The 142,706-nt window shown below is 35.7% G+C and overlaps 12 protein-coding genes, 2 long non-coding RNA genes and 1 pseudogene across 34 annotated transcripts; 8 read left to right on the forward strand and 7 right to left on the reverse strand.

Annotated features, from left to right (window-relative positions):
• Positions 1-922: 922 nt before the first annotated feature.
• On the forward strand, positions 923-3,508 carry LOC122311642. Of its 3 annotated transcripts, none has more exons than XM_043126264.1 (2): positions 923-1,035; positions 1,561-3,508. In XM_043126264.1, the coding sequence occupies exon 2, from the start codon at positions 2,163-2,165 to the stop codon at positions 3,321-3,323; it is 1,161 nt and encodes a 386-aa protein (XP_042982198.1). In that variant the 5' UTR covers positions 923-1,035; positions 1,561-2,162; the 3' UTR covers positions 3,324-3,508. The 3 variants fall into 3 exon arrangements, with proteins under 3 accessions (XP_042982198.1, XP_042982197.1, XP_042982196.1); XM_043126263.1 differs by having other exon boundaries at positions 973-1,437; XM_043126262.1 differs by having other exon boundaries at positions 973-1,406.
• An 11,192-nt stretch (positions 3,509-14,700) lies between these two features.
• Positions 14,701-19,948, forward strand: LOC122309741 (lipoxygenase 6, chloroplastic). The gene is made up of 9 exons (XM_043123351.1): positions 14,701-15,341; positions 15,891-16,168; positions 16,249-16,486; positions 16,587-16,919; positions 17,111-17,196; positions 17,288-17,395; positions 17,880-18,181; positions 18,403-18,669; positions 18,864-19,948. The coding sequence occupies exons 1-9, from the start codon at positions 14,948-14,950 to the stop codon at positions 19,621-19,623; spliced, it is 2,766 nt and encodes a 921-aa protein (XP_042979285.1). The 5' UTR covers positions 14,701-14,947; the 3' UTR covers positions 19,624-19,948.
• Positions 19,949-20,632: 684 nt separating this feature from the next.
• Positions 20,633-25,871, forward strand: LOC122309744. 3 transcript variants are annotated; one of them, XR_006242510.1, is made up of 5 exons: positions 20,633-21,359; positions 22,091-22,522; positions 22,708-23,014; positions 25,152-25,432; positions 25,536-25,871. XR_006242510.1 is itself a non-coding variant. In XM_043123362.1 (4 exons), the coding sequence occupies exons 1-4, from the start codon at positions 20,889-20,891 to the stop codon at positions 25,292-25,294; spliced, it is 1,353 nt and encodes a 450-aa protein (XP_042979296.1). In that variant the 5' UTR covers positions 20,633-20,888; the 3' UTR covers positions 25,295-25,871. The 3 variants fall into 3 exon arrangements, 2 of the variants coding, with proteins under 2 accessions (XP_042979296.1, XP_042979297.1); XM_043123362.1 differs by having other exon boundaries at positions 25,152-25,871; XM_043123363.1 differs by having other exon boundaries at positions 25,166-25,871.
• Positions 25,872-26,734: 863 nt separating this feature from the next.
• Positions 26,735-34,850, reverse strand: LOC122309742 (cyclin-dependent kinase G-2). 10 transcript variants are annotated; one of them, XM_043123361.1, is made up of 10 exons: positions 34,694-34,850; positions 34,490-34,545; positions 32,518-33,881; positions 31,398-31,533; positions 31,206-31,294; positions 30,906-31,017; positions 30,713-30,819; positions 29,982-30,601; positions 28,859-28,944; positions 26,735-27,038 (listed from the first exon to the last, which is right to left on the reverse strand). In XM_043123361.1, the coding sequence occupies exons 3-8, from the start codon at positions 33,852-33,854 to the stop codon at positions 30,502-30,504; spliced, it is 1,881 nt and encodes a 626-aa protein (XP_042979295.1). In that variant the 5' UTR covers positions 33,855-33,881; positions 34,490-34,545; positions 34,694-34,850; the 3' UTR covers positions 26,735-27,038; positions 28,859-28,944; positions 29,982-30,501. The 10 variants fall into 10 exon arrangements, with proteins under 10 accessions (XP_042979295.1, XP_042979292.1, XP_042979290.1 ...); XM_043123358.1 differs by having other exon boundaries at positions 29,982-30,303; positions 30,428-30,601; positions 32,518-34,836; XM_043123356.1 differs by having other exon boundaries at positions 29,982-30,354; positions 30,428-30,601; positions 32,518-34,836.
• A 1,386-nt stretch (positions 34,851-36,236) lies between these two features.
• On the forward strand, positions 36,237-37,094 carry LOC122310092 (annotated as a pseudogene).
• Positions 37,095-42,215: 5,121 nt separating this feature from the next.
• Positions 42,216-44,653, reverse strand: LOC122311547. Its single transcript, XM_043126136.1, has one exon. The coding sequence runs from the start codon at positions 44,403-44,405 to the stop codon at positions 43,770-43,772; it is 636 nt and encodes a 211-aa protein (XP_042982070.1). The 5' UTR covers positions 44,406-44,653; the 3' UTR covers positions 42,216-43,769.
• Positions 44,654-47,921: 3,268 nt separating this feature from the next.
• LOC122311097 (2,4-dichlorophenol 6-monooxygenase) lies at positions 47,922-69,566 on the forward strand. 2 transcript variants are annotated; one of them, XM_043125482.1, is made up of 11 exons: positions 47,922-48,239; positions 48,739-48,821; positions 48,946-49,081; positions 49,616-50,109; positions 50,194-50,241; positions 50,393-50,567; positions 67,406-67,518; positions 67,621-67,717; positions 67,855-68,074; positions 68,411-68,564; positions 68,829-69,566. In XM_043125482.1, the coding sequence occupies exons 1-11, from the start codon at positions 48,020-48,022 to the stop codon at positions 69,258-69,260; spliced, it is 2,172 nt and encodes a 723-aa protein (XP_042981416.1). In that variant the 5' UTR covers positions 47,922-48,019; the 3' UTR covers positions 69,261-69,566. The 2 variants fall into 2 exon arrangements, with proteins under 2 accessions (XP_042981416.1, XP_042981418.1); XM_043125484.1 differs by having other exon boundaries at positions 48,171-48,239; positions 48,739-48,813.
• Positions 52,674-65,420, reverse strand: LOC122311098. Its single transcript, XR_006242730.1, has 3 exons — positions 64,658-65,420; positions 60,763-60,765; positions 52,674-53,128 (listed from the first exon to the last, which is right to left on the reverse strand). It is a non-coding gene; the product is annotated as an uncharacterized LOC122311098 (long non-coding RNA).
• Positions 69,567-78,289: 8,723 nt separating the features above from the next.
• On the reverse strand, positions 78,290-81,242 carry LOC122310735 (uncharacterized membrane protein YuiD-like). Its single transcript, XM_043124863.1, has 5 exons — positions 80,653-81,242; positions 79,702-79,858; positions 79,424-79,474; positions 79,189-79,281; positions 78,290-78,611 (listed from the first exon to the last, which is right to left on the reverse strand). Exons 1-5 carry the CDS (start codon positions 80,778-80,780, stop codon positions 78,540-78,542), a joined length of 501 nt encoding a protein of 166 aa, XP_042980797.1. The 5' UTR covers positions 80,781-81,242; the 3' UTR covers positions 78,290-78,539.
• A 407-nt stretch (positions 81,243-81,649) lies between these two features.
• Positions 81,650-92,278, reverse strand: LOC122310733 (ATP-dependent DNA helicase Q-like 5). 5 transcript variants are annotated; one of them, XR_006242661.1, is made up of 21 exons: positions 91,081-92,278; positions 90,948-91,001; positions 90,550-90,662; positions 90,172-90,384; positions 89,653-89,731; positions 89,276-89,329; positions 89,082-89,156; positions 88,861-88,914; positions 88,257-88,301; positions 88,077-88,171; positions 87,819-87,948; positions 86,637-86,735; positions 86,399-86,454; positions 86,200-86,302; positions 85,925-86,053; positions 84,565-84,734; positions 84,362-84,386; positions 84,154-84,269; positions 83,108-83,242; positions 82,967-83,029; positions 82,568-82,841 (listed from the first exon to the last, which is right to left on the reverse strand). XR_006242661.1 is itself a non-coding variant. In XM_043124862.1 (20 exons), the coding sequence occupies exons 1-19, from the start codon at positions 92,197-92,199 to the stop codon at positions 83,155-83,157; spliced, it is 2,817 nt and encodes a 938-aa protein (XP_042980796.1). In that variant the 5' UTR covers positions 92,200-92,278; the 3' UTR covers positions 81,650-82,262; positions 83,108-83,154. The 5 variants fall into 5 exon arrangements, 4 of the variants coding, with proteins under 4 accessions (XP_042980796.1, XP_042980793.1, XP_042980794.1 ...); XM_043124862.1 differs by lacking the exons at positions 82,568-82,841; positions 82,967-83,029 and adding an exon at positions 81,650-82,262; XM_043124859.1 differs by lacking the exons at positions 82,568-82,841; positions 82,967-83,029 and adding an exon at positions 82,027-82,266.
• Positions 92,279-92,970: 692 nt separating this feature from the next.
• On the reverse strand, positions 92,971-99,775 carry LOC122309816. 2 transcript variants are annotated; one of them, XM_043123487.1, is made up of 7 exons: positions 99,403-99,775; positions 98,650-99,069; positions 98,421-98,529; positions 97,774-97,894; positions 96,902-97,651; positions 94,597-96,535; positions 92,971-93,764 (listed from the first exon to the last, which is right to left on the reverse strand). In XM_043123487.1, the coding sequence occupies exons 2-7, from the start codon at positions 98,840-98,842 to the stop codon at positions 93,337-93,339; spliced, it is 3,540 nt and encodes a 1,179-aa protein (XP_042979421.1). In that variant the 5' UTR covers positions 98,843-99,069; positions 99,403-99,775; the 3' UTR covers positions 92,971-93,336. The 2 variants fall into 2 exon arrangements, with proteins under 2 accessions (XP_042979421.1, XP_042979420.1); XM_043123486.1 differs by having other exon boundaries at positions 99,179-99,775.
• Positions 99,776-105,277: 5,502 nt separating this feature from the next.
• On the forward strand, positions 105,278-108,772 carry LOC122308876 (protein Iojap-related, mitochondrial). 2 transcript variants are annotated; one of them, XM_043122152.1, is made up of 4 exons: positions 105,278-105,679; positions 106,190-106,277; positions 106,631-106,728; positions 107,286-108,617. In XM_043122152.1, exons 1-4 carry the CDS (start codon positions 105,374-105,376, stop codon positions 107,298-107,300), a joined length of 507 nt encoding a protein of 168 aa, XP_042978086.1. In that variant the 5' UTR covers positions 105,278-105,373; the 3' UTR covers positions 107,301-108,617. The 2 variants fall into 2 exon arrangements, with proteins under 2 accessions (XP_042978086.1, XP_042978085.1); XM_043122151.1 differs by having other exon boundaries at positions 105,281-105,679; positions 108,574-108,772.
• Positions 108,773-111,906: 3,134 nt separating this feature from the next.
• LOC122311677 lies at positions 111,907-116,479 on the forward strand. Its single transcript, XR_006242841.1, has 3 exons — positions 111,907-112,610; positions 112,702-112,748; positions 116,058-116,479. It is a non-coding gene; the product is annotated as an uncharacterized LOC122311677 (long non-coding RNA).
• Positions 116,480-120,596: 4,117 nt separating this feature from the next.
• Positions 120,597-122,304, reverse strand: LOC122310093 (protein FAR-RED IMPAIRED RESPONSE 1-like). Its single transcript, XM_043123979.1, has 4 exons — positions 122,241-122,304; positions 121,910-122,107; positions 121,597-121,834; positions 120,597-121,377 (listed from the first exon to the last, which is right to left on the reverse strand). Exons 1-4 carry the CDS (start codon positions 122,302-122,304, stop codon positions 120,597-120,599), a joined length of 1,281 nt encoding a protein of 426 aa, XP_042979913.1.
• Positions 122,305-132,617: 10,313 nt separating this feature from the next.
• LOC122309485 (putative F-box protein At1g67623) lies at positions 132,618-133,487 on the forward strand. Its single transcript, XM_043122988.1, has one exon. The coding sequence runs from the start codon at positions 132,697-132,699 to the stop codon at positions 133,474-133,476; it is 780 nt and encodes a 259-aa protein (XP_042978922.1). The 5' UTR covers positions 132,618-132,696; the 3' UTR covers positions 133,477-133,487.
• The last annotated feature ends 9,219 nt before the right edge of the window (positions 133,488-142,706 follow it).

Consider the following 142,706-nt stretch of genomic DNA (forward strand, 5'->3'; position numbering starts at 1 on the left):
GTGGCAGCGCGTGTCGGCGAGTGGGGGCGCGTGGAGCGTGAGTGGCACTCGTCTTCAACCTCCAAAAGCGCGTGGAGCTAGTGGATGCACGCGCCAATCTTCTAGGGGCGCGTGTGGACTCCTCCTACCTCCGTTTTCGATTCTGTTTGCAGCAACAGATTCGTCTCGACGCGATGAACACTCTGGAGTTGTCAAAAATTGATTTCGACCAACTTGAATTTTCAAACAGCTCAAACCAGAGCTCTGATACCAATTGTTACGCCTCCGGCCTGTCCAAAAATCACACAAGACGATATTTAAGTGGTTCAACAAATTACCTACATCAACTGGAGTCTCTTTTACTGAATTTGTACGAGATTTACAAAAACTCTACAAATTCTCTTTCTTTCTCTCACGTACCCTCTTTCTCTGTAATTTTTCCCACCGCTATCACTACTGCACATTTCACAACTGAGCTCTCTTCTATTTAGGGAAAGAGTAGCCCACAATTTTAATTTTCGATGCAGAAATTAGTGACTTTATTGTAGAGAAATTATAAGTGCCTAATACAACGAAAAACAAAACGATGAGTGGGTGCAATTGGTGTCTAACAAAACAAAATACCGAACGGTGTAATTTGCATTTACACTTGAATTGATTTAACAAGGAAAACTTGCAAGGAAGAATATGGAATCAACTCCGTATAGTTTGACGGTCCTGAGATTTAACATCCCAATTTAATAATCTAGCTACCTAATTATTTTTCCAGCCATTACTATTTCCGTAATTAGAGGCCGTACACGTAATTTCAACTGTTTTAACTTTTGCGGAGGAACCGAAAAAAAAGGAAGACTTGGAGTCAATGAGTCACGCCAAAAAAACAAAAGAAGGAAAAGCAGTCAAGTACTGACCACACGTTTATATTTTTTTTTTCAGCATGATAATGGGACCTGTGGACCTGTGGTCCATTTAAACACGATGATGAGGATGGAGTAGTACTTTTCACACTTCTGGAACACTCGCCCTGGAGTATCTCTCTCAAAGCACAACGAGAAGGTACATTTTTTAATATGTATTTTTCCAGCTTCAGTTCAGATAACTTGCTTGCAGTTCTAGTTCTAAGTTGTTTTGTTTCAATCCATCTAGAATAGTTGTATTTTCCCTTTCCTTAGATCTGTTATCTCTTTGCGAGTTTTTCCCGATCGATCTATTGTAACTTCCTGTGTTTTTTCCTAATTTTGTCCGGTTTCTGATGTCTATTGCTTTTTTCGAACTTTTCATCATCAAAATTTATTTTGGATGGGTTGATCCAACTTTAAACTTTGATTTTTATCTACACCTTGAGACCGATCTTCATTTGCACCATTTGGACTCCAATCCTTAACATCATCGGCAATCAGCCTCCTAAACATCTGCAATTCCTCCAGGTCAGGTTCTTACTCCAAAAAAGATTTCAATGTAAGATGATATAAATTGCTAATATAAAATTTAATTGCTTATTATCACTTTTTTGGGGCTATGTCTTGGATTTGACCGTGGCTTTCTGCCTCTGTCCCAACATCATGAATCTTACTTGTGCAGATGTTGTTGCATGTGTGCGTGTAAGCGAGAGAGAAGATGGAGGAGATAAGAGCAAATTATATTGATTTCAGCCATGAGCATCCGTTGGTCTTCAAAGAAGATCTGGAAAATGATGGCGACAAGGAAACTGTTTGCTCGAGGTGCGAAGAACCAGTGTTGGGTCCCAACTACAAATGCTCCGAATGCAACTTCCTACTTCATAAATCATGCAATGAACTACCCTGTGAAACACACCGCCACCCTTTGCACCCAAACCACACCTTTTTCTCAGAGCGCCATCAGAATTTAATAGATGTGATACCTGCCGCGAGTATTGCAGTAGACGCTTATTTTACCATTGTGAGGAGTGCAATTTTGACCTCGACATCAGATGCGTTTCCCGCTGGCGAAGTAGCATCGATGAATGTCACCGACATGACTTCTTCCCCATCTTCAACCAGATCCAATTCACTTGCGATGCCTGTGGGGAGGAAACCAAGGACATCGCTTACCTATGTAGCCTCTGTCGATTCACGGTTCACCGCCAATGTGTTGATTATCCACGCACCATCAGTACAACTGTACATAATCACTCTCTCACTCTCACATGTTCTCTTCATCAAATGGTAGAGGAGAAGGATGACATATCATGTGAACTTTGCCGTAGAAAGGTAAAAACAAAGTACGGAGTTTATTATTGTCAAGATTGCAGGTATGCTGCCCACTTGCAATGCGCAGAAATATATCAAGGTGAGATCAACGGGGACCTGACTGCAACCACACAGTCGGTGCCTTGCGAGTCTGATTTGGTCTCGGAGATCGAACATTTTAGTCATCATGAACATAAATTAATCATCAGTAGAAAGGAGCTCCAGGATGATAAGATTTGCGAGGGATGTATGCTTTCAATCACGCCCCCGTTTTACAGCTGTGAGCAATGTAACTTCTTTCTGCACGGTCGCTGTATTATACTTCCTTCCAAGAAGCAACAGCCCTTTTTTCACAAGCACCCACTCACCCTTCTCTCACAGGCACCTTCCCCAAGTGGCATATTCCGATGTGTTGCTTGTTGGCGTTTACAACATGGCTTCTGTTACAGATGTGACTTGTGCGATCATTCTGAAATGGACGTCCAATGCTCTTCTCTGCGGAAAACCCTCAAGCATGAAGGTCACCAACACTCCCTCTTCATTGCTTTAAATCGTGATGGAATAATATGCAATGGTTGTTATGATGAGAATCCTTGCCATTGCTTATTTGTATGCACCGAATGCGAGTTCGGCTTGTGTTTTACATGCGCAACTCTTCCATATAGAGTAAGGTATGAGTATGATGCACATCTCTTCTTGACACTCACGTATACGGTTGAAGACAATTCTGGAGAATATTATTGTTTTATTTGCGAGGAAACTAGAGACTCAAGGAAGTGGTTCTATTATTGCAAGGGATGCGACTTTGCTGCGCATCCCGATTGTGTTATTGGCAAGTATTCGCGCATCAAGTTTGGAAGAAACTTCACATGTCAGGAATATCATCGACATCATCCTCTCGCTATTGTCCAGAAGAATGAGTACTCTTCTCCGTGTGACTCTTGTGGCACCACTTTTGATGGCTTGGCCGTGGCATGTACTCAATGCAAATTCAATTCCCACTTGAAAGTTAAATCTCCATGGTGGTGGGACTCGGAGGAATTCAAATATTCCCAGATGATATTTAAATATCCATGGTTAAGGGAGCAGGAGTGGGAGCGGGAGCGGATCTGTGGGAATGATGATGAAAAATAAAGATTCAGTACTTTTAATTAATATATGATTGAAGCGGAAGAACCAATTTATAAAGAAAATAGACATGTTATATGAGGATATGATGATGTGATATGGAATTTTTGATGTAATGTAGAATGGGCGGACATGATCATTTATTGTTGTTTATATTTATGTGAATTGAAGCATTTAATTAAGCGTGAAAATGAAATAGTTGAGAAGGAAACAAGCATTAACTAAAAAAGGAAATTCTAGAATGGTCAAAGGAGAGGCAACACCAATTGTTGGTGTTGCATTTAGTTGGAACAATCTGTAAACGAGAGCATAAATTGTATTTTATATATATTTTAGTACTTTTGGTTTATTAATTTGTGTATTAATTAATACGGGACGGGACTCACTGCAATTTAAAATGTTCAAAATACCAATAAATCGCATACAATTATTTAAGATTTTTTACTCAGAATGTATGGAGAAGATCATATGGTCGAAGTGACATATTTTTTTATGATTTTGGATTTTCCAGAAATGAAAGCTGATAGGAATAATAATAACAACAATGAATAATAAATTTAGATTATCAACTGATCACCGGAGGAACATGACAATTAACAACTATAAAGAAAAGTGGTAGTGTGTGTATATATATATATATATATATATTTATATATCTAATATCATGAGCTAATTAAGCTGGTTGATAGTACTTATTATATATATCTTTTTTCTTTAATTTGTAAATTGATAGTATTAATTTGTCTACTTCTTTGTGGAATAATCCATTAAATGTCGAATGACTTCACATCCTAAACTGCCTTGTTTCGTCATGAATTTTATTCCTACTCATTTTCCATTTGATTAACCTTTTTCTATATTCTGAAATTACAAAAAAAACAAAAAAAAAAAAACAAAAACAAAACAAGAAAACACTTTATACGGCCTAGAATTTTGAAAAAGTTAAAAGTTCGCTAAAAACAGAGGAAAACGACAAAGTACAAATAAAAACAATTGTAATTTGTTATCCTTTAATTAGGAGTATTGCTATATCTATAAACATATATGATTTTATTTAATTTATTAGATTTATTTTATAATAAAAATAATTTTATAATATGATAAATCACATCAAGCTATATTAGTTTATAAGAATATTTTTATATAATCTTTTTGTAACTAAAATATATTTCCTAATTAATAGATATTTTAAACTTTGTATTCCAATTGTAAAAGATCTCGAAGTTCAAAAAATGTACAGCCTATTTGCATTTGGATTGAGAGATGGATATTTTACATGAAATATAAGGCATGTTGATTCCAATTTTTGGACATTGCAATTATCAATGGTGGGAGGCCCAAAAATGGAGAACTAAGTGAATAATAAGGTCTCATTGGATTACACAAATCATCTCTTTTTTAAAAAAAAAAAAATTATATAAAATATAATAAATAATTGAATTTTTTTAAATTTTAAAATAAAATTATATTTAAAAAATATTTTATTCAACTTTTAACTCATTTCATTTTTTTTTGTATAGCTTAAAAGAAGTAAATGAGATTAATATTTATGCACTTTGCGTACGTTTACAAGAGGTTGCATTTGCTTTTGGGGTTCTTAATAATGCTATTTAACAAAATAGAAATGAAAATTGCAAGACATATTAGATTTGAAAAATTCTTTCTGCCGACATTTCAATCTTGGCTTCGTCCCCGGAGCTACTGTTGTTGTTTGCCAACTTGGGTCTTGCCATTGATGTCACCTGTCAGATAACACCACCTACATTATTTACATAAAGATGTTGCTACAGGTACTGTTAGATAAAAATAATTTTTTAATACTTTTAAAAATTTTTAAAAAATATAAAAAAATTATAATAATATTAAAAAAAATTCTTAATCATTAAGGAAAAGAAAAAAATTAAAAAAAAATTTGGGCCAGTAGTGGCCTTAGTGTTTTCCTTTACATAAAGGACGCTGCTAGCAGACCGGCTGAACTTTACCGCTCAGCGTGCCCGCTTGACGTGGCATGTCACATGGCATGCCACGTGATTCACATTTTTTTTTATTAAAAAATAAAAAACAAAATCATTGTGCAGAAAATATACAAACAAATTCTTTTACTTTCTGTGTTATCATCGTCTTTAATCTCAGAGATCATTCTGAATTTTCATGTTTTCAGAGGCTTTTATTTGCAAAAACTTGTAGAAAATCATGAGAGTTGATCCACTGCTGTTTGGCTGCACAAAGATTGGATCTTTTTTTTCTTTGCTTTGGTCGAGTATAGGTCTCCCACAACTCTCTCACTTTGTAACACGGCATCGCAACAAAAGAAAAACAAAGAGATTGTACAACAAATAAGTAGATGAGAATATCTTCCCATCGGTTGATCTGCTATCTCTTTAATAACAACTATCTAATAACTATTTTCTATTTATTGCCACATAACTCTTCTATTTTACATCTCATGTACCTGCTTATAGTTAATGCTGTGAAAAGAGCTACCTTGTTTCTCTCCTCTGCCTTCCCATAAAAAATCTCATTTCCCTCTCTCAACTATAATCCGTCATCCTCCTCCACCCCTACAGGGCAAAGACGCAGCCAGCCAAAAGAGAAAGCTGTCTATCCCACAAGAACTCATATTCGACCATGAGTCCCAAGGGCTCAACTCCCAAGAAGTCTCTACCAAGGTCAGAGAGGACTTTGGAGTGTCATGCCTAGGTATGGGGAGGCTTTCGCCATTGGGGTTGCTTCTAGCATGACTTTGTAGGGAATTGGGAGTGTCATGTGCAAGATTTATATATTCTAAGATTATATCAAATATTATTATTTTAGAAGATGTAAATCTAATATATTATATTTTAAAAATATGGGATTTATAATGAAAGGAAAAACCTTGAGGGCCAGTCAGGTGTGAAGATTAATTTCACTCCAGCCAATCAACAAATGCTACGTAGGCATACTAAAAAGAACTGATCTGGACCTGTATACACTGAAACCTCTCCCTCTCCCTTTCCCATCTGCCCTCAAGACTTGAAACCTCTCTATCTCCTTCTTTCTCTTCTTCTCCCTCCCCCATCTGCACTCAAGACACCGACAAAAGTCTAAAAAAAACGTGATCCAGCAAGGGATACTTCAACTTTGCCTCTGTGACTTTGCCTCTGTATGTTACAAACGCAAAGTTAAATAACAGAAACCCGATTGATTTCCTCTGCAATGTAACAACAAACATATGAATAAACCACACCATAAACTTATTGGATGTCATGTCAGATTCAAGGGTCCCAAGTGCAATGACACAAAGTAAAATGCAATTCAATTATCTGCACCATCATATTAACAACCAAGTTTAATGTTAGCCGCATTAAAGTAAATAGCTTACATCATACTGGTTCAAGTCCTTCTCCGGTAACTCCGCAAAGAAATGGTTGGCCTTTACGATACACTTTGTCCCAACTTGCCCAAAATTTTGGCCACCTTTACCCCTTATTCTTCCTTTGTTTTTTTATGGTGGTGAAGTTTGGTTGTGAGGTTTTGTGTTATGGGGCTCTTGGGGTGGTAGACTTTTACCATTTTCAGCAGTTTTGTTGGTGGATGCCTTCTGCATTGGTTCATGGAGTTCTGCAAGTGGGTTTTGACCACAAGGTGTTGCTCTGAACTCTCTTTCATCTGCCTTAGAGCATCCTCATTGGCTTGGCCAAATGAGGTGCTTGGCTAAATTTGGAAGAATTTACTTAAAAAGTCATCACATCGGATTGGGCAAGTTTAAAAAATTATGGACTTCTGCTACAGTCCATGGCCAAAGATGGAAGTCGAATTTCATTCACCAAATAATAAACAAATATTATCTCTACAGGAAATTCAGAAGTGGAAAGTGAGAAGTGGACAACGCGGGAAGGAAAAACCCATTCCCTCCATTTCAATATCGTCCCCCCTTTCTCCCTAAACTTTTTCTCTTCTCTCTCGATTCACATACACTGAAGGCTGACCACAACCCACGGCTGCGCCCGGTCACTCCCACGGTTGCACACGTCCAGTCCCACGGCTGCGCCTCTCCATTCTCTCTCTCTCACTCCCACGGTTGATCTGTAAGTTTTCTCATGGCTTTTACAGTTTATGCTCTCGATTTTTCTGTGATCCATGTCTATCGTTTTTACCGTTTATGCTCTCGGATGTAGTAGATGTTTGCAATTAGGGTTTTTAATTTTGGGATTAACAGTTAGGATTGCTGCTTGTAGAATTTACACTTTTATAGAATTTACAAGTACCAAGAGAAAGCATCATTAAAATCTAATTTAATCCACAATCCATGTTTTTGTGGTTCTCAAAACTGAAAACCCAACAGAAAATTGAAGCAAAAATTCACAAGAATACCTTGCGATTCTTAAGCTTCAGGCCCATATCCATAGAATTCTCTTGTAGGATTTTTATGTCTGAACTTATGGAACTAATTTTAGCCTGGGAAATAAAATGTCAATGAACAACTCCATTAAAAAGTGAAAGAAAAAAATATGCTGCTAAAAGAATCAATCCACAACAAGGTAATAGAGAGATAGTATTTCATTTAAAATGAACATTTCATGACTTCTTAGTTAAATATCCCAAAGCTGAACCAAAATCACTATCATTGTTCACAAAAGTTGGTAGGAAAAATATGACCACACTTTTTTAAACACCTCTTAAGCAACAACGAAATGAAGCTAGTGCCTATGATCAGTGTTTAAAATTTCACAGCATATAGATGGTCCACTTACAAAATCATCCAGACTTTCTACATTGATCTTTTGTAGTAATCTTTAGTTACTTCCTATATATAAGATCCAGGGGTATGGGATCCAAGAGGTGCTATTTAAATATTTACAATACCAAGAAACTAATGAGGGAATTAACCGAGAGAAAAAGCTAGATCATGCACTGGTTTGCACTTGGACTTCATAGACATAGTATCGTTGTAGAGGGAAGTCAGGCCATGTCCTCACTGATCAGACTGGATTACAACATCAGGAATTAACCTAGAGAAAAAGCCAGATCATGCACTGGTCTGCACTTGGACTTCATAGACATTGTATGGTTGTAAAGGGAAGTTAGGCCTTGTCCTCATTGATCAGACTGTGGATTACAACATCTAAATAACCATCAAGATGAACCCCTCGAATAATATAATTTGTTGCTTGTTACATTATCCGCCTATTTACATTTGAAATGCATTTTGGGTATAACTTAAAACTAGTCTTTGACCCAAACCACACAGCTTTAATTATAAAAGCTACTGCTAAAGAAAGAAAACCACACAACTCCAACAAGGTTTGATTGCTTCTATTATTTGATGCATGCTCTGTTTTCGTTCTGCCTTCAAGATGAGGAAACTGAAAAAATATAACAAACACTTGGAAGCTGCAAACATGATGAAAAGCATAATATATTTGGTTATAATAGAACCTGTTTTGGAGATAACCAGTTTTAGATTTAAGGTTGGAATTCCTCTAGAAAATTAAAGATCAAGTATTAAGTATCATACTTTTTGTGAATCATACTTTTTTTTTATAAGTAATCAAGATTGTATTAATTAAAGAAAGAAGAGACTATCATACTGTTCTCAATCAAAACACCTCTCAATCAAAGTAGCTCATTTATTTCTTGTTAGAGCTGCTGAAAAATTACAGAGCCAGCAGAGTGATAGTGATCCAATTTGCATTTTCATTGTTAATAGTCAACCTTGTAACTTTTCAGATGTTGTGTTGTGTGTGTTGGCATACTGTTTTGACTGTCTTTCATGCTTACTTGCTGACTGTTGATTTTATTACTTGGTGACTGTTTTATCTAAGATGGATTCACACTGCCAATACGATCCATTTTTCACCACACTATTGCAAAGTGGTGGAGAATGTATTATTAACCCCCCATGGCTCGTGTTTTGCATGATAATGTGTTTCCTAAGGTTGAAGTGACACAACCCGAAGGGCAAGTAAGGGCACGAACTAAACTATCCCAACGGGGTGTGTCCTTCACCGTGGAGGAAGACAACCTCCTTGTATCAGGGTGGCTCAATATTAGTATAGACGCTATTAGAGGGACAGATCAAAAGTCCACCCAATTGTGGATAAGAATCCATGATTACTTCAATACTTATAAAAATGCTAATTGGCCTGAACATTTTGTGGGGTCGTTGACTAATCGATGGTCAACTATCCAAAAAGCCACAAATAAGTTTTGTGGTTTCTTGGCCCAATTCGAGTCAATGCATCCAAGCGGTACCAATGAACAAGACAAGGTATGTTTCTAATTATCATAAATTTGGATTGTAACATGTACTAATATTTTTATGATTGGTGTTTAGATTGACAAGGCAAAGGCATTGTACCGATCGACACAAAAAAACAACTATAATTTGGATCATTGTTGGAATTTATTGAGGCACTAACCAAAGTGGCAAGTGCATATGGATAATTTGCCAACAAAGAGAAAGACAACTTGCTCTACTGTTCCAGCTGCCAATGCCATAGATGTAGAGGAAAATGAGAACATGTCTACCAATTTGGAGAGGCCACTAGGCAAGAAATCTGAAAAAGAAAGGGGAAGGAAAAAGAAATGCTTGTAATAGTCAATTTGATGGAAAGTTAAGTAACATGGAAAGTGATAGGAGGATAATGATGATTGAGCGACGGGAGGCGACAATGAAGGCTGATAGGGATAGGGCTGAGATAATCTCACTTAAGAAGAAGAAGATGGAGATGGAAATCATGATGTTGAATCTTAATAACATGAATGCAGTGCAGCGAGAATACTTCAAGTCAATTCAACTTGAAATCCTAGAGAAACATAGGAATGAACTGAATGAAATGTAGTAGCTGGAGGAGGGAGAAGTGCACTGAAGAATTGTTGTTTTGCACACCTGGTAATACCATGGTTTTTTGTTGCTGTTTTTTGTTAATAAACTGAATAGTTGATGGTTTTGCACACCTGAAAACAATTACTAGTTGCTGTTTTTGGTAAAAAAACACAGATTAATATTGCTCTGTCTCTCTATTTTGCAGTTGGTACTGATTTATGAAATGGAAGACTATTTTTTGGATGGAAGTCTACTTTTTGGAACTTCATGACAGCTTGGAACCCACTGACTGATTTTTTGGATGTATATTGAAACCTTGTAACTGCTGTTATATGTTAATAGGGGTTTATATTTGAACTGCTGTATATGATAACTAGGTGCAGATTTATGTATTTCCTCTTGGTGTTTATGTAAGTGTTTTTTGTAATTAAGATGGTGTTTGAATATTTGATTTCCACTAGGTGTTTATGTAAGTGTTTTGTAATTAAGATGGTGGAGGAAGTGTATATTTCCTCTAGGTGTTTATGTATATGTTTTGTAATTAAGAAGGTTAAGAATGCAGTGCAGATTTCCTATTTCTGTTCATGTAGATGTAAGTGCAGTGCATATTTTCTTCATATTGATTTATGTAACCTTAAGTTGCTGTTTTCTTGATATTGATTTATGTAACTGCAGTGCAGACTTTCTTGATATTGATTTATATAAGTGCAGTTTTTTATTTTTGCATGACTTCTCATATGTTGCTAGATATTTCGTTAAGATATTTAGTAAAAAAATTAGTTGATAGAATTTTGTTAGGATTAAATGAGCTTTGAAAATGTGTTTTTTTAATATTAATTTAATTATAATATAATATTGCTTAATATTAAATTGGTAGAATTATAAAATGTGAGAAAACAAAAATTTTTTAAAAAAAATATTATTTTAATGATATTTTATTATTATATATAGAATAGATGGCTAATTCAATGTGAGACTTGAATTTAGATAGAATAGGCAAATGTATTTTCAAGTTGATATTGGCTAAATTTGGATATGCATTTGGCCAAGTCAATGTTAATGCTTTTACACGCATGTTGGATTCGCTAATTTTGCATATTGAAATTGATTCACAAAAGCACAATTACTCATTGAAAAGATAGAAGCTTCACCAAATGGCACACAAACGCACTGCCTTGTTTTAATTCTTTTATATTTCTCACACAAATGGCACACAAATTGCTTTAGTTCTGGCACAAATTGCTTGAGTGCATATGGGAAAGGGTAACGAAGAGAAATGAGAGGGAAAGGTTTTGGTGTATGCATGTCTAGATCATTTTTTTATTTTTGGATGCCTACGTGGTGTTTATTGAGTACTGCTACATTTATAAAAAAAAAAAAAAAATTAAACAAGATAATTATATAAATAGACGTGATTTTGTCTAATTTATTAAATCTACTTTATAAGAAAAGTAATTTTATAATTTGACGAATAATCTGTTAGATTTATTTTATAAAAAAAAATAACTTTATAATTTGACAAATCACATCACGCCATATAAATTTTTAGAACTGTTTTTATATAATCTCTTTTGTGACTAAAATATTTCCTTTAATTAATAGATATTTTAAACTTTGTCTTCCAATTGTATAGTGTAAAACATCTATAAGTTCAGAAAATGTACAGCCTATTTGCATTTGGATTGAGAGATGGATTTTTTACATGAAATAAACGGTGTTGATTCCAATTTTCGGACATTGCAATTGTCAATGGTCGAAGGCCCAAAAATAGAGAATAAGTGAACAATAAGGTTTCGTTTGGTAACATTAACCATTGTATTTCATTTTTTTAAAAAAATTATATAAAATATAATAAATAATTTAATTTTTTTAAAATTTAAAATAAAATTATATTCTAAAAAATTTTATTTAAAGTTTAATTTATTTTATCTGCGTAACCAAACGAGACTTAAATAAAGTAAATGAGATTAATATTTATGCGCTTTACTTAAGTTTACAAGAGGTTACTTTGCTATTGGGGTTCTTAATAATGCTATTTTAAAAAAGAGAAATAAAAATTGCAATTCGGCCCACCGACATTTCAATCCTTGCTTCGGGCCCGGAGCTACTGTTTTTGTTTGCCAACTGTTTTCTGAAAGCGTCACGTGCTCTTGAGTATGTTGTGATGACTTTGCCTCCCGTTAAAATGGGTCTTGCCATTGATGCCAGCTGTCAATAATACCATCTACATTACTTACATGATCAATAATATTTGTATTTACATGATGAATGATATTTATAATTTTAAGAATATAGATTTCATGCATTTTTTTAAAAATATATATATAAATGAGATATATATATAAATTATATTTTTTTAATAGTGATGTCTATTCTTTTTTAAAAGAAATGCCCAATATTTGTACTTTTTAAATCTAGAATATTGTATTTAAAAAATATGGGATATATTATTAAAATGTTAGTATGGAGTATTAAAAAATATGAGATATATTATTAAATTGTATAATGAGCAGAAGAATTTAATTAATTTAAAAAAATTAAAAAATAAAAGAAAAAAGGAAAGATATATGTGTGTTGCATGCAATGCATGGGCAGCAAAGCTCTATCGATCGATAAAATCTCTGGCGTGCCATGGAAGTTGAAAGGAAGGCCGAAGCCCGAAATCACTGCTGCCACCAGACAACAGGAATCTCAACAGATGATGTTTCATTTGAATCTCTTAACTATAATAATTGATTAAATGAATGAGTAGGGTCGTGGGTGACAGGTGGTAGGATAATGTGTGGATGTCAGATATCCCACGTGATGGATTTTTGTCATTTGCACACGTTTCGCCATCCAATTGGTTTTCATTTCTTTTTATTTATTTTTAACAACACATTTTACCCGCGCTCATTATAATATGTGGATGTCATATATTTCTCTTTCTTTTAGATATGATAGTTGACTTTCACCTACTTGCGACTGCCAACGAAGCTATTACTATTTTCACATCTCACGCGCTTTTTAACAATGAAGATAAAAAAATAGTTTGGATTGAGAAATAAGACGAGGAAGTTTAGATAAAAAATAAAAATAAAATAAAATATTATTAAAATATAATTTTTTATATTATTATTATTTTAAAATTTTAAAAAAATTGAATTAGAATTTGAAAAAATTAAATTATTTATTATATTTTATGTAAAAAATTTTAAAAATATAATAATAAGATATGATGAAATATTTTTTAAATTTCATATATTTATTGACAACAAGCTTTTTTTATTTTTATTGTTGATAATATAATATTTAGTTTATAACAAAAATTAAAGTTAATTTTTTGTATACAAAAAATCACTTCCTAACATTTTAATGATGTGAAAGGTCAACTTATAAGTAAGAATAATATTTTTATTTAAAAAACTCTATACCACATATTATTCATGTGATATAATTTAATTTTAAAGATAATTTTTAAAATTTAAATTTTTATAAATTAAATTATGCAACATAGATAGTGTGATTAAAATTTGATCATTATGTTATTGTACCGTTAACCTTCCATTAAATATATAGCCTCATTGATAAAATGTCACGTGTGAAAAACAAAATTAATAACATCATTTTAGGAACTAATAATCAAACAATAAATAAAAGTTAAAATGATAAAGAAGCATAATGGTCTATTTGCATACTTAAAATATTTTAGTATATTTGGCAATAGTTATAAAATTATTTGAGTTAAGATTTTAGGAAGTGAGGGAGAAAAAGTATAATAAAAATATTATAAAGTTAAAAAATTATTTAAATCTAATTTTTGTTTTAAAACATAAGAAAATATTCTTATTTGTTATGTTTTGGTTTAGATTTTAGAAAAATTATATTGATTAAATAATGATTATATAAAAAATATTAAAAATTGAAAATTGAAAATTGAAAAATATATTATATTTGATTCATGTTTAGGAATAAAATATATGAGAGTATCTAAGAATACTTGAAAGAACAATGCTACATACAATCCACATTTTGGGATTGTAATACAGGCATATGTTATTTTATCTTTAAAGTTTTTTAAAATTACTAAAATATTTCTCATAAAATAATATTTTTTCTGTTTTAATAAAAAACATGCACATGCAGTCCTTATTTAGAGACTGTAAATAGAATTTCTCTACTTAAAAATGGTTGAGTTGTCAAATAGCCTATATTTTATTAGTAAGGTAATCTGACTATTTCGCTATTATTCAATACTATTAAAAAAATTATTTATTATTTATTATTATTATTTATTAAATTTTGACTATTATTTGTAAATCATCTTAATTATCAAAACATCCAAACGTAGCTAAGATGAGATTATTCCATCTAATAAGTTGAGATGATATAAAAATTATAATAATTAGATTAAATAAGAGATTTATTTGTATCCAAACAACTCCTAAAATGTTGATAAATATGATTTTTCTTTCCAGCGTCATCTCTCATTCACTTTCTAACCGAACCATTGGACCGTGCTTTCAAGCGCTAATGTTTGAGAGTCTCGTTAATGAATATCCAGACAGACAGCACGTATAATTGATTGGCAGTCATTATAATATATAAAATCAAAATCAAACCACCCTTTGCCTGTCCACCGTTATGAGTTCCATTATCGAGGAATCAACAGGCAACCGCCCACCTCCGTCGAGACTCACTGCAAACAATAAGTGACACCACTGAACCGCACGACGCCGTTTGTTACATCCGCTGCAATATCAATCAACGTCCTCTCTTTCATATTGGACCTAAGCAACAGTGAACCGAGGAGCTCGGTTTTTTTTCCGTATACAAGACCAAAATGTTTACGGTCAACCCGGCCGGTCCTCCCAAGTCTGACATCTCCGGCGGGGTACTCAGGACATCTCCTGCTTTCTTCGGTGAAAGCAGCATAGCCCCTATTCGGAGGACTCAGTTACCGGTATTTGGTTCTCGGGTCAACAGGAACGGGCTAATCCGGGCCGTGATCAGCAGTGGCGACAAGACTTTGGAGGCTGGTAGTACCCTGGAAGGCAAAGAGAGTAATGGGTCTTTGTTGTCTTCGGGAGGAGGGATCGAAGTAAGGGCGGTGGTGACTGTGAGGAAGAAGATGAAGGAGACGATCACTGAGAAAATAGAGGATCAGTGGGAGTTCTTTGTCAACGGATTTGGCCAGGGCATCGTCATTCAGCTTATAAGCGAAGAGATTGATCCCGGTTTGTCTCTTAGTCTTAGACTCTTATTTCATTTAAGTTGAAGGCTTTTTTTCGTTCGGCTAGGGATCAACCGATCATAAGATGTTGTGCTTTCTTTCATGGGTATATATGATCTTTTATGCAGTAAAGTGAAAGAGTATGACCTGGCCTTTAGATTTGACTGAACGATGGCTAATATGATGGTTTAAGAAAAGTAGAAATGGAAGAAGGTTAGCTGTCTGAACTGGGTCCTTAGTAGGATTTTGATTCAGTTGTCTAATCTTTTAATTAACTAATGATATACTTAATTGCGTATTAATACGGAATTTTCACACTTTATACTATTCCATCGTTCTATCAAAGCTTTTTTCATTGGCTTTTATTGAGAGGGGAAATTATTGCTAGTTGTATACAGAGAGTCTGGTTATCCGTTGTTTCTCCTTTTCACCAAAAGTAAGCATATGGATGTTATCCGTCATTCCTCTTTTTTCTCTGTACAGAATGAGTTGCTTTCCGTCAGTAGCTATCATCTTTTCAAAATAAGGGATGTTTAATCTGCCTTTTTTACAGTTACCAATTCAGGAAAGAGTGTCCAGTCCTCTGTACGGGGCTGGTTGACGAGGCCATTGAACAATTCACAAATTGTTGAATATGCTGCTAATTTCACTGTCCCGAATGACTTTGGGTGTCCTGGGGCCATTCTCGTTACAAATCTTCATGGCAAGGAGTTCTACTTATTGGAGATTGTCATTCATGGTTTTGATGGAGGCCCCATCTTCTTCCCAGCTAATACGTGGATCCATTCACGGAAAGATAATTCTGAAAGTAGAATTATTTTCAAAAATCAAGTGAGAACTTTCAAAAATCAAGGAGTTTTCAGTCGATGGTTTTGCTTAACCAATGCTCATTGTCACATTGTTGTGAACAGGCATACTTACCGTCACAAACACCTCCTGGCATTAAAGATCTTCGCAACGAAGATTTATTGAGCATCCGAGGAAATGGGAAAGGCGAGAGAAAGCCCCATGATAGGATTTATGATTATGATCTGTATAATGATTTGGGTAATCCAGACAAGGACAAAGATCTTGCTAGGCCAGTTCTTGGTTGCGAAGAGAGGCCTTATCCCAGGCGCTGTAGAACTGGCCGACCTCCAACAAAATCAGGTATGCTGTTCTTGAAAGTGTCAGTGTAATTCTTTGAAATATCTTTTCTCCATATAGCTAATATTAATTATGTGTTTTGACTTGGATGGAAATGAAATAGATCCATTTTCTGAGACTAGAATCGAAAAGCCCCATCCAGTGTATGTTCCACGGGATGAAACTTTTGAGGAGATTAAGCAGGATACTTTCTCCACTGGAAGGTTGAAAGCTCTGCTTCACAATCTTATACCATCCATTGCTGCTACTTTGTCAAGTTCAGACATATCTTTTAAGTGCTTTTCTGATATCGACAAGCTATATAGTGATGGTGTTATCTTGAAAGATGATGAGAATAAAGATGTAATTGAGAATCTATTGCTGGGAAGGATGATGAAACAGGTTTTGAGCGTGGGCCAAAGGTTGTTGAAGTATGAAACGCCAGCCATTATAAAACGTTAGTGTGCACGTTCTCCTATCTTTCCAGTTTTATAAAAGAATTTATTCTTGAGGCTCATATCTTACAATTAATTATGTTACAGATGCTCTGTCAGATTTCATTCCACATCTAATCATCTACTCAAAAAGAAAGTGTTGTCGGTTCTAAAGCTCATTCTTTCTTGCAACTTATGAGGTTACTGTTTTCAGGAGATAGATTTGCTTGGCTGCGAGACAATGAGTTCTCACGTCAGACTTTAGCTGGACTCAATCCGGTGAACATTGAGATTTTGAAGGTAATACTAACACAGTTTATTATCAATTATTTTGTTGAATTCACGTTCATCTGTCATGAATAGGGAGTCCTTGAGTTGATCATATTCGCAGGAATTTCCAATTCTCAGCGAGCTAGACCCTGCTGTCTATGGTCCTCCAGAGTCAGCTCTCACGAAGGAATTGATAGAGCAAGAACTCAATGGACTGAGTGTAGAAAAGGTATCAATATCTGCTTGCATTATGATATATGGTTTTGTATCCTCTCTTGCTTGGTATACCTTGATTAATTTGGTAAAATTCATATGAGGCATGCCTGTTAGTTTTGACTCCGAAGAAAAGGGATACTTAGATTTTCATTTGCAACTTCTGTTTTCTGTTTGGCAAAGTGCTTAATTTTATCCCCAACCACATCCCCTTTGGCGCACTTCAAATGTGATATGAATGAAAATGTTTTTTGTCAACCTGGTGAAATATCTATCCTGTAAATTCACGTCTTTATATTTGTAGTGTTTTACCAAACTTTTTCTGTATCATCCGGCTATCACATTTTGTTTGTCATTATTTTACTCAAATCCTTGAAAGACAACCAAATACAGTTGCAGAAGTCCGAAAGGTATAAACTGCAGAGGCATTTACATACTTTCTAAGTATCTCTGCATCTTCGGCCTCTCTAACTCTGCCTATTTGACATTTGATGATACAGGCTATTGAGGAAAAGAGACTGTTTATACTTGATTACCATGACATACTTTTACCATTCATCAAGAAGATTAACTCCTTGCCTGGAAGGAAATCTTATGCTTCTAGGACAATTTTTTTCTATACCAAGACTGGTTTTCTGAGGCCTATAGCTATCGAGCTTTCACTTCCTCCAGCACCTTCCTCACCTCAAAATAAACGTGTTTACACTCATGGGCATGATGCTACTACCCATTGGACTTGGAAGCTAGCCAAAGCTCATGTTTGCTCAAATGATGCTGGTGTCCATCAACTAGTGAATCACTGGTAAAAAGATGAAATATACTATCTTTTAGACTATATCACATTGAACTACCTTTTATCACATTAAGATTATGTAGGAGCCTAGAATAGAACTGAAGTTGAGACCACATTATCTGGATTAGAAGCCTTTTTTAGAACAAAGAAAATGGTTCATTTCACGCAGGCCAAGTTACATGCCTTATAAAGGTAAGACAAGGCTACTAATTTTTTGATAATTTATTCAGGTTGAGGACTCATGCTTGCATGGAACCTTATATAATTGCAACTCATAGGCAGCTCAGCACAATGCACCCCATTTACAAGCTGCTTCACCCCCATATGCGCTACACCTTAGAAATTAATGCACTCGCGCGGCAAAGTTTGATAAATGGAGGGGGAATAATTGAGGCTTGTTTCAGTCCAGGAAATTATGCCATGGAGCTTAGCTCTGCAGCCTACAAGAGTTTGTGGCGATTTGACATGGAGGCATTGCCAGCGGATCTTCTTAGGAGGTATGGTTCTCATGTGGTAAATGCATTCAAAACTAAATTTGTTGACTGTCTTTAAACACCATTCCCTCTAGTGTCCTAGTCTGTAGGCTTTATCATCATTTCTGAACCTTTTCTACCCTGGGATCGCTACTGGTGCTCCACTCTGGTATAGAGAGGACAGCATAATCAATACTTGTCTTCTTTTTGTTTTTCAGAGGCATGGCGGTGGAGGATCCTTCGATGCCATGTGGTGTGAGACTTGTAATTGAAGACTACCCTTATGCTGCAGATGGCCTCCTCATATGGTCCGCAACTCAAGAATGGGTGGAAAATTATGTGAACCATTTCTACACCGAGCCAAATTCTGTCACATCTGATCTTGAGCTGCAAACCTGGTGGAATGAAATCAAGAACAAGGGTCACCATGACAAAAGGAATGAACCCTGGTGGCCTAAATTGAATACCAAGGAGGACTTATCCCGCATTCTTACCTCAATGATTTGGATTGCTTCAGGTCAGCATGCAGCTATCAACTTTGGGCAGTATCCTTTTGGAGGATATGTCCCTAACCGTCCTACCCTTACGAGAAGACTCATTCCACAAGAACATGATCCTGATTATGAGAAGTTTATTCATAACCCTCAGCAAATTTTCCTGTCTTCTGTGGCAACTCAACTTCAAGCAACCAAAATAATGGCAGTTCAAGACACCCTGTCGACTCACTCGCCAGATGAAGAGTACTTGGGTCAGGTGAATCAGCTACACAGCCATTGGATCAATGACAATGAAGTTTTAAAATTGTTCAAGAAATTCTCTGCTAGATTAGAGGAGATAGAGGAGATAATAAATGCAAGAAACAAAGACAATCATCTCAGAAATAGAAGTGGTGCAGGTATTCCTCCCTACGAGCTGCTTCTTCCATCATCAGGTCCTGGAGTCACAGGTCGTGGAATCCCGAATAGCATTTCCATCTGATGGATTTAGCTGATACGAAGTTTTTGTAGGGTTCTCATGTCACTGTAGTTGGCGGAATACTTGGTGCTTACCACTGCCTTGTCAGAAAAACAAAAGCCTTATAATGTCGGCGTCCCTTACAGACACTATCCACATTCAGCAATAGCCCCATTCTATATAGTAGTGTTTTGGTAAGTTCTGCAGGGTCCGTACTTGTACTGAAGATGACGTACAAATACATTTGTATAAAAGAAAATTTCAGACTACCAACTCCCCAGTTTGAGAATTTCTGCCCTTTTTATTTTTTATTTTTTTATAGAGAATTACAAGATTCATCTCATCATAATTTTCGTCTACCATAAATTAATAGAAGACACGGATTACCTTGTACCTTGTAAGGCTTAGTCCACATGGTCATTAGTGTATTGGTATAGAAAAAGTATATTAATGTTCACATTCTCCTGATATTATAGGATACGGTTTACAAAAGAACATCTATATTAGCTTATAAATATAAATTCTCTTATAATTCAAATCTGATCGTATCAATAATATAAAGAGCTTTATCTTCTCTTCCGATTTGCAAGTAGAACTCCTTTAATAAACACTTAAACAGTCAAACACTCAAACTATAGCAAAAGTCATTGAAAATTGAAGTGAAGTGATTTTCTGGAACATAAACCTTATGAAACGATCCGAGACTTACGGTGAGGTTAATTTGAACTAATCACACACTAATACAGAGTTTACAAACTTTGAAAGTCTATTCCATGTAGGGGAAATAAACGTTGAAGCCAATCTTTAACGAAAGCTGAGAGCTCCGAAGTCCGAAGTCGTGTTCCAATCCTGGTCGTCCATCAAAATTATTCTCTCAAAACCTACGAACTTGGACTGAAATTTTGTCCAAACCAATTTCATGGGCCATAATTTGAAGACAACTGGTTGCATTGCGTTCCCAACAATCAGGGACAAGAAGTGCTTGGAGAAACAGAGATCCGACCTGGACCAGCACCGTTTTGTGTAGGTGATATTTTGTCTGTTTCTGGTCATTCCCATTTTGTTGGTTGTTGCTTTTGTGTGTGTGTGTGTGTGTGTGTACGAGGGTCATTTTGCACAATTTTCCATCCCATAGAAGCTGGAAAAGCCTAGGAAACCTCAGATACTTGCAAATCCCATTCCCAAAACCACCACCAATATCTTGGCTGGGTCTCTAGCATTATCGTCCAAAAAGATAGTTGATAGTTCTCCAATCTCTGAATTAGGAATTCCAATTAAGCACTTGTTTCATGGCTGATCTTAATGTTGTGCACGCAGAAAACCCTCCCGCCCAAACCCCACTTCTCAATTCAAACCAAAACCACATTCCTCCCCAAGAACTACGACAGCAACAACAACAACGACAAAACGAAGAGACCCATTTAGATCAGACACTCAAAAAGTTGGAAAAGTTTCTCACTTTCCTCGGGTTTAAGCAGTCGTCTTGGAGGAGCTCAGCTCTGTTTTGGACTGCTTTCGTGCTCATAAGTGTGGCACTTCCTGTTGTGGTGCTCGAGCTCTCCGACTGTTCGGGGTGCGAGATGTACCAGATTAAGGCTTTCGAACTGGACATCGTGGCCTCGCAGGCGTGCCTCGCTGCTGTCTCTTTGCTCTGCATTTCCCACAATCTCCGCAAGTATGGGATTCGAAAGTTCCTCTTCGTTGACCGATTCAATGGCCAAATGTCACGCTTTCATGACGTTTACGTGAAGCAGATTTTGGTGAGCATTTACCAACATCTATGAATGCGTTTTGCTTTTGCTTGTCTGATGTGCTTGAAAATTTGACAATCCATGCAGTTTTGGTATCCCATGATCAACATTCATTATAATTCCCTACGTATGTATGATTAAATGGGTTTTGGTGATCATAAATCGAGGTCTATAATAACGAGTATGAATGCATTATAACAAATGAAAAAAGATAATATTTTGTGAGAGTGGGAGGGGCGTCTGTTGTACGATCATAATGTGTTTACCAAAATTACCATGCTTTCCTTTCTATTCAAATCTTCAAAAGAAGCGCATGGCACATGCGCTCATATAGGTATTAAGTCTCTAGTAAAGTCATCCCTTTTTAAACACTTTCCTTCTCTAAAGGCACTACTCTGAATAGGACATAGATGTATCTTCTCAAGAGTACGCGAGTAATTTGTGCTTGGGATGATTTCGTCTCTGAATTTGAAGCCAGATTTACCTCTTCAGTGTTGTCATACGATTCTAATTTATGATTTACTGAGATAATTTATTGGGATAGTCTGGTTTCTTTATGCTAGCTCATTTATTGCACCCTGCCACATGCCATTCTGAAGACTGCATGTGCAGTCATCCCATTTTATATGTACATCATGAATCATGGGGCTTCTCTGAATTTAATGCCAGATTTACCTCTAGATTGTTGTCATAAGACGCTGATATATGATGAACTGAATTCATTTATTGGGATATAATAGGCTTCTTTACGCCTGCTCGTATATTGGGCACTGCCATGTGTCGCTCTGAAGACTGCACGGGAAGTCATCCGCATGTTGTATGTAAATCATGAATCATGGTGGCAGTCAGTTGCTATTTTATTAGCTTTGATTATACCCTGGACTTATTTGAGTCTGATCTCTCTATCAGCCAGCGTTTTGTTTCACATGGTCTGCAATCTGCAAGTTATCCACTTTGATGATTATGGGAAGCTCTTGGAAAGAGAATCAGATGTCTTGGTTTTTATGGAGGAGCACATCCGTTTGCGGTATCATCTGTCTAAGATAAGCCATAGATTCCGAATTTATCTTCTTCTAGGGTTCTTTGTTGTCACAGCAAGCCAATTTGTGACCTTACTGCGGACCACAGCATATAGTGGAATAATTACTATAATAAATGGCGGCCATTTTGCTGTAAGTTGGTACCTATTTTTCACCTTATAAGCTTATCACATGTAGAAAAAAATTATATGTTAAATGGAAACAGTAGCTACTTCATTCACACTTAATCCATATCATTTTTCTTATTTTCATTATGCCCAGCTATTAAAAAATTTAGTTGTTAAATACATTCAAGCATTTTTCCTTCAATTTTTCAGGTGTCCACAATTGTTCAGGTTGTTGGGATTATTATTTGCTTGCATGCAGCCACAAAAATTTCCCATAGAGCTCAAGGTATTGCATCTCTTGCAAGCAGGTGGCATGCTTTGCTAACATGCAGTTCAACAGATTCATTGCATAACAGAGTTTCTAACAATGTGGGGAACTTGGAGGCTGCAATTAATTTGGACTCCATGGAAATAAATTACTCTGAAAGTGATTTGGACTCGTCGGATTATGTTCCAATTCCTACTAATGCTCAACTGGCTTCCTATATGTCCTCATATCACAAAAGACAAGCCTTTGGTATGAAATTCATACATCCTCTTTTTAATATTGCATCTGTTTTTCTTTTTATACAATTTTTTTTTAGAAATGCTACATACAGTCACATTTGTGTATTCCCTACACACTCCACTGATGTGATTGGTTGCATCAATTTTTTTTTAATGCATAACCAATCACATCAATGCAGTATACAAAAGAGTACACAAAAGTAACTGCACATAAATTTTTTGATTTTTTTTACTCAGTCAGAGATCAAGTAATCATGCCTAGGATAGCCAAAGACCTGTGGCCTGATTGGCATAACCCCCAGCCTCCAAAATGGAGGTCTGGAGTTCGAAACCCTCCTCCCCCAAATGTATCAAAAATAAAATAAAATCATGCTTAGGATAATTAAATTACTCAGATGATACAATTTCTCTTCTCATACATCAGTAGTAAGTTTCTTGAAGTTGGTTCCCATAATAACTGCTTGCAGATGACATGATCCACCATATAACAAGAAGCTAATCAACTAATAAATGCATTGGATGTAGACTGCTTTCTAGAACTGTAATGCTAAATGCCATAGCTACTTTCCATTGCTTCTGATATAACCTAAAGTTGATATGAGTGTTGTATGAAGTTGTGTTTATATTCTCCTTGATAGGCTTGAATCATGTTTTATTTTTTGTTGGTGTGCTCAGTAGTTGAAATTGATCAGCTTCCACAATTGAAAACTGCTGCACTGCTTACTTAAAAAAAAAAAAAAAAAAAAAAAAAAAAAACTGCAAACCTGATGACTTCAGCAGACACACCTAGAATTTATTTGCCAAGAATTTATTAGTATCAGTAGGCATAGCCATGTACACTAGATGTGTATACAAGAGAAAACATCTAACTAGGAAGAAGAAATATTATTAGGAAATCATGAACATTAAGCCCATTAAAATCTAAAGCTATTACCCAGCAAAAAAGTGTTGAAAAAGAATCTTCTGAGTTCCTCTAGCAAGTGTTCCTCATCTCGAGGCACTGATATTTTTACAGCTGTAAATTGAAAAATATTGTCTGTAATTCATGAATGTGGTACGTTGGTTAAGATGTTTTTGAGCAAAATAAGCCCACTTGTTGCCTTTGACCTCCTGGAAACACCCCTGCAACTTTTGAGGACTTTGCATCAATACTTTCACTTTAAGTGTAGTTGTAGTTTTTATTTGTTCCAAATGAACATATCAAACAAAAGCGAGCAGTATGACCTTCTCTGGGCTACACTATTTGTGTCACCGTGGAAACCCAATGCATTGCCTAGAGCACACTGCACAATAATTAAATCACATAATTTGGCTACACTAGTATGTGATACTGTCACTGTCATATAATAGACGTACTGTTTTGAAATGATATAATTATTAACGAAAAGGTAAACAAAATGTGATCCTCCTAAAATGTTCTTATATTAGAGGTGGAATGACTTTTAATAAAACTCATTTACTTCTGGACAAAAAAAAAATTGTGGAATATAGGGCATTGAAGAAGTAAGAAGTCTCACTTTTAAAATTGGACATATATTTGGACTTCCCATAAGTTAAAGTATAAATTTTAAATTATGGAAATAATAGCACGTAGTTTCTAGCTAGGGAAATGGTTAACAGTAAATATAGCTTATAGAAAAAAGCTTAATGCATCTTAATCACCACTTACAGAACACCCTCGAAGGTTAAAACTGGTTATGTTCTCCAACGAAATGCTTAGGTTGTGTAAGGATCCCTTTCTTATCTACATTGAAGTAGTCCCATTCAAATGCATTTACTTTCAGGGGAAAAAGTTCAGTGGAATATAGAATATTATTGCAAAACTAAGAACTCTCACGTTTGAAAAGTGTACATGCATATCATAATCTCCTAATAAGAAAGTAAAAAACATAGGAGAAACAAGAAACTGTGCCTGGTGGAGCTTTCTTCTCTGGCAGCTGCATTATTTCCATTCATGTGCCCTGTTTTCCTTTTATGATGACTGGCTGCGCATGAATGTAAATGTGGTAATAGCTCTGGTACTTACTTATAAAGACTAAACATTGTTTCAGTTAACATCTGGTATATATGCAATACTGTTGACCTTTTTGTATAGCGCATTTAGTCTGGGCAATTAGTCCTCACTTCTCTCGGGTATTGTAATGCAGTAACGTATTTGCAGACAAATCCTGGAGGAATCACGATATTTGGTTGGACGGTTGATAGGGCCCTCCTCAACACACTATTTTTCATTGAACTGTCTCTGGTCACCTTTTTGCTCGGCAAGACCGTAGTTTTCAATTCAAACTGAGTAAAGATTCTATCACGCCATGGTTGCTCCTTGGATCTTCCACTCTCGAGTGTCAACATCAGCACCAGAAAAAGTAGTGGAGGAAACTGCGAAGCCATTGCAGGCGCTACCTCAGATCTTCTGGATAATGCTTACCTGGTACTACACAGAGAATTCCAAATTTTTGTTGCGATATCTTAACATTCATCTGAAGTGGTTAATGCAAAGACCTTGATCCTTTGGATGAAACATGGTGTCATAGGTAAACTATTGTTCATTCGAGCGAGACAGCCGTTGCCCGATGGAATCATCTCTCTCAAATTTTTGTTTTGCAAGATTTGTACTCCCACCAGCACAAAGGTTTCCCTGACCTACTGGAACTCCCAACTTCAGACCGGTGATTTAAGCTACAGCAGGTCTTTTCAATTTTGTTTAATGTAATATTTGTTCCTATAAATTTATTGTCTTTTCGGTTAAGAATCATTTTTTAGCTTGTCTAAGTTTTTAAGAGAATGATCAGTTTTCACAAAAGTTACTCATGGTAATTGCTACATTATTTAGCATCCCAATTATTCGGATTTAGAAAGCTTTCCAACCAGAGCAGCCTACAACAGTTTTTTCAAAAACTCTCAATCACTTTAATATACTCTTTGTACACTCCATTAATATAATGACTTGTTATGTTATTCTTTTAATATTAAATAATTTTTTTAACTAATCATATCAGTAAAATGGGTAAAAAATACATAAAAATAACTGTAGGTAATAAAATTTTTCTAATTTATATAGATAGTTAAACCCAGATTTGGTTTAAATCTTTCTTGTTGAACTCATTGTCAAATAGCTTAAAAGCTGATTGATTTATCTTTTTATTTTACAGTCTTTGGATAAATAAAAACCAATTGCCAAAATCACAAGTTGTAGGTCTGAGAGTAAATGCCAGATAAAAAATCTCGTTAAAACCCCCTTAGCTCTAGACGTTCATGGGTTTTAGAATCTCTAGTGCGCAACATGCATGCCATTGAAGATGAAACCATTCATTTATTGTAAAAAATACTAAGCATTATGATCATTATATCTTTTTTAAGAAACTAGATTATAAAATTACTAAGCATAGCATGTTTTAAGATAAATAAATAAATAAAATTAAAATTAAAAAAAAAAAATAAGAAGAAATAGAAGAAAGCATAGCATGTTTTAATTAAACAGATGCTATCAGTTTTAAGTAAAATTAAGATACTTGTGCATGAAATGAAGAGGATTCTTTTTTAAAGAAGCTGCATTCCTGGAGCTCGAAGAAAGCGAAATGGTGATTGATGAATAGGTTACAGAACGGACAAGGACTAAAGATTTACAAGAAAATTAATTTAAGGTCAAATAATGCATCACCATCCCAGCTCGTAACCAACATCCCTAGCTTCAGTTTAAAGCCCTCATCGCACTGAATATGCTACAAGAAAATAAAAATGATCATGTGCACACGATTTGTATATATATGGTTTCTCCGCGCAACGAATGCGTGGGGGGGTTCTGCCAGCCTGCATTATTTCCCAAGGAACAACGACAGCATTCATAAAGAAACAGCACGGACTATCGACGGTCGGTTCAAATAACAACATTCAGAGAGAGACTTAAAAAATTAGTTTATTAACAATTTACAGGCAATTTTCACGCCATTCTTCAAAAAAGCGTGCCAGCATCAAGCATGTCGGCCAAGCCGGATGCAGCTACGTAGCCATAAACCCCACTGCGGAGGGGCCCAAAGCTGATGTCAGAAAATACGATCAAAATTTTAAAAAATTAAATCTTACATGTTTTGGTAAGATATGAGAATGGCCGTAATGGTGAAGATTCTACATCATTGAACTACAACAGAAAACAAGGAGAGAATTCATTTCATTTTCAACATCTATAAACAACAAAAGTATCATTTACTATAATAAACCCCATTTCAATTCTATTCCTAGTGTGACTAGATAAGGTCGAAAAATATTTTGGTTGTGGGGGTACCATGGTAGCAGCAGCTTTCTCAGCCACAGGCCCAAATCCAAATTTGCATATCACAAAATTATTTGGTGTCAAACGACAGCAACAATCGCTGGATAAACTTAAGATTTACTCACGAAGAGCGATTCTCAAGTAAGACATTGAAACGGACTTCCAAATAATTCATAATAGTTACTGTAGTAAATATCATTAAACTACCTAAAAGGAGCAGATAGAGCAACTCGCCACCACTTAAAAAAAAAAAGTCACTAACGGGCAAAAGGTTCTCGGCCAGATCCTGCAACCTCTTAGACACCAGTTTCGATACATTGATAAAGTTCACTTCTCTAAACTAATTACAATATTAAAGATGTGTTTGGATAGTGAGGTAATCTTACATATTTTGTAAATAGTAGTGAAAGTAATGATAAAATATTGAATAGTAATAAAAAGTAGGTAAAAAATAATAATAAAATAAAACAAAATATTGTCCATCTTCCGTATATGGAAGGTGGACAATTCCAGTAATTTTTCCATATCCAGTAAGCCCATGGATAACGAGAGAATAATAATAATAAATGATTTTCATAATAATTTATAATAATAATAATAATAATAAGATCACATGTGAGCTTAGAAAATATGTCAACAGCTGACAAAGAAATGTGAACAAAATAAGTAACAGCAGGAAAAAAAAAAAAAAAAAAAAGGAAGGCAAACATCAGCACAGCTATGCACAAGATGGGGATTAAATAGGATTCTTTTTTTTTTTTTGAGAAAAAGGGGATTAAATAGGATTCTACAAAGTAGTAATATCATTTATAATTTTTTTTTTTGATAACCTTGGGTGTCCGGGCCAGCTTACGCGCACCTCGACTAATATCATTTATAATTCTAGTAAAATAAGGAATAAAAGTCCAGGAAAATAAAAATTGTAAGTTACCAGATTGAAACTATGATACCCTCCCTTATTTCCTAGATCCACATGTTACTCCCATATTTGAAATTCTACCCGATCAAGCAAGTTCTATCTCATCCTAGCATTCAGACTCGTACATCAACTTTTGCAATGCATCTATAACTATTTATAAATGTAATGATAATATACCTTGTCAAGATGCTAAACTATTTTCTTTAATTTAAATATTCCACTTAAGGGAAAAAATAGGAAGAAAATGAAATGATTATGGAAAAAATTACTCAGTGGGAACTCGATAAGTAGGTACACTTAAGGACTGCAGTGTTGGCCGCTTAACGCAATGGTTCCTTTTTGCAAAAGGTGAAAACAGAATATAACCAACCAAAAGGCACGTTACACCTAGCATCAAATTCTGGATAGAATCTCTCACCATCTTTTGATCTTCCTTTTATTCAACTAATTCAATCAAATGAAAGTCTATTAGTACAGTCAACTATTTGACAGGTAACCGTCGTGTTCAATTTTAAGAGTAGACTGTCAAATGTGCCTTCAACCCCAGAATTCCCAAGTGTACATCAAACCAACGCATACATTAAATTTGTTTTTGAATCTCTTAAAAAATAAGGGACAATAAATTATGACACTAGGATAACACATTATAACAAAGGTTTGCATTGTACCTTGAATGAGCCAGAAGGAACACCTAATTGAAGATCTATAAATTCCAGTGTACACAGGAAACCTCCTCAACCTGCTTGCTTTGATGCTGCAGTGACATTCGCAGACAAATGTCATAAAACTTCTGGGACTAGTTAAAGCGTGAATCTTTCTAACACCATCAGTACAAAGAGAATGACAGGGGACAGAGCCAAGAATTTGTTCAGTTCCATGCCTTCTTATCGATGTGTGAATACAATACCATGCTTAGAAAACATGCAGCAGTGAACGACAACTAAATATTAAAGAACAACCAATTTGGTATCCCTTAATCAAACAAGATTTATCGATGACACTTGAGTTGCCCATCACAAATGGAACAGAACAGGATTGCAATTGTAGAGTTAATCGTCACTTAAATGCCAGGGACAGGGTGCCCAATTTTAAATACTAAATCACACCTAAGAGAACACTAATATAGTGGGAAAATGTTAAAAGACCCCATTCCTAGGGTATACATGCATGGTATTGTTTAGTTGCCTTCTAAAAATGACTCATTTTCAAACTTTCCAGCATAGACTAACATAATCTTCATTATTTAGTTGCCTTCTAAAAATGGCTCATGCCTGAACCTAAAAAAAATTAGCACTTTTACAATGCCAGGTCTCCAGCTTGCCTTCTCGTATTTCAATTCTTCCAATTCGCATAAGCACCCTTGTAGAATACAGGTACATGAAGATGTTTTTATGAAAGAAAAGACTCAAAATGCCACAGTTGGAACAACCAAAACCTTAATCTCAGGAATGAAATCCATTATAATGAGTACGAAGCTCAGTAGCAGCAATCCTTCAATAAAAGCAGCAGCGCATTCAGAATGAAACACACAGAAACATTTAATGCATTTTCGACATGGTTAACAATCCCTCGCACGGCAAAAACAGTTGCTAACCCTAGCAAATATTCCACCACCCACCAACAATTAATGCGGGTCGAGTAATAGAAAGTAACCACCCACCATGGCAACTGAACCTACCTACACCAAATCAGTGTATGCTACTATTTCAAATCTTAAATGTTATCCCTCATGGATGGAAAGCATAACCCTGATCCATGGAAGCATTACAAGACATCAAGTGGATAAATTACCTTGAAGCATTATGATTACTGTCAGTTTCTTCGTCAATGGAAAGCAAAGAGCATCCCCTCCACTTCACACCAATCATACCGTCTCTTGCAAACACAATGTGATAATTAAAAGAAAAAAAAGATAGAACTGATAGCTGGGAAATTCCATACTTTTATAATATTCAAAAAAATTCAAAAGAACTGTTTACAATGTAGCAAAGAGAATATGTTACACAAGTTTCTGCTGAAACTTCTTTTTTCAGAAGAAAGGCAGTCATGCCACACCTTGGCAATGCAAGCAATGATGACCAAAGCTGGAGAACAAAGTTAACCTGCAATAAGTCTGGTTGACAGGAAGGCCATAAGAGTGTCCACCCAAATCACTGAATAGTGCCTGCTAAAAAACAGCACGAATGATCTCCCAACAAACAGTTTTTGTAACTTCGTTTCAATGCATGTCTTCTCACCTCAACCACGTTACTAGTCAGCGTTGAACAAAACAAAAGCAAGGAGATCAAGGCCACCCTGCAGATTCATAAACTTAACCAAGCACACCGCCAGTCCCTAAATGACCCTGCTGCAACTCCTTTCTACGCTGCTCTTCCAGAGGATCGGGACTCTTCATTATTCTCCGCACACGTCTAGTATTAAAAAAAAATAAAAAACACTATCATAACTATTGCACGATCAAGGATAATGCAACCAGAATTCACACTGCCAGCTATTTCTTGTTCATATAATGTCAATAATACCTGTCTTGAGCATGCTGAGCAGGGAAAGTAGGCATGAACTCTTTGGACTTGGGAAGAGGTACCTCACGGAACCATTCATGATTAAGAGCAGCTTCAGCTGTAATTCGCTGCACGCATCACAGAGGACCTAGTCACTATACCAGAAATTTCTTAAAAAAAAGGTAAGCCATTTAACAGCATGCTAGTAATTTACCTTCTCAGGGTCATAAGTTAGAAGTTTGTTCAACAAGTCAAATCCAGAATCAGAGAGAACTGGAGATCCAGTGAATGATGTAGCAGGGAATTTCTTCCGCAATAGATTATACCTGAAAGGAACATGTCAAGGTTAATACAAACATGTAAAACTGTCCAACTGAAAGTGTCACCATAGGAGGCCAGATAGCCAGACCAGAACCACCCAAAGCTGGAAGCCTGGGAAAACAGTGACAGAAATAAGAAAACCATAATCACAGTAAATGGTAGAAGTTTAGTATAGATCATCACTTATACTTACTGATGCTTGACAAAATTGACCTTGACCCCAGGCAGCTTGGAAAACCCAGGCCAAATTGTCTCGTTTGGTGTGCCAAGAATCCTAAAAATCTGCATACATTTAAGATTTAGTACTGAAAGTCATGATGGAACCCTAACAGCTTAAGAGTCAAAAAGATCAAGAACAAGCAAAATTCACCCGTCCCTAATTTACCTTGTCAAGTTGATCAAACTCGGTTTTCCCATTAAACAACGGTTCCTTTGATAAGAATTCAGCCATGATGCAACCCAGCGACCACATGTCAATTGCCGTGGAATATTGTTTTGCTCCCAATAGAAGTTCAGGTGCCCTGTAAAACAAGTCAATTGGAAAAAACATTCATGTTGCAATTTTTATGCCAATAATATCTAGAGAGGAGTGTCTGTGTAGACATAGACACACACCAATTGGTGTGGGTGTGTGTTATATATATATATATATAGAGAGAGAGAGAGAGAGAGAGAGAGAGAGAGAGAGAGAGAGAAGTCAATTGAGAAAAAGACTAAAGAACAAAAGGAATGGATCCATTGAAACCAAAGCACAAGCAATACATATAAAACTGGTTACCAGCCTTTACCATATTGAGCCTATCATGGTTAACATCCTGTCACTTTGGGAAAAAACATTGAATGACTCAAGTAACAAAAGATAGTACCAAGTTTTTTGCCCCCAAAACTTACCAAAAGAACAATGTATTGAATAGTCAACAAATTGACCACAAAAGTGATGGAAAGCAATTACAAAGTACCATAAGGAAAGGACAACAACATCAAGTTCAATTACCATTCAGGTTCATAGGAACTGGGTGTTTGTATTTTAAGGCAGGGGGTGTTGGGAGCGAGGGAAGAGGAAAACAAAGAATACCAAAAACTGATAGACCCATTACATGAATCTACAAGATCAAATTTAGCATGTAACAGTACGGAACATGATGCAGAAATATATACTCCCTCCCATAGTGTTGGTTCTCTATTTCAAGTTAAGAGTGTCCAAAAACCTCTACCCTATGAAGTCCTGAAACAACTTTAATAATTCTCCAAATATACTCTACTTCATTTGAAAAGTCAACACCCTTTTTCTTTGCTTTACTTGTCTTCAATTAATTAAAATATTGGAAAATTGTATATTTTAAAGAAAGGACTACGAACAGATGTTCCCTAGAGATGGATTTTTTAAAACAAGACCAACAATATAAGACAGGAGTATGTGTGAGGGCGCTCTGTAATGAACAACAAGGACAAATGCATCTTCTATGCAAAAGGAGATGCAAGGTAGAAATGCAACTGCAGCTCACCTGTACCAAAGGGTAACCACCAAATGAGTATATGGTTTCAATGGACTCCCATATTGACGTGCCAACCCAAAGTCGCAAATCTTCAACTCACCCCGATTATTCAAAAGCAAATTTGATGCCTTCAAATCCCGATGAAGCACCCAGTTATCATGGAGATACTTAACACCCTCCAAAAGCTGGAGCATTAGGCATTTAACTTCACTCTGACTAAATGGCTGTTTCATTGTCTCCATGAGTCCTTTAAGATCATGTTCCATGTACTCCATCACCATAAATATACTATCGAGGCTACTACCCACCACCACTTCTTTAACATCTATAATTGAGGAGTGATGAAGAGAAAGAAGAATGTTTATTTCCCTCAGAGAAGTCAATGGAAAACCTTCTTTTTCCTTCTCCATTTTCACCTTTTTCAACGCCACAATGTCCCCGCTCTTCTTATCTCTAGCTCTATATACAACACCATAAGTGCCTTCATCAATCCTGTTAAGTCTCTCAAACTCATCAACACTTCTACAACCCTGAAGCATGTTTACGCTCCTTAGCGGAGTGGCTGCAGGTTCAGGTGTTCCACGATAATCATCTTCATCCCCTGAATCTGTATCTGACTGGCTAGCACTACTATATTTCTTATGGTGTTCCTCGTCAATTTGCATGGAGTCCTCCTTCTCTGAATCATTATCAGCATAATCATCCTGATTCAAAGACCTTCCACGGGTGACAAGTTCATCAGAATCAGATGATTTTGCTCGAGATCTTTCAGAGCCTTCTCTTCTGAGTTCCCCCAGCTCTGGACTCAACGACTTGTTACGTGCTTTGGCCTCCAATGAATCTGATAAAGGCATTTTCTTTCTCCTTTTATGTACTCCCTCATCATCTATAATTTCACCTTCATCAACTGGAGAGTTATTCCCAGCTGCCCATCTTGAAGAGGATATGTTCCGTGTTGGAACATAATCATCATCTTCTAGCTGCTCTGCTTCCAAATCATTACCCCACTGCTGGCTTGGCGACCCAGAAGACAAGCCTACTGGAGACTCAGGCGCACCATGCCCCACAGACTCAGATGCCAATGGAGGATTAATTGGTGATGAATATCGCAGTAAATTCTCATCCTTGCTATTCTTACCGGGAGATATTTGTGTACTCCCATCGACAACAACATCAGGTGACTGATGGTATGCCTTGGGTAAAAGTGGGGGACGATGAAGAGCCTTCACTGTTGAAGACACCCTACTTCTCGATGAATTATTGACTTCTTTGTCATCTCTATCCCATATTATAGGCGAAAACTTCCTCTTTCTCTCTGGAGCTGGTGACCGAACCCCATTATCCATTGCCTTAGAATCATTGGGATCCTTAATCTGCGATTCAGATTCAATAGCATCATCAGATTCACTTGACAACTCACCAGGTTCCCTATCCACAGCCTTAGCCACAAACCCACATCGCTTGGGCCCACGGACACCACCACTACTACTGCCCGAATCACTCCTACTTGAAGCTGATCGATACCCCCCATTCATTACCTCCCTCTCTTTAATATCCTTCTGCCTAACCCTACCCCTATCTCTTGCATCCCGAATATGACCCCTTTCCATGTCAAGATTACCATTACTAGTCCTAATTCGATCACACTCTTCCTTGATATTCGCAAAATCCCTCCTTGACAATTCACTGCTGGACTCGCGGTCCCTGAACTCGTTTTCGCGATATCCCCCATGCCTCCCGGCAGCCATATTTATTTTTTCTTATAAAAATATGACTCCACCCAATTTTTTTTTTTTTTTAAATCTCAACGCCAACACTATAAAACCCTAACCCAAAGTCACCAAATCAAAGACATAAAAGTTTCCCCAACTTCTCTATTAAAATAGAAACGAACCAAGAACTTACAACGCGAACCCAAAACCCAAACAAACTCAGATCCAAAAACAAAACGAGGTTTAAACGATAAAATAAAGCATATTACCACAATTACCAGCAGAATTTCAATCTTCGTGCAATTCAGCTCTAATTTTCCTCGGACTATTGGAGATTGAAAAAGAATCGGATTAAAAAGAAACCAGAAATTGAGGCACGAGACGAAGAGAAACCCTACAAATTAGGACAACTGCGGGAGAATCCTCGACCTCCCATGCGAGATAATGGCTGGTGAGAGATAGACACTGCTTACCGATGAGGTATGGGGGGTGGGAGAAAGAAGTCGGCGAGCGCAGCCTAACCCTCAAAATCACAATCGACGACGACCAAAACGCGAGAATAGAGAGAAAAAGAGAGGAATTGCTTTTTGGGGTTTGGGAAGGAAAGGGTGGCTCTCGATTTTTATTGGTTTAGTTTATTGGGGAAATGTCAAATTATCTGGGCGGGCCCTGTTGCTTTGCCCGAATACCATTGGGCTCTCTCGATCGTCTTTTCATCTGAAGACCAGGCCCGAGACCCATCCGCTTAAATTACGATTTTACCCCAAATCGTGCGACGGTTCAATCATTGGTAACTTCCAAGTTCACTTATCCAAATTTTTTTTTTAAGTTGCAATTCACCTTTAAACAAATTCAATTTTGTAAATTGACAAAAACAAAAACAGTTAAAATTGGATAGTGTTGAGATGCTTGTGGCAGTTAAGGAAAATCAATAAATTATTTGGTTTTCTTTCCTCTCCCGATCCTTAATATATAGGAAAATGACATAATTACATTTATCTTTTACAATGGAGGATATTTGTGTAAAACAATTTAGTAAAAATTACACCACTTTATATAAATATTCTCAATTTAACACATGATTGTATACAAATTGTAAAAGAGTTGTAAGCATATCACTACTCCTAATATATAGGCACTATTTTGGATATTAGGATCTAACTTCTAGTTCTAACCCTAGGGGCTGCCTCAAGTGGTAAAAACCTTGAGCTTAGACTATCTTCTCATAGGCCTAAAGTTTAAATTTCATTGGGTGCAAATAATCTTTAGGGGCAAGTGGAGGATTTTTCCTATGAATTATCTGATGTGCACTTACGAGAACTCTTTACCAAAGATCTGTGCATCCTCAAAATTAGTTAGAACATTATTCCGAGACACATGGTACCAATAAAAAATAAATAAAAAATTAACTTCCACTTCAGGCTATCCCTATGAGTTTTATATATATATATATATATATTTAAAGGCATATCCTGAATTAAAATCTTCTACCCTGATGGTGGTTTGAAAATAACATTTACCCACTATTCCACATAATATTATTATTGTTATAAACTATCTTGAATTGTATGATCATATTTATCTAGTCGTCAAATGCATAGTGCATAGTGCTAGCATAGTCCCCTTTGTACGCCTATATATATCATTGAATTCTTTAAGAAATATATAGTTTGATATACAGATCAATAAGAGAATCTCTTCTCTCGTTCTCTCTCAATCTCTCTGAGTTCTCTCTCATTCTTTCTCTATGTTTGAAACTCTCTTTATTTTGATTGATTTAAAATATTTACAATACGTTATCAGCACGATGCTGAAGAAAAAAAAAATTCTACTGCCGCATGGTTCTTGATTTTCTATCTCCATCTCTCTGTTCTTCTTTCTTCTTCACCTTGCTGCTGAGCTGCAGATTTCATGGAGCCACAGCCATGAATCCGAACCCGGAAGAGAGGCCATCTCTCAGCATCAACCCAGTTTTTCTTTGGGGCTCTCGGTTGGTCTTGGTCAACTCGTCCCTGAATCCCTGCCTGTCTCCAACCCATTTGTCTTACCAGATTTCAGCCGTCCATCTTTCTGACAAGGCCACCACCTCTTTGCAAAACCCCTTTCAACTTTCTACCTAAATTCAAAATACCCATTATTAAATCCACCCTCTCAACGGCCTCCGAATGCACCCACGGTATCGAAATACCGGAGGAAGATACTCCCGTCCAAATTTCGCTTGAAAAACTCTTCATCCCTCCGGAAACAGACATCTCTTCCGATACTTCCACATTGAGCTTGAGTTCGAGAATCTTGAAGGGCTCGAATATTTTGCTGAGTAAGTACGCGAGGGACGCTCAGATTATGCAAGCCGACTTTATCAAAAGCAGTGTCAAGACCCAGGATTGCCCCTCAGATGGACTTCCCGAGTTTGCCCTTGTCGGTCGCTCCAACGTCGGCAAATCCTCGCTGCTCAACTAGCTTGTACGCCGCAAGCGCCTCGCTCTTACGTCCAAGAAACCTGACTCAATGCATCAACCATTTTAAGATCAACGATAGCTGGTACCTCGTGGATCTGCCTGGATATGGGTATGCAGCTGCACCACAGGAACTTCGTATAGACTGGGAGAAGTTTACTAAAGACTATTTCCTGAACCGACCAACGCTAGTTTTTGTGTTTCTTCTCATAGATGCTAGCATTCCTGCCAAATCGACCTTGAGTATGCTAGTTGGCTGGGTGAGAATCAGCCTACCAAGCCACCTACCAGGCCAACTCTACCTACTCCAGCACTCATCTCTCTTTGGCCAGCTGGAATACTATTGTAGTGGGAAAGCGTTTGGTTTTTGTAAAAAGAAAGATTGATGAAGAGGACAAACTGCGGGTCCGAAATGAAAAAGAATGGAGAAGAGTTGCATGCTGGTTGCTGGAGATGACCCCACTTCACCAACCATTTTGTCATTGTCCAGGGAAGTGGCTTTGGTGCTAGTGCTTGGTCCATGCATGCAATTTGAGCATGTGAACCAACATCTCTCTCATTTTTTTTGGTTGCTGAGCACATGACAAAAAATAGAACTATGATCAAATTCAAAGCATGCAACTGACTAACTATCTTTATAATAAAATAAAATAAATATAATAGGTTGGTGGGTGGATTTTTTTGGCCCTATGATGGTTGCTGCCCGCCTACACTCCTACAGCCTGCTATATGCTTTCTTTATCTTATTTGATTATTTGTTTATAAATAAAATTTTGTATTAAGATAGAAAGCATGGAGACAGACTGATCAACAAGGAAAAGGGGCTGTGAGGAATCATTCAGTACGCTGCGTGTGTATGGTTCTAATGATTCTGAACTTAAGTAAGTTTTTAATATATTATTGTTGAGATGAATATTTATGATTATATTCATTATTATTACTTGATAAACTCTATGTTTATTTACATAGTTTAGATACAAGTTTTATTTATTGATGATATGATTTATCTGAGAATAGAAATGGAGCATCCCTGAAGGATCGCCCTAAAATAATAGCTTTTGAGTATCTCATAGTTTAAATGATTGATACTTGTACCAAAAGTTCATTATGATTTATGCACTTGAAGTTGCATAATTGAAATTGTGGAAAGAATATATATTTGAATGAACGTCTCGAATGTGCTCTTGAAGTAGCAATATGAAATGCAAACGTTCACAATATATTCTAAATTTATATCTGGTCTTTCAGTGACTAAGCAAAATAATGAGCTTTTGATAAAAATCATTAGTCACGTCTTACTAGATCTATATCATTCCCTGAAGTGAATGATAATGAATTTATATCATTCTATTTCCTGAAATGAAAAGAATGATGCGTTTCATTTAAAGAAACTGAGAGATTGGACGTGATAATAAATATCTTTTCGGGCCAGAAGCTCGTATTGGAAAAGCTATAAGCTTTCTCTTTGAGATGATATTATACAATTATTGAATCAAATATTATGATGCATCAAAAAGTGATATGATTCAAAATATTTGTATCTTTTCATGATTATCTTGATAATCTAAAATGAATTACGATAAGTCGAATGATTTTCATATGGACGTCCATGAAAGAACCAGAAGATTCTTTTACTATAAAGTCTTACCACCAGAAGTGGAAAGAAAAATTTGTCAGAAGCAAATAAGATGAAATAATTCGACATTATCTTGATTATCATATGTGAACCAGAAGTTCATATGATAATTAAATTATGGATGCAATAAGATAAAAATGTCTCATATTCGAGCTGCTAAAATCCCAACGAGGATTGAAGTCCCTGAAGGACAATTAAGAAATTCAGCAGTCTAATGAACATAAGACATGTCTAAAGGCATGTGAGACTTATTGATACAAAAGATAGAGCATCTCAAAAAGAGAAAGACACAAATAATTGGTGCTCCTGAAGAGGCCATACCCACGAAACAAGCAATAAAGTCCATCCAGATTTTCTGTATAAAATTCTCCTATATAAACTCTTGAAGAGTACAAATCTCCTGAAGAGTGCCTCCTGAAGAGGTTTATCATAAAAATGTCTTCCCTTGAAGAGGGACAGGTACCTGAAAATAACGAGATCTCGTTACATTTCATGAATAATGGAGAAATTATGAATAGAAATAAAATCGTTGTCAACAACGTATTTCCATATGAGATGGCAATTGACATTACCAGAAGTAATGATGAAAGTGAATCAAGAATCGTCGAAGAATACGACGTAAAATATTGGCCAAATTTGAAAGAAACAATTCCTGCAGAATTGATTCACTAGTAAAATATGATGCATCGGGACTTATAGTCCAAACACCTAAAGAGGTGATGCTTGTTGAATGTCAGTGGGTATTTATAGAAAGGAAATAAAAATGTGATATATAAATCACGAGTCAGTTTCTCAATTCCTGCAGAATTGATATCACTAAGTAAAATGTGATAAATATTGACTTGAAGTCCAAATACCTAAAGATGTGATTTTTGTTAAATATCAGTGGATATTTATATACATGATATAAAAAGTCTGAAGCTTTTAATATGAAAATGTGATATAGAAATCACAAGTTAGTTTCTCGAAGAAACAATATTGATATGATTTTAAAGTGATTGATATTGAGATTTTTAGCTTGAAAGTTACCGAGAGTTTGGATATGCATGATTAACTGCATATTTATATGGATCATTGGATCATGATATATATATGAAAATCCCTGAAGGATAGAAAATGTCTGAAACTTCTAATATGAATACATCTGTAAATATGTATTCTATCAAGTTTCAAAGATCCTTATATAATCTAAAGCAATCCAAACGCAAATGAAAATAAGCTATTATTGCAGTTTATATATATGATTTAAATGTCATTGAGGCTCCAGAAGAGCTCATAAAAACTGCACATATTTGAAATATAAATCTGAAACCCTTGCGGCTTCAAGGGGAAGATGGATGATGTTATTAGTCATGAAATACCATCTTTTAATACAATTAGTATTTCAGATTCATATTATGGGTTTGATATGAAATGTGCATTATTAAAGAAGAAATAAAGCACACAGAACATTTACCAAAAGATAGAAACACAAATATGAATATTTGTGAAATATTATTTTATTATCTTGAAACAAGAATTACAGAAATTTAAGGCACTTTGCCTCATTCTTCAAATGCTCTTGTTCTTCAAGAATCTGCATGGCATCCCTATCTAAAGCGGTGGGCAATTGAAAAGAAGACTTAAGCAAGGATTTTAAATTCCTATTCTCTTGCTTTATTGATTCTATCTTCATGTTGGACTCCAGAAGAAGTCGCTGAAGTATAGCAATATTCTCGTGGAGATCATCAACTCCACAAGTTCTGGATTGCAGTCGCTGAGAAAATGCGACAATGGATGATGAGTATCGGGTACCGAGACTCACAAGCTCATAGATAACTTCATTATCTGCCCTACGAGTCAGATCATTATATTGCATGATAGCACCTGTGGTAGAAGCAGGAACAGCTGATGAACGAGGTGCAGAGTACCTCATATATTGGCCATGAGAAGATCGCTGAGCCATTGCAGAGTAAAAATGCAGAAAGAGATTGCAAAGTAAAAATGAAGTATGATTACAGAAAAGTGAAGAAGATAAGATGCGAATGAAGATGAGCTGAATATCTCTTTTATAGAGAAAATTATGATACAACATCTCTCGTGAAGCAAGAGAAAAGAGACGAAATATAGCTTCATAGCTCTGCGGCGCCTGACAGCTGCAGCACCTAACAGCACGCCTGACAGCTGCAACACCTGACAGCACGCCTGACACCTACAGAGGAGTTGAAAATCTGCGGTGCTTGTCTGATCTTAAAAGGCTGTCCACCGTTTTTATTAAAAATGAGGTTAGCGGTTTAATGTTGATGAATTCTCCACTAACTGTGTTATTTACAAGAACTCCAGAAGAGTACAACTCCAGAAGAGTAGTGATCAGCAGAAAGATCCAGTTGTGATTATTTTATCAACATGGATCAAGTCCACAGTTAGTTGGATGTACAAATGCGAGTTATCTTTCAGATACACACAAGAAGATCATTGCAATTCATGAGAAGAAAGTTGAAATTGATATCAAGAAGGTACGGTCAAGTAAAAATCTGGCAGATTTATTCACTAAAGCATTACCAACTGCAACATTTAAGAAGATTATGCAGAACATTGGAATGTGGAGGTTTGAAGACCTGTTATCATGCACTTTCAGGGGAAGTAATGTCTTGAAGACTTGTGCTGATTGTACTCTTTTTCCTTCGCTAAGGTTTTATCCCACTGGGTTTTCCTTTGCAAGGTTTTAATGAGGCAATCCTAAAGCACTCGGCGATACATATGAATACTGTACTCTTTTTCCTTCGCCATTGGTTTTTTCCCACAGGGTTTTTCCTTGGTAAGGTTTTAACGAGGCATATTTTTTAAATATGGTCATCCAAAGGGGAAGTGTTATAAACTATCTTGAATTGTATGACCATATTTATCTAGTCGTCAAATGCATAGTGCATAGTGCTAGCATAGTCCCCTTTGTACGCCTATATATATCATTGAATTCTTTAAGAAATATATAGTTTAATATACAGATCAATAAGAGAATCTCTTCTCTCGTTCTCTCTCAATCTCTCTGAGTTCTCTCTCATTCTTTCTCTATGTTTGAAACTCTCTTTATTTTGATTGATTTAAAATATTTACAATAATTATGTCCTTTTAGAATGTTTGTGAACGTTGATTATGGGATGCTTTCACTATGAGGTCTAATAGGAGGAATTTTTTCAATTGCAGTTAGAACAAAAGCCTTTTTATTTATAGAAGTGTAGTTTGTGCATATTTAGTAGCTCTCCTACATGATTTAGTATGTACAGTAGGAAGCATGGCATTACTGCAAAGAGGTGCTCAGCCTTCCTTCTGATGCAGGGGCAACCAGGGGGTTGTGCATTATTTGATCTTACATAACATTTTGAGGACTGTGCAGGGTTTGTTTGAGCATAGGCGGTACCACTACTCCAATGTCAGGGTTTGCTTTTTTGAGCACGGCATGCATTGGTGTTCACGGGAGTAGACTGAAAATCAAATTCAACCAAAAACAAAACCAACAACAATTATGTTTATAAATGACTGACAAAAACCATGGACTCTAATGTGATGCCTCCTATTTGTTGCAATGTCGCCTCAATAAATGCTTGCTTTCTTACTCCAGTTTATAATTGAGTCCAAATACACGATGCCTAACTTCACGGGACTTCAGACACCTAACACCTTAGTAACTGATCACATTTCAAAGGCCAAGCATAACAAAAGGCTAGGTATGAGCAACAGAATATTCACAATTGATGCAGCCTTATATACCTCAGCCAGTCAGGTTTGCTGCAAAATGTGGACTAGGCAGGTACAGCAGCAAGTCAAGAAAGGAATATCTGCAATGGCCGATGTATGAATTTGCACTGTCATTTGCTTTCTTCGCTCGTATTGGGAATTAAACTATACCAAATAACACTTACCAAAATATGGGTGTCCAGAATTTATTGAAGTAACTTTATGAATGCATTTTGCAACAGTACATATGTAAAAGCTCCATAATGAATCCACATATTAACATGTTATTAAAGTTATTGGCAAAGGTTATATGTGATTTCCTGCAGAGTTGCTACCAGCAAAGGGAAGGCAACTTGAAGGAGAAAGTGGAGGGCAAGTGACCAGTCCTTATATAGTCTGCTCTCACAAAAGTCCGCGCAACTTTCTCATTCAGTTTGGCCTCCGCACTTGCACGCTTTTCTTCAACTATTCTTCTAGTCGCTGAAAGTTTGTTCGCCAACCTCTCTTGTGCCCTAGCTTTCACCTAGTTACAGAACATTAGGAATAAGAGAGCTGATATCATACATGTTGCAGCAAAATTAATAGTAATTCACAAAATTCTTTCAAATTACTGCAGCAATCCTCGTCAAGTATAATATGAGAGCAACATTTGTAACCAACATACCAAACTGCCTTCCATCTTGCCAAGTTGTATAATTTTAAGTTTTCGACGTGCTTTCCTCGTCTTTCCACCATGCTTGAAATTTTTGTTGTTACATGGCTTGGCCAACGGAGCTGGTGAATGAAGATGTATACTATTCCAGTTCTTTTTCTTATGATCAAGAACAGATTTAAATGGGACTTGCATGTTGTTAGATCAGATCAATACCATTTTCCTACTTATTATGAAAGAGATCTTGCTAATGCTAGTACACTGAAAGAAAAATTAGAAAGGATGGTTACAAACTTTTAGATTAGACTCTGAATCTTTGTTCCGCAAGTTTGAAGCAGTTGCGTATTATGAAATATGCATTGTCAATTAATGAATTCTATCTCCTTGGAGAGAGCACCTCAAAAGACTATTTTTTAGTGAAAAAAATACAATACTACCTTGCATATTGGTGATGCTTATCAGTGTTATTAACAATGAAACAAAAGAGTTTGTGTGGCAGGCATGACAGTGGAAGGGGGTTCAACAACATCTCTTATGAAATTTGTTTGGTTAGATTCCACGAGAAAAATAGGTAGCATATTGCTGCAAGACATCTAAGATGAGGCAATTATATGTTCTTGAGTATGAAATTATGAATCTATAAAGGAGTACCTCCATTTTCCTCATTTCTATCTCAACTTTCTTCTTCTCATGATTTTCACATTCTTGTATCTTCACCTCTTCATGCTTATACCTACGAATTCCCAACAGACAAACAAATCATACTTGACAAATGAACTTTCTTAGGCCTCTGGTGGCCTATGACAGTTTATTAAGTGTGAATAAACTTACCTCTTCAACCTTGAGATAGAGTAGAACATACTTAATATATTGCATGAATGACTACACTAGCATAAGAAAATAGAATTATTTGGTAACCTTGCCATGTATTTGGCACGTTCTGCTTCATCCCAAGCCACTACTCTGCTTTCTAGAGAATTCAGCGTTCTAGCTAGATCTGAATTCTTGTTCTCAGGTATGTTGCAAGCATTTGAGTCTCCCCCAAACTCTCTGCTTGTGTCATTTCCCCTGCTAATAGTAATGGCTTCTCCTCATCTATCAGTGGATGTTAGACCAGTGTGATAGCCCTCAGCAACCTGCTTTCCATTTTGACACCTAATTGGGGTGGAGGATCCCGAAGCTATTGGACTCCTTGCTGCAAAAGTTGTAGCTCTGATGGGGGTGGCAATTCTTGAAGGCTTTTGGCTTGCAACTGGGGTCATCTCGGTCCCCATATCCCTCACACAGATCGATCGCACAACTGGGGTTGAATACTCTAAAGGCTTATTGATACGCCAAGCTGACTCATGTACCTTCTTTGTTTCAACTTCAAGTTGAGCCGTCATTCCGGAAACAACATATCCATCTTTTTTTTCTTCACCTTCATCCTCACCACTTGAATAATCATGCTCCTTTTGTGGAACGGGAGCTATTAGTCTCAAGTCATCGACATTAGAATTTCGTGGCTTGGCTTTCGATGATTGGTTTTTCTCTCCCACTCTTGACAACCCCACCAACCATTTTTGCGCATCGTCCCATTTTGATGGTGTTGGTTTGCCCAGGGTAGTCCTATGATTGCGCATAGCTACATTCCCTTTGTGAAAATCAAAACTTTTGGCACAACTTGTTGAAATCTCCTGCGTTGGGCCTGCATGGTTATAGCACCCCTTATCCTCTACAGATCTCATTTTCACCCAACTGCGTTATGTCTCAGCTAGTACCATATGCGCCCTCACAAGGGTTACAGAGGACAACCAGACCAAAACTCCATTCAAGTCATTGTGAATGGAAGTTCAAAATTCTGCAATCCATGAGCACATCAGAACCTAGGGAATCAATATGATTCGGGTCCTATCTTGAACTTTCGATTGTTGAATCCTAGTGTTTAACCTCCTTAGAACTCGAACTTTGAACAAGAACCTGGGCATTTGGACTTTGTCCCACATCTGGACTTGTGCAGAAAATTTTCAACAATCTTATTTATTTTACATTGTTATGTATTAGTTTAATGAGTTTTGAGAGACGCAGTCGGCAAATACAGTCGGCATGCAGTCGGCTGTATGGAATAAATAAATAAAAATTATAAAAATATATTTTTTTTTCATGGTTGTACAGAATGAATAAAAAAAGGTTATAAAAATAATTTTTTTTCATATAGGTCCTATATTAATTCATTTTTTTCAAAGCGACTGCACACTGACTGTATTTGCCGACTGCAAAAATCATTTCTCTAGTTTAATTAGTTGTGATTAATTATTATTTATTTTATTCTTTATAAATTTATGTTTTGCATTGTGATATAGCAAAAATATTATCTATTTTATATTTTTATTTATTTTGTTCTTTAATTTATTTTTTTATAAAATCTTTTAAAAAATGTTTAATTTTTTTTTTAAATATGGACAATTTAAGCATGATATTATATATATATATATATATATATATATATATATATGTTAAAGGTACTATAAAAACATTTTTTTAAGTTTTAAAGTCTTCTTAAAAAAAGAGGTATTAAAAACCCGGGTTAAATTTGGTTATAACCTAGATGTCCAGGTTTATAGTAAAAAAAAGGGATAAAATCCGAATATTCGATTACAATCCAGTTATCCACCCGGATTATTTTCAGATTAATCCAGACAGATTTTAACATCCGGATCTGGTTGCACACTCCTAAGTACTAATCAAACAGCTTGTATTATCAAATTTGTAACAAAAATAGTATTTTTTTAGAGAGAGAGAGGAAATAAGGATTACAAAAAACTGGAATAAAAATTGAATCCGAGCATATACAAAAATCTTTTTATTCACCCGGATCTAATCCAAGTAGATAACCGCCTGGATTCACCTAGATTTTCAAATTCTGAAAACAAACTTTAATAACAAGTGCCACGATTTTAATCTCTATTATACGGGAAGGCCTTTATACGCATGCATCGTCGCGATTATGCAACTCTAACGACTACACATGCAATTCTATCATATTTGTAGTCTTTAGATGCAACTTTAACGACTACACATGAGTTTTTTAAGTGAATGTGGAATTTTCCAAGGAAAACTACATAACAGAGAATCGTAGTGTCTTTTCTAATTGTGATTCACATTCACAACCTATTGATCTGCTTATTAGTTATTAAATCAAAGCAAACCAACAACAGTTTATTGTAATATGGACTCCAATCTATGGTTTACTATCATTTTTTTTTTTAGTTTTACCTGATGTTTATCATTTGTCAACTAACATCTAATTTCAAACATTATATTAAATTAAGATGAAAATATGTACAATTTAAAATATTTAGACGTCGATTGGTTGTACAGATTAGATGAGAAATAAGTTGAGAATTAAATAAATTATTATTATAATATAATTTTTGTTTTAAAATTTAAAAAAAATAAATTATTTATTATAATTTGTGTAAAAATTAAAAAAAACTATAATAATTGTATGAGATGTCTAGCAAACCAGACTAGGCCTTAGTATATGATCACATGCTATCTCTCGATCTGATCAATACCAATAACACCAATGTACAACGTAATCCCAAAAGTTTATCTCTCTCTCACTCTCTCCTTCCGAAACTTTATCTCTCACTCTGGGAAAAAACTTCTAGATCCTAAAAAAACCTCCAGATTTGTTTTTGGCCAGAGGAGGTCGAGCTTCTCCCTTTCCTTCCCTCTTTTTTCCTTTATTATCCTCTTTCTATATCTTATTCTCTTATTTCTTAGTTTATTTTTCTTCCTTCAAGGTTAAAAAAGTCAAATCTATAATTCTCCAGCGACACACGCAGCACAAAAAAACTCTAAGATGCAAATTGTTTGGAGGATAGTGACAGTTTTGCAAAAATTACCATGAGTGGTCCTCAAGCACCACTCACAACTACGCATGGTTCTCACGCGCCACTCCTTTTGACAACTCTTCAAGCCACATGCGTTAGATCATCGGAATTGCCACTATCAGATCTTTCAGATTTGACTTTGTGGCTAAAAAGATACAAGCTTGTTACCTTCATACACATTCAAAGTCTACCGAAATTAGTCCAAACTATAATTCATCATTTTTCATTCTCCTTTTCCTTATTGTATAGTAAAAATAAAAACTATTGACTACGTGTTTCGTATGCCTAAGAACCAGGCTCTCAGCGGTTTGGATATTCGTTCTCGTGGGTTGCAATCATAGGGAAGGGGGTTGACAAAGAGCAGCCTTCGGGTGGCCCGGGAAACCTTTGATTCTTAAGTCAGCGATAATCCTTAGATAATATTGGAAAGCAAAAATATATAGCAAATAAAGTCTTAGTCAAAATTTCGATTCCTTTACGTGACGATTGCAGATGCTTTTATACCCAACCTCAAGAGTCAGACTACCATACCCTGTAACATGGGTGGAGGGGTGTCCCCTCAGAGTTCCCTCTGCGATGCTTCTTTTAATGCGGCGTGGCCCTTTGGAGGAAGCAATTAATGCAACGTGATTTTATAGTGAGTTCATTTAATACAACGTGATCCTTTAGTATTGCTTTAGAGTCCAGTCCCCTCCATCTGGAGTGCCTCCTTCCTCATTTTGCTAGTGTAGGCCCCCACACTCTCTACTTAGCGTCCCATCCCGACCTAGATTTGCATGCCTAACTTACGTGGGTCCTCAGTCCCCATCGAATCACTGAGGGGCTCTATGGATCTGGGCTGATCCTCTTGAGCCTAAGGCCGTGGGGAAAAATCTCCCTAACAAATGAGTTCATCTTTTCAATGGTTTTGTTCGCGACTCCGAAAAGATTGAGTCATCATTTTCTATAAATGGTGAGATTGAGTCTCTGTTTAAACAGAGTGATGTCTTTTGAATGTTTTTGTATAAAGAGGTCTAGCAGTATTAAAGTTCAGATCAGTCTAATAATGTACTGATGGAGTTCTAAAAGATTGATATGAAAATATCATAAAATGTGTCTATATAAATTTTTCTTGATAAATGAATGATAATATTTTACTAAAAAAAAAACAATTACACCGTCTTCAATCAAACTAACGGATTATATCTACCCACGTCGTACATTGTCGACCAGATTTACGTCTGACCCATTGGCATTAATAACGTATCCAACATTGTGGACCGCTTGATTTTTTTTTTTTTTTTTTAAAAAAGCAAAAAAGAAAAGAAAAAGAAAGACATTGTGGACTGCTCCGACGTCGTTTTGATGATATTCTATACGTGATTTTACCCCTCCAGCCTGAACATGGCTTCATCAGTCGGGCTGCTTCTGTGTGAAAATAGCGACGTCGGTTTGCCGCTGTGAAGCTTCGTCTTTCAGTAATCATGAAGGTTTTGGGGTTCGCGAAGAAGAGTTTGAATGGTCTACAAAACGATGGTATTGCCAGAATCAAAGCATACCCACCTCCGCTCAATCAGATTCTAAGAAGAGGCCTATCAGACTCCAACGTTTTTAATGGCCATCAAGAAGATACGGTGCTTCCGGTTCTGATAGTGGGGGCTGGACCTGTCGGTCTCGTTCTCGCTATACTTCTTACCAAACTGGGTATTACTTCTTCGACCCTAGTATTTTCTTTCCTATCTCATTTGGCTGCCTAGAGAGTTTGTGAAGTGAAAACGAAATCCGGATGTGTTGCTTTTATTCATTGTGTGTAAAAGATTTTTTTTTTGGGGATAATAATGAAAATGTGAATCTGGATATATTAGTGCCATCGTTGTGTATTAGTTCTATGTTTAATTGGGCAGTGAATGCTGGTTTTAGTGGGAATCGGTTATGCTGGTACTTTGTTTTAGTTGGGGTGTGTGAGAATGTAATGGTTCATGTGGTCTGGCAAGTCATCGTTTTAAAATGTTGGGAGTTGTTGTAGGAGGCTATTAGTATTATCGTTTTTAACAGTGAATTGTCATTCGTGAAATCTATCTTTTTGTTCACCATTCGGTGTTCCCCCTTGCGGATTGATGTGGGTGATGCAATTTTAAGGTTATAGTTTTACAAAATTTCTCACTTTCCACTGCTGAATTATCATCCTTAATGGTCTTTGTAGGTGTGAAATGTGCGGTTTTGGAGAAAGCCAAGACATTTTCTAAACATCCACAGGCTCATTTCATTAACAATCGAAGTATGGAGGTTGGCTAGCACGCATGAAAATAAAATTCAATTGGGCTGGTTATTTTTTTTTCCCAAATTGGAATTTCTTTTAAACTAATAAAAAAGTTCCAACTTCATTAAATGTGTTGATTTACCTTGTCAGGTGTTTCGCAAGATAGATGGGCTGGCAGAGGAGATCCAGAGCTCTCAATCTCCTGTTAATCTATGGCGAAAGTTCATATATTGTACTTCACTCACTGGTTCTGTTCTTGGTTCAGTGGACCATATGCATCCTCAAGGTTTGATTTTCTTCAGTATTCTAATATTGCCACTCTTTATGCAATACTGTTGGGTATATTTCCTACATGCAGTCATTCTTTCAAGTAGGGTTGTGAGATTAAAACCTGTGGTGTGCACCGGACGGGGTTTTGTCTGCAGGAGTAGATCCGAAGGGCCCTGCCTTGGAGAGAGAGAGAGAGAGAGAGAGAGAGAGAGAGAGAGAGAGAGAGAGAGAGAGAGAGAGAGAGAGAGAGAGAGAGAGAGAGAGATTATATGTGAAGTCATGGGTATTATTTTTGCTTAGGTTCCTCAACATAAAAAAAAAAGAGAGATTAAAACCTGTGGTGTGCTAGTTAATTATATGTGAAGTCATGGGTATTATTTTTGTTTATTGTGCAAGTGTTTAATGCCCTTGTACTTAAAAAAAGTGTTTGATGCCCGTTGATGTATGTCATTTCCTACCAGTAGGCAATGCGAGGTATGAGAACACTTTATGTGACTTATGACCTTCAAAAGATCAAGCATGATATAATCCTCTTGTTTTTTGACACCAGATTTCGAGAAAGTTGTGAGCCCAGTCTCTGTTGCACACTTCTCACAGTACAAGTTGACTGCATCACTACTTAAGCAGCTCGAAGATCTTAGCTTCCATGTTTACACATCGCAAGTCCTAGAAGGCCTGAATCATAGGCCCCTTAAGGGAAGGGAAATTTTGCTGGGGCACGAGTGTGTGTCCATTGATGCCACCGGCCAATGTGTTAAAGCAACTGCAGCTTTTCTTGAGGAAGGGAAGTATATGCAGAAGAATGTTCAGTGTAACATCCTTGTTGGTACCGATGGTGCTGGAAGTACTGTCCGGAAGCTCGTAGGAATAGATTTGAGAGGTGAGAGAAACTTACAAAATCTTGTCAGTGTCCATTTTCTAAGCAGAGACCTTGGACAGTACTTGCTCAATGAGAGACCCGGTATGCTGTTTTTTATCTTCAATACTGAAGCCATTGGGGTCCTTGTTGCTCATGATCTCAAGCAAGGGGAGTTTGTATTGCAGGTATTTCAGGATTAGGTAATAATGCTACTATATTGTGCACCATATACTCAAATTTTGAATTACTAACTGCTCATGAATTTACAGATACCTTTCTATCCACCTCAGCAAAACCTTGAAGATTTCACTCCCAAGGTATAAAGGAAAATTACTAGGTAGCTTGAGAGAGTGAGATGCCCTATTGAAAATCTTGATACTTTACATGTGATGATCCTTCTGAGGATTTTTTAGCCATAGTGATGAATTTTATTGTTAGTTTTTCTGTGAAGGATTAAACTTTTTGTAGATATGCAAGAAGTTGATATTCAAATTGATTGGTCAAGAGCTTTCAGACATAGATGTGATTGATATAAAGCCGTGGGTGATGCATGCGGAGGTTGCCGAGAAGTTTGTATGTAATGGCAATCGCATAATACTTGCTGGTGATGCTGCTCATCGATTTCCTCCTGCTGGTGGTTTTGGTCAGTAGCCCTCATTTGTGTGGATGTTACAATTCCTCTAGTATATATGATGCGAAGTGTTTTTCCCTGAAGCTTGTCTTAACATTGTGAACTATTTTAAATTAAAGTTAGAAAGAATCATTTTTTTGAGAAAAGTAAGAAGTATATTATAAAAGAATCGGCAAAAGCCACGTTCAGTACAAAGAATGTCCTAGCTATGTAGGAACGAAGGAAAAAAGGAAATCATGAAGATCTTGGCCATTAAAATTAACAGCGATGGCCCAAGTACAAAGAGTTCTAAAAAAGAATGTTTTCAGCTCCTCCATCAATCTCTCTTTGTCCTCGAATGTCCGTGCGTTGCACTCTTGCCAAACGCACCATAGGATTCAAATCGGAACCATCTTCCATAAAGCCTTAATCTGGTTGTTACCCCTTAGGTCAATCCAGCTAGCTAGTGTTGCCACTACGGTCTCTGGCATAACCCATCCCAAGTCTAGTGTAACGCCCCGTTCCCGTAGGATAGAGACGTTACTAACAAACAGGATAAAATGCCCGGTAAAGAGACTCATTACTCTGAAGTACCTCATTTATTGAAAAAGACTTAAGTGAAATGATATAAATAGTCTTTTAACTTGAAACTGAATAAAGCAAAACATGAGCTAGTCTTAAACAAGACTAGTTATTGAAATGACATAAAAGAAACTTAATCCTTGTGTAAATGACACTTATTCAACTCTAAGTCCTTATACTAAATCTACTCCTGGCCATCCAGCTCTGCATCATCATAATCCCCATCTGTGGCAATCAACATAGAAGAAAACAAAAGACAAACAATAAAAATGAGTCGAATACTCAGTAATAATACATCATACCATAAATACTATCTAGCTTAGCATAAATTTGATTTTTAAAGCCTTATCATAACTTTCATATAATATTTATGGATTAACATGAACGGAAACATTCATAATCATGGCAAACTTGAAGCGTGAATGCATGAGTAACTTGTTTATCTTGAATTGTACTTATTTCATGGTGAACCACGCTTGAGTCCATGGCACCACATAACTTGTCATGTAGTGAAACACGCTTGAGTCCGTGTTTCACTTAACTTGCATAACATGAAGTGAAACACGCTTGAGTCCGTGTTTCACTTATCTTGCTTGACGTGGAGTGAAACACGCTTGAGTCCGTGTTTCACTTATCTTGCTTGACTTGGAGTGAAACACGCTTGGGTCCATGTTTCACTTATCTTGCTTGACATGAAGTGAAACATGCTTGGGTCCATGTTCACTTAACTTGCATGACATGGAGTGAAACACGCTTGAGTCCGTGTTTCACTTAACTTGTGGTAACCACGCTTGAGTCCGTGGTACCGTCTTAGCATGACTATGGTAAACACGCTTGGGTCCGTGCTACCCTAAAATGTTTATCTTTCTTAATGCATGATAATTTTCTTGGACTTCATAGACTTTTCTAGCATGGCATATTCTTGTACATGGCATGGCATAACATGATATATTCTTGTACATGGTATAGCATAGCATGACATGGCCTAACATGATTTAATCATTTTATGACATTTCATGGCATGCATGATCTCAAACTACATGAATATGGCATACATGATCTGGCTATTTATTACATGGCATGCTTGACTTAGGTTATTGCATGAACAATACATGGCATACATGGTCTAAGCACTACATGAATGAAGCATGCATGATCTGGCTATTTTAATTCATAGAATACCTATCTTAAATTATTATATGATCATATCATGGCTTCCATGTGATTTTAGTAACATTCAATCCATCAATCAACAATCCATAAAAGCATAACACATATATAGGCTTACTTTCATATAAATCATCATAATTCATAGAAGTTCATGAAAGCGATCTAACCTTGACTTTGCTCTTAGCTCAACGTAGATAACCATCAAAACCATATCATATTACCGTACCCAATTATAATATTTACATTACACATACATTTATATGATCATATTATTTACCTCTTAGCGCTGCTTCCGAAAACTCACGTCGTAGCTCGTGACCTATACGAGGCACTAGACGTTACTAATCTTTCTAGAAAACGTGTCGTAGCAATCTAATTACTTAAAATCTTACCATATAGATAATCTAATAAATATTCAAATAAAGGTTAAATAAGCTAATATTATTCCAAAACTCATATCACGATACTTAATATTTTGTGCAAACACATAACTTAATAATTTTATAAAAACTAGTTAAAGGTTAATTGGAATATGAATTATGATAATAAGCTGAAACAATATACTAGAATACTTTAAAGGTATCCTTAAAAGCCCTTAAATATTTTCTATAAAAAGGGTCTAAGACTAATTTATTTAAGTAGATAAAGTTTCTGTAAAGGTGATGTTTTCCTTTTTTTCTGAAAATATAATCTGTCCAAAAAAATCACTAAAACAATTGCTGAAATGTAGTAAAATCAAGCCCTAATTTAAAATAATATGATAGCAACCACTTAAGAAAGCAGGAGGCCCAAGGCCTAAGTGAGGGGCAGCCCACGTATAGGAACATAAAATAAGGCATAGGCTGTGACGCCCCCAAATTCCATTTGGGATCGAACGGAAATTTGAAGCGTCGAGACATGCAACACAAGGTTACCTGCCCCCGTTCATGACATATAAGATGCAATGTTCCTAACATGCATCTAACAATATGCAATATTCGCATCGGATAATTTTTTTTTTTTTTTTAGCAATACTATGCACCAAATTGAAAATATTCCAAATGCTTAAAACATACTCCATACATAAAAACCTATTGAACAACTAAAATCACAACACTAGTCCAAAATAGTTATGATCCAAAAGTACTGAAGATGCAACTCCATCGTACAAGTAGTAATTTAACTACTATATTAACATTAACGACGCACCGTCGTTCAATCGATTGTGTCTAGTTGGTCAGCTCCTGATCCTCCTTCAAGTCCTGTAACAAGATCTACCATTCGAGGGGAATGGTAGTTGGGACTACCACAGTGAGATTTGATTTCAAATCTCAGCAAGTTAACAAAAAACTTCCACACATGCTAATGATGCATGGATGACAGTAGAAGCATAAATGTATAATCAAATTCATAAATAATTAAAGCATAATTTAGCGTACAACATAGCATAATTGACATAACTTAAATTGAAACATGAACTGAACTTGACTTGACATGAACTTGATCTGAAACTTGACTTAGTATGAACTTACTCTGAAACTTGAATTAACATGAAAAATACATACTCCACAGTTGTTGTGGCCTCATGTATTCTACGTGTAAATACATACTCCACAGTTGTTGTGGCCCCATATAATCTACGCAAACTTGACTTAACATGAAAAATACATACTCCACAGTTGTGGCCCCATGTATTCTACGTGTAAATACATACTCCACAGTTGTTGTGGCCCCATGTATTCTACACAAACTGAATGTACTCAAGATGAAACGTGACTAGAAAACTAAAGGATTGGAGCTCTGACGTAACATAACTTGATTTGAACATAACTTGAAATACATGACCAATTTGAGATAGAAACATTTCGTAACATGGCATAACATATAATAGACAACATATTTAACATGACATACTTGTAATGTACAGTAATACATGACAAAATATATTATGTAACAGATAAAAATTGATGACAGAATAAATTCTGTATAATAGATAATTACGTGATAACTTGGCATGGCATGACATATATGATAACATACATACATACACTATAGTTCCTTTACTTAGCACACATACACAGTAGACTGCTAGTAAGTTAAAAGCTAACTTACCTCGATCTCTGCGTTTCTTATAAAACTTCAAGTGCGATCACGAGGAACTGTAATTAGTGATTCTAAAAGTTAGAACTAAATCACTAATAATTTGAAATATGGAAAATACTAACTTAAAGAGTAAAATTTTCATTTTACTCTCTACATGTGGGAAAATGACCGTTTTACCCATAACTTAAGGATTTTGCATACTAACTCTAAAAGTTTCCAAAATTTACATTCCTCATGTAAATTTTGTCCTAAAATTAAATATCAACTCAGAAAAATTTAAAACAAAACACAACTATGAAGAACACACTATGGTCGAAACATCCATAGGCCATTTCCCTTTATTTTTGTTGCAATTCCTTCCAACTTCAAAACTCATGCTTAAACCAAAATTTTGCAACAAACATCTTCCAATCCTAAGTTCAAAACCATACTTAAAACATCCATTTAGAAAAAGCTAATAATCAACACCAAACTTTTTTGTAAAAAGATCCAAGCACTTGAATCACAAGTTTTGACCTTAAATCAAAACATCTCCAAGAATTTCAAAAATCAAATCTTACTTCTAACATATTCATAATATCATCCTAACATCAACCATGCTTTAAATCATCAAACTAAAGTCACCAAAATCACAAAATAACATTTGGAGTTTTTGGTTTTACACTTAGTCCAAAAACAGGAACTTTTTCCTCAACTAGTTTTGATAAATCTCTTGATCTATGACTTATAAATATATGATCTTCAAACCAAACCATTACATGGTTTAAAAAGATGTCCTAAAACATATACAAGCTTCTAATTCAAGATCACATGGTTAGAAATTAACCAAAACATAAATTTAGCCAAGAATATCCACACTTTGGCTTATCTGAATATCTCTTTGCATAAAATTTCATATATTTGAAACTAACATCAAATATCTTCAAAATAATAATATAACATGTATATAAGATGTTTAGGATCCTCCAATAAAATTATCAAAGTCATTAGAATAGGTTTAGACCACCAAAGAGTTAAACTTTCTCAAAACAGAAACTGTTTTTCCTCTTCCAGTTTCTAAGTTTCTAAATCTAAGAACATCTTTAATCAAAACCTTTAATCATGCAAAAATCCTCAACCAATAGTCACATATACATGTTAACAATACTCCATAAAAATTTCGGACCAATATCTATCCATTAGCTTGGTCAAAAACTCCAAATTATAACATATTCTCCAGTTTATCTCCCAGAATGACCTTTCTATAGTTTACACAATATTTGACTGATCAAATGATCTTCAAATGGGGCAAATAAGATATCCATGTAAACTAGACTAAAAAAGGAACAATTATATGAAGGAGACTTTATGATAAAACACTTACAACAGTTTCGAAATGGGCGTGCAAAAGATCTCCTAAAATCTGTCCGAGAGAGAGTGTTTGATAATCTTTTATTAGAAGGAATAATTGAAGATAAGTTCATGGGTGCTGGCTGGACACATTTATGGACGAGATAAGGGAGGTGATAAGGCTGGAGTTGAGAATTGAGTGTGGTTTTCTCCTACCCAAAATATCTATAAAAGATCATCTCATAATATTCTATCCAATAATATCTACAAAAATCAACTTAAGATATTTTTATCTAATAATATCTATAAAAATCAACTCAAAATATTTTTACCCAATAATATTCACGAAAATTACCTCAAGATATTTCTTTTTATCCAATAATATCTACAATTTTGAACAGACGTTTTGTCCGAAAATATGAAAAAATGTTATTGCGCCATAAGATTTTAAATAACCCTCCGAGTCTAATGGCACAAATCATAATACATTTTGACACTTCTAACTATCTCCAATAATCAAAAATACACTTTTGATACCATAGTAAATAATAACACTAACTATGTAGTTAGACAAAAACTTATACGATTAATGGATTCGTGAAAACTTATGGGTTTTTCAAGAGATTCCTAAAGTTAATAGAAATTTCACAATTGAATTTCTAGCGGGCTGTTACAATCTCCCCTCCTAAAAAAAAGATTTCGTCCTCGAAATCGAAGTAAGTAAGAAATAACAATTCAAAAGTTAAGGAAACACATATACTTTATTGATATTCGAATAACGAAGTACAACGTCTGATATTGTCAGTCCCGTACAAGTGAACCACAAAGTATCAATTAAGCAAAAGCCCAAAACAACTCTGCAAGACTGAATTTAGATGTCAAACAACTAGGGGTACTTGACTCGCATATCAACTTCCTTCTCCCAAGTCGCCTCTTGAATATTATGATTTTGCCAAAGTACTTTAACCAATGGGATCTTACGGTTCCGCAACTCTTTATCTTTCCAGTCAAGAATTTGCATTGGCTTCTCTTCATAGGTCAAGTTGGGTTGTAAAGGTATGCTATCGGGATCCACTATCATTGGTGTCTGATTCCCAAAACTCTTTTTCAAAGAAGACACGTGGAAAACATTATGAATTCCATGGAACTCAGTTGGCAATTCCAAACGATATGCAACTACTCCCACTTTCTCCACTATCTCATAGGGTCCCACATATCTCGGACTTAATTTGTTTTTCACTCTGAAACGACTTACTCCTCTCATAGGAGATACCTTCACATAGACCCAATCTCCAACTTTAAAATCTATGCTCCTCCTTCGATTATCAGCGTAGCTCTTCTGTCGACTCTGTGCTGTTTTCATCCTTTCTTTAATCAAGTGTACTTGGTCCTTAATCTCTTGTAAGACTTCTGGTCCAACTATTTTGCTTTCTCCTACTTCATCCCAATACAGAGGTGATCTACACTTTCTACCATACAAGGCTTCATATGGTGCCATTTGAATAGTGGCCTGAAAACTATTGTTATAAGCAAATTCTACCAAATGTAATTGTTTCTCCCAATTCCCTTTGTAATCCAAAACACAGGCTCTTAGCATATCTTCCAAAGTTTGAATCGTCCTTTCTGTCTGTCCATCTGTTTGTGGGTGGTATGCACTACTAAACCTCAGACTAGAGCCCATCGATTCTTGTAAACTTTTCCAGAAGCGTGACGTAAAACGAGGGTCTCTATCTGATACGATCGTCTTAGGCACTCCATGCAATCTGACAATCTCTGCTATATAAATTCTCGTCAATCTTTCTAGAGAATCTGTATTCTTAATGGGTATGAAGTGAGCACTTTTTGTCAGACGATCAACTATTACCCAGATAGTATTATTTCCGGCTGAGGTCCTTGGAAAGCCTACTATAAAATCCATGGAAATATCCTCCCATTTCCATTCTGGGATTGGCAATGACTGCAATTTACCGGCTGGCTTTTGGTGCTCTGCTTTTACTAATCTACAGACAGAACATTTGTTCACAAATTCTGCTACGTCCTTCTTCATTCCTTCCCACCAAAAAGACTGTTTCAAATCCTGATACATTTTTGTACTACCAGGATGAGCAGTGTAAGGTGTGTTATGAGCTTCCTTTAGTACTTTTTCCTTTAACTCTTCATCTGCTGGAATGACTCTTCGGTCCTTGTAATACAGAGTCCCATCCTCTCTGAGGCTAAAGTCCATTGGTCCTTTTGACTTTTCGATCTTTTTTACAACTTCCGCAAGTTTACTGTCCTTCTTTTGACGGTCTTTCAGTTCTTCCCAGTCCAATGGAATGAATTATTGGATTGTAGTCAACATGGTTTCCTGACTACGGTTTCTAATCAACAGTTTTCTCATACTACATAAGAGGGAATTTACTTTTGATGAAGGAACTGATGAAGCTTCTTGTCTGCTCTTGCGGCTTAAAGCATCAGCTACCACGTTGGCCTTTCCAGGATGATACTTGATGTCGCACTGATAGTCGCTGATTAATTCCAGCCATCTTCTTTGCCTCATATTAAGATTCTTCTGCTCAAACAGGTACTTTAGGCTTTTGTGATCTGTGAAGACTTCACACTTCTCTCCATACAAATAATGTCTCCAAATCTTAAGAGCAAAAACTACTGCAGCTAATTCCAAATCATGAGTAGGATAATTCTGTTCGTGATTCTTCAGTTGTCGTGAAACATAAGCAACCACTTTCCCTTCTTGCATTAGCACACATCCGAGTCCTGCTTTAGATGCATCGCTATATACTACAAAAGATTTAAGAGGTTCCGGCAGTGTAAGTACCGGTGCGGTGGTAAGTCTTTTCTTCAACTCAAGAAAACTTGTTTCGCACTTATCATTCCAAGTAAATTTCACATTTTTCTTAGTCAGGGCGGTGAGTGGTCCAGACAAACGGGAGAATCCTTCCACAAATCTCCTATAGTAACCAGCCAGTCCTAAGAAACTTCGGATCTCATGCACACTGGTCGGTCTCTGCCAGTTCGTTACAGCTTCAATCTTGCTCGGGTCTACTGCTACTCCTCTACTAGAGATCACATGACCTAGAAATTTTACTTCTTCCAGCCAGAACTCACACTTACTAAGTTTGGCATAAAGTTTCTGATCCTTAAGTATAGTTAAAGCCATGCTTAGATGATGTCTGTGTTCCTCCTTGTTCTTAGAGTAGATTAAGATGTCATCAATGAATACGACAACAAAATTATCCAAATAAGGTCTGAATATTTTGTTCATCATGTCCATGAATGCGGCTGGAGCATTGGTTAACCCAAAAGGCATCACTAAAAACTCAAAGTGGCCATACCTTGTCCTAAAGGCAGTTTTCAGCACATCTTGATCCTTGACTTTTAGCTGATGATACCCGGATCTCAGGTCAATCTTTGAAAACACTGCTGCTCCTTGCAACTGATCCAACAAATCATCGATTCTGGGTAATGGGTATCTATTCTTAATCGTCACTTTATTCAACTCTCTATAGTCTATACACATCCTCATAGATCCATCTTTTTTCTTCACAAATAACACAGGTGCTCCCCACGGCGAAGAACTAGGGCGGATAAAACCCTTCTCCAAAAGTTCTTCCAATTGTAGCTTGAGCTCCTTCAACTCGGTAGGGGCCATACGATATGGCGCCTTGTGAGTCGGAGTTGTTGCCGGCTCCAACTCTATTTGGAATTCTACTTCTCTATCTGGTGGTAAACCAGGTAACTCATCAACGAAAACTTCAGGAAAGTCTTCAACCACAGGTATCCCTTGGATTCCTATAGTTTTGGTTGTCTCCTCTACAGTTATCAATAGAAACGCTGAGGCTCCATCATAGATACACTTCCTAGCTTGCAACGCCGAGATCAAAGGTGGGGTGGCCTTAACTGATGTTCCTGCGTAACTCATCCTGTCTTCAGTTGGAGGTTCAAACACAACCTCTCGTTTCCGACAGTCTATCTTAGCGTAGTGCTTGAAAAGCCAGTCCATCCCCAAAATCAGGTCGAATTCCATCTGACCGAATACTAACAAGTTAGCCTTCAGTGTCCTTCCTTCTAGCTCTAACGGACAATCATTAACTAAACGGGTACAAGATACTGTATTCCCATCGGGAATTAATACTACAACCCGTCGTGGTAATAGTTCAGTCTGCAAACTACAAATTCGTGCAAACGCTGCAGACACAAAGGACTGCGACGCACCTGAATCGAATAGTGCACAAGCCGAGAACCTAAACAAATTAACCCTTCCTAAAAAAAATATATATATACCAATATTAATACTAATTCTAACACATTCATAATACCTGCAACATCATAAATACTAAAAGGAAAGAAAAAAAATATAAAATAAAATAAAAAAAAATACCAGTCATGACGCCAGCTTCATCAGTTTCAGGTGCGTCAACATCAAAATCACCTGGTGTTACTGCATACACTCGTGCCGGGATGTGGGGCCTTGGCTTGCGATCACCAGCTCCACTACCTTGTTTGGCGTTAGGACAATCTCTAATCATATGTCCTGGTTTTCCACATCAGTAACAGACTCCATATCCCTTGTAACATTCTCCAGAATGAAGCTTACCACACTTAGGGCATGGTGAATAAAAGGACGGCTTCTGTCCTCCAATCATTATTCCCTTGCCTTTCTCCGGATTAGAAAAAGGCCTCTTTTTCTCAGCACTACTGCTTGTAGTAAATGGCATGGCCCTCTTTCGATCGGTCATGTTCTGGATCGCCAATTCCTTCTGCTCAGCCTCTGCTATTGTCGCTACATTTACCAACTCTTGGTAATTCTCTATTCTAAGGCAAGCTACTTGACTTCGGATTCTAGGCAGAAGTCCTGCTTGAAACTTTTGTGCCTGCATCTTTTGAGTTGAAATCAAGTGTGGTGCAAACCTTCCCAATGCCATGAATTTAGCAGCATACTGCTCTACAGTCAAACTACCTTGTTTTAAGGACGCAAATTCCAGGGCTTTCAATTGTTTGACAGAGTCTGGGAAGAATCTGTTGTCAAACTCTTCCTTGAACCTCTCCCAAGACAATGCAGCCATACTACCTAGTTCCCTAACTAGAAGTTGCCTACGTGTATCCCACCATATTCCAGCTTCTCCTTGGAATAGGTATCCAGCATATAGAACCTTTTGGTCCTCAAGACATCCACAAATCTCGTACGTTCTCTCGAGATCTATAATCCATTTCTCGGCTCTCAATGGTCCTTCATTACCAAAAAAATTTGGGTAACGGTAAAGCATAAACTTCTCATATGGACAACCCCTAACTTCGGGTCTAGGTGCGTTCACTTGTTGCTGTTGCTGATGTCTAAGCACGTCAGTCAGCATACGCACAGCTTCAGCTAATCCTCCATCCATCGGGGAATCATGATTCTCCTGATTGATACCACCTTCAGGGTTTTGAGGTATTCTACCATGAGTCATTTGTCGCTTCCTGTAACACACGAGTATACATATTACAATCATATAATACCTCTCATACCTTTAAGAAATTCAAGCCTAATGACAACTAAATTTCAAACCTAATATTTGGTGCATTTTCTAAGGACATGTGGATTTACTGCCCAGAGACGTATTGCTCTGATACCACCCTGTGACGCCCCCAAATTCCATTTGGGATCGAACGGAAATTTGAAGCGTCGAGACATGCAACACAAGGTTACCTGCTCCCGTTCGTGACATATAAGATGCAATGTTCCTAACATGCATCTAACAATATGCAATATTCGCAGCGGATAATTTTTTTTTTTCTTTAGCAATACTATGCACCAAATTGAAAATATCTCAAATGCTTAAAACATACTCCATACATAAAAACCTATTGAACAACTAAAATCACAACACTAGTCCAAAATAGTTATGATTCAAAAGTACTGGAGATGCAACTCCATCGTACAAGTAACTCCATCGTACAAGTAACTCCATCGTACAAGTAGTAATTTAACTACTATATTAACATTAACGACGCACCGTCGTTCAATCGACTGTGTCTAGTTGGTCAGCTCCTGATCCTCCTTCAGGTCCTGTAACAAGATCTACCATTCGAGGGGAATGGTAGTTGGGACTACCACAGTGAGATTTGATTTCAAATCTCAGCAAGTTAACAAAAAACTTCCACACATGCTAATGATGCATGGATGACAGTAGAAGCATAAATGTATAATCAAATTCATAAATAATTAAAGCATAATTTAGCGTACAACATAGCATAATTGACATAACTTAAATTGAAACATGAACTGAACTTGACTTGACATGAACTTGATCTGAAACTTGACTTAGTATGAACTTACTCTGAAACTTGAATTAACATGAAAAATACATACTCCACAGTTGTTGTGGCCCCATGTATTCTACGTGTAAATACATACTTCACAGTTGTTGTGGCCTCATGTATTCTACGCAAACTTGACTTAACATGAAAAATACATACTCCACAGTTGTTGTGGCCCCATGTATTCTACGTGTAAATACATACTCCACAGTTGTTATGGCCCCATGTATTCTACACATCACAATGCTGTTAAATACATACTCCACAGTTGTTGTGGCCCCATGTATTCTACACAAACTGAATGTACTCAAGATGAAACGTGACTAGAAAACTAAAGGACTGGAGCTCTGACGTAACATAACTTGATTTGAACATAACTTGAAATACATGACCAATTTGAGATAGAAACATTTCGTAACATGGCATAACATATAATAGACAACATATTTAACATGACATACTTGTAATGTACAGTAATACATGACAGAATATATTATGTAACAGATAAAAATTGATGACAGAATAAATTCTGTATAATAGATAATTACGTAATAACTTGGCATGGCATGACATATATGATAACATACATACATACACTATAGTTCCTTTACTTAGCACACATACACAGTAGACTGCTAGTAAGTTAAAAGCTAACTTACCTCGATCTCTGCGTTTCTTATAAAACTTCAAGTGCGATCACGAGGAACTGTAATTAGTGATTCTAAAAGTTAGAACTAAATCACTAATAATTTGAAATATGGAAAATACTAATTTAAAGAGTAAAATTTTCATTTTACTCTCTACATGTGGAAAAATGACCGTTTTACCCATAACTTAAGGATTTTGCATACTAACTCCAAAAGTTTCCAAAATTTACATTCCTCATGTAAATTTTGTCCTAAACTTAAATATCAACTCAGAAAAATTTAAAACAAAACACAACTATGAAGAACACACTATGGTCGAAACATCCATAGGCCATTTCCCTTTATTTTTATTGCAATTCCTTCCAACTTCAAAACTCATGCTTAAACCAAAATTTTGCAACAAATATCTTCCAATCCTAAGTTCAAAACCATACTTAAAACATCCATTTAGAAAAAGCTAATAATCAACACCAAACTTTTTTGTAAAAAGATCCAAGCACTTGAATCACAAGTTTTGACCTTAAATCAAAACATCTCCAAGAATTTCAAAAATCAAATCTTACTTCTAACATATTCATAATATCATCCTAACATCAACCATGCTTTAAATCATCAAACTAAAGTCACCAAAATCACAAAATAACATTTGGAGTTTTTGGTTTTACACTTAGTCCAAAAACAGGAACTTTTTCCTCAACTAGTTTTGATAAATCTCTTGATCTATGACTTATAAATATATGATCTTCAAACCAAACCATTACATGGTTTAAAAAGATGTCCTAAAACATATACAAGCTTCTAATTCAAGATCACATGGTTAGAAATTAACCAAAACATAAATTTAGCCAAGAATATCCACACTTTGGCTTATCTGAATATCTCTTTGTATAAAATTTCATATATTTGAAACTAACATCAAATATCTTCAAAATAATAATATAACATGTATATAAGATGTTTAGGATCCTCCAATAAAATTATCAAAGTCATTAGAATAGGTTTAGACCACCAAAGAGTTAAACTTTCTCAAAACAGAAACTGTTTTTCCTCTTCCAGTTTCTAAGTTTCTAAATCTAAGAACATCTTTCATCAAAACCTTTAATCATGCAAAAATCCTCAACCAATAGTCACATATACATGTTAACAATACTCCATAAAAATTTCGGACCAATATCTATCCATTAGCTTGGTCAAAAACTCCAAACTATAACATATTCTCCAGTTTATCTCCCAGAATGACCTTTCTATAGTTTACACAATATTTGACTGATCAAATGATCTTCAAATGGGGCAAATAAGATATCCATGTAAACTAGACTAAAAAAGGAACAACTTATATGAAGGAGACTTTATGATAAAACACTTACAACAGCTTCGAAATGGGCGTGCAAAAGATCTCCTAAAATCTGTCCGAGAGAGAGTGTTTGATAATCTTTTATTAGAAGGAGTAATTGAAGATAAGTTCATGGGTGCTGGCTGGACACATTTATGGACGAGATAAGGGAGGTGATAAGGCTGGAGTTGAGAGTTGAGTGTGGTTTTCTCCTACCCAAAATATCTATAAAAGATCATCTCATAATATTCTATCTAATAATATCTACAAAAATCAACTTAAGATATTTTTATCTAATAATATCTATAAAAATCAACTCAAAATATTTTTACCCAATAATATTCACGAAAATTACCTCAAGATATTTCTTTTTATCCAATAATATCTACAATTTTGAACAGACGTTTTGTCCGAAAATATGAAAAAAATGTTATTGCGCCATAAGACTTTAAATAACCCTCCGAGTCTAATGGCACAAATCATAATACATTTTGACACTTCTAACTATCTCCAATAATCAAAAATACACTTCTGATACCATAGTAAATAATAACACTAACTATGTAGTTAGACAAAAACCTATACGATTAATGGATTCGTGAAAACTTATGGGTTTTTCAAGAGATTCCTAAAGTTAATAGAAATTTCACAATTGAATTTCTAGCGGGCTGTTACATAGGCACTTAATGGCAGGATTGTAATTTTAACTAAAGGTTCTTCAAAAAGATGATTACGGGGGCTTTAAATGGCATAAAGGTAATATAAGAATTTATTTGGGGGGCTATTGGAAAAGTCTAAAGTAAAGCAAATGAAAGAGTCCAGGAGGCTTACGGGAATGGCTCACGCATAACATTGGAACCAAAGAAAGAAAAAGAAAAAGCAAGTGGATGTGCGATGCTTTACCGAGAGGAAGCTGAGGCGATGACAGCTCTGGGTTGACTGGAAGTGACCGGCAACACCATTGGTCTTCTCGGAATGGTGATGCAAACCAAGGGAGAGAGAGAGAGAGAGAGAGAGAGAGAGAGAGAGAGAGAGAGAGAGAATCTATTAAACCGAAACACAGAACAGAGGGAGAGAGAGAAGATTCCGGCGTGGGCTTACCGGAAGGGAGTGGGTTCGACGGGACTGGGCTGGTCGGCACTTTCTGTGGCGGTTTCCGGCGAGTTGGCTGCTTTGGTTGGCTGTGAGAGTGATTTTCCAGGTTTGTAGGAGCTGTTACGTTGGGCTGGTGTGAGTTTTCTGCCTATCTTTTTGTGTGTGAAGAGTCTGAGTAATGTGGGGTTTTATGGAGAAAGGGTTTCTTATTTACGTGGTCTTCAGAAGGAGTTTAGATAGGATCTGATTTGAGTGTCGTTCTGATCTCAGAATCTTTTTGAAAACAATTTGAAATCCATCCGATAAAAACAAGGAATACAAGATAAAAGAAACCTCTTTAAAACTCTACTTAATCTGATTTATTAAGTTATTTAACAAATTAATAATTATAAACATCTGAAGAAAGATAAATAAGTAATTAATAAAAGAATAAATAAAATAATAACATAACTAAATAATTTCTAACTGAATTAATCTAACTTCTAGGTTCGTATGTTACATCTAGTCTACTAAAAACCTCGTTCCACAACCCTCTAGTTACTTTGCAATGTAGTAGAAGATGATCCACAGATTCTCCCCCGTTTTTGCACATACAACACCAATCTACAATGATCACCCTTCATTTTCTCAAGTTGTCCGTTGTGAGGATCTTTGCCAGAGCAGCTGGCCACACGAAGAAGGCAGCTTTAAGGGGCGCCTTGTGTTTCCACAATCTTTTCCATGGAAACTGAGTATGATGCGTTTGTGTTAGGGACTTGTAGAACGCTCGTACCGTAAACAAACCTTTGCCTGATGATTTCCACTAGAAAGAATCATGAATCACTAAGAATGAATTTGTTCTTCATGCAATGAGATGGTTGGGAAGAATCTGTTTCATGACTTGTGGCTTGCCGAGGATGTTAGGAGTTACTGCCTTTAAGCTATTATTTTGTATACTTGGACACTAGTAATGCGTTGTGAATTGGATTCGATGCATTCCTTAAGGTGCCAATGCAAAAGAGGGGAAATGCTGTTTATACATGAAGTTTCCATACTGAGCATGCATATCTTTTCACCTTGAATTTGGTTGTATGTGAATATTAGACAGTTTAGGAATGGTTTGAGGTTTGGAATTTAGGATTTTATGACATCTATAAACAACACACACTTGTTTTCCGAAGTATGCAGGGGTTTTTTGTATGTGTGAAAAATATGTCAAACATTCATGGTGTGGGAGTCATGTCACCAACCATCTAATGTGCAAAATTGCTGATAATGAGTTTTCTACATATTTTCGTGAAACCGATAGTTTACTGGGCCATCACCTTCCATGCTTCTCTAGAATTAACTTTCCATGCTACCCCATTAGTTTGAGACAAGGAGGTGAAGACAAGCTCCTCTGGGCTCCTTCCAAGGAAGGGAAGTTCAATGTTTGTTCTTTCTATAATGTTCTTATTTCCCATGTTAGTAATCCATTTCTTTGGAAAAGTATTTGACAGACTAAGGTACCTTCAAGTGTTGCATTTTTTGCTTGGACAGTTTCCCTAGGAAAGGACCTCACCATTGATAATATGAGGACAAAAGACACATTGTTGCTATTTATTGGTGCTACATGTGTAAGAGAAGTGGGGGAGTCCATGGATCACCTTCTACTCCATTGCAAGATGGCTAGTGCTTGGTGGAGTATTTTCTTAGTCAGGTTGGGTTGGCTTGGCTTGGATCATGTCCTGAAGAATAATGTATCTTTTTGGCTCTTGAGGCGGGTTAGGTGGGAGCCCACTTTGAAATGTTATGGAAAATGTTTCCCACTTGCATCATATGGTGTATTTGGAGGAAAATGTACGGTAGAAATTTTGGGGGTTGTACTTGTCCAGAAATAGAAGTTTTTAGAATTGTGAATGGACGATGGAGGAGCTCAAGCTTTCTTTTCAATACTCTCATCCTTTGGATTGCTTTCTATAGACTTCAATGGGCTTAATTTTAATGATTTTCTTGTAGCCTTTTCTCTTTCTAGATAGGTGCTTCTCTTGTATATTTCCTGTGTACCTGGATTTCACATTTTGTGTTTTTTAATAAAATTTTATTACTTTAAAAAAAAAAAAAAAAAGATATCAGAGTTATCAGAGTTAACCTATAGATGTAATTTTGAAATGGATACCGTACATACTTATAAAAAAGAAAGAAATGGATACTGTACACTCCTGAAACCAGGTAGCCTTTGTGGCAGGATTAGATGAAAACAATTGTCCATGTCCTGCTTGATGAGATCTTAAGTTGATCGGAGGAGGAATTTTTCTAGTTATTTTAGTCAGTCTAGGAAAAATAATCTTTTGAATAATTTTACATAACTTGTGCAGGAATGAATACTGGCATTCAAGATGCTCACAATCTTGCTTGGAAAATAGCTTCTCTTGTAAAGGGTATTGCACCATCTTCAATACTCGAGACTTATGAAATGGAACGTAAACCGGTATTATTTGATTCCCACTAATAAAAAAAATTAATTTGGTTCCCATTAATTTTAGTTCTGAATGTAAGTGCATCCTTTACCTAAATTATTCGTCATCACCAGATTGCCATTTTTAATACAACACTTAGTGTTCAAAACTTTAGAGCAGCCATGGGAGTTCCTGCAGCACTTGGTATTGATCCAGCCGTTGCAAACTCTGGTAAATCAACACATCTTATTGCCTTGAATAATATCTTTGTATACTAATCAATGAGTCAAGCCTTTTAAACCCTGAGATGTTTTCACTTCCTGTTACTGATGACGTGATACTTATTGTCCCTTTTTCTGGAACTGCAGTTCATCAAATCATTAATGGTGGAGTTGGTTCTGTTTTACCATATGGACTACAGAGAGTAATTCTGGATGGAATTTTTACAGTAGGTCGTGCACAGCTCTCTGAGTATCTTCTGAATGAAAGCAACCCACTTGGTTCTTTGAGGCTTGCTAGATTAAGAAGTATATTTAAAGAAGGAAAGAGCCTTCAACTTCAGTTCCCTGCTGAGGATCTTGGTTTCAGGTATCACATCTCTTCAACTCAATATTTGGTTGTGCTGCTTCATTTAAGATTTTTTTTTTTTGTTTTTTTGATCGGTAATCAAGAAGTTTTATTCATAATAATAGGCAAAGGCCAGGTACACGGAGTATACTTGAGAAATACCTAACTAGAGTTTACAACTGAAAGAAGAAAGTCATGGACATTTTGTCTGTTACAGACAATGAACTAGTCCCTAGTGTTGTGTAGCTCTAACTAATAATGTGATTTCATAGAAACATGCCTTTTTAATTAACATTTGTCAGATCAATTGAATGAGTGGTTTTTGAACATCTGTCTAATTATGGGCTACTGATTTAGGTACCTCAAGGGAGCACTAGTTCCTGATAGTAATAGTTCACTGGGTGCTCCAGAACCACCGACTGGTCGTCGGAGGGACTATGTTCCTTCTGCAGATCCAGGATCAAGGCTGCCCCATATGGATGTGAGGGTGTTATCTGATCTATCAAGTGAGGTATGTAGTCACTTATTTTTGTTTTAGCTTCATCTTGAAATTACCTCAAAGGGTCCTTTTGTCATACCAAGATTGCTAGATGTTTGTATGATAGTTACATTAGACATCGTTTAGCCTTTAGGTAACAAATTGCTGGATGAAAATTGAAACAGAGCTCCTGAAACCTGAAGTGTCAAACTTGCCAGTGTTTTGAATGCTTTTTATATGCTAGCATGTCATGTTTTCCATTTGTAGTAATTTTAATGTGAGAAAACATTTTTGTAGGAGATCATTTCGACACTGGATCTTGTATCTAGTGACAAAGTTGAGTTCCTTCTGATTATAGCACCAGTTGATAAGTCCTGGCCTCTTGCTCATGCTGCAGTCAAGGTGGCGAAGGAATTCAAAGCTTCTGCTAAGGTATGTGTTTTATGGCCCAATGGAACTGTAAGAGGGATTGTAGCAGGAAGTAAGGTGGCATTGACCACTTTAGAGGATTACGTAAATGTTGTGGAAGTGAAGAGGTCACCAACTTCATCATCATGGTGGGATATATGTCAGATGACTGACAAAGGAGCCATTCTAGTTAGGCCTGATGAGCACATTGCTTGGCGTATGAAGTCGGCAATTGTTGGGGATCCTATTATGGAGATGAAGAGGGTTTTTTCTACAATATTGGGTGTAAAGCCAACAAAAATGTATGAAACCAGCAACTAATGCTATGACCTTTATTTGAATTCTCCATCTGGTTTGGAAGGTGCTTTATTGCCTGCAAGTACAGGTGCCACAGATCTCTTGCAAACTGGATGTTGGAGCAGACCCGATTGATCAATTCTTTATAGACGATTCATAGAATATTTGACCGTTCGTGGAATTTGACCTTAAATTTCTTGGGGTGGAAGCAATCCCATGGCAGAAGTGGCTGCTATTATAAGCTTGCTGTCTCCGTCTGTTATCTTTTGCAGGTATAATAACTTGTACCGTTATTTGAATGTTCTCTGTTAATTTTAAATTTTAAGACCAGCTCAGGAAAAAGTGGCAACAATTCACCCTCCTAAAGACGTAAAAGGAAGAGTGTAGAGCGAAAGAAACCGATAACGTAAACGAGACCAAAAAGAAAAGGGGCCGAAAGTTATGTTTTGAACTTGGTCACAAAGACAACATTTGGTGTGATACTTTATACTGACTATCGAGTGTAAGTTATGAAATCCTAAATTGCTTGAGAGTTAGAAGTTCTTGATTTTTATGATAGTTTTCTTTTTTTATATATACAAGTAAGAAGAATTTATTAATCCACATAAATAGGCAAGGTCTAAGTACACATGAAGTTTATAAGAGATGAACTGTTATATGTTTGTTTTGGAGTAATTGTCGGGGAACTCCACCAATTTCTCATGTATCATTTTGCCTAGTTAAATGAATATGCTTGCTAAGAAAAGAAAAAGAAAAAGAAAATATAAGAGATCAACTTAATTACAAGGTAAGCGCTGTGAAACTCAGCATAAAAGTCATTAAAACTAATCTCTACAATAACCTCCTAACATACTTTCTATCTTTATTTCCTTTGAATGCAAGGGTGGTGAATAGATTGGATAAGATTTTTTGTGGGAAGGTTTACAAGAAGAGAAAATATTGCATTTGATTAAGTGGGATAAGATATGTACCCTTTTATCTTTTGGGGGTTAGAAAGTTGAGATTCTCGAGAACCTTCAATAATGCAAGATTAGGGAAATGGTTATGATGGTATTATCTGGAAGGGAATGCTCTTTGGAGGAATGTTATTGATTTTAAATATGAGTATTTTGGGAGGTTGTTGCTCAAATGAAGAGAGGCATATGGTGTGGGAGTTCAGAAATTTATCTAGAATGCATGGGAAGATTTCTTCACTAATTTCAGATTTGAGGTGAGAAGGGGAACACAAATCAGATTATGGTATGATATTTGGTATGATGATGTTGCCTTGAAGAATGCTTTGCCATCTCTCTATAGGATTGCGTTGGATAGGGTGCTTCAGTAGTTAATAACATGGACATTTCTACTGGTTCTCTTCAATGGTCTGTGAGGTTTATTAGAGTTGTCCAAGATTGGGAGGTGGGGGATATTACTAAATTTGGAAGTGCTTATATGTAACAGCCCACTAGAAATTCAATTGTGAAATTTCTATTAACTTTAGGAACCTCGTGAAAACCTCATAAGTTTTCACGAATCCATTAATCGTATAGGTTTTTGTCTAACTATATAGTTAGTGTTATTATTTACTATGGTATCATAAGTGTATTTTTGATTATTGGAGATAGTTAGAAGTGTCAAAATGTATTATGGTTTGTGCCAATAGACTCGGAGGATTATTTAAAGTTTTATGGCACAATAATTTTTTTTCATATTTTCGGACAAAACGTCTGTTCAAAACTGTAGATATTATTGGATAAAAAGAAATATCTTGAGGTAATTTTAGTGAATATTATTGGGTAAAAATATTTTGAGTTGATAGATATTATTAGATAAAAATATCTTAAGTTGATTTTTTTTAGATATTATTGGATAGAATATTATAAGATAATCATTTATAGATTTTTTTTGGGTAGGAGAAAACTACACTCAACTCTCAACTCCAGCCTCATCTCTTCCATATCTCATCCATAAGTATCTCCAGCCACCTCTCCCCACGAAATTATCTTCATTTACACTTTCCATTGAAAGAATATCAAACACTCTCTCTCGGACAGTTTTTAGGAGGTCTTTTGCACACCCATTTCGAAGCTTTTGTAAGTGTTTTATCATAAAGTCTCCTTCATATAAGTTGTTCCTTTTTTAGTCTAGTTTACATGGATATCTTATTTGCCCCATTTGAAGATCATTTGGTCAGTCAAATATTGTGTAAACTATAGAAAGGTCATTCTGGGAGATAAACTGGAGAATATGTTATAGTTTGGAGTTTTTGACCAAGCTAATGGATAGATATTGGTCCGAAATTTTTATGGAGTATTGTTAACATGTATATATGACTATTGGTTGAGAATTTTTGCATGATTAAAGGTTTTGATGAAAGATTTTCTTAGATTTAGAAACTTAGAAACTGGAAGAGGAAAAACAGTTTCTGTTTTGAGAAAGTTTAACTCTTTGGTGGTCTAAACCTATTCTAATGACTTTGATAATTTTATTGGAGGATCCTAAACATCTTATATACATGTTATATTATTATTTTGAAGATATTTGATGTTAGTTTCAAATATATGAAATTTTATGCAAAGAGATATTCAAATAAGCCAAAGTGTGGATATTCTTGGCTAAATTTATGTTTTGGTTAATTTCTAACCATGTGATCTTGAATTAGAAGCTTATATATGTTTTAGGACATCTTTTTAAACCATGTGATGGTTTGGTTTGAAGATCATGTATTTATAAGTCATAGATCAAGAGATTTATCAAAACTAATTGAGAAAAAAGTTTCTGTTTTTGGACTAAGTGTAAAACCAAAAACTCCAAATGTTATTTTGTGATTTTGGTGACTTTGGTTTGATGATTTAAAGCATGGTTGATGTTAGGATGATATTATGAATATGTTAGAAATAAGATTTGATTTTTGAAACTCTTGGAGATGTTTTGATTTAAGGTCAAAACTTGTAATTCAAGTGCTTGGATCTTTTTACAAAAAAGTTTGGTGTTAATTATTAGCTTTTTCTAAATGGATGTTTTAAGTATGGTTTTGAACTTAGGATTGGAAGATATTTGTTGCAAAATTTTGGTTTAAGCATGAGTTTTGAAATTGGAAGGAATTGCAACAAAAATCAAGGGAAATGGCCTATGGATGTTTCGGCCATAGTGTGTTCTTCATAGTTGTGTTTTGTTTTAAATTTTTCCGAGTTGATATTTAAGTTTAGGACAAAATTTACATGAGGAATGTAAATTTTGAAAACTTTTGGAGTTAGTATGCAAAATCCTTAAGTTATGGGTAAAAAGGTCATTTTCCTACATGTAGAGAGTAAAATGAAAATTTTACTCTTTAAGTTAGTATTTTCCATATTTCAATTTATTAGTGATTTAGTACTAACTTTTAGAATCACTAATTACAGTTCCTCGTGATCGCGCTTGAGGTTTTATAAGAAACGCGGAGATCGAGGTAAGTTAGCTTTTAACTTACTAGCAGTCTACTGTGTATGTGTGCTAAGTAAAAGAACTACAGTGTATGTATGTATGTTATCATATGTGTCATGCCATGTCAAGTTATCATGTAATTGTCTATTATACAGAATTTATTCTGTCATCAATTTTTATCTGTTACATAATATATTCTGTTATGTATTACTGTACATTACAAGTACGTCATGCTAAGTATGTCATCTATTACATGTAAGTCAAGTCATGTAATATTCACTGTTGCAAGTATGTCATGTTAAATATGTTGTCTATTATATGTTATGCCATGTTACGAAATGTTTCTATCTCAAGTTGGTCATGTATTCTAAGTTATGTTCAAGTCATGTTATGTTACGTCAGGACTTCAGTCCTTTCGTATTCCAGTCACATTTCATCTTGAGTACATTATGATGTGTAGAATACATGGGGCCACAACAACTATGGAGTATGTATTTAACTACAATTGTGATGTGTAAAATACATGGGGCCACAACAACTGTGGAGTATGTATTTTTCATGTTAAGTCAAGTTTGTGTAGAATACATGGGGCCACAACAACTGTGGAGTATGTATTTTTAATGTTAAGTCAAGTTTGTGTAGAATACATGGGGTCACAACAACTGTGGAGTATGTATTTAACTATAATTGTGATGCGTAAAATACATGGGGCCACAACAACTGTGGATTATGTATTTTTCATGTTAAGTCAAGTTTGTGTAGAATACATGGGGCCACAACTGTGGAGTATGTATTTTTAATGTTAAGTCAAGTTTGTGTAGAATACATGGGGCCACAACAACTGTGGATTATGTATTTACACGTAAAATACATGGGGCCACAACAACTGTGGAGTATGTATTTTTCATGTTAATTCAAGTTTCAGAGCAAGTTCATGCTAAGTCAAGTTCAGTTCATGATTCAATTTAAGCTATGTCAATTATGCTATGTTGTACGCTAAGTTATGCTTTAATTACTTATGAATTTGATTATGCATTTATGCTTTTACTGTCATACATGCATCATTAGTCTGTATGGAAGTTTTTTTGTTAACTTGCTGAGATTTGTAATCAAATCTCACTGTGGTAGTCCCAACTACCATTCCCCCCGAATGGTAGATCTTGTTACAGGACCTGAAGGAGGATCAGGAGCTGACCAACTAGACACAGTCGACTGAACGACGATGCGTCGTTAATGTTAATATAGTAGTTAAATTACTACTTGTACGATGGAGTTGCATCTCCAGTACTTTTGGATCATAACTATTTTGGAATAGTGCTGTGATCTTAGTTATTCAATGGATCTTTATGTATGAAGTATGTTTTAAGTATTGGGATTTTTTCAGTTTGGTGCATAGTATTGCTAAAGAAAAAAATTATCCGCCGCGAATATTGCATAATGTTAGATGCATGTTAGGATTATTGCATCTTATATGTCATGAACGGGGGCAGGTAACCTTGTGTTGCATGTCTCGACACTTCAAATGTCCGTCTGATCCCAAACGAAATTTGGGGGCGTCACAGGGTGGTATCAGAGCAATACGTCTCTGGGCAGTAAATCCACATGTCCTTAGAAAATGCACCAAACATTAGGCTTGAAATTCTTAAGGTATGAAAAATAGTATGTGGTTTTAATACATATACTCGTGTGTTTCAAGAAGGGACACATGACTCGTGGTAGAATACCTCGGAATCCTAAGGGAGATAACAATCAAGAGGATCAAAATTTCCCGATGGATGAATGATCAGCTGAGGTGGTAAGTTTGCTGACCAACGTGTTTAGACATCCACAACTACGGCAAGTGCACATATCCATTAGAGTATATGCTGTCACTCAGAGAGATATAGATGTTGGCGCTCCAGGAACTGCAGGAGCTGGTATCGTCACTGGTATTTTACTAGGACCTATGTGTGGTTAAACATAGTTAAGGTTGATCTGATTGCAATTGATGATAGTATTGCATTATTGTTATTTTGGAGTAGGTCAAGTCATTGGGGTTGGTAAATTGTACATTATTTGATTCAAACGAGTCATTGTTTCTATTAATTATGGTAGTACTTGAGAATTCAGTTTGGAAGCTGAATTGTTACCCTAGTGGTAAGAGTAACAATTTTCATTAGAAGTATTATTGTTCATACCAATATAGATATAGAATACCTTTTAATAATATGAGAAATGATATTTAGGGTTGATGAATAGTATTCTACATATTTGGAGAATTGTTTTGATTCTGAGAATACGATGGAAATTGTGTTTGGAAGAGTAATTTGATTAGGAGAAGTTTTAGCCATAGTAGAATTCATTTATGATAATAGTATTACCACGCCGCCAGTAAATGATTTCTGGCAAAGCACTATCTTTATGGATACATAGATTGATCTTCTTTTGAAAACTATTATATGGAGAGTAAAATCTTGGTCTTGAGGATTTATGTGAACATTAGGAACAAGTCATTTAGAGTTAGAATAATTGATAACTTATGATGGATAGAAGAGTTATGACAATCATAAAAGAGAAAGTTTCAAGTTTAAGTTATTAACTGGTCAGTTATCAAAGTACCACCTAGGAAGATGACTGATTGTTGCGATTATAAAGAAGTAAGTTAGTCCTAGACCAGTAGAACTCCTTGAAGTTTTTATTAACTTGAAGATTACTGAGAGTTTGGATATGCATGATTAAATGCATATTTATATGAGTCATTGGATCATGTCATATATATGAAAATCCCTTAAAGAAATAAAATGGAGTACATAAAACATATACCAGAAGATAGAAACACAAATATGAATATTTGTGAAGTATTATTTTATTATCATAAAGCAAAATTACAGAAATTTGAGGCTCTTTGCCTCAATCTTTAAACGTTCTTGCTCTTCAAAAATCTGCATGCCTCTCCTATCTAAAGGAGTAGCCACTCGAAAAGAAGAGTTAAGCAAAGATTTTAAATCTCTGTTCTCTCGCTTTACTGCTTCTATCTTCATGTTTGATTCCATAAGAAGCCTCTGAAGGATAGAAATACTCTCGTGGAGTTTGTCAACCCCACCAGTCCTGGATTGCAATCGCTGAGAATATGCGACAATGGCTGATGAGTATCGAGTACCGAGACTCACAAGCTCGTAGATAAGTTCATTTTCTGACTTATTAGTCAGATCATTATTTGATTGCATAATAGCACCTACGGAAGAAGCAGAAACAACTGGTGAACGAGGTGCAGAATACCTCATGTTTTGGTAATGAGAAGATTGCTGAGCCATTGCAAAGTGAGTAAACAGAAAGAGATTGCAGAGTAAGAATGCAGACTAATTTCAGAAAAGTGAAGAAGATGAGATGAGAAAGAAGATAAACTGAATAATTCTTTTATAGAGAAAATTATGACGAATCATCTCTCGTGAATCATTTCTCTACAAGAGACAAGAGCAATGTAATATCATAGCTGCGATGCCTGACAATTACAGAAGAACAAAGTAGTGTCGTAGCTATGCAGCGCCTGACAACTACAGAAGACCTATAAAAATCATGCGCATCAGAGTTGTCTGGTCTAAAACAGAGGGCCACCGAAAAAAGAGAGAGAGAGAGAGAGAGAGAGAGAGAGAGAGAGAGAGAGAGAGAGAGAGAGAGAGGTTAACGGTTTATTTTTGATGAATTCTCTACTAACTATGGTATTTACAAGAACATTTAAAGTATATCACCTATGCTTTTCTAAAGAAGAATTTCGGAAGATTATTTACTTAAAGTTTTAGATTTGGAGAGTATGTCGTTACAACTTGGCCAACCTTGTGCAAAGAAGTATAATCTAATTGTTGATTAAAGTAAGAGAGTTAAGGAATGACATAATCTCAAAGGTAAATATATACGGGATAGACACCAGGTTGGTAAGCAACACATATTTCTTAACTTGTTATTTCTTACTTACTTCGATTTCGAGGACGAAATCTTTTTTTTAGGAGGGGAGATTGTAACAGCCCGCTAGAAATTCAATTGTGAAATTTCTATTAACTTTAGGAACCTCGTGAAAACCTTATAAGTTTTCACGAATCCATTAATCGTATAGGTTTTTGTCTAACTATATAGTTAGTGTTATTATTTACTATGGTATCATAAGTGTATTTTTGATTATTGGAGATAGTTAGAAGTGTCAAAATGTATTATGGTTTGTGCCATTAGACTCGGAGGATTATTTAAAGTTTTATGGCACAATAATTTTTTTTCATATTTTCGGACAAAACGTCTGTTCAAAACTGTAGATATTATTGGATAAAAAGAAATATCTTGAGGTAATTTTAGTGACAAGTTCAGTTCATGATTCAATTTAAGCTATGTCAATTATGCTATGTTGTACGCTAAGTTATGCTTTAATTACTTATGAATTTGATTATGCATTTATGCTTTTACTGTCATACATGCATCATTAGTCTGTATGGAAGTTTTTTGTTAACTTGCTGAGATTTGTAATCAAATCTCACTGTGGTAGTCCCAACTACAATTCCCCCCGAATGGTAGATCTTGTTACAGGACCTAAAGGAGGATCAGGAGCTGACCAACTAGACATAGTCGACTGAACGACGGTGCGTCGTTAATGTTAATATAGTAGTTAAATTACTACTTGTACGATGGAGTTGCATCTCCAGTACTTTTGGATCATAACTATTTTGGAATAGTGCTGTGATCTTAGTTATTCAATGGATCTTTATGTATGAAGTATGTTTTAAGTATTGGGATTTTTTCAGTTTGGTGCATAGTATTGCTAAAGAAAAAAATTATCCGCTGCGAATATTGCATAATGTTAGATGCATGTTAGGATTATTGCATCTTATATGTCATGAACGGGGGCAAGTAACCTTGTGTTGCATGTCTCGACACTTCAAATGTCCGTCCGATCCCAAACGGAATTTGGGGGCGTCACATTATATGCGCTGAATTTATAGGCTAGAGGGGAGGATAGGTTGCTTTGGACCCATTCAGGGAATAAGAACTTCTCGGTCAGATCCTTTTACAAGGTTATGTTGACTCATTCTTTTATTGTTTTCCCTTGGAAGAGTAATGTTCCTCTCAAGATTACTTTTTTGGCTGGCTAGCCTCCATGGGAAATATTGACTATCAATAAGTTAAGAAAGCGTGATCTTTATATAATGGATTGGTGTTTTATGCGTAAAATAAACGAAGAATTGACAAATCATCTTCTTCTTCATTATGATGTGGTTAAAGCTTTTATGGGATAAAATCTTCACTAGGCTTGGTATTGCATTAGTAATACCTAGGAGGGTGGTAGATTTATTGTCATGTTGGAGAGGAATTCGAGGCAATCATCAAATCACGATTGTTTGGTAGATGGTGACTTTTAATGTGGTGTACTTAGAATGATAGAAATGGTCTCTATTTTGATAATAGGAAACGTCCAATGAGAGGGTTCAAGGACTTTCTCTAATTATATCATTAACTCGTCATTTTGAAATATAGCTTAGATGTGGCTTGGACTTCCTCTTGAGGTAATACAAATGCTAACCTATCCCAACAAAAAATGTGGAACGACTTGATGAGATTGTAATTCCCCATTGATGAGTGTAGGTGGTGTATAATAGTATATGAGATTTTAGATTGCTTGAGAGGGAGAATGGTACAATGAGAAGGTATTTTGTTTTTGTAAAGATTAAAAGAGATTTGTTACATTAAACGCTATGCTGTTTTATATGAAAATAACGCAGTTTATATAAGAACATGCGTACAAGACACCATGAACAAGAGCTTGTATTCAAATTCGAAGGAGCCACTTAGGGTGACAGTTCTGCCATCCTATTCCTCAAAAGAGACGTGGCAATCAGAGATGCTGTCTGATGATATCCGAGATCTATTTCAGCATCAAGCTCAGCTGCTAGCCAAGGTGATCACATGGCCAATAGATGCCGCGGCAATCCCGAGCACTCCACCAGCAATAACCTGTAATCAAACAATGGAATGAACAAATGATTACAATAGCTAACACAATTAATTTCTTTTAGCTCAGCCCCACAAAAAAATAGAGGAATTTCACATTCCACCTTCATAAACGTGAAAATTAAAATTCTACAGTGACCAGCAATACATGCACCATAAACACAAGATTGATGAGTTTTAATCTCCTATATGGTATCGCAGTGCCCAAACATTATGTGAAAGGCAGAATTTCTAGGAAAATGGGCATTTAAATTCTCTGAAATCTGGACTTTTAACAGTTTTAAGCCCAGGAATTTAGCATTAGTCCTTGAACTAAGTGCCCACATATATCAGCATCACCATTCCTACCAATCTACAGAGCAAATATTGTTACAAAGCATATTACGATGATCCTAGCTACTATCTAGAAAAATATCCAATAAATTAAACAAAAACATGACAGGTTATACAATAAAATAACAAAAAATCTAGATAAATGCATGTTCCGAGATTTATAAACTAAAATGCCTTCAATCCCGATAGGTATGTCATGAGGATCGACTGTCTAATCATAAAGGTAATCTGATGTAATAAAGCATACCTGGGGAGGGGTGTGACCAAGAAGTTCACGCAATGGTCTGCTCTCAGCCAAAGGATGCTCAGCAGGAAGTTCATATACAATTTGATTCAAAACCTACAAAAAAATCAAGTTTCAATACATGAAACTGATTAACTATAATGAAAGCAAGACGCAGTCGCATCTCAATGTTATAAATAGAGATCTAAACCAAAATGAATTCAAACAACAAAAGCTAAGATCAACAAGAGCATCAAACCTCTGCCTGGCGTCCAGCATGTAATCTCACACCAGTGGCATCATACATCACCTGCCACCAAATTCTTTACATCAGGAATTTCCAAAGGGAAAACTTTTATTCGAATGATTCTTCTAGCACCTCATTTGAAAATAGTTAAAAGATGTAAATAAATGATGACTACCTCGAACATCAAAAGTGATGTTCAGACAATATAGAAATTATACAAGGTCTACGGCGGTTTTATTTATGTTACTCAAATATGTGAATCCCAACTATGCAAAGAAAGGAAATCATACAACGCATGCTAAGACCAATGCAATTGCAAATATGGATCCTCCAAAGCCTTCTTGGAACCCCACGGCCACAGCAAGAGCAGTCACAGTGGCGGAATGAGAAGATGGCATTCCACCAGATCCAACAAGCTGCTTGAGATCCCATCTTCTTTCATTATACCTGCGAATCTATAAGGATTAAGACTCTCAGGATAAACTAAATTTAAGCAGGACTGTAGCACCAATATAAGCCGAAGCATCATATAGCTAGAAAGCTCTTTACTAAGGTACAAAAGCTTTCAGATAAGCTTCCAACTCCCCATCTACCGATATAATTAAGTACATCTACCTATATAATTAAGTAATTGCTCTCCCGACATTCCCTTTTTCCATATCACTTATAGCGCAAAAAAAAATAATTAATAATAATAATAATGACACTACTGGGTGATTAGAAAGGCAACCAGTGCATGTATCGCTATTGGGTATTATATCTAGCGCTAGTTCCGTCGTGCCATTGGTTGATACTGAATTAACCCCACAAGCCGTCATTTAGAGAAGAAATAGGAAAGTAGCTGCACCCCATTGTTTTGATGGTGGTGATGTACTTAAATACAGCTGAACATTAAAAAGAATAAAGTAGTTCATAATGAACTTGGTTTTTAAGGCTTTTTGTCAAAATGACTCGCTAAGTTGCTATGCAAATTCATTTCAAGATCGGGGCAAAGATACAATTATTTTAAGATGTAATCAGAGAGCAAAATCACAATTTCTTTTTAAGACACAGTAGAAGAATTATATCTGATCCAAGGCAAACAACAAACAAGACATTGAATCTTGTTACATCACATTTAAAAATTAAAAGGAGAGCCTAGAAAGATCCAGTTTTTTTCGATGTCTATTTTCTAAAAGAACCAAAGCCCATTAACACAGAGACAGAGAGAGAGAGAGAGAGAGAGAGAGAGAGAGAGAGACCAGGTGGTGAAGAACTTGATGGACTGGGCAATAGCGAAGGCGGCGAGAGCAGAAAGGAGAGGGTAATTCGTAAATATTGAAGATGACAAAGTCGATGATGAATCCGATGTAGCCGCCACCTCACCCATCTCTCTCTCTCTCTCGCTCGCTAGAACAGACGGAATCCCAAATCTCGATTTTCCGCGATACAATATTCTGTTGTCGGGTGTTATTACCTGTTTCTTTCGTCGAGAGAAAAAGAGACTACGGTCGTTGGAAGTGGATGGAGGAATGATAGGACCGGCTGGTTCTGGGATCCTACAAAAGCGTTATTTTAGGTGGCGAGTTTCGATTCATTTGGATAGAAAAAGAGAAGACCGAGGAGAAGAGGAAGGAGGAAGAAAGAACCAAACCAAAAAGACAGGGCTGCTTCAGTTTTCTCCTTATTTAACTAACGGTCTTCGCCTCTCTCTGTCTCTCAACTGAATAAAATAAGCCTCCTCGCTTGCTCAAATCATGGCTCAGAATATTCTAGCCGTACCCCCTCTCTTTTTCCTTCCTTTCCCTCTACACTTTCAACGTAATCGAGGGAACACTCAAATTTCGGCATTTTGAGGATCATTAACATTTTCAATGCTAAATACACGCATATTCGGCTAGCTTTTGGAACATCACATTGCTGCGAACATTAAAGGCCTGTATGTGCAGGTCGTGGTCACACCCACATTACCCACTGACAACAAATAATAAAAAATAAAAGGGTCAGTCAACAGGATATCTCAACTAATCATGCGTTGAAGGTTTCTATAACTTGATCGAGCCAGCCGTGGACCCGACTCCCTTAATTTCCTTCTTTTGAATCTTTTTTTAACATACTATTCAAGCGTGACTCTTTTTTTCCCTCTAGTTGTAATCCAATCAAACAGAGCAACTTCTATCCTCCCATGACATCCTCTTCCGTGTCGAATAGATGACATTTTTGACTGGTAAGCCGGTTTATATGCATTCACATGTTATATTACATATCGAGAGTTCAAAAGTTTGTATTCATGTCCCCATTAAGCATCCTTCCCAAAAGCCAAAATCATCTTCCTTTTGTTACAACAGGGAGTGCCGTTTCTTTCAAGTATTTGCAAACCCATCTGTCTCACTTCTAATTAAAGAATGCAAATTTTGATTAGAATCTATTTTCTAATGAATCCTACAAACTATTAGTAAAGCTGATGATGGACCGTGCTTTAACGGCAAGGCACCCCATCTTTTACCATTGGGTAGTAAGCATTGCAAGAAAACTATCATAGTTTGAGTCTTTTAACTTGTTTATGACCCCTTAGAAGCAAACCTGCTTAACTCGATGCAAGTCCAACAATGGCTCGGATTTGATGCAATCTATGGTAATCAGAATCCAGAACTGGAGTAGTGTTTATTTTCTTACAGCCCTTCTCCGCTACAATCCCTTTGATGGAAGATGCAGATTAGATCATTCCTACTGTTGTATGGGTCCTAAACCCCTTGCACTAGGAATAACTTGACACAAATGTAAGGACGGTAAGATGACGGCTGTAAGGAGAACTATGAGGATTTTAATCTTGATCCGAGCTCTTTCCCGCCATCAGAATCTTGGCTTAACCCTTCCTACCACAAAACAATGCCAAAGACAGTCACTTCGTCTTGATGCATTGCGAAGGAAATCAATAATTACTCAACCATTATAGCCAAAAATGACTTGTTCTACATTTTTAACGACAGGACAGCAAAACTGTAGTACAGGAATAAAAAGGATAGAAATACCACTGTAGTTGACGATACAAAAAACTCCTAGTCAAGCAATTTCCCCCACTATTTCTTTATTTTTTTCAAGTTGATCATTCTTATATATTTTTTAAGAAAATAATAAAATTAAAAGAAAACTAGCTTATAAATTAACATCAGCTAATAGACAACAAATCTATATGGCAATTCTTATATTAATGAATATATTAAACACAAATTCCACTGTTTTTTTTTTTTTTGATAAATAAATAAAATATATTGATCAAAAAATGGCAATGTCAGTACACAACTCTAATGCCCTAACTAGGTAGGCACATTAGAGACAAGAAAATCATGAAAGGCCATGCCATTAAAAACGAATTCCACTGTTTCTGGATATGAACATAAATTCTCTTATTCTGCTGTAATATATTTGGCTATATGGATTTGGATGTTCCCTGCAAGTACCGGCACAAAGAACATTAGTCAATCATGCACAAATTATGTTTCTGTAGAGGATTTTGTCCACATACATCCCATATTCATCTATTCTACAACATCCCTTGTTGTAAATTGTCCATACCATTTATTTTGTTAGCGCCTTTGAACAATGACAAATAAAATCACCCATAAATCCAGGGAACATCTGCTTCTCATAGCCCAAAGAAAAGATAAGTGGATGAAATGAATGATTCTTAAAGATTATTTTTCACCATTATATTACCTCCAGAAGCCCTGCAGTTTAGTTGCTGGATGCCTGATCCTGAACAGCTAAAGTGCATCCTTCCCAACAAAATTCATGAGTTCTGCTTTTGCCGCTTCCATCACCATCTGGAAGTCTATTTGTGTATATCTTCCCCTGTGACCCAAAAATAGCATACTAGCTCAGCTTCTTCCTAGGCGAATAATTTTAAGCAACTACCACTAACTAGAAATGGTTTGCAAGAGCATACTTCTATGCTAATGGCTCAAGTGCATCCAAATTAAAGCTTAATTTACCCTAGACTTTTCTCACATGGGAGTCATTTACTGTAGAGTAAAATCACTAACTTAAGAATTGCATTGCAATTTCCCAATCAAGTCATTGCGTCTTCATCGCATCAAAATTAGAATAAGATGATTCCATTTTTATTCACACCTCACAAAACATTCAAATCCATCATGACCCATGGATAGCAGACCTGACTATTTCAAGGACTATGCAGGATCATATTTATTCTGGGTCAGAATGTACTTTCCATTTGTTTTTCTTTTTTAGAGAATATCCATAAAAGCTAAATCCCAAATCTTTTCAAGACCCATTAGAAACTTCTTATGACTGAAGAGTTATTAAGAAGGAAAAAAATCTGATTACCACATTTCCATGAGCTCCTTAAGGATATGGAGAACTGTAAAAGATTACATTCCTTTGAAGGCTATAACAGACAGACTGCATTATTTGGTCCAGGATACCTCCTAATAGAGACCTATCATATGACCCACATGACCTTGCACTGGATAGAAGAAGCAAGAAAACTATAATTTTGACATTTTCTCAATCAAACTGACATCATACAATAGATTAGAAGCACTGATGTCTACTTTAATAATCACTGGTAGCAAATGAACAAAGGAGTTACAGAATATATGTAAGTTAAGATTTGTTCCAGGTCTTTAAGTGGCTTATCCCCATCAATGATGAATGATGTTGACCTCACTAAAAGCCCTAAACAATGAACCAAAACCCAACTGTTTCAGTAAAAATTGGAAAGAAGATACGTTTTGATATACCAGAAATGGGTTTTAGACCACATTGTAGAAGTATAAGCGGGGCTTGCAATTCCATGCATTATCCTTGCAACAGCTCTGGGGGTGAATTTAGTATGTGAGTTACTCTGTAGAAAGACCTGTTACGCCAAAAACAAATCAAATATATTGATACTGCTAAACATGAGTCTCCGTTATTGCAAAATCTAAGCACCCCTGGATAACATCTCACCTTTATATCTGCTCGTAAAAATGGGCTGCACATGAAAATAATATGTTATCAGTTCAATGAAAAAGCATCTTCAAATAAAAACATGGATGCTTGAGGTTCCAAATTAATTACATGAACAGCAGGATTCACATGTTTGAAGTTTAGACATGCATGTGTAATATATTATTATGATAGAAGTCGTGTTAGTACAGATAGATATCAACCTGGTTTGACCAGTCTTATTAGAAATGTCCGAATTATCTTCTCCATTAAAGTAGGCCACAATCTTCCTTTGAAGGCATGGCGTATGTTGACACCCATAGCAACCATGCATCTTCTCACACCCATTCACCGCAAAGACTACAGCATCAAACATTGCATTCAACTTCCATACCTAATCCAAAAAATAAGTATAGCATGTATCATTTGTAGTTTGAAACAGTAAAGAGCAAAGACTCTCCCCACCCCTTCTCAAGAAAAAGGGAAAAACATCTTAATACTAATATAAAAGTAACTTATATAGACTAAACTATTAATAATCTTATATACAATAAAAATTGGCTAAGACATGACATTTATGTGATATAACAGCAATAATAGATAGTTCATATCATTAAGTTGGTATGTTATGGACCCCTTGTCCCAATATTATAAATCCAAATTGAACCAACCAACTGAACCACAAGCCGGTCTTCTTTTGGCTCAGCACATTTGTGGGTAAATCAATAGTAAAACGGTTGGCCAGCATGGCCATTTGTGGGTATTAGGGCCAGTCCAACCCAATTTGACATTTTTATGCAAAACAATAAATGCTACATTGTTAAGAGTTTTGCAATATCGATATAATTTTTTATCAGTAAATAAGAATTTTGTTAAAAAAGGCATAGCCAAGTACATGGGACATATACAAGAGCAACACCAACAATATCGATATAATTAGGATTGTTCGAACCATGGAATTAATTATCATAGAGTCGATTTGAAAAATTTATTAAGCTTAATAATGGTAGGATTTGAACCATAACCAGCCAACCAAGAAATAGATACTTCGTCCGTTCGTCCTACACTATTATGTAACTTTTTTTCCTTACAATATTACGATATTTTTTATACATACATTGGCACAAAAATATTTAATTTGCAAATTTCATAGCTTAAATTCAAGGTTTATAATCATTTTAAAAATGAGAAATGATATTTACAGTCCTAGAGCATGTAAGCCCCCCATACACGCCCTATACCTTAGGACTATATCTAACATTACTATTTAAAAATACAACCATGAGACCAATGCTTTTCATCATTTTAAGGATACGAATCTAAAAAACTTATTTATAGATAACTTATGTTTCATATTTATGATGTCACGGTCCAATCCCAATGGACTTCGCCCATCAGTTGGACCTCCAACCCTTGAGCCTCTCCTTTTATCGGTTCTTTCAGCCGTCTGGCTTGAAAACATTGGGCATGAGAACACCGCCAAATGTCAGTTGGAGCTTTGGAAAGGTGATTCAACATCCAATGCTAAAAAGCACATATAGATAGATACATGGATGGATACGCATTAATGGTATAATCAATCACCTTACTGATTTCGACTTCTGATAACCATTTTGTAAGATGAGCTGATAGAGAACAAAAATCCCCAGGGACTTCCATAATTGTATAACAATACGCTGGGTCCTTCAGCTCATATGTTATTTCTCCCTTAAACTGAGATAATAATAAAAAGAACAAGAGAAATAGTTTGATATGCATTAGCATCTAAAAGAGAGTGAGAAAGTAACATAATAAAGTTCTTCGAACTAGAGAAGAAAATAAAACATGAAATAACTTTGGTGTGGCCTAATATATTGAACCTTTAGATTCTGCAACTGATTGGATAGGTCAGTCGCTGTAATCCCAATGCTATTCGCTGTGGTGGGTATGTCAAAAACATATTGCCCTTGCTTAGTTTCAGATCTGAAAAAACTCATTCAGCATAAGTTGATTTACTAAAGAGATCCATGAGCTAGTAGTATTTAGTTGCTTGTAATCGAAGTTAGAAAGTCTACTAACTTCTTAAGAATTGCTGCAACTGCTATTTCCTTTTCAGCAAGCAACACTGGGGGAGTCTACACTTGAGAGATACCAAAATCTTTAAGCATCATGAAATGCATGGTATAACATGATAAATAAAGATAAAAAACCATCCCAATAAAAAAAATATAGCATACCTCCTGAACCCATTAGAACACACAAGCAAGCTAATAGAAATAAAATAAATAAATAAATTGAAAAAATGTTTGCCACCTACCTTATGGAAGTTTAGAGTGCAAGTTACATTCAGTTGTGGAAGTAAGCGCAAGTATTGCACTTCTCCCAACTCCAAGTGAGTTAGAATTGTCAGCATCACCTGCAAGAGCAAAAAACAGCAACAAGCAATTTAGCACATAGAATATGCCAGAGGAGATTCTACAAGGCACGTCATCACTATTCACAGTTTTCAAACACTAAGAAGACAGTGCTAGTGTTGAGCATCCATGCAAAAGTGCAAACTATGTGTATTGCATCATAGGAACTATAGTCCTGAAACAGATAAAGGAGACAACAGAACACAAGTATCGTTGTATCTTTCACAACTTCAGCTGCTGCATGGCAAATACACCTTGCCTTCGTAACACAAACCAGTGATCTAAACAGAGCATGTAGCTCAAAGTTAACCATTACATTGTTTGTCAGCTACAGGTTAGAAAATCGACAAAGGGAAAAAGAAAGGACCCTACATAAACAAGAGTACCATTATAATCGACATATCAACCTCAACAAATTACTCTCAGACATCAACAGCGTCTCCTTCATCAGAACAAGCGTCTCCACCTCTTTACAAATAACTGACATCAGAACTGGATATAAATACTTCCATAAACAACTAGTAAAAAGGTAAGTACAATCACCAAGCCCTTAATCTTATATACCTAGAATCCTAGGATATCTTACATAAGTCAGCCTCGTAAGGAAATTCATCCTAAGGAACTGATCCCTTCTTTGGTGAATAACTTGCTCATGCTAGATTTTCCTTTTTCTTTTTGTTTTGAATTGTCAAAATAAAGTGATCACTTTTTTTTATTGGCATCGGGTTACCAAGAACGGCGTCCCGACTAATCCCGGGGCTGCACAAGCCCTCGGCAAGGAGTTTCCTATAAGTGCATCTCGGGTAATTCAAGGAGAAAATCCTCCAGTCCGATGGCCAATAGAAATTGTTTGCACCAAAGAGGATATGAACCTTAGACCTAGAGAGAGCATACCACTAAGACCCAAGGCCTTTACCACTTGAGCCGGACCCCTAAGGGTTAAAATAAAATGACCACTTTAACAAAAAGGAAATTTTGAGATGATATCACAAGAAAACCCTGCCCAAAATTTATCCATAAACATCAATTATCTCTAGTAATTCAGTATTTAAAACATTGATACAGCAATGATACAAGGAAATGACCTCTTCTTTCATATCAAACTTGCGAGATGCAGATTCTTTGACTAATGAACATATTTTCCCATGCAAATTCTTTTCACTGGCAAAAACTTCACTCAGAAACTTGTTTATGGCATATTCATCTACTCCTTCACTGAGAACACCATACTGCAAGTCAGTTCTGGACTGATAAAGCCTCGTAGAAGAAAAGGTGAATAGCATAGGTGCTATATATAGTCTTACTTTTCTCAAAAAGCATAGGTGCTATATATATTTGATTACCTGTGCATAAGACTACGGAGTTTAAAGTACGTGTCATCCTCAAAAAGGAGATGGCAATAGGACAACCTCCCATCCCTTCCAGCACGACCAATCTCCTACACGTGTATCATTCATTTCATTGAGCAAACAACATAGAGAAACTCCTGACAACCAAGCAGAGGTTAATGACCATATTTCCACCTGAACATATTCCTCTAAGCTTTCTGGCAAGCTGTAATGAATTACCTGGAAAAAAAAGTGAAGGAGGTTTTGATATCAATTTCTCTGTGATAGTTTCACGCAAGAGTATGGATATTGCAATGGAAAGATATGTCAAAATGGACAGCTAAACATTCGTGTCAGTGCAGAAAAATGCCAGCTGAAAACAACCAATCTTTTAATATATTGGGGTCATAGAAAGACTAGATGGAAGCATTTCATAGATTCGAACACCAGATTATTGTATCCATTTATTACTCTAACCATCAAAAAAAACATTTACTTCAAAAAATGTCATTTGTTTGAGATGGAATTAAACTTGAGTGAAGGATAACCCTAGGAAGCCTGGAGCACAGGACACAACAAATGCTGGAGCAACTGTATATGCACAATGAGTTCCTTGTTTTTTTTTTTTTTTTTTTTTTGTACAAGTTTGTATACACAATCCATTTCACTATACCCTTGGCACGCCATCCTAATGTACCGCTTTAATGAATGAACCAAAAACTTCCCTATTGGGGGACCAGTTCATGAGAATATAATGCAGAGAAATAACAATTATCATATCTATGGGTTTTCTTCTTACAGCTCCCACATCCTGCTTGTCAAGTCCCATACCGAATGCCACAGTTGCAACAACCTTCCAAAAAGAGCAAGTGAATGATTCAGGCAAGAGAAAGGTGTAAATAATACAACATATAGAACCACTAACAAGATGGACAAACAAGTAAGTGAATAGATGATATAATTTGAACATTGGACAATGAGATATATTTCAGACTCCAGCCTTGAGAATAATTTTCTTACCACCCTAATTTTGTTTGAACAAAACAACTCCTGTGTGCGGGTACGGTCTTTAGCAGGAATTCCACCATGATAGCTCTAATAGCAAACGGCGTGAATATTGTCAGGGTTGCCATTGAGCATTAAAAGCCCATAAAAGAAGTATTGCTATCACAGAGATATTGTTAACATAAAACTTGGAAAAATAAAGGGCCAACCTTCGCAGAGATATTGTTATCACATAAATATCTGCTTATTTGATCAGTTTCAGACTGTAAAACCAAAATACAAGTATTAGTGGCCACCCAAGCTATGCAAATGAAAAAAAAAATTACATATATTCATGTAATGTTCAACACCAAGAAATATTAAAGTGCACATTTCATGATCCAAAATCAGGAGCTTTGGATGCTAACGCACAATACAAACAGACATTTTGAAAAAATTGCAATAGATGAGATTCAACCTGCAGAGATGCAGAGAACCACCATTCAAACACAGTATTATGGAATCAAACACTGTCGTTGTGTAAAAAAAAATCACCAAATGATAGACTATGAAGTATTTCAACAATCAATTAATTGTGTGTGCATACCTGAAATTTGCAGTATACAATGATGCTATGAACTTCCTTGAAGGGATGGGAGTTTAACAACATCAGCAAATCCTTCAACCTATTTTGTTCATTATAGTAATAATGGGTAAATTCAACAGTAGATTAGTTCAATAAAAGATGGATATTTTTTTAAGTAATCAATCAAAGATGGAAAATTGCGAATATAGAATAAATGGGAAATTACCGTTTGCACCCCTAAACAATGGCCATTTTGCACTACGCATTCTAAATTACCTAAACTAACAATTGGCACAATCTTAAGATCAAATCTTAACTAAGGATGCAAATTGCCAAAATTTGGCAGTTTAAGGTGCCGATTGTCAGTTTTGATAGTTTATGATACATTTTTTTTATTAACTAATTCAATCCCATTAAGTACCATAGGAGCATCCAATTACACTAGATTTATACATAATTTATGGTGCAAATTAAAATTAAGATGGTAGCATGGATTGCAAAATGCAGTTGTCCCTATATTAAAATACTATTTCCACTTGCCTATTTCCACTCAAAGATACTGACAATTGTAAATTGTCCCTTAATTGTGCTTTTTGGATAATATTGGTTTGCGGAATGGCGAGGGCAAACATAACGTCGTGCAAAGTTGTGACAGTGGCAGTAGCAGTCATTGCAAGAATGCACTTAACATTGAGCGAAGCACGAAGCATTGATGCCCTGAGCCTCATGTATGAAGGCCGAAAATTATGCGACCTGAAAAATTTTTCAAATAGGTTTATCCAAAATTTACACATAAGAATTTGATGTTAGCAGAAAAACAGAGGATTATTACATGATCTTGATTAGAATAAGCATTGATCTCACCAACAAGACAAAACCCAAGTAGACAAAGACTCAAGAGGTACTGCACCCACTCACCATTCAGATATACAGTGAGCTTCATCTACCACAACAAGTGATGCAGATAAATTGGTAGAAAATAATGACAAGAATTCTGCATTGAAAAATCTCTCTGGTGAGACATAAAGTACCTGAAATAGAAACAGCAATACCTTAGCTTTCAGCATTTACCGCAAGTGGAAAACACCTGTACTCTAGATGTGCTGTAGAATCTACGACATTACATTCACGAAATAGTACCTATAAAAAAAATTACATTCATGAAAGAATACCAACAATTACTTTGTAGCAAACAAAGTGGACGTGACACCCAGATCATGCTAGCGATATGATTCTCATCCTCAGTGTGTTAGCGCAGATATGTTCGAAAGACAATTGACAAACCTAAACTATGTATAGATTGTTGATAAAAGCACCTTAATGGTCCTTTCTTGAATCTGCCTCAGTGTCTCCGAGACTTGTTCAGCTGTCTAAAACAATAGAAAGCACATTGATCACGCAACCTGTACAAAAACTTTGTGTGAAAAAAAGACAGGGAGCATTAAGTACCTGACTGCTACAAAGAAGACCACCCTGAATCATCGGGGGCAGCTGTTTCAGTTGATCGATCATCAACGCAATTAATGGACTCACCACCACCGTTATCCCTGGCAAAATCATCGCCGGCAACTGATAACACAATGACTTTCCGGCACCAGTTGGCAAAACCAACATCACCGATTCCCCAGCAAGCACCATCTTAATCGCATCTAACTGCCCATCTCGGAATGAATCATAACCGTACATGACCTTCAACAACTTTACCAGGTTCTCATCCGACGGCTCATTTCTAGTCACAGATACCACCTCCTCAATCAATTTGCTATCTGACTTCTCACTTTGGGACTCCTTCTTTTGCTTCTGTTGCACGCTTTCGACAACCAGACCGTCTTCTTCATATGTACTCTTCTCAGGCTCGCCTTCACCTTCCAATTTTCTCCTACGTTTTCTATAGTATTTTCGACCACCTGATACATGACTGTTTCTACTTCTACTGCCTTTGTTCAAAAACCTGCGCTTACTCCTATTCAAGTTTAGCCTCACAAAGTTCCCTTCATTGCCACACTTCCGCAACTTCACAGGTGGCTGAGGAGCGCTACCTCCTATCAAATTGGGATGTCTCTTCACCGGATTTGAAGTATTGACAGCTTCGCCTTTTGATTCTTCCGAAACCAAGCCTGATGTAAGTCGATGAGCTCCACTACTCTCAACCTGGGATTCTGAATCGAACACGGGAGGGGATGGGTCATCTTCGAAATTGAGAGAGGGCCTCCGGAATTTCGAGAAAGATGCAGAGCTGGACAGGTGCCTGGCGGGGAGGGCTTCGACCGTGGAGATTGCTGAAATTTGATCGGACGGGCGGCGGATTTGGAACGGGAGACCAGAGAGGGGAGAGGGGATGGGCGAGCGGTCTTTGGGTGTGGGTTTGGGGTCGGAATTTGAGGGAGGATTGGAAGAGAGTTTTTTGGACTTCAAAATGGGAGTAGAGTGATTGGAAGAGGAGGCTCTAACCCTAATTCTGGATTTGTTGGAAGAGCGAAGAGTAGGTCGAGGTGGTGGTGGATTTGGTTCTCTGGGAGGAGTGGCGGAAATATGAGAGCCATCGGAGGACTCTGAATCTGATTCCATGAAAAGATCGATGGATCGATGACGGTAGCAGAGGGAAGGGATTCCTAATCCCACTCCTCTTACTTTTCCCGCCAAAACGCTTCCGGACTTTCTGTTTAATATCGAGCTTGAATAACCCAAAATACCCCTGAAGTTTCAAGGAAACCCTTGGAAATATATTTTTTTGATAAAAGAATTTCAGGTATTTCTTACGTTTGAAAACCTTTTTCTTTAATTTAAATACCTCTTAGCGTACCATTTATAATTATAACTTAAAAAAAAAAAATTAAAATATCAATTATTTTTAAAAAAATGATTATTAAAATCGTGAATTCACAAGCGCCGTACAATCACTTTGAAAGTGACTATTGCAATCGTCATTATTGTTATAGTTGACCCTACTTTTTTTTAAAATAACTGCACAATACTTACATATTTCATAATTATATTATACGTAACATTCATCTTATTTTTTAGTATAATTGATATAGAAAACTTCCACATCGGCAGTTTGTTGAATGTGTAAAAACTAAAACTTCTAAATAGATTTTCTCTTTTATTAATCTCCAATTTTATAGTTTTATTGTGGAATTTTCCTAATAGACTTTCTGTAATTAATAATAAATACTTAATAGTATTGTTATGAAATTTTTAAAATTAATTTATGGCCAAATTTATTGTCACTTGACACAGGAATGAATAAAAAAACTCAACAGAAGCAAAACTCATGCTTCCCAAATAATACAAGTTGTTAGAAATTAGTTTGTCAAGAGAGAGAGTTGCCAGCCTTACTAAACTGCAAATGAAACAAAGCTATATACTTCACAATCATAATGAATGAGTGGAATTTCGTTCACATATCTCTTATGGAGGATTGAACCAAAGGGAACAAGAATGTGGCTACTGGGGAAAACACAAACTCCAGTGCGTCTCACTAATGCCAGCCTAACATAAAAATAAAAATAAAAAAGAGAAAAGAAAAAAAATTACTTTACAATTACTGCCCCCAAAGACAACATGGCATTTCTCACAAATAAATTGGATTACCAGGAACCGATTGGCAACTAGTCAAACAGCCCTTCAAGCATTAGCCAGTAACATACAAGGGAATATAGCATGTTGGGCACCATTGAGCACGATCTTAATAAAAAATAGACTTCACATTATTGTGCAGTTGCACTTGGATTCCAGCTTTGGAGGCTTCATGCTGTCCACCTTGTTGGGAATACCAACATATTGGGTCAAAGAGTCGTCAACATTCTCATCATTCTCAGTCTTATTGGATGTGGGTTTCGCATCTGTTTCCACCTGCCTTTGCCTGGCCTTCTGGGCTTTCAATGCTCGTTTGCCAGCAGTTCTGCCTCGTCCAACCTTTCTCTCAGAATTTGATTTTCCCAGTATTGTAACTGTTGGCCAGGAACCTTCCAATGGGATTGAGCTTTCCTTCTCAATCGCCATGGTGGCAGCCTTGGAGGCCAGATTTTGAACGATGGAGCTGCAGAAGAGTATTGTATCTGTTGCCTCCTCAAGTGTTAGACTTCTTGACTTACTTCCACCCTGACCGTCTACCACTACTGTTGATTCCTCTGTCAAAAACATTAGGAATTAGTCAGAGAAGTTTCCCAAGACTTGTTAATTTTATCTCAAAACGGGGCTTCAGCACATCAAATGTGTCACAAGAACTGAATTTCTAAATGATGTAAAAGCCAGTAACAAAGTCAGAAAAGTTGGTTTCCATTATATCCTCTGCATCAGCAACTGGTTTGCAGAAGATGGAATGCAGTGTTCAAGTAAATGGAATCAACCAGTACAAATTACAAAGGAGAATAATCGAGACCAGATGATGAGGCAAATCAATATACATGGCAATGTCATGATATACAGATGCACATAAAATGTATGCAGTGATGGCATAAAATGAGGATAGACTGAATGCATGAATTATCATTCAATTAGGAAAAATTTGCAAGAATATCCCAACCCAAATATGAAGTCTGGGAATTAGTAGCTATTTGGCAATAAACCTATGAATACTATCCGATCATAGAATAATCTGCCTTTTCCGGTGAATGCTAGAAAGCAAATCAGGACAATGTGATCTATCACATTCCTATTGCTAAGACAAGCTAAAATCATTTAAACAGAACTCAGTCACCAAAATCATCCATTACATGCCTTTCTAAGTCTGTCTGAGTATAAGCAAATAATGTTGAGATGTCAGAAAACTCACTTCTGTGGCACAAACGACTAAGTACATTCAAGGTTTGATGGAGCCATGTGGTAGCAAATTAAAATGTCCAGACCAAAAATTGAAACACCATACATATCATGGGCAATCGATGAGATGCAACTATGATAGTGTAAATCCCAAGTAGAAATTACACAAAAAAAAAAAAAAAATGTGCAACACAGGCGTACCAAGGATGCCATGTGCATGATCAGAGGTGTTGGGCTCCGAAACTGCAGCAATTAAATCCCCTTCTGAAGAGGCTGTAACATAAGATTCCTGCATTTCGCCCTTGGTGCTCTTCGAAATCAGAGAAACTTCATCAATCTGTGAACCAGGGGTACTCTGACAGCATTGTTCAGCTTTCCCATCCAACACAGTAACCAAAGTGCTCTGTGAAGGAACCTGTGCAACATCCACTTCATCAATGCTACCGTTAAGCAAGGCAAATTCTTCTCCAAAAGAGGAATCTGGAGTTCTATTTGATGCTTCCATATCCATGGTACTCCTTGCATTTTCAGTGAAAAGTTCGCCATTTCCACAAGAAACACAATCTTCATAATTTATGTTGTCCTCTAACTTAACACCGACTACATGACTGGACATTTCAAAGTTGGAAGCATCAAGTGCTCTACTACCATCATCACATTTAAAATTATCATTCTCAACTGTTGTCCCAGTAAAAGATGTACCAGTAACACCTGCTTGCATATATTCCAACACGAGCGCTTGTTCTTCAGATGCTGTTGGTGTTTCCACTTTAGCATCTTTTACATTCCCAGCAGAAACCTGAGAGTTTTCTTCTATAAATGTGCTTGATGCAAGATCTGATCCAAGGTGAGCAGGGTTTGAACTTCCAGATAAAGATGACCCATTGCTTTGAGGCTTTGTGTTTATGTCATATCGGTAATTCTCCAGGTCTGATTTCCTGCTGCTTAACTGTCGTTGTACACGACTCTCCGTTTGTCTAGCTAAGCTGAAATCAATAGATGATGATGCAGAAAAACTGCCATGCCCAATGGAGCTTCTCATACTGGTTACACTGTCTCTTGTAAGAGAGAGATCATCGTAAGGTATTGTAGCAGCAGTAAATGTTCTGCCTTGAAAAACAGGCCCCTTGTTACTGCTTGACCTCTTCAGCAGTATAGAGATGCCTGTACCTTCTGAAAAGTCAACCTTCAAATTTGGATACTCATTATAGTGATGCAATTGCTGACCCCCAATTCCACTATCAGTTATGCTGTAACCAACAGCTGGTTGGCACCTCTCTTGCTTGTTGACATCCCTACGCTCAGCTTCCTCCATCATCGACTTTGCATATTCTCGAGAGTAGTTCTGTTGTTGCTCACTCCGGGGAGTCTGGCCTTGCTCAATATTCTCTTCACTCTGTGAAACATTTGGTTCACCCACATAAGCAATGTGTTCAAATTCAGGTCTAATAATTTGGGGCTCCATCTCATCCGAAGGTTTTTCTTCTGCAGAAATGTTTGTAGACATCAACGGGGACTTTATAGGAACTACGGTCGTTGTTTCTGGAATTATGGCACTCAAAATTTTATCTTTCCTCCAGCACTCTGGACAAAGTTCAATGCCTCCTTTCAGTCCATCCACAGCAATGTATGTAGAGCCACACTTTGAACAAATTTCCATATTTTCAAGAATATCAACTTCTAAATAGTCAGCCGTGGCATGAAAAGCCGCAGAAGTCGCATTAATTCCCATGGCAATACCATGGTGACCAGAGTTTCCAGAGTCAACATTAACATAGTCAACTGCAGGGCCTTTATCAAAGTCAGCCTGCTGAATGTGAAGTGACACAACAGGCACTTCATGCCCAATACCTTCATTCACTACATCCATCTTATCAAAGGCAAATATTTCTTCATGAACGTCAGGATATGCAACTTTCCCACATTCACTTGCTGCATCATCCTGGTTCGGGTCACTACCTTCAGTATCAAGGGCAGCACCTACACCTTGATCAGAACTTGCATTGCTGCTTGTTGTGACTGAGGAGTTCCTAGATATCAGCGAACGATATGTAGAACTTGCTTTTCCACCATAAAAGGTGGTACTTGGGACACTAGATAAGAGCGGTCTGAACATATTTTGAGGAATTTTCCGGTTATCCTGCTCAGATTTTGAATAGCTTAAACCCATCAGATACAATAAATATGAACTATTAATTGACAAATCTTCATGAGTTCACACCATTGCAAAAACAAGGGGCAGGGAGGAATCCTCATAAAATTTTCTACCAGCTACATAACGGTAAAATCTTTTTTCTTCTACAAGTAAATAACAGTCAAATCTTATAAGTAAAAAGTTTTAAGTATGAGAATATATGCACACACACCAACTATTCCGAGGACTAAACCTCTATGTTTGTTCATTCGATCTCAACAAGAGATGTGAGAAAATTAATTATTCCCAACTCAATTGATGCTCACTTGCAAAAGGCTGATGATGAAGAACAAAAGTGTAACTGAAATATACCGTCTGTCGAAGGACAAAGTCCAATGATTTTTTTGGAGTAGATGTTGAGGACACTATTCTAGTTGATTTCTTAGAGAAGGGCAGAGCTTGGTTATTTGATAATGCACCAACTCTCCTTGAAGTTGCTCGGTCTAAACTCCCCACGTGAATAGATTGTAGCGAGTCTATATCGTCATCACCAGACGATGCCACAGAACCTTTGCTGTGAGAGCTGAATCTGTCTCGATCATGACTATGAGCTGAACTGATGCTTCTAGAAGCTGTTGGGGACATTGACTGCCTGTTGAATTTGGAGGTAGAATCCCTACCGTTTCTGGATGCTGGTGAGGAACCCCTCACATATGATGCTGGTCGATCAGCCAGAGAAGTACGAAGATTGGGAGGCGCATCAGAGGAGAAACCTGGAATATTTGCCTGCCATGCCCTTACTTTTGGCGAAGCAGAGTTCCCTCGATTTGTCTTTATGGGGGAAGGTCCTCTAGTCACTGGTGAAGCTATTGTACCACTGGACCCAGTGCTCACCCTCCGAGGAGTTGGGGTAGAAGACCTTGGAGCAGGTGTTGAGGGTTTACTTGGAGGAGTGGATGGCCTCCGTGGTGGAGTAGCATGCCTTAGACCTGGGGGTGGACTGGAATGAGTTGCTGATGAAGGCCTTCCCCTCGACTGGAATGTGCTACTCCCAGACCGAGGAGATGGGCTTAAGCGATTTGGACTGGCACTACCCCTACTGCTTCTGAAACTCTTATCCATCTGCAAAAAAGATGCACAAATTATCTAACCAGCTGGAGCATAAAGACGAGCATGCTTTTCATCAAGGAAACTTCTAGTAAAAGAAAGCTGATTATGATCATTAAAGTGTTCCAAAAACTTACTGTGGAGGATCTTGATATAGAAATAGGTTGACTCCGAGGTCTGCCCCTGGGTGCAGCATTAATTGGTTGTGGGTCATCGTCCAATGAAGGAAACAGAGGGGTGTCCGGAGGGGTTAGTAACCTGTAAAATGAATAATACCAGGCATTCCATTAGATCCCAAAAAGGAAAAATCCATTTATACCAGCTAGAAACCATCATGCAGGAGAAAAGTGCCATATATATCTTCCAACCAAACTCTTGTGATCAGTGGAATAAAATGACAAATATATATTTTTTTTATATAAGTAATAAATTGACCATTTTTTTACAGTAAAATTTATAGCTTCGTGATGAAAGACTGGACTATCAAGAAGGTAATTTCCTATTTAATGTGTACAAGCGAAGTAGACAATTTTGGTGCAATTTAAATCCTCTTTCTGCTTACTTGCAAGCCATAAGGGAATCTTTTTCTTTTTTCTTTTTTTGTATGTATGGGTAATATTTTTCACTCTGCAAGACAATAAAATTTCCAGCCGCAAGACACTTCAATTATGACCCCATGCTATCACATCATTCCAAATTTAAATATATGTGGAAAAAATAAAATTTCAATAGCGATTCGAAGATGAAAGGTTAAAAGAATCAGATTATGATAAAGAAGACCTACCAGTCATAGTCATTCTTCTCCTCATCGGCATTGAGCAGGTCACTACTCTCTCCTCGTGCTGGAATGGAGATTCCAAGCTTATTAGCAGAAAAGTGTCTCAATTTTGTTGCTGTAAACGACAATTCAAATTCGAGGAGAAATTCAGCATTGTTATCTAAGGGGAAACAGAGCAAAACAAGAAACACACTCACACACAAATTAAAGAACCGGTTTCAGGATAGAAGATTACAAAATGTGTCTTCAATGTCATCAGTCGACTGAAGCAAGAAATTCTCTCTTTCTCTGGTCTGCATTTCGTTGAACAAAGCAAGATCATCTTTCTCTCTAAACAACAATCCACTCTCGAGACTCCGTCCTCGCTTGTGATTGGCCCCTTTAGGCTCTCTCCCAGGAGAGCATCTCAATGCCGGCGAAGGAGGCATCACGGCACCAAAAGCTAAACCTTTTGAATTGTCACCCCAACCTGTCCATTCGCCCCGAAATCATACAACAGTTGAACCAAAACAAAAACCGCATAGTAGCTATCCGGCTAACTACAAAAACAGATGTTCTTCTGCTCGGTCAGCCCACAATCATACTCGTACAAAAGACCGTGCTTCGTTTTGATTTGCCGGCTACGCCAAATTAAATAAATTCCAATTCTGCCAACCTAATACCAATCGGAAACCATACGTTGTAAGACAAAGTCAACTCAGCGTACAATCTTATTGTTGAACACAGAATTGCATATAATTACATAGAAACTATAAAAACTGTACCAGTAAAAATGTAGAGGCTCGACGTCCATAATAATAATAAAAAAGAAAACACCAATTTGAGAATCTGAAACCCTAGATTTTCGTTCAGCCAAAAGTCCCAACAGTGCCAGTGACAACTCGACTAAACCCCAATTCAACTTGCAGAAACTACTAAGCCCGCCATTGGAGTTGAATCTACAGAGCAAAATTCACCACTGAAAACTACCCGCAAGAGCTCGACTTACCCAACTTTACCGAGTCAAAATTCTTCAAACAGAGAGCTAGAATCCTCGTCGAGTGCGACCACGATCTCAAGATCAAAAAGAAAGCAGAGCTTAAACGCCAGTTACGAAATGCCACGAATGCCGCATCAGACACTTGGGATCTGCAACATTTATTGCTTTGCGAGGAAGTTCGGATCGGAGAACCGCCAACAGATAGATCGGCTCCAACGAACTCTGAAGAAACTTCGCAGCATTCTCTCCTTTCTGAGAAAACAAGGATTCAGAGTAACCAAAACCTCTTGTGTTGTGGTTTAGATTTGCTTCTTTCCTCCACAGCAAGCATTCATTTTTCCTTTTTTTTTTTTCTTTTCTTTTTCTTCCTTTCTCAGCTTTTCTGTGCTCTCAGATTTTTACTTGTCTTTTTCTTTTTTCTTTTTTTATTTTATTTTATTTTTGCTTTTCTTTCTTTCTTTCACTTATAACGTATTTATTATTCTATTACATTTTTACGTTTGAAATTAATAAAATAAATAAATAAAAACAAAAGCTCTAAAAATTGAGCCCAACATTATATATTAAAAAATAAAAGGCTTAAATCAAATGAGGCTCTTCAATTAATGGTGCAAAGTATAGATGCATTGAAGGTGTAGAATTGGACGAGTAGTACCATAGCTCTGCCATAGATATTATAAATGACCACTACCCCATTCAGAAAATAATTGTATTCCTTATCCCGATTCATTTAATCCGTGTCCTTACTTCAAGTGACAAGTTTGATGGTACAGATTGTTCTTGTAGTTTGTAAGAAATGTGGAATGAATATATTTTGTGAATAATATTATATACAGTTTTAAAATATACAGATTTCGTATATTTAAAAATAAACGGGTTTACTGTTAGAAAAATAATATGTGTATTAAAAAATATATATTATCCGACTTGTATTTTTAGATTTTGTATGATTCAAGTGACATGTCTATCTCTCTTCAGGCTTAACCATCTAATGCTTGCAGTAAAATTGAAGATGATCTTTATTGATATTTGTGTTTATAAGTCGTGTTAAAGAGATTACTCAAGACCTTAAAATCATATTTCATATAACGAAGGTGATTGATGTTTAAGCTTAGGTTAAGTTGTAACAATTGATTTACACAATAATATATGATAATCTAAATAAGAGTAATGTTAGGTACAAGTCTCAAATAGATAGATCAAGTGTAAGCTCTTTGTAAAACCATGGATCCACTAGAAAATATTAGTTTTTTGTTCTTTTCTTTTTTTAAGTAGAATATACTTTTGTTATAAAATTTGCATGAGACTTGTTTATTTAAAATTTGCACGATAGTTACAGTCGTGAGTGCGCAAGTGTCGTGTAATTATTTTAAAAAAGTGAATAAATACATGACCCACATAAAAAAAATTAAATTTTTTAATATTAGATTCTACTCTTTTTCAAAGTAACTGTACGGCACTTGCACACTTTACGATTATATATAATATTAGTCTATTATTTATCTATAAAGTATGGTTGTCATGTTGTGCTTGAGATATATTTTCCTAGATAATACAACAAGATAAAAGGCCAATTTGTTGCAGCTTCTAATAAAGGTAAGGTTGACAGCCCCATCTCATTGATGGTGAACCAACATCATACATTGGTACATAATTAAATACATTTCTGAATATGTACTTAACTAAATCATACCAAACATATACACATTAACAGCTGCATGTGCATATGTTCTTGGCACAATTATCCATCGAAAAAGGTGATTAATATGTATCATGAAATGGTTTAGCAACCTGACAATGAAAACAACGGCTATTTTATATTTTTTTTTCTTAATTATTTGAGTGGGACTACACATTTTAACAACTGTTGTAGCTTGATAATGCAAGATTTTGGTTTGCTAAACAAGGAACAGGGAGTGTGGGGTCAAGTATAGAAAAAAGTCAACATAACAACTAAGCTGTCATTAGCTACCACAACCACTAATGAAAATAATATTAAAATGATGTCGTTTTTTAATTGGTTGGTGGCTGGCTTGGATAGCTTTGAAGGGATTCATCTTAATGATGACTCCTCATTTCTATCCAATTATTGGGATTCAAGTCTCGACCTTTTAATATATGAAGTCAGAGTTGTGTGCTGAGAAGGAAAATAAACGTTTAAATTATGTTTGTTGTGAAAAGCTTGAACCATGAGACAATGATTATAATCTTTGCATTGTTAATCCAGATTTTAACTTTTAAAAGTTTCAAAAGTTTGTTTTTTTTTTTTTAAAAAAAATTAATATCAGTCGTAGAGTATATAAACGTTATATAATTATTTAAAAAAAATAAAATTTATTATTAAAAAATTAATTTTTTTATATGAATCATATATTTATTATTCGATTAATTGTCTAACTAAAATAATAAACTGCACAAAACTTATTTATTTGGAATATTATTAAAAAAAAACTAAAATAAATATATCAGTTATTATAATAAAAATTATAAAGTTAAATAAAAAAAACTATTTATTTTGCTCCGCTATTTGGAAAGAAGAGAGATGAATAAGATCAGCGCGATCCGAACAGAAAGTCTAGGACCAGCTGACTGTGGCTGAATTTTTGGGGGGCTTACGGAGGGGGTAAGTACATTTTGGCAGTTCCGTTACGACGATGTCTTCCCAAATTCCAAAGATTTTGTTGCCCGACTACCGATACAACCAAACCCCAGTTCAAAGCTAAATTTTTTTCCACTTACCCTTTTCCGAGGACACCTGCGCCCCGTGTTTTGTTGTTGGCAATGACGGCTATCAATACGCCTGGGATTGAAATGTCCAACAACAAATGCCACCTGGCATCCACGCAATGGCTCCCTTCCCGAGTATCACCGTTTCACTCCACCGCATATTAATTTATTTATTTTTAATTTATTTATATTTTTTAATATTTTTAAAAAATAAAAAATACATCAATATATTTAAAATCACTTCTTTAATTACTTAGAAATTAAAAAAAAAAAAATTCACTTCTTTAATTAACAAATTAGGAGAGATACTAACTTTTTTCTTCTTAATTACACCTAGGTTCAACGTTGTAAATGTAACTGTAGCTTTGTTTATATAATGAATAATAATGATAAAAGAGTAACTTTACTCTTCATTTATTTTTTAATCATCATCTTATATTAGTATAATATGATAATAGATGATTGAATTTTATTTATTATATTTTATTTATAGATATATTATTTAATATTATATCATTAAATAGTGAAAGAATGACAAAAAATAAAAAGATGATAAGTAAAATTTTTTATAATAAAAAAAATATAGTAACCCAATAAAGTGTATTTATTTATTTTTTTAGCATTTTTTGTTTTAAAAATACATAAAAAATAGAAAAAAACACAACGTATGGTACCCAATTCGCTACGACTCTAGATAGGAGTACCGAGCAGCACTGATTATAATAATATATAGAAGTCTTGTGTAACTTTTTTATTAACAAGTAAATTTTATTGTGAAAAAATGTAAAAAAATATATATATTTATTTTTTTTCAAAAAATTTATAAGTTTTGAACTTATCTTAACGTTACTCTTATATAATATCTCAATTTTATTATATACAGTCATTTTTTGTATATTTTTATACACTTTATTGATATAATTAATTAAAATAATTATTTTATATTAAAAAAATATAATTAATCATATTAATATAATACATTAAAAAAAAAACTATACGTGACAAAAAAATTTTCAATATAATTACGGAAGATGTTAGCTGATTATGTTTTTCTGTGCATACATTTTGCCTTGTGGCTGTAGGAAAGGGAATTAAGTCAAATCCGAAACCATTAACCAGTCAACCTTATGTCGAGCTTTTTGTGACCACGACAGTTAAAAAGTCCTAGATTTGACAAGAAACCATAATCATCTTTTTATCTCTTGAGTTCTAACTCTGATGAATCTAGAACAAATACAAGTCAATTTTCGTGTAAACTAAATATATGAAAAAGGTACATTTTGGATGATCAATCGTTTCATCAGAGTATTGCATTTTAACCCTTCAATTATTTAAATATTCTCTTTTTAACGAGACACATCCGGTGATCAATTTAGAAAATTTCAAGTAAATTATTCAAAGCATTGTTAATAAATTATACATACATAAATGATATTTTTTTATAAATATAAGATGAATTTAAATTTTAACTATTCCATTTACACAAGTCTCTATATTATAATAGTTATTTTTTTATTATATAATAATAAATAAATTTGACTTTAATTATTTAATTCACATCAAATCTTTACATTAGATTATTCATTTATTTATTATATAATAATAAAATAATATTAACCTAAAAACTATTTAATTTTATCATGTGATATTTATTTAGCTCATATAAAAACATAAGTCTGTGTTTTTATTTAGCTTATGAATTAAAGCTAGAAAATAAATGAAATGATATTTGGGATATCTCTATGCGAGATAAGAGAGAACGTGCTAAAAGTAATAATAAAAAAATGTTTGGTTTATCTATAGTATACTTTAAATTTAACTTTTATTTTAGATTTATTATAACAAAAATTAACTTTTTAATGATTTGCCTAATCCAACGTGGGTTGGATTTTATTCCAATAGCTCTTAATATATATATATATATATATATATTTTATGTTTGGCTATTACATTAAGACTGCTCTACTATCTCATAAACCGCAAAACTTCAGATGAATAACTTATATCTTGAAGAAGACATGTTAATATTAATGAATGCTACGATTTTAAATTGTTATTTTATTTTTATTTTATGGTAATGATTATTTCGAGTAACAATCTTATTCCAATTTTCAGTTATATTTTAACAAGATGTTTATTTTATTATGTATTTTATTATTTGGCGATGATTATATATATTTTTTTCTTAGTTATTTAAATCCAACTTGTGAGATTAAGAGGATATATTCAATTTTTATAAAGAAATCCTAATTTAAGAATTTTCTCTCTATTTGCATTTTTCAATGTCAACCTGTAGCTTCTGTTATTTAGCTGATAGTTAAAATAATATATTTATTATGCTTCGTGCTAAATTCATATTCCTCCGTAAAGACAATTAAAGACATACATTCCCTTGTCAAGATTCCGTCAATGTGGAAGAACAAAATTCATTGACGAGCTAGTTTTTAATATTTTATGCATATAACGGGATTTTATTTATTTATTTGAGAAATATAACGTGATTTAATGTGCTGCCAGCCTCGCTGATTAAACCCCTTAGTTCAGCTACATTCTCATAATTAAGAGTTTGCAATTTTCATGTATTGGATTAAGACATGTAATTAGTATTTAAAAATAAAATATGTAGAAAGAGAGTGAGAGGAGAGAGAAAAAATGAATAAAATATGTTTTGAAAAGTGAATAGTAAATTTTCAAATATGTAAATATACTATTCATAGCTATGTAAATATTTGAAGATGCATAATCTAATATAGATGGATTTAGACTCATATTATGCAAATATGATTTTACATATGCATATGCATAAACCAATATAGATGCTTTTAAGGGCAATTCAACTCTTTAATGTTAATAGAGATTCTCTTAAGAGTGTTTGGATTAAAAAACCATCTATCTTATTATTAAAATTTTCTTAAATTTTTCTATAAAATATAATAAATAATTTAATTTTTTCAAATCTCAATTTAATTTTTTTAAATTCTAAAATAATAATAATATTAAAAAATAATATTTTATTTAAATTTTAAATTTAATTATTCATATCAAATTAATATTATCTAAGAATGTTACAAATATTTTTAAATATTATTGGAATCATTATTCATATATTTGTGCAGGTAGCTATAGAGCTCATGGAAATAGTCTACAAAACGACGCCGTAAGTCTCCTTACACATGTATCAGCTCCGAAAACACCTGCAAGGCTGCAATACCAAATGTTTAGGGTTTAGCCGTTCTGCTTCATATCCGACTATATGTGGGCCGCTCTACGATCTCGCTCCGTCCTATTTTCAGCTCAATCTCCATCATCTTCTGCATTCCTCCGACCATGGAAGCAAGGGCTTCTCGGCCTCAACTTCACCACATCCACTTCGTCCTCTACCATTGATAGAGGTCTGTTGGATCTTCAGGAGATCGAGAATGTTCTGACTGACGTTAGAGCAGACAACGTGAAGGTCATACCGGCTCCGAAGCACTGTGACTGGGCCGATTTCATGGTGGTCGCCACCGGTAGGTCTACCTGGCACGTCAAGAATATTGCTCAAGCCCTAATCTATAAGGCAGGTTCGGTTCCTTCTCGTTCTGCTCAGCCTTTTAGTTTCCGTTTGGTTTTCTGGGAATATACGGGAGGAAGATAAAATGAGAAGGATCTTTGAGTTCAGCAGGGGACATTTTTTTTCCCGCTTAGTAGCCAGACGGAATATAATAGCGAAAGTAGTTCAAGCTCTGCTTCGTTTTCGTTGATATGTAATGACTTCAGCTGTTATATTTGATTAAGCAAAGATTGAATTCCCAACTCCCTGTTTACTTTCTGAGAATTTTGAGGAAATTCATGGAGAGGAGAACAGAACACCGAGGCTTTTATCTTTATGCTGTATTAATCATGCAAAAAGAAAAGGGAAATTGGGCAGATAATGATAAGTCTAAGAAGCAAAATATTTTCCACGTTTTTTCTCTCAATGGCTAAGATGGGTGCAAAGTAACGCTGTTTGGTGATTATATATTCCTCCTCGTCTGTCCAAGTTCTTTATTTTAACTTTTTGTGTGATTATGTTATTTTGAATGAACAGGCCAAGCAAAAGCAGAAAGGAGCGGCTCGATTAGTGCTGCCAAGTGTGGAAGGGGAAGAGGGAGGAAAGTGGATTGTAATTGACTCTGGTCAGTGCCGCTCTTTGTAGAATTCCCAATGCAGCTGTTTTCAAAGTGTTTAGAACTTACATTCTGTTATAACTGGTACCATCTTATAATTCTACTTGCAAGATACTGAATAGTCAGGAATAAACTAGCTGTTGATATGCCAACCATTAGTCAATGGTGAATGGTGCTTGCACTTCAAGGGGAATTCAAAATGGTTAATTAGATGTCCTATATATTCGTTTATAATGTCCATATTTTACTATTCACAATGTTTGGATCTAATGACATCGTTTGTTGGTACCATATCTTCATCTAAGCATATCTTCATCTATTTGTGTTCTTTATATTGGCGTTTTGTTTTTTTTTTTGTTCAGGCAAAGTGATTGTTCATGCTCTTGATGAGAAGGCTAGGGAATACTACAATCTGGAGGGTTTGTGGACCACAGACAAATCCCAAAACGACACAGCCCAGGTACTTTGAGTTCTCTTATAAACTTTCTTGCACTTCATTAGCTTATGTTGAATTCTAAAGGGAATATTTAAACGTATATACTGAAAATAAGTCATTAATCATCACTCAGTTTCGGCTGTGGTTAATTTGACTGTAACATCTACAAGTTGAAATTCACATAAGTGCTTCTTCCTAATCTTTGGGCACTGATGCTCTCTGCTCTTTTCTCCAATGCCGTGAGCTGTGTGTTGGGTCCCTTTTGTGTGGAGCCTAGTTTTGTTTGTGGGGGTTAGGTTGATGCCCCAACCCGACCTAACAAGTGTTCGTTACGATTTTTTGGTAGATCTTCAATGAGGATTGGGCCAATAAGCTCAAGCTAGACGTAGGCACATTGCCGAACAACGTAATTTGGTTTTCATTTGAAACAAAACTCTCTACAGCTCCGTGGGCGTAGGCAAATTGTTGAACTATGTATACCTTGTGTTGTGTGTGATTGATTGATTCAACCTTTTTTTTTTTTTTTTTCCTCTCTTATTGTTCCTAACACTATCTAACGCTATGCTGCCACAATGCTCCAGCATGATGATGCATGATAAACACCCTCCCTGCAACCTCACTATGCAGATGGATGTTTGGTGGCAGTGGCTGCATCTATGCTGGCATGGATGCCACATCATCTGTTTGGAGCGGATGAATAGTCATCTGAATTGATTAACATACAGCAGTTAGTAATAAGTTTGACAATGTTACTGGGAGAATAGGAAAAAAAATGATACTGTTATCTGATCTGAGCAGTAATGTTGGATGGGACCTCATCACTGTTATTCAATGCAAAATTTGGAGACCTAAGAAAGGATGGGGATTCTCAGCCATTCAGGAAGGTAATTGGGAGAGGGGCCTGTGGGCCCCCCCTGCTTGAGCTGGTGCCTGGGGGCTCGCATCATCGCATGACCCCTCTCATTTCCCCTGCATGCATTGCAGGATCCCAGGTCCTCTGAGAAAAAGCGCAAATAGTTTCTTTTCCTTAATTTCCTACATGCACAATTAAGCATGTTATATTTGGGTTGGCTCAAGTGGTAAAAGTCTTGGTCTTGGTGGTATGCTCAAGGTTTATCATTCAAATCCTCTATGGTGCAAACAATTTCGAGGGGCCATCTGACTAGGAGATTTTTCCCTTAAATTATCTGAGGTGCAATTGCGGAAAACTCATTGCCAAGGGCTTGTGCACCCCTAAGATTAGTCGGGACACTGTTCTTAGACTGCCGGTGCCAATAAAAAAAGAAGAAGAAAAAGAAGCATGTTATACTAACCAATGCCCAGTACATATAAGCACTAAGGGCCAGTCGCCAATCATAGTGAAAAGGCTTGACAGACGAAGATGATTTTGATTGGTTGTATTTTACTAGGAGTTTTAACCATTTTTGGTTTCAATAGCCCTATGAATTTTTGGTTTTTTAGTCATTAAAAGGTTGCTTCTAATTTTGAGCTTGCCAAACCAGGGTTTGGGCGGGGGAGGGTAAAGGAGAGATATGCCTTTGTTGGCCACCATGAAAGGTTACCTCTTGTTTTAGAAATTGCAAAAGCCCTAATGCAATTCAAGACGTCTGTTAGATAGAAAAGCAGGACAATGGTAGAAACCTGATTAATCCATTGATCATGTACAGTTCAATATCATCCTTGTTCAGCACGAGTGATAGTTCTTCCAAACGGAGAATGAGAAATCATATGGACACTTTTCTCTAGTATTTTTCATTCTTTATTTTTTTCAAAGCAGTATTGGTGTTTTTGCATTCTCTCACTTGTAGATGCAAAATATTTTAGGTGCACGTTTACCCCTGTATGAGCTCATCTTTTTAACGTGTTCAGGATTTGGAAAAAGCTTTCGTGAAGGTTCGTCCCAAGAACAACTCCAAAAAACGACCGCAACAAATTGCATGATGCGTTTGCCCAACTCGACGTTATAGTTTCTATGTCTAAAGCTTCATGTAAACTCCTATTTTCCTATGCAGTAATTTTCGTTTCATTGCCTATCCTAATAAGAAGTGGTAATTAAAATTTTTCTCTATCTTAAAATATTATATATATGAAACTTTGATTCGAATTTAGATCTAAAAATAGTACAAAACCCAACATGATAATGCAGGACATAATCCACAACTGAAGAGTTTGCAAATAATAAGTCTTGCATTACTTGATTCAAGTTGTTTAATTTATTAAATTCTCCAGTTCGAGATCGTACGTAAACAAGAATGCAAGAAACACGACGGAGACAGCTCCATGGCTAGAGTATATTACACTACAGTATAGGATGAACTAAAAAATCTGGGCAATTTATTAAAAAGTGCTATAAAAATATTTTTTAAAGTTTTAAAAAGTTTTTTTTTTTGGTTAAAAATATTAATATTTAATCTGGATTAAATGTGGATTAAATTCGATTATGCATCCAGATATCCAGATTTATAGTCGAGAAAGGAAAAAAATTTCGATATCCGGTTAGCCATCAGAATTATTTCTGGATTAATCCAAATAATCGTCCAGTTTTTATATCAGGATCCAGATTTGATTGCACACCCTTAAAAATTATTACAAAGGATGCGATTTAATTGTTAAGAAAATGTTTTTAAAGGAGTTTGTCTTTTTTTTTTCAAATGTTTGAAAGCATAAAAAAATGTACAAAAAAAATGATGAAAAAAATATAAAGAACCTTATGACAACTCTCGTGCTGTAGCACGACTCTTATAAATTTAACAGAAATGCTATATATTTCGAATTGGTGTTCCGAATAAATATACTGAATCCTCATTTTTTTAACTTAATAATTAAGAAAGTATTTTTAAATAATATTGTGATTTTTTTAAAAATATTTATAATGATTAAAAAAATACATTAAAAATAAAAATAAAAAACTTAAATTCACATTTTGGGAGGTTTATTCGGGAGCACCTTTCATTGACTCTAGAATCACCCTAAATTTAAAGATTATCATTATTACAATAAGTTCATGCACGTGTTTTCGAGACTCTTTGTCGTGACACGGTGCTGTGATGTTTGGAAAGAAAATGAATTTTTATAAGTTTCTAAAGTCAAAACGTCTTTTAAGAATCAGTTTTTTTTATGCACAGTCGTTTCATGTAGATGCTATGCAGTCGCATGCCACATCAGCAGATATTTAAAAAAGAAAAAGAGCAAACTGAAGATAAAAATTGAAGAAAAGCGGATTGTTTTCATTTTGTGGTTTCCTGCTTCTAAGGGTGCGAGAGAAGAATCTCAGCATGGCTGAAGGGACGAACACGGGCTGAAGAAGGAAATGGAAAGTCCGGTGGCGAGCGGGCTGATGACCCAGTTGGTGCGTTCTTGGAGGGTGGCATCATAGGACTATAAGTTCGGATTGAGCATACACACCTCCTTATAGGACCTCAGATCGAGCTTGACTTAGGTATTCTTTTTCATTTTGAGGGTTTGGGATGATGTGCTATTGGCATCAGTCTCCTTGCTACATTTTCTTCCCATCAATTACAGCACAACAATCCATATAACAGGATCGCAGTATCGAACTATCTAAAGATAATTCACTCTAGGATTTAACAAAATTCAGCTAAATCAACAGGTCGATTAGGAGCTTGAGCAATAAGAAAAAACAGCTAAATGCACAAACTTTGGATAAGATTTTGACAACTCGAAACCTTATGCTTCACTTAGCGACACATGCTAGATATAAATGAAAATAATTTCTTATTCCTTTTGAAACTCAGCGATCAAAACGTCAAATTTTCAAGTAAATCTTGATAGCAATCTATTTGAAGACTTTTGGGGGTACATGAACTTAGGGCTGTACATCAAATCGAAAAACCGGCCTTAACCGATGGAGACCAACCGCCGGAGGCCGAAACCGGCGAAGAACCGGTCAACAGTCAAGTTAAATGTATTGGAATCGACGTCGGTCGGTTCGATTCGCGATTTGAACCAGGGAAAACTGCTGAACTGGCCGACGTCTATTATAACCCTTTTTTTTTTTTTTGTTTTTACCGATAAAGAAATGACGCTGTTTCACTTTAATGAGAAACAGTGTCGTTTAAGACCCTTGAATGAGAAAAAATTTTAGTGGAACGGCGCTGTTTGGCTTAAGCCAAACGACGTCATTCCAAAATGGCATTATACGACTTCACCCCCTTCCATCTTCTCCGTCTTCTTCTTTAAGCTTCGGTTTCTTCTGTTTCAAACCTTTGTTGCAAACCCATGACAGAGTTGTAGACGCTGCTCCTCCATCCCAAACGACGCTGATGGCAGACTGAAGACCGCGCTGACGCTAGTTGAGACCGATGGAATCGGTTTTCTCTCCCCTAGTTGATCGGTTTCGGTCGGTTGTAAGGGACGTTCTCCCATGTCGGTGGGGTTTCGGTTTGGCGCTGAAACAGGCGCCGACATATCTGTTTACACCCCTACCTAAACTTAAACCAAGATTACAAAAACTGGACGGTTTTCTCTCACTTCAATCCTACAAGTAGAGCAAACAGTCCCAAAATCGAAGCCAACGATCTTGAACTTGAAGAGCAAAAAAGTAGAGAAAGATGCCCATAAATTAAATCAATGACTTTAAAAAAGAGGACAAAAAATATCAAGAAAAGAACATGTTTTTAGAAAAACAAAATAACAATCACGTTATGGATGCAGAGAAGAAAAACGAAGAGTAGAAGGGAGAGAGGAAGAAAAGTTTGGGGAAACAAATGGAAGTGAGAAATTAAGGGTAGGCCATGTGATCAAAAGTGAAAAGAGTTTCGATTCTCTGAATCTGAACATTCAACCATGCGTGATGGTAGTACAAGAGGGAAATGGAATTTAGGGTTCGGAGAGCGTCTGACGTGAATCAAGAGAGAATTAGAGAGATGAGGGATCTAAGGAGATACAAATTCAAAACAGTGTGGAGAGAGCTAAGCCAAAATGGTGCACTACCAATTTATCCACATCAGACGCCATTTACATGCTGCTTACCCGCATCGACTACACCAAGAGTTTTTCTTCAAGAATATCAAACTCAATACTCGTAATTCTTTTTTTAAATATATATTTAATCAGAACTTACATTATCTTTTAAAAAACAAATCTTGCAAATATTTTTTTGAATGATAGATCCCACCGTTTTTCATAAGGCCATCCCTCTACCAATTTGGATGCTAGAATATTTTGAGAAGGAAAATTCTATACACTATATTATCATTCAAAAATTCTATCCATCATCCGGTTTCCTTTTCCACACACCACACTCCTGACGTGGCCAACTGGTTCGGTCCACACATCATGGTTTATTGAATAAATGTAAAATTGAAATCTCGAGCTCAGTTTCCCCCGCTTTCAGTTTCCCTCTTCAGACCTCTTAGCTTTCCCTGAAAGAACGAAGACGGAGCGAGGCCCCCCGAGGTTGTTGCTTCATTCTCCCCCCATACCCATTACTTCAACTATGGATTATGGAGTCAGGCGAGCAAGGGAAAGACCCAGACGCAGCATTCTTTGTCACCCCGACGCCAACAACCCCAATCCCCTTCAGTCCTGAACCCTAGAAATCACCCCCTTCATTCCCTACATATATTATTTCTCACCCCGACGACAACAACCCCCTTCAGTCCCGAACCCATAGAGATCAGCCCTTATGGTCCCGTCGCCCCCATTCTTTCTCACCCCGACACCAACAATCCCCTTCAGTCCTGAACCCATAGAGATCAGCCCCTACGGTCCCGTCGCCCTCATTCTTTCTCACCCCGACTCCACCAATCCCCTTGAGTCCTGAGAAATAAGCCTCTTCAGTCCCGAACCCTAGATAATCGCCCCTTTAGTCTCGAATCTGTTCTTACTGTCGAACTTGGTGACTCGAAGGCTAACCGAGATGCTGAACCGATTCTTCCTCAAAGGTAGGTTTTTTTTTTTTTTTTTTTTTTATACAATCTGTGTATCTTGGCGTGAATGCATTTCTTCTCACTCAACCCCTTCTCTCACTCTCAGCCGGTCTATCCTTTAGACCCAAGCCGCTGCAAGATTCATCCTGAAAGGTTAGTTTTTTTCAAGTCTAACTCGAATAGTTTTAATCTTTCTTTTGTACTTAGAAATTTAAATTATTGGGTCGTTTATTCACCTTATTGTTTAGAAAGTGTTCTGATATTTATTTGGGTTCTTGTTTTTGTACAATATACGATAAGTTTAAATTGTTGTTGGAAGTGGTTTGGAAATTCTGTGTTTGGTATGAAGATGTTAGTTGCTTATCAATCACAGTTGGTTTGGAAAGTGGTTTATTGAGGTCGTGCCTTATGTGGTAATTTGGGGTTCATATCTTGTAGTAGTTTAAGCTATAGATCTATCCCCGTAGTACAGGGGATGTAAAGAAATCTGAAATGTGAAATGAAGGTGGCTGAACTAGTCTGAGTAAAAAAAGTATTTTTAGCTTTTAGCTATCATAGATAGATTATTCATTATTATTGTATAGTATTTTACTACCTTGATATATATGTTGGTGATATGTCAGTTATTACATTAAAAGTAGCTTTTGGTTTACCCAATCAATGAGGTTGATACCTGATATAGATGAAAAAGTTTCTGCCTTAGTGATATTCTGTGCTTTGGTCTTGCAATTGGGTGCTTATATGAAGTTTGTTCTCCTGCATATACTTGTCAGAAGTAATATCATACGGACATGGGTTTAATTTTACCTCTATAAATTATGTTATGTCTCCTTTTTTGTCTATGGGGGGGGGGGGGGGAATTGAATTTTTGTCCTTTAAAGTTTGAAGGGTGATGGTATCATTGTATACATCATGTGTTAATGGATTAAAGCATCACGATTTTTATTGAAACTTTTTTTAGTACGCACAATAAATTATACTTTGAATGTCGAATAGTGGCAATGGTGGGTATGCTGAATGTCTAACTATTAATTTTGGGGGTTTTTTTTTTTTTTTTTTCCAGTTGGGTTGCCATTATCCACATAACAAGTGCTTGTTAAAATTTTGGGTCTTCGAGCATCCAAGAAAAGAGAGAAGGTATTCCGTATTCGAGCATGCAATAATAGTGGGAACTTGGCATTTGAAGAATATCAGGACCCATTTCTTGTGTCCTACAACTGCATTTTAATGTTTGTCTTGTTTATAAGTAATATATTTGTTTTTCAATTACTGGTTTGTTGATGGATTGCACCTGAGATTAGCCATGATTGAAGTAGTCATACAGGCCTAGAGTTTTGCCACTGTTCTCGCAATTATGGTTTAATGATTTTCACATCTCGAGGGCCATGCATCCAAAGCTTGATAAAATTTTTTATATGCACATACTATTTTGTTTTCCAGCATGCATCCAAAGCTTGCAGACTCTTAAGGTTCTTTATAGAAAGCTTTCTCATGTTGCCCATTAGTAACTGGTATTTACTTAAATCGCTTGGGTCATCATGGATGAGTTATTACTCGACAGAAACTGTAGTAGGTATCTCACATTTTGTTATGCTGTCACTCTTAGCTCATGCACACTCGATTTGTATATAAGTATATCTTATATGTAATAATAATAATATATTACAACTTATTAATAAAAATAATGAAAACTAAAAGTTTGTTAAAAAAAAGGGGGAACAAAAAGACACTGCAGAAAAATAGAGTAATAATAATATATTACACATTCTCTTGAGTGTTAACCATTTCGCTGGAGCCTTAACAATTTCTCTGTAGATCTGATTTTATAATTGCTATATTGAAAATCCTCCAACCAAAGAATGTGTATCCTTGGTCTGAATTGAAGCCCAATGAGTCTTCTTCCACTGTCCAACAAACATTCAAGGCACAATGCTGTATTCTTTTAGAGTTTAGTTCTGATTAAATATTCAGCCTCCTAAGTGAAAACCAAATAAATGCTTATCGCACATTAAAAGACAACGTTGGAATCTTAGTGTTTACATTAGATCATCAATGCTTGCATTTGAACGTAGTAGTTTTGTTAGTCCATGCAAAATAAGTGGACTTAACACATGAAATGGTTGATTAAATAAAATCACCTTTGCTTTAATACTATGATCTTAAATAAAATTAACTCTTCTTTAATACTAAGGGGTAAATAAAATTACCTCTGCTTTAATACTATGATCTAAATCACCACCAAAAAACAGGGCAACAAACTTAAGTGAAAAAGGAAAGAGATAAAATTAAAATTATATATTTATAGCTACTGAGCCTCAGAACAGTTATAAATTACAAAACCATGTGGCATGGAAAAACCACTATTTATGGTTACTGATTTTGATAGTAGCAACGTACTTGCTCTAACTTCACCTACTTGATGACATCTTCACTACTAAACTTTGACATTGGAACTGTAGTTAATTCATTGCCACCTGTGTTCTATATGGCTCTAGCAACTGCAGTTGCCAATTAATTTGGAATTGGCACATACTGCACATATGAACTAGAAGTGCTCTTCACACTTCACTCAAGAGGCTCACGGCTTCAATTGGAACACTCTACAAACCTGACTCTTTGCGTCACACAACCGAGGAGACTCACTCTTCCTCAAAGTTAGGTTTTAACTAGAGTATAGACGCAAACATCTTTGATGGCCTTGGAGTCATGGGCTCCCTTTTGCAGTCCAACAAAATCGGTGAATCAAAGCTAAAGGAAAACCTACCTTCCATGTTAGCTGTATGTGAGCTGACAAAGTATGTTTTCTATTGTCCCTCACCTTCCACAAATATTTAAAAAAAAAAACCTGCTTATATTAAATAATTTTCTCTATGATTTTATAAACTTTCACTGAACATCTCCAACCCAAACATAGTCTGGAAAATGGAGAGTTAGAGAGAGACAAATGCTAGACAAGATAATGATCATTGCCACATACCAAAAAATAGACCTGTACCTTATCAGGACATCAACTGAATTTATACCCGCTATGATGCAAAATTTTAAGGACAGCAACCAGATACTGCAGTGAAGTCGGTAAGGAATACTCACTTCCCACCCATGAAACAATATTAACCTCTTGATGATTGAATTTTACCTGCATTTTGTTGTTAGCATTTTACGCATGCAGCTACAACTGCATTGAACTTCTGGCATTTGTCAATCATCATCTAGATTAACTATGGCATTGAGTCAATCATCATCATGTGTACTGAATGATTTTGAACTTGACTCGCCAAGTTGTTGGTGTGGTTTGAAAGCACCATTAAAGATCTCTCGCACCCACAAAAATCCAAATAGGAAATTCTATGCTTGTCCAAATTATCAGACGGTAATTACTCTCCAACTTTTCCAATCATATTTTTATTGCATGTACAATAAGTTATAGTAATTTGGATCTTGGATTTCTTGAATTGTACACAGGGACAAACAAGATGTCAATTCTTCGTTTGGGAAAATATACTTCAATCAATACTACGTGAGACTGCCAACAAGACAAGAGAGAATGAACTTCGGATGAGGGAGGATGCTGTTTTGTTGTGTGAATATGAAGCCCAAAAAAAAGGGAGAAACTAATAGAGAGAGAGAGAGTATGCTTAAGAATCAAGAAGACGAACTCGGAAGAAGGATGGCAACGAATAGGATTGGACGTATTTTGTTGTGTATGTGTTGGATTGTATCTCTTGTTAGATTTTTGGGTTGATTCTAAATGTGTATCCTAGTCGAGCTTGCCACTACTAAACTTATATGGTTATTGTGAATATATCCTTATATTTTCAGCCTGTAAAATATGTTTTGGAGCTTGGGATATTTTTAGGCATTGGTAAGATTTTAGTGTATGAATTTAATGCATTGACAGGTATGGATACATGGAGCCAAGTAGAAATTCTGAAAAATTTCTTGTCCATTGTCTGGAAAATGGACTTAAAGAAAATGATCACCTCCAAATCCTGTTATTTTGTATTGCTTTTTTGGGTAAATTTTGGCTTTGCTACAGATTGTAGTGGACGGTTATTTGGCATTTTCATATTGATAATGTATTTTGAGCACAACTCTGGGAACCTCACCCAAATCCAGGATGAGTTCCATATCACCCGATACTTGTAATGAAGGCCAAAATATTATATGCATGACATTCACTTCTCTCTTTTGAACCGCATATAAATTCCTGCTGTATTTATAGTCATACTTAAATACGAATATTTTATCCTTTAAATGCATGATGAATATGAAGCCTTTTCCAGTAAGAAAGATTTCGGCTTTTCCAGTATGTGACATTCAGACTTTGGTGAATAAAAAAGCATGCTCAACTGGAAAAGTACAAGACTTTAAAATGTCTAACCAAACATTGCCAACGGGTGATATGGGGAAAAACAGCGTGAATTCCTCAAACGCCTTCCCACATAACTTTCATCCTCAAACAACCAAGGAAAGCAACATGCATGACAAAAATTCTCCTGCGTGTCCAGCAAATTTAAATAAAAAGAAACTGCACCTATCCTTCGGCTGAACAAGAAATATACCATAACTTTAGCATTTGTTAGTTGCTTCATTACAGTTTACTTCCGGCATGCTCCCAGTACGAACTCGGAATGGAGGAAAAACCAACAATTTGTCATTGTTTGTAACCACTAAAGATTATAAATTAAAATCCCACTTCTTTTGAATGAGAAATATTACTACACTGTAATATGGAAAAAACCTGGATTACATCCATGGCAATACCTATTCTTGAAATATCAATATAAAACCTCTCATAAAGTACATGTATATACAAACCAATCATCATAGTCTTTCTTTATTGCCACAATGTGTCGAAGAAATAACAATATCCGTATATATATGAAAGCTCTTCATCATTTGATAACAACGATGATGAAGTAACTAAAGGTTATGATTAGTGGAAGTTCTAAAAACCTGGCAGCACAAAGTATAACTGCAGTTACAATAACCAAAACCTTTATAAAAAAATTTAAACATCATGTCCCCTCCACCCATATACCAACGATGGAAACCTTGCAAGCATCCTCTACAACCTCTCCTATGCAATATACTGAAAATTTCCAACTCTCATCACTGGTTAACAACATGGCATCACAATACCATGGAGGAAACTGGGCAAGCATCCTATACCCAGCAACATGGCAGCACGATATCCCCCAGCTTAAAATATGTACAAAAGCATTTCCAACTTACTGCAGAACCTCATTATATCCAGCAACATGGAAGAGAACCTCTTTAAATTTGAAGGGGTTAAGACCAGAAGGTAATAACAAGGTCAACATAAATGCCATAATATCACCTACCAATATCTAGCAACATCGCATATCAATCAATAAGAAAACCAGCAGAAAATTACACATATATAACAACATGATGCACCACGATATGCACCTATCCATCTAAGTTTATCATGGATACTGCCATAAATATAAGTTAAATCTTAGAAGGGGTAAATTCTCATAATATACTGGAAAAAACTGCATGTGAACCAATAACAACTGACTTTTTATATGATAAAAACCATAGTTACTAATGTGTCATTTCCACAAACTGCTCACAGTAGTACCTATTAAAACCTCACCTTCTTCTCCCTTTCATCACAGAAAAAGAACATTAAAAATCTGGTTTAATAATAATCCGAGTGGGATTTATGGAATCAACTCAACAAAAGCATAAGCAGGAATTTATGGGATTAGCTGTCTGTCACAGTAGAAGTGAAGTTGTTATTGATGTACAATAAAAATAAGAGGCATTCCCTATCATTATATAAATTCCATAAAGTTAATATCCACTTCATATACAAGTCTAGTTACAATACCTATTCTCCACTCCCTATACATATCCATTTACTCAAGGTATTGGGATGTTTATCAAAGGATACTTATCAATATTCACAGGATGCATTTACAAAGGTCACTATACAGTATCCCTTCGCATATTAGGCTGCAGGATGTTGTGTGAAAATACCTCTATTGACAAGACCTGTACAAATTGATGACAGTTGATTCGGATAAAAAAGCCACCCATTTCCAAAAACTGCAATAAATGACCAACAAGTCCAAATTAGCATGCAAAGAAAAAATTAGAACAAGGAACAATAATAGAACAATATGTAGGAAAAACAAAAATCTGGTTTGCAGAAATATTCAAAGCACAGTGGATCCCAATGCAAGCTTCTAGATCCGCGATAAATATAACATATAGTGTCATTGCTATGTTATGTTTCACGTCATATTGGTTGGAGCTTGAGATAATATTCGCTACACTCCCCACAATTCAATGCAAAGGTAGAAGACCAAGATGATGATGCTCATCTCTCCCCCAAAATACAAAACTGCATGTGCACAACCATAAAACTGTTAAAGGCTGGAAAATCTTGTACCCAACACCAAGGGAGTTCCTCGATGTGCCAGAGGAAATTGGATTATATATATGCATAGAAAAGGATAAATTAGCAACTTCCTCTTCTAATTTCCTTACCCACCTAACAAATGCATTCTTGCACAACACAATGCATTTGTTGACAATAAAGCACTAATAGGATGCTAGATGTAATGGAGTAGTAATGGAGCATATGGGGGGAAAAAAAACATATTCTCGCCAACTTCTGGTTACTTTCTCTTGGTTGCAAAATTGGAGAAAACTTACCGAGAAGTACCAACCATGGATACTGCAAACATTTGTGAAACTAGTAACTAAAATTCTGTTAGTGTATATGCTAAAGTCCACGAGGCAAGATTGGCATGGCCTGAAGAATAGCACAATGAAATTAATTAGTATAATATACTGCTTGCTCTTGCATAGAGTATGGGAAATATATACTCTAATGCATACATAATACCTATGCTCAAACCTGATCAGTGGCTGAAGGCGTTACTTGTGTTAGATTACTACACTGGGTTGGGATAACAACCTCGTCAATACCACCTCCAACTTCTTCTGCTAGCTTAGGATCGCCAATTTGTGATTCCTCCACAAATATTCTCCTATAAGTCTAAAATGGAAAATAGAAAATTACACATTAGGAAGAAATGATTGTGTACAAATAGAAATTCCTACACATAAAAATGAGAGATATTTATGCTAAAGTACCTGTTTCTTCTTTCGCTTCCTTCTAGCCTTCTCGACCATTGGGACCATTGTTCGAGTTGGCGGTCTCCCTTTCCCACGAACAACGTGTGGGCTTAATATTTTCTTACCTCTAAGGGCATCGACATTCGATTTCAACCTTGTTGATCCTGACTCAGCCTGTAATCCTACTACCTTATGCTCAAACTCTTCCAACAGATGAAAGAAAGTAGTAACATGCTCATCATTCCATGGTACATGTCTCACAAATCTTAGACATCGTTTAACAATAAGGTCATGCTGCCGTGAATCCATACTGCCCCAACAATCATCATAGCTACTCTTAACCAGCCTGTAAGATCTCTTTATGTATTTCCTCCATCGATCTAAGACATATTTATCTGGCACGTAATGAATGTACTTCAGTTGACAAACTTTAAATGCATGCCTACAGATAATCCCCCTCATTTCAAACAGGGCACAAGTGTATTTAACTTCAAATTCCTCTTCATTCAAGTAAACTATGTATTTCACAATTTTGGTTTGTCCATTGGGGGTGGAAATTTCTTCGAGCACATCGAAAGTGGAAATGCTGCCTTGTGTGCTGACAAGCGAAGGGTTACATAAAAGCATTTCCCAAACCTCGGATTGAACCTTTTTAAATTTAGCATTTGTGTACAATGATTGAAACTGTCTCTCAATTTTGAATGACGAAACACATGGGATCGTTTGGTTACACCACTGGAAATCAGCTGCCGTCTCCGTCTCCACCTTTTTCCTCAAAGCATTGTCATATTGATCGACAAATTCTTTTAACGTCGTGCCGGAATGGACATATCCGTCAAAGAAGGCGTTCATGCTTTCAAACCGCTGGGTAGTGCTCATACTAGCCTAAAATACACCTTTCAAATTAACCGGTACCCAAAAAGACCTCTCTGTGTACAACCCCTTCAACCATGCATTTCCCATTAGGCCATACTTATGAATTAGCTGTTGCCACTTTTGCTCAAATTCATCACAAGTCTGTGTATCATAGACTACATTCTGAATCGCAGCCTTCAACCCTGCGTCGTAATCACAGTGGGATCTCAATTTCTCTGGCAATTTCAGCATTATATGCCAGAGACAGTATCTATGCTTTGTTTGCAGGACTACAATGCCAATGACATTCTTCATTGCGTGGTCTTGGTCTGTTATGATGGCTTGGGATTTGCATCCATTCATGCATTCTAGCCATGCTTCAAACAACCAAACAAATGTACTTGTATCCTTGCTTGAAATCAACCCTGCCCCCAGGAGTATGGACTGTCCATGATGGTTGACACCAACGAAGAGAGCAAACGGCATTTCGTACCTATTTGTTAGGTACGTTGTATCGAAAGTGATAACATCTCCAAAAACCTCGTATGCTGCTCGACTTCGTGCGTTAGCCCAAAACACATTCCTCACTCTAAACTCATCATCCACATCCATGATGGACACAAACCCATCATTCATTTTTTTCATTCTCTTAAAGTAGTCATTCAGTGCTTCACCACCCCCTTTACCCATTCTTAAATATTTAGCTTTGTCGATATAATTCCTACAATCTTTCTCCTGGAACTCCGAATTCTCAAACCCCCCAGCTTCAGTCACAAGTGCTTGAAAATTTTTATTCATTCGAATACCCGTTCTGTCATTCAAATCGAGCATCCTTTAACTGTATGCATCTAAAACTTTGTGAGATCTAAAGAATCTAGATTTCTTTGGGCTAACAGTACTATGGTTGTGAAGCAGCTCAACACTGGTCAACACCCATTCCTCATTCACAAACCGAGCATTTACTTTTGCCTTACAATAGGTTTTTGTCGTTGGTCGGGGCTTAGCTAAATTACTATAGCTAAGATAATACCTTCCCCCACGTGCACAGCCAATCGTCACATATTTGGCATTCCGATCTAGATCTCTCTTTGTACATTTGATAATAACACCAAAACCCTCTTGTTTAGCATATCGTTTGTAATACAGCAAAACCTCTTTATCAGATGGAAATTTCATACTAGCTGTTGGAGGGTCAACTTTATTATCATCATCTGATAGATCATTCATCCCCTCCGCATCTGGCGATATATTTATGTCCGGTTCAGTTTCTGAAAATAAATATAACCAATATTAGCTGAAAACAATATGGCATGGGATGTTAACTCATATGACCAAACGTGTACCTCCAACATTCATTTCACTTGCGCAATGTGGGTAGGGGGTACTTGGTCTGCATGGTGGCATTGTTGAATGCTGTATAATGAAGTGAGCAACCTGCGTCGTATCTTCAGCTCGTCTGAACTCCTCAGGATTACTCAACAGAGGGGATGGCAACAGATGTCCAAAGGTTGGTTTTGTGAAGGGGGTGGCATCGCAACATACTGCAGTTACCCACCCACAGTGTTAATATATCAAACACACGCACGCACAAAAAATAAATAAAGAAGATAATTAAATAAATACAAAAAAATATTAAAGGTGAGATTGAGTGAACTACCTGCGTGGTATGTTCACCTCGGCTGAACTCCTCTGGATTACTCGATGGAGGGGATGGCAACGAAGGGACAAATGGCGGCATTGCGAAGGGGGGTGGCAAAGGAAAATACTGCAGTTACCCACCCTACTGTGTTAGAAATGCTCAATCCCGCGCACAAACCAAAAATTAAAAATACAAACATAATTAATTAAATTCAAAAAAATATTAAAGATGAGATTGAGGTGAACTACCTGCGTGGTATGTTCACCTCAGCTGAACTCCTCCCGATTACTCGACGAAGGGGATGGCAACGAAGGGACAAATGGTGGCATTGCGAAGGGGGGTGGCAAAGGAAAATACTGCATTTACCCACCCCACTATGTTAGAAATGCTCAATCCCACGCACAAACCAAAAATTAAAAATAAAAACATAATTAATTAAATTTAAAAAAATATTAAAGATGAGATTGAGGTGAACTACCTGCGTGATATGTTCACCTCAGCTGAACTCCTCCGGATTACTCGACGGAGGGGATGGCATCATTGGTCCAAAGGGTCGCATTGACACATACTGCACGAACTCGGACTATGTTAGAATAACTCAAACCCACGCATGCACTAAAAAAAATATTATTTATAAAATGGTTGGAAGATCCGAATGAAGCCTCCTACGTGGTTTGTATCTTCACCTCGACCCAACTCCTTCGGATTACTCACCATTGAGGATGCCATGTTTGGTCCAAAGGGTGGTATTGCGACATATTGCAGTTACCAACCCACTGGGTTAGAATAACTCAAACCCGCGCAACAAAATTAATATATATATAAATATATATAGGAAAGGATAAAATAACTTTACCTGGTTACGTCAAGCATATGGATATGGAATTGGAAATGTATTTGAAGACATCATATATGGTGGACTATATGGATTTATAGTACCATAATATCCCTATAACATACAAAAAAGTGCCTTTAATGGATTAAGTAAATGTTACAAGAAAATATTTGACAACACAATAGAATCAAATAACCAGTGTGTATCCTACATGGGTCGTAGAAGTCGACGTAGATGGCCTGGGTGGCCTTCCATCTTCCTTTTTGCCCATCACGATTGTTGGACTAAGTATTAGGAACAAGAATAATGCATCAACATAAGAAATCCCTTAACGACCACATTACCCTAATCAGGCAACTGAAACATGCATTCAAAATATAATGTCAGAAAAATTAAAAATAACCAGGAAAAATGCTAAATAACCCTCATAATCAATCCTCATAACCTAATTAGGCATGCTCCAAGAATAGAAAAGAAACACCCCTAATCAGATGTTCAAGAGCTTGACAAAAATTGCCCAAAAACCTCATTACAAGTAGTCCCATTCAAGAGTAAAAAGGCCACTTGTAAATGCAATAAGCAAGCTAACAGATATCCAAGGCAGGATTTTTGGCAAGTAAAACAAGTTCTGTGTGCCATGTCGCACCAAATTAGTCAAATTCATGGGAGGCCCAATATGTATTATGGACATGGTTTTGTCCTCTTTATTTTTGTTCATTCTGCACACACACACACACACACAAGAAGAAGAAGAAGAAGAAGAAGAAGAAGAAGAAGAAGAAGAAGAGGCTGTAAATGAGTTGGGGAAATTATCATATAGATGGAGTCATGGGTTTTTTATTTCCCTCTCAAAAGACCTAAAGTAAGTCAGTCATTGCCTCCTTGTGATTATGAATAACAAAATTTAAACAAGAAGAAAGGAAAATCATGTTAATCAGGTGGGGCCTCCATTCAATTGACAATTTGTTTCGCCCTCCATTCTAGTCTCATGCATCAACAAACACAAAAGCAGCATCATGATTATCACAATCAAATTCATTTCATAAAAACCCAAATGATCCATACTGACATTCACCTCTCAGGTGAAAAAAAAAAAATCACAAACTATAAGTTAAACTAAACAACACCTACTTTGGCATACAACTAGGTACATACATCACCTACAATTTCTAAACCAGTAAGCTTCAAATGAGCCTCCAGAATCCGACTTAAAGGCCATGTCTAATTCTGTTCTACACATTTATAGAAGGAAATATATCGAAATGCCCCAGATTGCTAACCAAAACATCATAGGTAAATGCCATTCACCTTAAAACAGCAAGGGAATCACCAAAACCCTATAAACATGAAGCAAACCCTAAAACAATTATAAGCAACAGATTAAAAAAATTCGAATTCATCACTTTAACACCAGAACATCCACCTCTTCGACAGACCCAAATATTTACATCCAACAAATATAAAATTCTGCTTTAATACTAAATGTAATAACAGAAGCTTCAAGAAAAGGAAAAATTTTTCCTACATATATTGAATTAATTGACGCTCGAGGAGGGACTTACGGTCGAGGAGGGACTTACGGAACTATTCCAGCCAGAGCTTGGTGATTACCACCAATGGATTGCTGCCGACGTTGATAGTGGACCCGATTCACTTCTCTCGGATGTTCTGCTCGACTTCCAGCGACAGACTTGGACCACCTTGCCCACCGCGACCGGGGTTCTGCAATAACTCAAACCCAGCCGACTTTCCTTACACCGTGCCGGAATGATGGACCTACACGGTGCCACAGTGCTGCAACAACCCCCTTTCTGGAGTATTTTTCACCTGTGGTGCGGCTAGTGCCGCCTAACGTTCGAGTTCAGGGAAAACGACCAGGGGGGTATGGAATTGAAATCTACCTTCTGAACAAAACGCCCGTGTTTTCCCTAAAAAAAAAAAGAAAAATTTTGCCATGTAGGCGGAGTGGGGAGGTTGCGTGAACAGTAGGTCCTTGTATAGAAGAACTCATTATCATTATACTTACATTCTATTAAGTAAGATGTGACGCATTTATTACCATTGAACGATAATTTATTGCATGCTTCTTTATGATCATCAAATGGTGATAAATGTGCCACATCATATATAGTAGGATGCAAGTGAGATAGTGGTATGGTGTATAACATTAGTCGAACTATTCAATATTTTATCATTACTGTTTTACTACTATTTAAAGAATATTAGAAATCACCTCATTATCCAAACGCAACTGTTTTCGTTTGGATTCTTTAATAAGCTTAGCTCATTTGGTTTTTTTTAGACCTATCCCACCATTCAAACACATAACTTTCAAATAACTAAATATCATTCAAGTCTAAACCTCTTTTTACATATAGAATCTATAACTTTTTTTAACTCAATACTTATTTACACGTGGAACCCATAACCTTTTTCTACTTTTTATAAATACATTGAAACTTATCTTAACATACAAATACGTCTTAAGTAGATTTTATAAAATCTATTCTATCATTTTAATTTATTACTATTTATAAAAAATTTAACTCGAGTTGGAATGTAACATAGAAATGGTGCCTAAAATTCTCAAAACGAAGCTTCCTCCTAAATAACTCTTTCTAATGGTAAGCACAAGTTTCAAGAAACTCGTTCAGATGCCGACACCTCTTCAAAATTATAAAAATGAACATTAAAATAGTTTAAGTTAAGTAATTTTTAAATTAAAAAAAAAAGAGAAAAAATTAAATAAAAAATATTATAAGAATATAATTTTATAATATAATTTTTATTTAAAAATTTAAAAAAATTAGAATTATTTTTTATTAAAAATTTGATAAAGTTGTAATGATTAAATTAAAAAAATTTTAATAATTAGTTTAAATATTTTAAATTTAAATTATATTTAGAAATAAGATGATGATTAGAAAAAATTTTTATGTCCTATCTGAAACACCAAACCTGACTTAAAAAGTACACCTATAAGTTACAAACTTGTTAATCGAACCATGACGTGTGACGCATATCTATAGCCTATCGATTTGGTAACGTAAAATGCCTAGTGCTTTGCCACGGGAGTGAGCTAGACATCGTGCGACAAGATAAATAAATTCATAAATTTATACAATTTTATGTGATTTATTAATCATATTTTAGAATAAAAATAATCTTATAATATGACATATTATATTAATTACGTAAATTTACTTAATTTTATGAAATTCTTTTATAAGAAATAATTTCTCCTAAACAAAAGCTATGTTTTGAAAAATTCGCTTTATGGTTAATTTTATAATACATTAGTTGGAGCTAGAATTTATTTTAGGTATTTAAGGGAAGGGAAATGATATTCCTACCGACGAATATTACCCAAAAGAGTCACCTATTCTCATTTTATTTTATGTTATAGTTTTTTACTTAATTGTTAAAAAAATATTTTTAAGTGAGCTTGTAAATTTTTTATTTTTTATAAAAGTATTTAAAGGAATTTAAAAACTACTTGAAAAAAGTGCAAAATAAAAAAAATGCAAGAATCCTGGAAGCCACGCCTGGTGGCTCTAGCAGGAAGCTTATAAGGGAATGACTATTTTCTCCATAAAATTTTGATTTAGTTTTTCGTATATATATTGTTTATAAATAATTAGATCTATTTAAAAATAAATAAATTTAATAATATAACAATAAGATAAGAACAAGATCATAGAATCTAATATATATTATTTTTAATATTATAATTCTAAGGGTTAATATTTAATCAAATTAGAATCTAATAGAAATATTAGATCAATATTACTTGGGTTTTTAATAATTGATATTGGTTGGATTAAAATGAATTGATATTACGTTTGTGTACACTGCAAAAAATTAGACCTTTTGCAGCGATTTTAATTTTGCTGGAAATAAAATCGTTGCAATTGATTATCAATTCCAACGTTTTGGTGTACGCTGCAGACTTTTACAATAGCACTATTTTTCTATCAATTTTGCAGCGATTTTTACTTATTACAACGAAAAAATTCGCTGCAAAATAAATGTTTGCGATTTTAACTTAAATTGCAGCGGACAGAATTGCTGCAAAAAGAAAAAAATTTTGTAGCAACGAAAAAGTTCGCTGCAATTACATTTGATATTGAAAGAGCGCCAAAACGCCCTAAAATCACATTTCCCCCGCTCTCCCTGTCGCTTTGCGTACACTCCTAATTCCCGAACGTTCTTCCCCAACTTCTTCTTCTTTAATTTTCTCTCTACCTGCACGTTAAGCAAAACCCACTCTAAATGCTTTACTATGCGGCTGTCTCTTCCACCAAAATCCATCACTAACAGCGGAGCTACTCCACCGATTTGGCGACTGCGGAATCAAAATCCACTCATCCTCATGCATGACTCGCTCTTCTGCTAGTTCCAGTTCAAAAAGTGACATTCCCAAATCTACCGTTCAACATCAAGGAAACCCTTTTCTTGTAGTAGTGGGTTATCCAACTTGCTTCCATCCCATCGTCCCCTCCACTCAGTAAGATACACTGTTTTTTAGATAGAATATTTTCTTAATGAAATCGTTTAGGTCAAGTAGAAACAGGGGTGGTTTGCTCTTTCAATTTATGCATAAATTGCCTATGTGTTTGTGTATGTATAATGTAATTGTGGAATTGCTTATAATGTATTCTAAAATCAATACAAACATTCTTATGTTAGCTGACCAATAAACAAATGGTTATGATTTAGGAACCGAAAGCATAGGGAAATTCAAAGCTGGATCCCAAATAGAACAGTGGTGGCTTTTAACGAGTTGACCTACTATTACTATTAGTTGTCTGGTTCAGGCCAATGGCCTCAATTGGGAAAGAAAAACAGGGTAATTAATTTGAAAACTGAGTGTCTTGCTTTATGCCATGACAGCTAATTAAAGAATGAGAAAGTCTAGAGATTCTCAGTCTTTATAAGCTATGATATGAATGATATGTAGTATCTATTCCAAACGGGAAGGGGGCCACAAGAATATGAAGAGAGTGATATACCAATTTCCCTTTCTCCAGCCAGTCTGAAAAGTAATGCTGCCTAATACAAGAAGTAATGATTAATTAGAAATTTGAAAACAAATCTAATTAAAACACCAAACAGAAACATTTGTTAGCATTAAAAACACTACTCTTATGACTTGTGCATGGGATCTAATCACCCTTCTTCTTTGTTCTTTATCTTCTTCCTTTACTAAGTCCAAAGTGTACCGAAATCTATGGGAAGCATTTAGTACCACAGTTGCTTTCTGTAAAGAATAAAAGTTCTTTCACTTAGATCTCAAGCAAAAGACAGTAAAACAGAGAAATTTTAGGAGTGGCAGAGTTCATGATCTACTCATTTCTTCATGTAGTACGCACAAAATCTCAAGATAGACCATTAGTCACATGATTGACATGAGCAAGCATCATATATAGCACAAAAAAGAAAAAAGAAAAACTATCTTACTTGTATAAGCAAAAAGATCAGACAATGGTAAACCAAGAAATTGTAGGAAAACGGATTGGAAGATTAAAATGGGACTGAGTTCTGATCCACCACAAGCTAGCCCAATGCTTTCTCGTAATGAGAACTTCGTACTTATACTAGACTATAGTTCTTAGGTGAAGGGCAAGTACTTGAACATTAATATTAATTTAAACATCTGATATTCATTTCTAGGATTTTACCACCAGGTTAAGAATAATACTTAATACTTAGAGAAACTACATTTTGCACTCCAACTACCATCCTTTGGAAATTTGAACACTTGACCACAATTCGATCACCAAGATTGTGCCACCATAGAAGGAAGAATAAAAAATGTTTTTGAATCTTAACCTAATTAATTTTCATTAGTATAGTCTCCATTCTATATAAATATAGCAAGCTCTCACCTCTCTGCCTTTCATGTAAGTCCAATTTACATCTTAGTTTCATTACTAGCAAACAGGGCAACAGGACTTACATTGGTAATTGCATTTGCACTACTTTTGGATGGTACTTCAACTTTCAATGGTCTAGACAGAGTAGGTCTCTTTAATCAGTACTTCTTTACTTGCATTTGAGGTAATATGTGAGGTCTCTTCATCCACTGCTCCCCATTTTGCTCCTCTGATAAAGACTGCCCCTAACACCTTTCAATTTTTGGACATAGGTTATTCATACATGATATATATTCATCATGTCTTCCATTTAAATAGCAAGTTCACTTAAAATCTGTCACATTAATATCATGGTTGGAAATGATAAACTGTAAAAAATAATAATATTTCTGCCACACTTTACAAATTCAACCTATACTGTTATTTCTTTTATAATGTAATTTTTTTCCTTTAATTTGGAGCTATATAAATATATATATATATATATATATATATATATATGTCATTGGGTGTGTGTGTGTGTTTGTGTGTATATATACAACTTATATAAAAAAAGTGTATATATACACATTTGAATTTGTAATATATACATCTCTTTAGAGAGCTGGTTTAGAACATTGTATATGTTGGTGTTATAAGCAATAGCTAATGCACACGAGAGATAGGAGTACATATATATATACTCTTGATCAATATTATTGAACTATGTGGCATCCTCGATTTTTTTTTTTTTTAATTTCTAATTTTGTCAATCTTTTATTCACCTAGGCAATGAACGATATTCTTTATCATCGACATCACTTGGATAATGTAAGTGTTGATTTTTTGGAACTTCAATATCTTTTGCATATTCGAGCAAGCTTGGAATTCTACTTTTGATCTAATTGTTTAGTTTGAATCCTTGATTCAAGTTAATCAGTATGATCATTTGGAGTGATGCTTGGGTGGTTCCTCGTACCTTTACTAGTAATCTTCACTTCTTCTATGGTTAGGGTTAGTGCTTATTCATTCCATTAGGTTCAGCATAATACAGTTTGAAAATATTCATTCTAACTGATTAGGCCCTTCTTGGACAGCAGTCACTACTTGGTAATGCTCACAGGAAAATCACTACTTGTTAATGGCATTATACCTCTCTCGGGCTGACCTGCTTTAAAAGCCAAGTTGGATGATATGAAATATGTGCATGAAATATGTGCATGCCAAACCTATACACAGTAAATTGATGGATACAGAGAATGTTTTAGTTGTTGTCATTCCATTTTTTTATTTTTTTTATAAATTGCCTATGCATGTGTTTGTGTATGTATAATGTAACTGTGGCCATATAATGTAAATTAAAAAATTGATGATGGTGGTTTATTGATGTGGTACACCAAGGAAGATGATTCCTGATGTGCTTACATGTTGAAGAATTATTATTATTTTTCCCTATCTTCCTGAATCAAGGGTGGCAGAGATTTGATTAGCTAAACTTTTAGTCTTAGAAGCATCTGTTATTTATTTCTAGCCAAGTAATGCACCGTATAAAAATAATAGTTTTTAATCCTCTACAAATCTTTTGATATAAGTTTGGAAGTACTGGTTTTTTAGTCAAGTAATGCTTTGTGTTTTTGCTTAATCTATATATATTTAGATTGGTTGCTGCAAGTCCTATGGATAATTATCTCTACTTTGATCATAAAAGTGTACTTTGAAAGCAGTGGAGACCTAAATAAATATCTAAGCAAATTGTTTGTAAATTTGTATAGGAGTTTTGGTTTGGACAGTTATTGATGAGCTTTTAGTGTTAACAATACACATTTTTCCAGAATTTTAATAAAAAGAGGTTTTATTCTAAAGTTGTACTTTACTTGAATGAAGTTCTACTTTGAGATTAGTAAATTAGATTGATGCTGATGTGTTACAACTACTATGAAAAGTAGGTTTTCATGCATTCTTTACCTATAATAAGGCTTTCTCCTGTTTGTATGACTTCATGCTCCACTTTCTAGGTTTTTTGTTCTACTAATCAGTTGGTATTGTGTCTTTCCAGAAAACTCATATACAGGTATGCCTTTGAATATAGGAGCAATTACTTTTAGTTGAAAGTGATGAAGTGCACTTAGGATCGACTTGAAGTTTCTGCTTGGCTATGTACTGAACATATTTCTACTTGTTGTATACTGAATGTACTGAACATATGATTCATGTAAGAGCTCCATTTGACTTGTAAGGAATAGACAGTTGTTAGTTGAAACAGTGTGCAAGTGGACTTGAATGAATGTATGAATGTCTTGCAGATTATATGTAAGTGTAAAAAAACTACTACAGTTTCAGTAGTATTTTTTTTTTTTTTGTAATTGAGTATTTCCAGCGTTTAAAACTCGCTGCAAATAGTACAAAACTCGATGTAAAAAGTAACAAAAGCAGCGCTAAAATGATATGTTGCTTTTGACATATATCAATTGCAGCGCCTAGAGATTAATTGTAGCGATTTTAAGTGTTGCAAAAAGATACAAAAGCAACGAACCAACTGTAGCGCTGCTGTTGTTGGCTGGCTATTGCAGCGAAATTTAAAGAAATAGCAAGGATAAATTTCGCTGCAATTGATCTATTGCAGCGCCGACGCAGTCAGATGGGGTGGCCTTTTGCAGCGTTAAATTATTGACTTTGCAGCGGTGTAAGAATGCTGCAAATGAGAGCTTTTGCAGCGTATTTTCAAAAACGTTGCTATTGATTAAAAATATCACTTTTATACTGTCGAACATGCAAAGAGGGTAATAACGCTGCAATTGATCAATTACATCGTTTTTTGCATGTATTTGCAACGATTTTAGGCGCTGCAAAATGGTTAATTTCTTGTAGTGGTATGATGTTAAGTCATTGCATATTAATAGACGAGTGAAGCCGTCAAAAGGTACGTAAATCACTACCACCGAATCAGTGTCGATTGAGTAGATCGATGTATATACTATATTCGAAAGCGTGGTGGAATATTTTGATCATGAGAATTAATTAAAGATTTAATCAAATTAATATCTAATAATGATATGCATTTTGAATCGATGATCGGATCTTTTAACAATTCTAACGAAAAAAAAGTTAAAACTTCATCATTTTTATTTAACGATCGGTTTACATGAGTATCTAAAAAAAGGGACTGCTATTGAGATCAATGCAGATTTAATCGAATAAATTGACGTTCAGTGCAAATGCAGTACTTATTATTATTATTTTTTCCTTTTTCTTTCAATCATTTTTCATATATCTTTCAATATTTTTAAAAAATTTTAAAAAATACAAATTTACTAATAGTCAATTATTCCTTAATCATTAAATAAAAAAATAAAAATTAAAAAACTCATTCTTCAATTACTAGCATTTTAAATCTGAAAAATAGCGAATGAGGCTTTATTAATTGGTGAGCAAGCAACGGTGCTAGGGATTAATAACTTTTTCCTATACAAGTTTCCTAATCTCAGCAGGATTTGGATTCACCAAATATAGATACTATCAAAATAAAAGAGACAGAGAGATCAGGCGGTGATAGATAGCTTGGTCTTTTTTCCTTAAGACTTTCCTAATCTCAACAGGATTTGGATTCCGACTCGATCTCTCTATAAATATAGCATATCTGGGGACCCCCTTCCTCCACACAGGACCGATTATCTGAGATTTTGTTTTTAATTTCATGCAGCCTTCAGATATATTATATATAGAGCTAAGAATGTTCGTGATGAGAAGTAATTAATTAACAAAGAGAGTTCTTCTTCAGTTGGTGCGTAAGTTTAAGCCTTAATGGATTTGCTGAAGGCGAAGAAGACAATAACAGATCATCAATACAAGCAGCTTCAGGGTTCGACCTCCATCATATCTCTTCCTGATGAATTGCTGACGGAAGTTCTTGCAGAGGTCGGCTCGGCTTCTTTCACCGATTTATACAATGCAAAACTGAGTTGCAAAGATTTTCTCAAACTATCGGAGGAAGATAAAATATTTCAATGCGTATCCCTGGATAAATTTTCTGCGATTCCATGCAATGCAAACCCCAAAATCTCGTCATTCTTGGAACGCTGCAAAGAATGCAGAAACCCCGAGTCGTTGTATAGACAAGGAATGCTCGATTATTTCCATCAAGGCATGACAGAATCAGGATTGGAGTATTTGAAAAGAGCGGCAGAGAAAGGACACATGGAGGCAACCTACGTTTACAGTATTATTCTGCTATGTTTGGGAGATGATAATGATGATCATCGTGAATCAAAGCTGAAAGGTATGAAGATTTTATCTTCTTTGAAGGCTAAATCGGAGCGCCAGAGAATGAAAGAATGCCGAGAGAGAATTAAGAGAATGATGTGGATATGCATGTGGTCGTTAAAAAAGAACATCATCGTTAGAAGACAACAATCGTGTCTGGGTAAGGAACCATGCAAGATACAGAAGATCAAGAACGGATGGCTGACAACGGACGAGGAGGTGGATGAATATGACGATGTACTTTGCGAAAGTTGCAGATGCAATCGTGAAATAACTTGGTTCTGTAATGGGCAGCTTGGAACAGATCATTATTCTTTCTAGGCAACCATGCATGCATGTATTAATGCTTCATCTAATGTTAGAGGGAGTCTACCCTAGCTAGGTTATGATCATACCATGATCGAGATCACGCAGGTTTTGTATCTGAAAAGTGTGATTCTAGTTGAAACAGCGATGAATAATATGTTTTTTTTAATAATGATTTTATCTTTGTATTTTTAGGTTTTTTAAATTGGAATACTAAAAAATAATTTATTTATTATAAGTCTTTTTATTAATGCATCAGTCACTTTATTAATATAGAAGTTTATTATATCTATTATTTTATATAAAAATATAAAATAATTAATCTTTATAAATGTAAACATCACATGAGTATAATGTGTTGCACGAAACTTGTAAATATATAGTCCAACTCAAAATTAAAACATGTATTCATGAACGGCGACTGAAAGTAGTTGTTGCCCCAACGGTCATCGGAGCTTCCAAAGCCGAAAACCGAAAGAGCCATAAACATTTCCTCTGTTTACTCTTTATGACATCGACTCAATAGTTTTCTGCTCTTATTTTTGGCTATACTTCTCGCTTCCCATTCTTCTTCTTCTTCAACGCACTACAAGAAAAATGGCCTTTTGAGGCCAATTTATAGCGGCGAAAAGACTATTAGCAACCAAATTTGGTTGCTAATAGTCTTTTCGCCGCTATAAATTGGCCGCAAAAGGCCATTTTTCTTGTAGTGACGGTTCTAAGACTCTTTGGAATTGCAATGGCTACTTCCATTGCCGAATCAGATGTCGTGGCCTTCTTCTTCTTCAAGAGAGTTTGCGGAATTATTTATTAAAATTTCTCAAAATCTGTTTTAAAAAAGTCATAATTTAAAATTTTTGTACATGATTTAGACCACTGTCATGTCTTTCTGGACTAAGTCGCTTCTTGCAGCTCTACTTTCATAAATATTTTAACTTTGGGCAGTTTAAAAACATAAAAGCATACTTAAAACCCATCATAACTTGGGGCAGTAAAAAACCCATTATAACTTAAACATATTTAATATAAGATTTTCATAACAAATTTAATGCCGAGAACTTAAAATCATGATCATTCATATGTATGTTTATGCTATGTATGACTTATCTTAAATTATCTTCTTTATCATATTTATCATACGTTTGTTGGCTTTTCCCGCAAGGGCATGTGGTTGGAAAAGCTATGGTCTTAGTCGAAAAAGATATTTTTTCACTAAATTTATTTGTGGGAGACTAGTAACTTAAAGTTGGTAACACTAAGTATTTTTTCCCACCAATTCACGAATTTGTGAGAAATTGTGACATTTTTTCACCAAATAGATAGCAGAGAAAGCCATCGAATTTCGTGACAAAAGGTTATTCAAATCAGGTTGGTTGGTGAGAAATACTATATTTTATGATAAAATGTGCTGGTGGGTATTAGTGTTGTCTACTAGAGCATCTGGTGGGAAAAAATGTCTTTTGGCGAAAAAAAAAGAAAATTTGCTGCGAGACATATTTGCGGCAAATGGTAAAAGAATTCAGGAAAAAAAATTGTAAAGGTAAAAAAAAAAAATGATATTGTTTCACGCCTACTAATCAACATTCAACTAAATTATTAAATATCACAAACAAACATGTATGTGATTCACAAGAGGGGAAAGAAAGAGAGAGAAATACAAAAGAATAAAAATACAATTGTTTTGGCAAAACTCATCTAATTGCTCTTTTGATCTCGAATATATACTTGAGTAAAAATTATGATGAAGAAGAAAAAGGTGACATGGCATTGCTACCTATCAATCTCGTTTGTCCAAGTGCGGAGTGTATTGCCAAAGAACTCAAACTTTTAACTCAAATTTTATTTCCTGGGAATTTCTTGTGCTTTGTTGCCCTATACTCCATGATACACGAGGCAAATGTTAGTTATTGAGGGTTACTAACATTTGTGAGCTACCAATGTCTCCTATATGTATATATAAATAAGATGAGATTTATAAAATAATAGGTTTGTGAGGGGGATTCTCCTCGTGACCTGTCTAGGCCCACCAGGGTTAGGCCAGGAGGTACAATAAGGCCTTGGGTCCAAAGGGCAAGAAGGGAGTCATGTCAGAGGCCTGTCTAGGAAGCTCGGGCATCGAGCCCAACCTGACTAGGAAGCCTGGGCGTCGAGCCCAACATGTTTAGGAGGCCCAGCTGCATGCCACGGACAAGGACCGCTTGACACCCAAGTAGTCGACAAAGTCTTGTCCATAAGGACGAGACATACGCCTACCTTAGAGCCTTGGCAGTTGGACACTTGTAAGAATGGGCGAACCTGACTAAAGACATGCTGCATTAAATGGAATGTGGAGGAGGGTATGCCATAGTCGGAGACCATGTTGCATTCAATGCACTTCAGGGGGGCTAGACACGCGTCGACATGCTTGTAGGAGTGTCATAGGTCGACGTGACCCTTCTTTGACACACTGTTGCTTGGTAGGGATGCAAGCAGCAAGTCTGACTTGAGTATGTTCTAACACTCCATGATCTCACTCGGTGGCCGAGTCCGAACCAGGTATAAATATGCCCACCCACCTAAGAAGGGGGATTTTGATCTCTTATTCTTTCTTGTACTCTTTTATTCTCCTCATCACCTACATAAGGAATTTAGTTTGACTTTGGTATCGGAAGGAGTCTGGACCAGCTCGAAACCCACGCTTATTCTTGCTTGCAGGTTTTAGTTTTGGTCCTCCGTGGAACTACTTGGGCTGCGAAACATGAGAGTACGTATAAATAAATTTTCTCTTGTATTATTTAGGTGTATTCTCTTATATATATCCTGTATACTTGAGTTATGCCTATTTATTTGGAATAAAATTTTCTTATTAATTATAAAAAAATAAGGAAAATAATTTATACAAGAAAAATGCTACATACACAAAGAGAATACATACAAATAAATTTATAAATTGATGTAATTTCATATGATCCGTTTGATTTACTTTATAATAAAAGTAACTTTACAGTCTGACATATTGTATCAAGTTACATTAATTTGTGGATTTACTTTTGTGTAATCTCTTTATGACTTAGATTGTATTTGAATAGTAAGGTGATTTCAGATACTCTGTGAATAGTAGTAAAAAAATAATGAAAAAGTAATGTAAAAATATTGAGTAATAGTGAATAGTAGTACAAAATAGTAAAAAGTAGGTAAAAATAATGATAAAATAATGAATAATAGTGAAATATTCACCCAAACCCAACCTTAAAGTATTTCGCTTTATATAATCAGCAAGTTTCATGCCAACTTGCACTTGATTTATAAATTTTAAGACTGTATCATTACTACTGTAACAGCCCGCTAGAAATTCAATTGTGAAATTTCTATTAACTTTAAGAATCTAGTGAAAACCCCATAAGTTTTCACGAATCCATTAATCATATAGGTTTTTGTCTAACTACATAGTTAGCGTTATTATTTACTATGGTATCAGAAGTGTGTTTTTGATTATTGGAGATAGTTAGAAGTGTCAAAATGTATTATGGTTTGTGCCATTAGACTCGGAGGGTTATTTAAAGTCTTATGGCGCAATAACATTTTTTCATATTTTCGGTCAAAACGTTTGTTTAAAACTGTAGATATTATTGGATAAAAAGAAATATCTTGAGGTAATTTTCGTGGATATTATTGGGTAAAAATATCTTGAGTTGATTTTTGTAGATATTATTAGGTAAGAGAGTCCTACACTCCACTCTCACTCCGGTAAGAGAGTCCTACACTTAACTCTCACTTCGGGTAAGAGAGTCCTACACTTAACTCTCACTCCAGCCTCATCTCTTCCATATCTTATCCACAAATATCTCCAGCCATCCCTCCCCACGAAATTATCTTCATTTATGCTTTCCATTGAAAGAATACCAAACACTCTCTCTCAGACAGCTTTTAGGAGTTCTTTTGCACACCCATTTCGAAGCTTTTGTAAGTGTTTTATCATAAAGTCTCCTTCATATAAGTTGTTCCTCTTTGAGTCTAGTTTCCGTAGATGTATTTTTCGTATCATTCCATGGTCATTTGGTCGGTCAAAAGTATTTTTAACCATAGAAAGGTCATTCTGGGCGTGAATCTGGAGAGTATGTTATAGTTTGGAGTTTTTGACCAAGCTAATGGATAGATATTGGTCTGAAAGTTTTATGGAGTATTGTTAACATGTATATATGACTATTGGTTGAGGATTTTTGCATGATTAAAGGTTTTGATGAAAGATTTTCTTAGATTTAGAAACTTAGAAACAGGAAGAGGAAAAACAGTTTCTGTTTTGAGAAAGTTTAACTCTTTGGTGGTTTAAACCTATTCTAATGACTTTAATAATTTTATTGGAGGATCCTAAACATCTTATATACATGTTATATTATTATTTTGAAGATATTTGATGTTAGTTTCAAAGATATGAAATTTTATGCAAAGAGATATTCAGATAAGCCAAAGTGTGGATATTCTTGGCTAAATTTATGTTTTGATTAATTTCTAACCATGTGATCTTGAATTAGAAGCTTGTATATGTTTTAGGACATCTTTTTAAACCATGTAATGGTTTGGTTTGAAGATCATATATTTATAAGTCATAGATCAAGAGATTTATCAAAACTAGTTGAGGAAAAAGTTTCTGTTTTTGGACTAAGTGTAAAACCAAAAACTCCAAATGTTATTTTGTGATTTTGGTGACTTTAGTTTGATGATTTAAAGCATGGTTGATGTTAGGATGATATTATGAATATGTTAGAAGTAAGATTTGATTTTTGAAATTCTTGGAGATGTTTTGATTTAAGGTCAAAACTTGTGATTCAAGTGCTTGGATCTTTTTACAAAAAAGTTTGGTGTTAATTATTAGCTTTTTCTAAATGGATGTTTTAAGTATGATTTTGAACTTAGGATTGGAAGATGTTTGTTGCAAAATTTTGGTTTAAGCATGAGTTTTGAAATTGGAAGGAATTGCAACAAAAATCAAGGGAAATGACCTATGGATGTTTCGGCCATAATGTGTTCTTCATAGTTGTGTTTTGTTTTAAATTTTTCTGAGTTGATATTTAAGTTTAGGACAAAATTTGTATGAGGAATGTAAATTTTGGAAACTTTTGGAGTTAGTATGCAAAATCCTTAAGTTATGGGTAAAACGGTCATTTTCCCACATGTAGAGAGTAAAATGAAAATTTTACTCTTTAAGTTAGTATTTTCCATATTTCAAATTATTAGTGATTTAGTTCTAACTTTTAGAATCACTAATTACAGTTCCTCGTGATCGCACTTGAAGTTTTATAAGAAACGCGGAGATCGAGGTAAGTTAGCTTTTAACTTACTAGCAGTCTACTGTGTATGTGTGCTAAGTAAAAGAACTACAGTGTATGTATGTACGTTATCATATGTGTCATGCCATGTCAAGTTATCATGTAATTATCTATTATACAGAATTTATTCTGTCATCAATTTTTATCTGTTACATAATATATTCTGTTATGTATTACTGTACATTACAAGTACGTCATGCTAAGTATGTCATCTATTACATGTAAGTCAAGTCATGTAATATTCACTGTTGCAAGTATGTCATGTTAAATATGTTGTCTATTATATGTTATGCCATGTTACGAAATGTTTCTATCTCAAGTTGGTCATGTATTCTAAGTTATGTTCAAGTCACGTTATGTTACGTCAGGACTTCAGTCCTTTCGTATTCCAGTCACATTTCATCTTGAGTACATTATGATGTGTAGAATACATGGGGCCACAACAACTGTGGAGTATGTATTTAACTACAATTGTGATGCGTAAAATACATGGGGCCACAACAACTGTGGAGTATGTATTTTTCATGTTAAATTAAGTTTGTGTAGAATACATGGGGCCACAACAACTGTGGAGTACGTATTTTTAAATGTTAAGTCAAGTTTGTGTAGAATACATGGGGCCACAACAACTGTGGAGTATGTATTTAACTACAATTGTGATGCGTAAAATACATGGGGCCACAACAACTGTGGAGTATGTATTTTTCATGTTAAGTCAAGTTTGTGTAGAATACATGGGGCCACAACAACTGTGGAGTATGTATTTTTAATGTTAAGTCAAGTTTGTGAAGAATACATGGGGCCACAACAACTGTGGAGTATGTATTTACATGTAGAATACATGGGGCCACAACAACTGTGGAGTATGTATTTTTCATGTTAATTCAAGTTTCAGAGCAAGTTCATGCTAAGTCAAGTTCACTTCATGATTCAATTTAAGTTATGTCAATTATGCTATGTTGTACACTAAGTTATGCTTTAATTACTTATGAATTTGATTATGCATTTATGCTTTTACTGTCATCCATGCATCATTAGTCTGTATGGAAGTTTTTTGTTAACTTGCTGAGATTTGTAATCAAATCTCACTGTGGTAGTCCCAACTACCATTAAAAAAAAAATTATCCGCTGCGAATATTGCATAACGTTAGATGCATGTTAGGATTATTGCATCTTATATGTCATGAACGGGGGCAGGTAACCTTGTGTTGCATGTCTCGACGCTTCAAATGTCCGTCCAATCCCAAACGGAATTTGGGGGCGTCACAGGGTGGTATCAGAGCAATATGTCTCTGGGCAGTAAATCCACATGTCCTTAGGAAATGCACCAAACATTAGGCTTGAATTTCTTAAGGTATGAAGGGTAGTATGTGGTTTTAATATATATGCTCGTATGTTTCAAGAAGGGACACATGACTCGTGATAGAATACCTCGGAATCCTAAGGGAGATAACAATCAAGAGGATCAGAATTTCCCGATGGATGAAGAATTAGTTGAGGTAAACATAGTTAACGTTGATCTGATTGCAATTGATGGTAGTATTGCATTATTGTTATTTTGGAGTAGGTCAAGTCATTGGAGTTGGTAAATTGTACATTGTTTGATTCAAACGAGTCGTTGTTTCTATTAATTGTGGTGCTTGAGAATTCAGCTTGGAAGCTAAATTGTTACCCTAGTGGTAAGAGTAACAATTTTCATTAGAAGTATTATTGTTCATACCAATGTAGATATAGAATACCTTTTAGTAATATGAGAAAGGATATGTAGGATTGATAAATGGTATTCCACATCTTTGGAGAATTGTTTTGATTCGGAGAATACGATAGAAATTGTGTTTGGAAGAGTAATTTGATTAGGAGAAACTTTAGCCTTAGTAGAATTTATTTATGATAATAGTATTACCACGCCGCCAGTAAATGATTTCTGGCAAAACACTATCTTTATGGATACATAGATCGATCTTCTTTTGAAGACTATTATATGGAGAGTAAAATATTGGTCTTGAGGATTTATGTGAACATTAGGAACAAATCATTTACAGTTAGAATAATTGATAACTTATGATGGATAGAAGAGTTATGACAATCATAAGAGAGAAAGTTTCAAGTTTAAGTTATTAACTGGTCAGTTATCAAAGTACCACCTAGGAAGATGACTGATTGTTGCGATTATAAAGAAGTAAGTTAGTCCTAGACCAGTAGAACTCCTTGAGGTTTTTATTAACTTGAAGATTACTGAGAGTTTGGATATGCATGATTAAATGCATATTTATATGAGTCATTGGATCATGTCATATATATGAAAATCCCTGAAAGAAATAAAATGGAGTACATAAAACATATACCAGAAGATAGAAACACAAATATGAATATTTGTGAAGTATTATTTTATTATCATAAAGCAAAATTACAAAAATTTGAGGCTCTTTGCCTCAATCTTTAAACGTTCTTGTTCTTCAAAAATCTGCATGCCTCTCCTATCTAAAGGAGTAGCCACTCGAAAAGAAGAGTTAAGCAAAGATTTTAAATCTCTGTTCTCTCGCTTTACTGCTTCTATCTTCATGTTGGATTCCATAAGAAGCCTCTGAAGGATAGAAATACTCTCGTGGAGTTTGTCAACCCCACCAGTCCTGGATTGCAGTCGCTGAGAATATGCGACAATGGCTGATGAGTATCGAGTACCGAGACTCACAAGCTCGTAGATAAGTTCATTTTCTGACTTATTAGTCAGATCATTATTTGATTGCATAATAGCACCTACGGAAGAAGCAGAAATAACTGGTGAACGAGGTGCAGAATACCTCATGTTTTGGTAATGAGAAGATTGCTGAGCCATTGCAAAGTGAGTAAACAGAAAGAGATTGCAGAGTAAGAATACAGACTAATTTCAGAAAAGTGAAGAAGATGAGATGAGAAAGAAGATGAACTGAATAATTCTTTTATAGAGAAAATTATGATGAATCATCTCTCGTGAATCATTTCTCTACAAGAGACAAGAGCAATGTAGTATCATAGCTGCGGTGCCTGACAATTACAGAAGAACAAAGTAGTGTCGTAGCTATGCGGCGCCTGACAACTACAGAAGACCTATAAAAATCATGCGCATCAGAGTTGTTTGGTCTAAAACAGAGGGCCACCAAAAAAAAAAAAAAAAAAAAAAAAACAGAGAGAGAGAGAGAGGATAACAACTTAATTTTGATGAATTCTCTACTAACTTTGGTATTTACAAGATCACTTAGAGTATATCGCCTATGTTTTTTATAAAGAAGAGTTTCGGAAGATTTTGAAATTTTAAGTTTGGAGAGTGTGTCGATACAACTTGGCCAACCTTGTGGAAAGAAGTATAATATACTTGTTGATTAAAATAAGAGAGTTAAGGAATGACATAATCTCAAAGGTAAATATATACGGGATAGACACCAGGTTGGTAAGCAACACATATTCCTTAACTTGTTATTTCTTACTTACTTCGATTTCGAGGACGAAATCTTTTTTTTAGGAGGGGAGATTGTAACAGCCCGCTAGAAATTCAATTGTGAAATTTCTATTAACTTTAAGAATCTAGTGAAAACCCCATAAGTTTTCACGAATCCATTAATCATATAGGTTTTTGTCTAACTACATAGTTAGCGTTATTATTTACTATGGTATCAGAAGTGTGTTTTTGATTATTGGAGATAGTTAGAAGTGTCAAAATGTATTATGGTTTGTGCCATTAGACTCGGAGGGTTATTTAAAGTCTTATGGCGCAATAACATTTTTTCATATTTTCGGTCAAAACGTTTGTTTAAAACTGTAGATATTATTGGATAAAAAGAAATATCTTGAGGTAATTTTCGTGGATATTATTGGGTAAAAATATCTTGAGTTGATTTTTGTAGATATTATTAGGTAAGAGAGTCCTACACTCCACTCTCACTCCGGTAAGAGAGTCCTACA

The sequence above is a fragment of the Carya illinoinensis genome, chromosome 5 (genome assembly GCF_018687715.1).
Source record: "Carya illinoinensis cultivar Pawnee chromosome 5, C.illinoinensisPawnee_v1, whole genome shotgun sequence".
NCBI classification, from domain to species: Eukaryota; Viridiplantae; Streptophyta; class Magnoliopsida; order Fagales; family Juglandaceae; genus Carya; species Carya illinoinensis.

Bases quoted from the DNA above. Each gene is read 5' to 3' on its own strand.
- LOC122311642 (XM_043126264.1), top strand. From the start codon at position 2,163: ATGGTAGAGGAGAAGGATGACATATCATGTGAACTTTGCCGTAGAAAG.
- LOC122309741 (XM_043123351.1), top strand. From the start codon at position 14,948: ATGTTTACGGTCAACCCGGCCGGTCCTCCCAAGTCTGACATCTCCGGC. The intron at 16,169-16,248 runs GTGAGAACTTTC...TGTTGTGAACAG, and splicing joins GAATTATTTTCAAAAATCAA to GCATACTTACCGTCACAAAC. The intron at 17,396-17,879 runs GTATCAATATCT...TTGATGATACAG, and splicing joins ATGGACTGAGTGTAGAAAAG to GCTATTGAGGAAAAGAGACT.
- LOC122309744 (XM_043123362.1), top strand. From the start codon at position 20,889: ATGGCTGATCTTAATGTTGTGCACGCAGAAAACCCTCCCGCCCAAACC. The intron at 22,523-22,707 runs GTAAGTTGGTAC...TCAATTTTTCAG, and splicing joins TAAATGGCGGCCATTTTGCT to GTGTCCACAATTGTTCAGGT. The intron at 23,015-25,151 runs GTATGAAATTCA...ATTGTAATGCAG, and splicing joins TCACAAAAGACAAGCCTTTG to TAACGTATTTGCAGACAAAT.
- LOC122309742 (XM_043123358.1), bottom strand. From the start codon at position 34,256: ATGGCTGCCGGGAGGCATGGGGGATATCGCGAAAACGAGTTCAGGGAC. The intron at 31,534-32,517 runs GTGAGCTGCAGT...CTTGTTTTACAG, and splicing joins GTGGTTACCCTTTGGTACAG to GGCACCTGAACTTCTATTGG. The intron at 30,820-30,905 runs GTAAATTACTAG...TGATGCGTGCAG, and splicing joins TAACTTATGACCCTGAGAAG to CGAATTACAGCTGAAGCTGC.
- LOC122311547 (XM_043126136.1), bottom strand. From the start codon at position 44,405: ATGAGATCTGTAGAGGATAAGGGGTGCTATAACCATGCAGGCCCAACG.
- LOC122311097 (XM_043125482.1), top strand. From the start codon at position 48,020: ATGAAGGTTTTGGGGTTCGCGAAGAAGAGTTTGAATGGTCTACAAAAC. The intron at 49,082-49,615 runs GTTTGATTTTCT...TTTTGACACCAG, and splicing joins GGACCATATGCATCCTCAAG to ATTTCGAGAAAGTTGTGAGC. The intron at 50,242-50,392 runs GTATAAAGGAAA...AACTTTTTGTAG, and splicing joins TTGAAGATTTCACTCCCAAG to ATATGCAAGAAGTTGATATT.
- LOC122310735 (XM_043124863.1), bottom strand. From the start codon at position 80,780: ATGGGTGAGGTGGCGGCTACATCGGATTCATCATCGACTTTGTCATCT. The intron at 79,475-79,701 runs GTATGATTTCCT...ATTTGGTGGCAG, and splicing joins CATTGGTCTTAGCATGCGTT to GTGATGTATGATGCCACTGG. The intron at 79,282-79,423 runs GTTTGATGCTCT...ATTTTTTTGTAG, and splicing joins ATGCTGGACGCCAGGCAGAG to GTTTTGAATCAAATTGTATA.
- LOC122310733 (XM_043124862.1), bottom strand. From the start codon at position 92,199: ATGGAATCAGATTCAGAGTCCTCCGATGGCTCTCATATTTCCGCCACT. The intron at 89,330-89,652 runs GTATGCACACAC...TTGGTTTTACAG, and splicing joins TTGTATACTGCAAATTTCAG to TCTGAAACTGATCAAATAAG. The intron at 84,270-84,361 runs GTGAGATGTTAT...TTGGCGTAACAG, and splicing joins TTTTACGAGCAGATATAAAG to GTCTTTCTACAGAGTAACTC.
- LOC122309816 (XM_043123487.1), bottom strand. From the start codon at position 98,842: ATGCCTCCTTCGCCGGCATTGAGATGCTCTCCTGGGAGAGAGCCTAAA. The intron at 97,895-98,420 runs GTAGGTCTTCTT...TTCATTTTACAG, and splicing joins GAGAAGAATGACTATGACTG to GTTACTAACCCCTCCGGACA. The intron at 97,652-97,773 runs GTAAGTTTTTGG...TCTTTTTTGCAG, and splicing joins CTATATCAAGATCCTCCACA to ATGGATAAGAGTTTCAGAAG.
- LOC122308876 (XM_043122151.1), top strand. From the start codon at position 105,374: ATGTGGGCCGCTCTACGATCTCGCTCCGTCCTATTTTCAGCTCAATCT. The intron at 106,278-106,630 runs GTCAGTGCCGCT...TTTTTTGTTCAG, and splicing joins GTGGATTGTAATTGACTCTG to GCAAAGTGATTGTTCATGCT. The intron at 106,729-108,573 runs GTACTTTGAGTT...TAACGTGTTCAG, and splicing joins CCCAAAACGACACAGCCCAG to GATTTGGAAAAAGCTTTCGT.
- LOC122310093 (XM_043123979.1), bottom strand. From the start codon at position 122,304: ATGCCGCCATTTGTCCCTTCGTTGCCATCCCCTCCATCGAGTAATCCA. The intron at 121,835-121,909 runs GTACACGTTTGG...ATTTATTTTCAG, and splicing joins AAGTGAAATGAATGTTGGAG to AAACTGAACCGGACATAAAT. The intron at 121,378-121,596 runs GTATTATCTTAG...TTTGAATGACAG, and splicing joins GGCTGTGCACGTGGGGGAAG to AACGGGTATTCGAATGAATA.
- LOC122309485 (XM_043122988.1), top strand. From the start codon at position 132,697: ATGGATTTGCTGAAGGCGAAGAAGACAATAACAGATCATCAATACAAG.